This window comes from Spermophilus citellus (assembly GCF_964194105.1).
Source record: "Spermophilus citellus genome assembly, chromosome: 9".
In the NCBI taxonomy this organism is placed as follows: Eukaryota; Metazoa; Chordata; class Mammalia; order Rodentia; family Sciuridae; genus Spermophilus; species Spermophilus citellus.
Window position 1 is genome coordinate 88,798,212 of NC_138191.1, and position 144,179 is coordinate 88,942,390.

The 144,179-nt window shown below is 44.7% G+C and overlaps 1 protein-coding gene and 2 pseudogenes across 6 annotated transcripts; 2 read left to right on the plus strand and 1 right to left on the minus strand.

Annotated features, from left to right (window-relative positions):
- Nucleotides 1-18,683: 18,683 nt before the first annotated feature.
- Nucleotides 18,684-19,208, minus strand: LOC308655261 (myosin regulatory light polypeptide 9-like; annotated as a pseudogene). Its single transcript has one exon. The product of its transcript is annotated as a myosin regulatory light polypeptide 9-like (transcript).
- Nucleotides 19,209-26,537: 7,329 nt separating this feature from the next.
- On the plus strand, nt 26,538-97,982 carry KANK4 (KN motif and ankyrin repeat domains 4). Of its 4 annotated transcripts, none has more exons than XM_081306351.1 (11): nt 26,538-26,862; nt 29,057-29,177; nt 67,626-67,711; nt 74,181-76,091; nt 77,317-77,428; nt 80,398-80,613; nt 82,322-82,409; nt 84,636-84,855; nt 89,873-90,015; nt 94,646-94,846; nt 97,733-97,982. In XM_081306351.1, exons 3-11 carry the CDS (start codon nt 67,696-67,698, stop codon nt 97,835-97,837), a joined length of 3,012 nt encoding a protein of 1,003 aa, XP_081162477.1. In that variant the 5' UTR covers nt 26,538-26,862; nt 29,057-29,177; nt 67,626-67,695; the 3' UTR covers nt 97,838-97,982. The 4 variants fall into 4 exon arrangements, with proteins under 4 accessions (XP_081162477.1, XP_081162478.1, XP_081162476.1 ...); XM_081306352.1 differs by lacking the exon at nt 29,057-29,177 and adding an exon at nt 66,232-66,337; XM_081306350.1 differs by lacking the exon at nt 29,057-29,177.
- An 8,485-nt stretch (nt 97,983-106,467) lies between these two features.
- On the plus strand, nt 106,468-107,228 carry LOC308656794 (nanos homolog 1-like; annotated as a pseudogene). Its single transcript has one exon. The product of its transcript is annotated as a nanos homolog 1-like (transcript).
- The last annotated feature ends 36,951 nt before the right edge of the window (nt 107,229-144,179 follow it).

Genomic DNA, 144,179 nt, shown 5'->3' on the forward strand with positions numbered 1-144,179 from the left:
TGCATGTTTTAATCTGTGTCCACTGGGCCTCTTGGAAAGAGTCTTGGCTCAGGAGCTGAAGGTTCTTGCCTAGAGAGATCGCTGAGGACAAGAACAAGTATCCATTGAGTGCTAGCAAGGTACCAGCCATGGGGAATTAGGCATTTTTACAATCACATTTGAACAAAACACCACAGCAAATCTGTGAAGTAGATTACAGGTGAGGACAAGAAGGTTAGAGAGGTGAGAAACTTGTCCATGTCCCAGGTGGCGAAGAGAAGAGAGGGTTCAGAGCCAGTTCTGAGGCCCTGGCCCTTGCCTCTGTGCTTCCTACACTTTTCTGAGCACCGCCTTCCTCACCCAGGAAGGGAGGAGCAGTGCTCCCAGGTGTCCCCTCCAAGGGGGATAAGAGAACTCGGTGAAGGAACAATGCTGTGCTATTTTTTGAGAACAGTGATATTTTTTGAGAACACCAACAGGGCCCAGCATTCTAGGATGATTCTGCACTCTCCCTGATATTGAAAAACACTTAAAAATTTCCATTTAAGAAATGCCCAAGGCCCAGCCTGTTTCAATCATGTAAAAACCAATATCAGTTTGGAAAGGTTATCTCTGCTTTTCCAATTCCAGACAACATTAAAAATGCAAATGTTTGCTATTTAAATACAGCCCTTGGCCACCAGCTCAGAGTGTTCAGGACATAAGGTAAACCACAGCGTCGCCCATCTCCCATCAAGGGCTTGGCTCAACTCATCCAGAAGGAGGCAGAGGACATCCAGAACAGTCTTCATCACACCAGGATGATGGCATCCTTCCTGCCCCTTGAAGGGCAGGGTTCTCGAGATTGCCCAGACCATGAACTAGACATCCATTCATGAGGGGCAGGGACACTTGGTTTTTCCTTGTCCTTGTGCCACCCCCCATACCTAGCCCAGTGCCTGCTTCAGCATATGTGCTCAGGGAATATTTGCTGAAGAGATGAATTAATTCATTCACCATCTTTTTGGGGATATCCTGTCATGTCCAATGTACTGTTCTAGCTCTTTAAATTGATACAGAAATGAGCTATTTGGGGAAATAAATCACGAGTAATTTACCACCTAAGGAGGATGGTAAGATTTGCAAATAAGTAATAACATGAAATAGAAGCAAGTTAACCTTAACCAAACTATTACTTCTAGAGATTTGTCGATAACAGTTCTTTGAACATATGCCAGAGAAGAATGCTTGTAAGAGCGGCTTGGAGGTGCCAAGAACCATTCCCAAAGTTGGCGCATGTCGTTGGTGATTTCTAGTCACACTGTGACCTCCATGAAGGCTGGTGTGTGTCTTCTTCAATTCTGCACCCCAATGCCTGGATGGGGCCTGACACATAGTGGTAAATTAGTATAAGATGAATCCATGAGTGACTGTTAGGAATCACAGTGAATCATAACAATAAACTTTATTGAAAGTTTGTACCAAATATTTTATAATGTGCATGTGTGTATGTGTGTGGTGCTGGGGATTGAACCTGGGGCCTCATGCATTCTAGGCAAGTACTCTACCACTGAGCCCACACCCCTAGACCAACATCTTCTTAATTAGTTATAATAGTCAGGAGACTGAAACTACATCAGTTACTAGGTTAGAGGGAATTTAATGTAATGGATTATTAACTAGGTATAAATTTTTCAACCAGGAAACTGAATGGGTAAAATGAGAAGAGTCTTTGTTTGGGCTGGCATAACAAAATACCATAAACTGGGTAGCTCATAAATAGCAGAAATTAATTTCTCACAGTTCTAAAATGCTAGAAAGTCCCAGATCAAAGCACTGGCAGGCTCAGTGCCTGGCAAGGCTTATTCTTTAGATTCTAGCTGGCATCTTCTTCCTGGGTCCTCATATGGCCAGGCAGCTTTGTGAAGCCTCTTTTTTGAGGCCACCAACCCTGTAAAATCATCTCCCAAAGTCCTACCTCTTACACCATGACCTTAGAGTTCAGCATGTGAGTCTTGGGGGGACACAAATATTCCAACCATAGCAAGAACAGAAATAGCAATTGCAAAGAGCATCCACTCATTTAGGGATGAGGGACCACAAGAAGAAAGTTTAAATTAGTAAAATTCAGAGGGATAGAGAAAGAAGCCTGAAAGCTGAACCTGAGACTGCTGGAGAGGGCACCTGCCAGGGTGGTGCAAATGTCTGGGTTGGATTTGATAAAGCAAATTCTGCTAGCACTGCAAAAACTGCACACTGGCTCCTGCTACTACCGTAAAGAAGACTTGCTGCTGCCAGGGTTAAAAAGCATTGCTGAGGGTCGGGGTTGTGGCTCAGTGGTAGAGTGCTTACCTAGCATGTGTGAGGCACTGGGTTGGATCTGCAATACCACATAAAAATAAACAAATAAAATAAAATCATTGTGTCCATCTACAATTAAAGAAAAAAATTTTTTTTTTTTAAAAAAAAACAAGCACTGCTGAGCTGGGCATAGTGGTATATGCCTGTAATCCCACTGGTTTGCTTGGGAGGCTGAGATAGGAGGATCACAAGTTCAAAGCCAGCCTCAGCAATTCAGCGAGGCCCTAAGCAACTTAGTGAGACCCTTTTCTCAAAACAAAATATAAAAAGGCTGGAGATGTGGCTCAGTGGTTTAGTGCCCCTGGTTCAACTTATGTTACCAAAAAAAAAAAAAAAAAAGTTGCTATGGTGATGTTCTTTGGAAGACAACAGACAGGAAGCCCACAGAATGCAGACTGGAAGGAGCACATTCAGTTGCAGGGGCTCCGTGTAACACTTGTCCCTACTGGCAGAACTTCAGAGACAGTCATCTAGCTGATCAGAAATGTAGCTTGCACAGACTGAGGCCCAACACCCCAGAGCGCAGAGTTTCGCAGCTGAGACACTGTAGCTTCAGGAGGGTACAGGAATCTTCCCATTAATGTTGTGCAGTGCAAGGACCACTATCACTCTCATTATGCAGATAAGGAAACCCAGGACCTTAGGAAAGTCAAGGTGACTTGCCTAGTAAGTTAAAGTGGCAGAGCTCTGATTGGAAGCCAGGTCTGTCCACTCTTAATGGCAATGCTATTCCAGATTCCCTTTATGTTAACCCAGTGTCAGGGGACAGAACAGATTTGAAGTTCCAGTGTTGACAGGTTGGCAGGGTGAGGTGAGGGATTCAGGTGTCACCTATAAGAACAGGGGAGAAGGCATGGGGGAGCCCTGACAAAGTCTCCTGATGTGCCACCAGCTGTGATGAGACCTGCTTGGGGCTGATGGCTCTTGCCATGGGTGCTGCAGGCGCCACAAAACCATTTTCTTGTTAGCATGTGAAATAAGTCATCCCTTACTTTACAATTCTCTTAGAAAGTTTAGATCTTTGTTTTTGACCCCAAACTATCCACCCAACAAACTCCTCTCCATTCCTCAGTGTGCACTTCAGTTCCCCTGAGAGGGCTTCTCCATCTCTGGGAGCCAGTCAGGACCACATGGGGGCCACACAGGACTACAGACTGCAGGATGGGTTTTTGTCTCTGCACCACACCAGTCTGTGGCCTCGCGAGGGCAGGCGTGGGTAAGACCCTACCTGGCACATGATGGGCACCCAGGGTCTAATGCTCATTATAGAGGCTCATTTCTTCCAAAAACATGCTACATGGGATCACTGCAATCTCAGGACCATACTTGGGACTTACTCTCTCACTTTCAGATGCTGAAAAAACAGGATAAAACCAAAACCTCCCCGGTTTAGCCCTTCACTTCTCCCCTCCTCAGATCCATTCTTCACACTTCAGGAAGATGCAAATGAACATCTGAAGTCCTCACTAAAACTTTTTTTTTTATTTAAAATATTTTTTTTAGTTGTAGGTGAACTCAATACCTTTATTTTATTTAATTAATTTTTTATATCTTTATTTTGTTTGTTTACTTTTATGTGGTGCTGATGATAAAACCCAGTGCCTCACATGTGCTAGGAAAGCACTCCACTGAGCCACAATCCAAGGCCCCCAACAGAAACTTTCCAAAAGCTTCCTTTTGCTCTTAGGATAAATAACTTAAGGTCCTCCAACACCAGTCCCTGTCCCTTGCAGCCTAGCGTCTCACCACTCCTGATTTCCCTCCTTCTCTTCTTCCTTCCAGCTACTGAACCTGTTTGAGTTTTCAAACTCACCAGCTCTTTGCATCCCGGTGTTTGGGTAGAGGTGGGGTTTTCTCTACCCAAGATCTTCTCTTCCTCCCTCTGCCTGAGTCCAAGCTACTTATCTTTCAAGTCTCAGCAGCTGAGTCCCTCCCCCTGTGAGGTTATTGTCAGGGAACTTGTTGCTGATGCTTCCAGAGCAGTAGGTTCCTAATTATGGCCCTATCCACTGACAAGTAGTGGCCTGCATTTGGTCAGCCTCCTGACTTCAATGTAGAGCTCCCAATGCTTGGCAGATCCTCTATAAAATCAATTAGAATTGGTTAATTTAAAACTTAGAAAACAACTAAGAGAGGTCTCTCCAAGTGGTTTTGAAAGTCACGTCTCCTTTAGACACAGTGAAGTGTCCAGGGGCTATGTGAAACGGGGACCTGGAAAATGGCAGAAAGGGATCTGGATGTGGACTCAAGGTTTGGATCTTGTACAGTCCTGGGGCAATTTGTTACTATGTTAGTTCCTCCATCTCTAAAATAGGTATAAAAATGCCTGTCTTTCCCAACACACAGGGTGGTGATTGAATGGCATGTGCACAAACCAGGGCAAACGGTATAGTGCTGAGTAAATGTCAGACTTAATAATTCTCACCACCATTGTCTTCAGGAGTCACTCCAGGCCGTGGCCTGGCTGGCTTTCTTCGCAGTAAGTAGCAAAGGCCTTAGTGGGTCATCTTCTTTCTCCCCTGGAGCCAGCCATAGCCACTTACACAGAAGACATATCAAAGTCGACACTTTGCATTCAGCAAGCTCCCCTTCTGGGAGAGACTGGAGAAAAAGCCAGGAAGCTAATCTGAACTTGCTACACCCAGCCCCAACCCTGTGCTTGGCTCCTTTGAGGTAAGGGCTCAGCTGGCCTGCCTTTTTTTTTACATTCATGAGGCCCCTGCTGACTGTTTCTGCTTGGCATTTTTTTTACTGTTCTCTGTGTGTATGTGTGAGAGAGATGCCTTTGATAATAAATAGGATCCTGCACCCTTGTCACTCCAAGCCCCTAGGGCATTAAATCAAGATGGAGCTCACTGAACATATCCAGACACAGGGCTGGGCCATTCCGAAGAATTAAAATCCTCCTGAAAATGACACCTTAAAAAGGCAAAAGACATTCATAGAATAAGCATTAATGATCCCGTGATGTGTTAGGTATTTGACATTTTTACATCAATTAAACCTCACCTTAACTTACTACCCCCAATTTATAGATGAGGAAATTGGGGCTGAGGAAGGTTTTTGTCAGATGGACAGGTGGATGGGTAAATGGGTGGAGTATGCACCATGATGAGTGGAGGGATGGACGGTTGAGTGAGCAGATGGATGAGTGGACAGGTGGGCAAATAAAAGGAGACATTTCCTGCCAGAGTCCAGAGGAAGTGTCTGCCTCTCTCCAGAAAAGCAAAGTGGCCATGTCACACATGGTTTCATATTGAAGTCCCTCACAGGAAAGGGCTTTGTGTATCACTAGGCAAGTTCAAGACAAGGCCAAGCCATGGCAAAGCTGTTCCCTGGAGCAGTGGAGTCACTTACTTTAGACTTCAGATTATAGAGAGGATCTTTCACTTTTTTAAATTTATAGCTTTAGAACCAGAGGAATTTGAGCTCTGCCATTTACTGACTGGTGTTTTCAGTGGGGTTTCCTCTAACCAGAACCTTTGTGAACATGGACAAATTACTGACACATTTGTGCTTCCTTGCCTCATTTGTAAAATAGAGAGCTATCCAACTTCACTTTGCTGTTAGCTTTAAATGATCTTACTCATATAGAATATCTTAAATATAAGTCAGTTTTCTGCTCTTTATTACCCAAGTAACACAAAACTACTGTGGAGATGAGCTAAGGGTGGTTAGAATCTTCCCTGAAGGTGGCAAATCCAGATGTGGTGGAGTTGCTCCTGAGCCTAGCTCTATTCCTCTGGATTTGAGAAAAAAAAATTGTTTCTCTCCAAGTAGCCAAGGAGGAAATCATGAGGACAGTGAAGGTGACTCCTATTCTTGATGGTCTCTAAACTGTGGCTTCATTTCCAAGGCACCTGAGAAACTCAGGCTTGGACTCCCTGAGTCCTTTTCTTTCCCTTGGGAGGGAGGACAGGGCCAGGGCAAGCCATGAGGGGGCAGAAAAGGGCAAGAAGCTTAAAACCCCAAACAGTCAGCAAGGCAGCTTCTCCTCCTGACTCACCCTAAGGAAGGATGGAGGAGGAAAATACATTCCCCAGACTGCTTCAGGATAGGATGTGGGGGGTGGGGTGGGGCTGAGGTGGGGGTGGGGGTGGATGGAGAGCTTGGGGAGTTGTGGCTGGGGGTCTGTCCCAGAGTTGCCCAGAGGGGATGGACCTCTGTAAACACATAAAAACACGCATGAAGATAAACTCTTCTTCATGGGAAATTGTAAGTAGGTTTATTTTCCACTCATTCATTCATTTTCCTAGAATCAACATGGGCCTACAATGAGAAAAGCAAAAACTGAAGTCCCTTGAGGAATTTGATGAAGAGACAGAGAAGGTAGAATGAATGAATTCCATCACAATGATGAGCACATAAGCACTGCTCTGAGAATTTTGTGTTTTGTCTGGTAACGTCTCCCAACACCCAGACACAATAGGTATTACTGTGACTCCCACTTCACAGATGAGGAAACTGAGGCTTAGAATAACTGGCCCAAGGTCACACAGCTTGAGGAGGGTGGAGCTGGGATTACAGTGAAGGCAGTCTGATTCCTGAAAATGTGCTCCTGGGTATTTCACTGAGTCCTTACCATCTATTTCCAGTTGACACACAGGCATAGGTGAGTGTCCCTTACCAAGGCCTGGCTCCCAGGGAGCAACCCCCACCCGCTGCCAGCAAGGTGCTTGCTGACCCAGCACCCTTTGCTGGAGGGCTGCTCTTATCTGGCCCAATCTCTATCCCCATTAATCTCTCTACATCCCCTATTTTGTTTTTTATTTCTCTTGTCACCCCAAGGCAGAAAGAGGCACAGAAGACTAGTGGAAACTAAAGGGTCCGTCTCCCTCGGGGCCAATCACTTTCCCAGCAGCTCTGGGGCTGGGGCTTGCTCATGTATTCTCTGAGCCCAAATCCCCTAATCCTGAGAGGCAGTGCTCATGACCCATGGGATGTATGGATGAATCTGATTTTAGTCTTTGGGTCATAATAGCATCTGCCTCCGTCAAGCTTTGTCAGGGAATGGAACAAGCTCTTGATACCTCATCTCATTATCTTTAGTTTAATTGTCACAACAACTGTAGGAGGCAAGATTACCCATTTGTAGATAAGAAAACCAAGCTCAAGGTTTTTATGTCCAGCTTAGGTGGTGACACTTAGATGGGATGACAAGCTAGTTTGACCCCAAGGCCACATCATCATTCCGTTTGTCTTTCTTCCTTTACCTGAGATTCCATGAAGAGTGGAAAGGCCATCCTATTCCCACTGCCAGGGAGAGATTGCGGGTGATGGGTGTTCCATTCTAAGACACCTCTCCCACTTGGGGTCAGGCTTTAAGGGACAGGCCTGATCCAAGTCTCTTACTTCAGGAGACCAAGGAGTCTCCTGGGAAATGCTTGCCCCAAGGGATGTGACCAAGGCTGATAATCAAACACAGGTTGACCCAGAGGGATACACACTGTCCCTCCTTTACTTTGCCCTGGTTTCCTCAGTCTCCACCTTCTATTCTTCTGTGCCTGGGTCTGGGAAAGGTGGCCCTAGAGTAAATGTTGAAAGAGCAGAGTGGTTCAAGCCCCCTGAGCCATTGGGAGCCCGAGGCTTGAAATTCCCCTTAATAGTGGGTAACACAGCAGGGAAAGGAACTCTACACCCTCCCACCCCGGGGTTTTCCTTAAACACTGTAGGACTCAGGTGTGCTGAGGGCATGGACAGGAGCCAGGTACACAATCCCAGTAGCACAGATATAAGTGCTGGGGTGGGGGGCGGTGGTGTGGGTGGCAGAAGGCAGACGGGACAGCACACAGAGATCTCTGGGAGCCACTGAACTCGTTGCTAACACAGGAGTCACTGTGTGGGACCTCCCAGAGGTAGAGAGAGGTTTGGGTGGTGGGAGAAGGTAGTGTGAGAACCGGGTAGTTCAGTGGGGAGAGCTGGAGTGAGAGCCTGCCCTGCACGTTATCATTTCTAGCGCTAAAACTCTTCCTTTCAAAGGCTCCAAAGACTGTGTTCCTGCTTCAGGGCAGGAGGTTTTAGAACTACAGTACAAATGTTGGCATTGTCCCTTCTAAAAGGAACAATTCAACACCCCCTTGGCTGGGCGGGGAGGGGGATTCCTGAGGCATGTTTTGTCTCACTCCACTCCCTCCTGGCTGTCCAGGATAACCGGGCCAAGTGCCAGCAAAGGTCAAACGCATGCCAGCCTGTGACCTATGACCTATGGCCCAGCACAAAGAGCCGGGTTGGTCAGATTCCTGCCTAAGGAATTTGAACCAAGAAATGCTGAGACATACAGGCAGATAACAAACAGTGGGGCTGGAGGCCAAAGGAATGCATTGGAAGATTCTATAGGGTGGAATTCAAACTGCAAGAACCATGTGGGGAGGAGGGAGACCCAGAGTCTGTGGAGAACTGGTTAGCAGGTGTGCTGCAAAAAGTCAGTTGTGAGGAAAGACAGAAAGGTGGGGACAGAGACAGAGACACATGGACCAGGAGAGACAGAAGCTCCTCAGCAGGGCCTCTTGGTCCCTGTCCCCCAGCCCAACTCTACTTCTCTTCCTAACCTAGCAGAGTTTCTGAGGGACATGGGTCAGTGACTTCTACCCCAGGATGGTTCTGGGTTGCTAGGGACCTGAACCTCAGTCCTTGGTGACTTCATAGGTTTCAATGACATTGAAGAGCCCTGTGAACAAGGCAGAGGGAGTCTGAGGTGGTGATCAGCCTCCTCCCACCACATCTGAGGCAACATTCAAAGGGAAGTTAGCTTTGAAGTTTTCCCGCAAGTTTTGCTGTGCCTCAGGAAGCGGAGCTGGAGTGGTAACTTATGCGGGTACAGGAGCTGGACCGTCTCAAATCCCAGCTTCTTTTTGGGGCCAAAAGAAGGAGGTTTGGGGGAAGGAGACCTTGACCTAGAACAAGGAATTCATAACAAAAGAAGAAGTTGAGGGAAATGGCCTCTCCTAAGTCTTGGCTTCCAGATCACTAATGAGAACAGAAACAGACCCTCCTTCCTTAGTTATTGGGGGTGGCAGGAACCTGGAAGACCCCCAATTTACCCCCAGACCTGTCTGGCCCAGGATGAATCCTCTCCTGTAGCCCTGGTGATTAAGTACATGGACTCCCCCATGAAAGGCTGGCGGTGGAATGAGAGGTTGAGGAATCTCTTTTCCCATGGACTAGTCTGCATGAGATGACCAGCGTGGGCCTGTCCATCCACAGAAGCACACTCTTCTTTCTGTCGCCCTTGGGGGGCTCTGTGGGGAAGGAAGTTTTCAGAGTCACCCTGCAGCAGATAGGCCTTGGTTACAGGCTTATTAATAGAAGTGTGTCCATTTTTGTCTTAAAATAGCCATAGAAAGTAATTTTCAATGAGCTTCCACTTGGGTGGTTAGATGGATTTTTATTGTCTTCCTCTCAGGAGAGTTCAAGAACTCGCTCATATTTTTCTGTTTCATTTATAGCAAAACAGTCATAACAGGAAGATCCATTGCTCTGTGTAACTTCCTGAGTCAAGGATTCCAGGCTGTCTGAGGTGTCTTAGAGTCTAGCGCCACCCCATCTGTTCACCTCTCCCCACCCCCGTGTCCTTGACGGGTAGTCATCCAGCCTCAGCCCACACTGCTGGATAGAGGAGCCTCCAGGCTCCAGATGGAGGAAGCCCAAGGAAAGAGACCTGAATTGGGGCCAAAAGAAGTAGGTTTGGGGGAAGGAGACCTTGACCTAGAACAAGGGCCTAGTAATAAGAAAGCTCTTTCTCCACCTTAAACCCTGCCCTTTCCTTCCTACTGCCATCCTTTCTCTCCTCTGTCATTCCAGCTCCAAATCCTGTGTGGCCATAACCTTCTGGAGCCCTCCAACCATTGAGAACAGACTCCCTTGTTCCCCCAAAGTCTCACAGAAGGCTCTCAGCAACTTTCCTCTTAACAGGAGTCTGCATTTGCTCTGCAACCCTTCAGGAGAAAGAGGCTCACTCATAGTCTCACAGCTCTTCAGCACAAATGGCGTCTGGATTTCTGGGCTCCCTCATCTACATCACCTCTCACCCGCCCCCCCTCATTTCTCCCACCAACACCCTTATCCAAGCACTGAATCTGTCCAGTGTTCATTCACTGAATTACTTGCAACCTGGCTCACCAGGTCATGTCCTGCGTCATCCTCAGAGTTTTCATTTCTTGGGGGAATCAACCGATTGGCCTGTATATCTTAGATTTCCTTAACTCCAGGGGCTTTACTTCCACTCTGCTTCAGCCACCAAGGATCTTGTCACACCCAGACCCCACCCTGGATCTTGTCATGACAGTCTTTTCCTTGACTGATGGCTGCATTCTCCTATCTAATGAGCCATCTCAAGCCTCACACTCATGACATCTGTAGTTTGACCTGTAGGAGACCCCAGCCCTTTGGCCCTTCCATTTCCCTTAGTCTCTCTGTCCTCCTGTCTGAAAGCCTGGATCCTGTGATCATCTCCACCGTGCTCACACCAGTAGTACTATTTCCCTTCATTGCTATACGGCTGTGCCTTTCTTGCCCAAAAAATCCAGTTATTTTCTTCCAGTTTCAGTGAGACCATTCCAGCCAGCTCCTCACCAGGTGCCCTGCACCTCCCCTGCTGCCTTCTCCTCTGCATCAACTCTTCCCCTTCTCTGTCATTTTTCTCCTGTCCTATGAATCCTTCTAATCTACTCCATCCAACAAGAACCTCCCTAAGGCCAGGGGTGGTGGTGTATGCCTCTGGTCCCAGTGACTCAGGAGGCTGAGGCAGGAGGATTACAAGTTTGAGGCCAGTCTCAGCAACTTAGTGAGGCCCTAAGCAACTTAGTAACAACCTGTCTCAAAATAAAAAATAAAGCTGTGCAGGGTGGTGCACACATGTAACTCCAGTGGCTTAGGAAGCTGAAGCAGAAAGATGGCAAATTCAAAGCCAGTCTCAGCAACTTAGCGAGGCTCTAAGCAACTTGGTGAGACCTTGTTTCAAAATAAAAAATAAAAAGGGCTTGGGGTGTGGCTCAGTGGTGAAGTCCCCCTGGGTTCAATTCCTGGTACCAAAATAATAATGATAATAATAAAAATAAATAAATAAAAGAGCTAAGAATGTAGCTCAGTGTTAAACACCCTTGGTTCAATCTCAGTACCAAGAAAGAAAGGCAGGAAGAAAGGAAGAGAAAGAAATGCCCTAAACCCTCTTCTGTCACCCCCAATACTTTCATCTGTTCTTGTTGTCACCCCTTTTCTCACCCCCTGCACTTATCCCAACCCAATGCACTCTGGCCTCTATCCTGACCACTCCACAGAAACTGCTTTCTCTAAAGTCACAGTTTCGGACACTGTTGCTGTATAACAAATGCCAAATTACCCCCAAACTTAATATCATAAAATATCATTTTATTGAACTCATGGATTCTGAGGGTCAGGAAGCCAGACTGATCACGTAGTATTGGTCACATGGTCTTGTTTTTCTCTGCTTCACCACATCTGGAGCCTGATTGGAGAAGACCTGAAGTCTGAGAGTGACATGGCAATATGGCCTAGAGTCATTTGACGGCTCATTTGCCACCATATTTAACACCCCTGCTAGGACAGTGCCAAGACCAGTTCTGCCAAGAACAGACATAGACATGGCCTCTCTAGGTGGCTTGGCTTCCTCACTGTGGAGTGGTCTCTGGGTGGTCTGACTTCTTACATGGGGTACTCCAGTGAGTCAACAGACAAGGTGGAAGCAGCAGCATCTGTGATGTCTCAGAAGCCATTGTGACTATTATGAGCTCAGAAGTCACATAGTGTCACTTCCACTCTATTTCATTAGTCAAAGTGGTCACAAGCCACCCCAAATCAAGGGGAAAGGGTCTAACCTCATCTCTTAATGGGATGGGGATGAGGTCACATTGTAGAAGAGCATGTGATTTGGAAGTGTTGCAGTCATCTAAAAATACAATCAGTGTAATGGTTTGGATGTGAGGTGTCCCCCAAAAGCTCACATGTGAGACAACATAAGGCTCAGAGGATAAATGATTGGATTGTGAGAGTCTTAACCCAATCAATGAATTAATCCCCTGATGGGGATTAAATGAGTGGTAACCAAAGGCAGATAGGGTGGGGCTGGAGGAGGTGGACACTGGGGGCATAGCTTTGGGGTATATATTTGTATCTGGGGAGTGGAGTCTCTTTCTCTTCTTGCTGATTATCATGTAAGCTGCTTCTCTCTGCCGTCCTCTCTCACCTGTTCAGCCTCACCTCGAGCCCTGAGGAATGGAGCAGGCCTTCTATGGACTAAGACCTCTGAAACCATGAGCCCTCAAATTTGTTTCCTCTACACTTGTTCTGGTCAGGTCCTTAGGCACATCAGCGAAAAACGTTGACTGAAACAGTCCATCACAGACTTCATGGACGGTCCAACTACTAAATCCAAGGGACATTTTCAGTTAATACCTTGATCTCTGCTGGGTTCATTGTTGTTGATGATTCCCTGCCTTGCAAAACTGTCTGCCCCATCCATCTGGGTTGCCACATTCCTCCCATTCTAGACAGACCTCTGTCCATTCCCTCCACCCTTATCTTCTGCTGTGGGAGACCAACCTCAAACGTGACTGAGTTAACTTCCCTGCTGGGCGATGTGGCATCAGGCACCCATGCTGCTAGACTGCCCCGCTCTTCTAGGGTTCAAGTGACTGTGTCTTCCTACAGCCCCATGGGTGGAGCTATCCTCACCTGTTCCTTTGTAATATAACCCCTGTTTAGGATAGAATGTTCCATGGAAGTGCCTTGTGTTTGTCCCCTTCTCTTACTGTGCCCTTGGGTGTGGCCTACCCAGGTGTCAGTCAACCTGCTGATAGTGGACATCATGAAGATAGACTCAGCCCCCTGAAACCTGACCCCTTGCCTTATTTGAATAGCTTCTCGTCAATAAAAGGGGTCAGCGCGTGCTCTCGTTCTCTCTTCCTGCGGACCCTTAAGGTCAGAGAAGCCATCACAGTGACCCCAAAGAAAAAGGTATTTGTGTCTCTTGTGTGGTTATTTTGTGCAGCCCAGTTAGCCCAGTTTACCTGGAGTGACCTTTGAGTGTTTTAGTTGTGAACGAAACCCGGCAATCTGCATCTCTGTCCTCCTCTTAAGGAGAATGTTCTCCAAGGATGTATACTCAGCCCATAGCTTAGGATACTTTGGGCTTAGAGACCCCTATTATGAATTTAATTACTAACTACATACCATTAACTCCCAAATCTACCCACCACAAACCCCTTCCCAAGTGTCAGACTTGCATACCCATAAGCCTAGTGGATATGTTCCAAGATCCCTCCATTTAGGCTTGTCCAAAGTTAAACTCACTCACCATCTTCCACTATAAACTAGTTCCTCCTCTGGCATTCTTTCTCTTAAGGGTATCTAGTGGTCCAAATTTCACTCCTTTTCTGTTACCTTTCACATCTAATTATTTACCCAGTTAGGCTCATTTTGTATTTTAAATGCTTCTATGAATTTTTTAGCATTTCAAAATTAGAAGATTAAGAACCAGAGAAGCTATTACTTTCCAAAGTGAAATGGCTATGGTCTTTTTATTCTTCCATGTGTTAATCAAACATTTATTGAGTACAACTTTGTTACAGGAACTGGAATGAAAAAGCTTGTAAGACATGGTCTCTGGTTACTTCTGGAGGAGAGAGATGGGAGGGTAAGCAGTGGAGTCCTGTAAGATGTGATAAATGTTGGGATTATGGGGTGCACTGGGAAGAAACACCAGGGGTGGGAAGTGTGAAAGTGGACTGTATTTGTTAGTTTTCTATTGCTATGTAACAACTTTAGCTGCTTAGAACAACAAATCCTTAGCTCACAGTTGCTGTGTCAAATACCCAGGGGCTTCTTAGCTATGTACCTCTGGCTCTGGGTCCCACAAGGCTATATTCAAGGTGTCAGCCAGGGCAATAGTCATCTGAATGATTGACTTGGAAGGTAATTCAACCCGAGGTACTTGGCTCTTGACAGGCCTTGAGCCCTGTTGGCTCAAGTCAGGGCTACTCCCATCAAGGCAGCTGGATTCCCCCACAGCCAGGGTTCTGAGAGAGAAAAGAAAGGGAGCCCAAGATGAACCAGGCTTTGTATAACCTAATCTTGTCAGTGACATCCCATGAGTTTTGGGATATTCTTTGTTAGAAGTGAATCACTAGGTCCAGACCATGTTCAAGGAGAAGAGATTGCACAAGGGCATGATTACTAGGTGGAGGGGATCATTGGGGGCCATCTCAGCAAGTATCATAAGAGACAAAGGAGATTCTTATAGCAGGTGATATCTGGACTCTATTTAGGGGTTATCCAGATAAAGAACTACATAGGACTGTCTTCTGCAGAGAATGCTGAATGTAAAATCACCTGGCAGTAGAAGAGCCCAAGGCTGGAGGAACAGCCAATCCATTAAGGTTGAAGGGTTGGCTACCATCTATGGTAGGGAGCAAGCTGCCTTTGCCTGATGACTTTGCCACAGTCCACTGGATAGACTGTGCCTCCCAACTAAATGTCAAATTCCTTCCTTATTATGCTCTTGTCTGCTCTGTGTTTTAAGCAAATTTTGGCTGATTAATCAACATTGAATATTTTACATACACAACAAAGCTTCTTTCCATAAGATAAACTTACAACCTCTTTACAAAAACAGCCCAAACCCATCAGGATGATTTCCCAGTAGAGCGCATTTATAGATCATTATAAATGCAAGAAGCATGACCCAAATTTTCAGTTTTCAAAGGGTGGAGATTCTCTCATACTTTAGAATGTGTTTATTTAACTTTTAAATAAAATTTTACATCGAACTCTGAGTGCAAAATGCACACCCAACAAAAACTCACAAAGTCTTGTAATCATCGTGCAGGTTTTCAAAACAGAATGTTGTCACTCTGCAAACTTCCCTTGTGTCACCTCCCAGTTCCCAAGTCCCTCTTCCCCAAAGATAATTACTATCCTGATTTCTATCACCATAGTGGTTTTGCCTGTTTGAATGTTGTATAAATGGTATCCTTTAGTCTATACTCTTCATACTTGGTGCTCATCATTTTTTTTTTTTTTTTTTTGGTACCAGGTATTGAACTCAGGGATACTCGATCACTGAGCCACATGCCCAGCCCTACTTTTTGTATTTTATTTAGAGACAGGGTCTCACTGAGTTGCTTAGCACCTCACTTTTTGCTGAAGCTGGCTTTGAACTCGAGATCCTCCTGTTTCAGCCTCCGGAGCTGCTGGAATTATAGGCATTCACCACTGCACCCAGCTCATCGTTCATTTTTGTAAGATTCATCCATGTTGTTTGTGGTAATAGGTGGTTTGTTTACACTGCTATATAGTATTTCATTAATTAAACCATAATTTATTTATCCATTCTACAGTAAAAATATAAATTATTTCCAATTTAAAGAAACTACAAGTAGTGCTGCTATATCCACTCATGATCATGCCATATGGCACACATAAATACACATTTCTGTTGGACCTAAGCCTTGGAGTGGAACTGCAACACTATGAGTACATGTAGAGGTAGGTTTATTAGATGTTGGCAGTTTTCCAAAGTGGTTGCATTAATTTACACACCCAGGGGCAATGTTTATGAGTTTTATTTGTATGACACATCTATATCCTTGTCAATAGTTCATATTATCAATATTTTTACACTAAGCTATTCCCAAGGATATGCAGTGACATCTTACTAAGGTTTAATTAGCATTTGCTCAATACTGCTAGTAAGTGGCTTTTAAGTTATTGATTTTTTTGGTACCGGGGATTGAATTCAGAGGCACTCAACCACTGAGCCACACCCCCCAGCCCTATTTTGTATTTTATAGGAGACAGGGTCTCACTGAGTTGCTTAATGCCTCACAATTGCTGAGGCTGGCTTTGAACTCACGATCCTCCTGCCTCTGCCTCCTGAGCTGCTGTTGATTTTTAAGGTATCTTCTTTTGCAAAGTGTTTGTTTGTACTTTTTGCTCATTTCCTTGTTGGATTGTCTTTTTCTTATTGCTTTGCAGACATTTTTTACATTTTATATCAGTTTTCTAAGACAGTACCCCCTAACAAAGTATCACAGACTGGGTGGCTTAAATATTGGAACTTTATTGTCTCACAGTTCTGGAGGCTGCAAGTCTGAAATCAAGGTGTGGACAGATTTGGTTCCTTCTGAGGGCTGTAAGAGAAATTTCGTTCTATGCCTCTCTCCGTTCAGTGGTTTGTTGGCAATTTTTGGAATTCCTTGGCTTATAGATGCTTGTCTTCATCATTACAAGGCATTCACCCTATCTAAATTCCTCAATTATGAGCACATCAGTTTCATTGGATTAAGGCCCACTTACTCCAGTGTGATCCCATCTTAACTGCTTACATATGCTATGACCCTATTTCCAAATAAGGTCACATTTTGAGGTGCTGGAGTTAGAAACTTGACACTTGTGGTTTTAATAATATACATGGTTTTTTTTAAAAAAAAAAAATCTTCCAGGGATGGGGATATAGCTCAGTTGGTAGAGTGCTTGCCTTGCCTTGCATGCATAAGGCCCTGGGTTTAATCTTCAGCACCAAAAAAACAAAAACAAAAACAAAAAAAAACTTCCAGCTAGGCACAGTGGTGCATGCCTGCAATCCCAACAGCTTGTGAGTTTGTGACACTGAGGCAGGAGGATCACAGGTTTGAAACCATCCTCAGCAATTTAGCGAGACTGAAGCAACGTAGAGAGTCCCTGTCCTAAAAAAAAAAAAAAAAAAAAAAAAAAAAAAGAAGAAGAAGAAAGAAATCTTCCAGTTTGTGTTTTGCTGTTACACTCTCTTAATGATATCAAGGAAGACTAAAGATGACTGTAAGTTGTTTTTCATTCTCTAAATTGAGAGTTGACATTTCTTCCTCCTTCTCTTGAGTCCAGGTTTTCCCAATGACTGCTTAAACAATAAAACATGTTGGAAATGAGGCTGTACCATTTCTAGGCTAAGTCTTTGAGAGAAAGAGCACATTCTTCCCTCTTAGAAGACCTGTTCTTGGGATATTTGCTTGTGGGGTATCAGGCTGCAAGAAACCCAGGCCACACAGAGAAGCTCCCGAGTGAGCATTCCTAGCTGAACATCAACCAATAACCAGAATTAACTCCCAGCACTGTGAAAGAGCCACCCTGGACCTTACGGCCAAAAGAGCTCTATCCCAGCCAACATGTAGAGCAGCAGAGATACCCAGCAAGCCCTCTCAATCTGTGGAATCATAGGAATGAGTTGTTCATAAGAAATCGTTGGGTTTTTTGCATCAATAATTTTTTAAAAATTTGTTTTAATTAGTTACACATGACAGTACAATGACCTTGACATATCATACATTTGAATCACGTGGGATACAATATCTCATTTTTCTGGGTATACAGGTTGCAGAATCACATTGTTCATGCATTCACATATATACACACAGTAATAATTATGTCTGTTTCATTCTACTATCCTTCCTATCTCCCCAACCCCTCCCCTCCCCTCCCATCACTTCTCTCTACCTAATCTAAGGTAGAACTATTCTTTTTTTTTTCCTCACATCTTCATAGTTTGTATAACAATGAGGGTCTCCTTCCGCCATCCATGCAATTCCCTTTCTCCCTCCCTTTCCCTCCCACCTCTCTTCCCTATCTAGAGGTAATCTTCTTCCCAAGCTCTTCCTCTCTTCCCCATTTTGAGTCACCCTCCCTTATATCAGAGAAGACATTCAGCATTTGTTTTTTAGGGATTGGCTAACTTCACTTAGCATAATCTGCTCTAATGCCATCCATTTCCCTGCAAATGTCATGATCTTTTTAATGCTGAATAATTTTCCATTGTGTATATATGCCACATTTTTAAAATCCATTCATCCATTGAAGGGCAACATCAATAATTTTTTAAAAAATATTTATTCTTTAGTTTTAGGTGGACACAATATCTTTATTTTACATCTGTGTGGTGCTGAGGGTCGAACCCAGTGCTAGGTGAGCGTTTTATCACTGAGCCACAACCCCAGCCCCTGCATCAATAATTTTTGATTAACAAAAGTTCTTAATTTCTAAAAAATTTTATCATAAAGTTTAATCATGATTCAGAAAAAAATTGAGCAAATAACTTTCTCTAAAAAAAATATTTTGACTCTGCGTAGACTGTAGTTATTGGGGGTGAGGGCAATGGTAACTTAAAATTACCCTATTTTCTATTCTGAAAATGACAAAAAGTCCCATTTCCAGTTTGATTATAAAGATACATGAGACTCAAAATGACTGAGAATAAATACAAAACAAGAAAGGCAAAAACTGTAAAGCTAAAGGGCATACAATAGGCTCTAAGAGAAAAAAAATCTCAGAAATACCCAAAGTGGCAACAAGAAACATTTGGCTGGAATTTGAAGTTCTTTTCAGTCATCTTTGTCTTTTGCTACGTGTTTAAGAATGTACACGAACTCAATGTAATTGAAATTTCCCTATCTGTCAATAGGGGCTTCTCTGTACAGCTCATCCACTTCCTTATCTGTAAACTGATCGCCCATGAATGGTCAGCAACTCTCTCAGGTAATCCTCCTGAATGGTGCCAGTAGCTTCTTTATCAAAGCAAGCAAATGTATTTCTATTAACATCTTTGGGATCTGAGCCATTTAACTTCTCACCAAACATGGTGAGGAACACGGTGAAATTGATGGGTCCTGGAGCCTCATTCATCATGACATCCAGGTATTCATCAGTGGGATTCTTCCCCAGTGAGGCAAGCACATCATGCAAATCTTCCTTGTCAATGAAACCATCTCTGTTCTGGTCAATTATGTTGAAGGCCTCTTGAATTCCTGAATCTGTGATTGGTCAAACATGGCAAACACATTGGATGTACATGTTGTGCATTGAGGGCACTTCTTGGTGGTCTTGGTCTTTACTCTTTTGCTCGACATGGTAGTGGTTAAATCCCTACACAGCCATGAGAATCAAGCACCTTAGAAAATCCCTCGATGCCTCTTAGGTCTTAATTTTAATGTATTCCCAACATAACAATCTTTCTCTTTAGTGTTGGTGCTTGTGTCCTGTTAAAGAAATATTTGGGGCTGGGGATGTGGCTCAAGCGGTAGCGCGCTCGCCTTGCAAGCGTGCGGCCCGGGTTCGATCCTCAGCACCACATACCAACAAAGATGTTGTGTCCGCCGAGAACTAAAAAATAAATATTAAAAATTCTCTCTCTCTCTCTCTCTCTCTCTCTCTCTCTCTCTCTCCTCTCTCACTCTCTCTTAAAAAAAAAAAAAGAAATATTTGCCTGCTTCTAGGATGTGAAGCTTTGTTATCATTTAGAAACTTTATTGATGACCTTTTACATTTTAATCTACATTGTCTAAATGATTTTGCGTATGATGTAGTGCGTGATATTTGTGTATGATACAATGTATTGTGGCATATTCCCTTTGAATTTAATAATAATAATAATAATGCTTTTGAATTTAGAATTCAATTTGCCTATAAAGTACCAGTATAGTAGTAATTTAACATCACAAAAGAGTAAAAGAAAATTTGAAAATTTATTTTACCTATCTGCCATCTCCTCACTCCCCATCAGGTCTCAAGGAAATGGACACTTAATCATGTATTCATCCATAAAACATTGAGCCAGGATTTATATTTACACATGCCAGGAACTAAACCAGAGGCTGCAACACACCAGATGAGATACAGGCACTCTTCTCACATAATTACAATCTTTTGGGGATAAATGAAAAACACTTAATTTAAATTTTGCTGAGTGTTATGAAAGAAAAACAGATAACATGAGAATGGAGACCATAAATCCTAAATCTAGGACTACAGGTGCATCAGAGAGATTCCTTGCAGAAATGATGTTTAAACTGAGGCCCAGGGGATGAGTATTACTTACCTAGAGAAAGAATTGGGAAGAAGAAATTTCCAGAAACAAAGAAAAAAAAAACATGGCAAAGAAGAATCCAAAGTATTAGTGGAACTGAGAAGAGTCTTGTGTGGCTAAGGGCTGAGAATGTCAGAGACACAGACGAGACTGAGAGATGGAAGAGGCGAGACTTATGAGCCACCTTAGAGAAATCTGGACTTTTTTTTTTTTTTTTTTCAGAAATGGGAGGCACTTTGAAGAGTTTAAGCAGGGGAGTGACATGATGGGTCTTGTGGGGTTGAAGATCGCTAGGGTTGCCTTGTATGACACGGTAGAACATAAGCAATATCTGATACAGGCTTCAAAATGCCAGGTGGCTTCAAGGGAAAAGTCTCATTGGCTTGAGGCATCAGGAAGGACTTCATAGAGGAAGTGCCGATGGGCACCAGCAACTGGGCAGTGGAGTCATCTGGACATGGGAAACACAGTGGGCGCATGTGCATGAGTTGGGAAACAGAGAAGGAGGAGGCAGAAGGAGGAGGCAGAAGGAGCAGCCTTTCCCACAAAGCTGGAAACGTGTGTGTGTGGCATGTTGGGGGCATGGCTGGAGGATCATGGGGTGTAAGCCTGGCATGAGGGGCCCAGAGGCAACAGTGAGTAGTTTATAAATAATGACTTAGTCAGCCGGTTACTCTAGAAGACTGAACCTGAAGTAAAAGACCCATGTGCAAACAAATTTTGGGGAAAGCAATCCCAGGGAAGCCAGACTGAGGGAAAAGTGGAGTGAGAGAGGAGAGTGAAGAACAAATACAAAGCACACAGGGAAGCAGGTCCTCGCTGAGCTAAGGCAAATGCTCAGTCTCCAGGGAGTTCTCACAGAGACCCAGGGGGCAGGAGATGAGAGCTGTCACGTCTCAGAACATTAACATTTCTGTGCTTCTGGCACATGTGATGCTGTTGGATTATGCCCGAAAATGACTTAAGGGACCAGGAGCAGCCACCTGAATGCAGCAGCAGTCGTTGGCTTGGCCATGGGAGCAGATGGGACACTCTTACCATAAGTCAATGCACAAATGTGGGGCTCAGATGCGGCACCCACCCACCCAGCCCAGAGGACGCAGTAAGTCAGGTAGGGCCAAGTCTAGCTGCTCTCTGGGCTGTTGTGCATTTGTCTATGTGAGGGGCATGAGGGACTTTGAAGGCCTGAGGAGGAGTGGCCATGAGACCAGAACAGGCAACAGGGGAGAAGTTCGCAGCAGAACTTCCAGAAAACACCTATGGGAGCATGAGTTTAATAGGAATCGCACCAGTGAAAGCAGAAGCGGAACTGAGCAGGGAGAGCTTTGGATGGTCAAGCAGATCAGGCGAGGTCTCAAGCAGCCCGAATGGAGCTTGGGGTCAAAGCCTGGCCCTGAGAGGAGTCTTGCCCAGGAAGGACATGGCCAGGATTCCCACCTTTTTGCTCAGCCATTGGATGGGAGCTGCCCAGAGGAGAGGAGCTGCATGGAACCAGCTTCTTCCAGCTCATAATAGCTGACTATTACATTTTCAGAAATTTTATGAGCCAGTGGTTATGCCTAGCCATGAATAAAAATTAAATTATATAAACTTACAATTAAATAGAATATATTTTAAAAATACAATATGGATAGCAAATAAGCACATGAAGAAAGGTTCAAGATCATCAGCCATTTGAGAAATACACATTAAAAATGTGATGAAATACCTATGCATACCCATAGCTAAAGTTTTTAAAAATATACTGATAATAACCAAGGCTGGTGAGAATGAGGAGCTACTGCCTCTCTCATTCATTGCTGGTGGCAATGGAAATGGAATAACTGATCTGGAAAACAGTTGGGAAGTTTCTTATCAAGTTAAACATGACCCAGCGATCTCATTTCTGCATTTTTATCCTAAGGAGATGGAAATTTTTGTTGACACAAAAACCTGGGCAGTGTTCCAGACATGGAATGTAAAATAAAAAGTTTAATAATCAAATTAAACTTAAGAGTATATATGGCTGTAGCTGTTACATTGTAAATAGCACAAAAATTGAAGGAATATTCTAGTATTTGCAAACTGTTAACTGATTCACAAGGAAATCACCAATGCCACTGAAGAATGAGTGAAGTTCCCAGGATACATCTTGCTGTTTTAATTTCATATTAATCCTTAATGTAAACAAAAATATCAATTGGTTTTTTAAGACTTTTTTTTTGTACCCAGGATTGAAGTCAGGTACACTTGACCACTGAGCCACATCCCCAGCCCTATTTGGTATTTTATTTAGAGACAGGGTCTCACTGAGTTGCTTAGGGCCTCGATTTTGCTGAGGCTAGCTTTGAACTTGTGATCCTCCTGCCTCAGGCTCTCAAGTGAGCCACTGGGATTATAGGTGTGTGCCACTGCACCCTGCTACCAATCAATTTTTACGTCAGATCCATACTGATTTGTTAAGTGCATGTTGGGTACAATAGCTTAGATATGAGAGATAAAGAGCAGTAAAACTTTCCTGTAAGAATTAATTGGCTCTATGGAATACATAACAGAGTATTGTATATTGAATCATCATTGAGAAATTATACATTATACTTCTTCATATCAGTAAAATTTATAATAAACTGATTCTTACACATACATGCAGATACTTGTACAATCCATCGTCATTATTTTCAGATTTTTGTATTTGCAAATTCATCTGTGTTAAAATTGACCTGTGTGAATTTCAGTCAATACCTTCTGCGCTGTCATGTTGTAGACATGAAAGGAGTGGCAAAAATTTTGAATTGGCCAGCATGCACAGCTGGGTCGGAAAGCTCTGCATTTTGCTCCAGCTCTCATACTGTAAGCCTACTCTCTGCAGTTTATCTAGTGCCGTGTTTTTCATATGTTTGTGCTTTTTTTTGTGGATAATTTTGGTATTTAAAATAGACCCTAAGTTTAGTGTTCAGGTGCTGTTACTAAGCACAAGAAGACTGTGGTGTACCTTATGGAGAAAATATGTGTATTAGACAAGCTTTGACCAGGTATGCATAATGCTATTTGTCTATGAGTTCAATGTCAACAATATACACTGAAAAAAAAAGTGTCTTTCAACAGAAAAACACACAGAAAATAAGGTTAAAGTATTTCCCTCAACACCTTATCCTCAGTTTTGCTTTCTGAAGTTTTAGTTACCCATGGTCAACCACAGTCCAAAAATATTAAATGGAAAGTTCCAGGAATAAATAATTTATGAACTTTAAATTGAGAACTCTTCTGAATGACATGATGACATCTGGTGCTGCCAGTTCCATTCCTCTCTGGATGTGAATCATCCCACTGTCCTGGACACCCAGCACTCCTTTAGTCATTTAGTAGTCTTCTTGGTTATCAGATCAACTATCACGATTTCACAGTGTTTGGTTCAAGTAACCCTCACATAACAGCCTAAGGCTATGTAAGTCACAATACCTGTGACATCCATTCTACTACATCTCCTCACACAGGCACTGCATCATCTCAAAACATCACAAGAGTGAGTACAGAACAGTAAGATAAGCAGGGGGGAGTATCGCCGTGATTAACTCAGCTGGGAGCATGCATGTTGGACAATTTTGAAGAGAGATATATTCACATAACTTGTTACAACATATTTTTATAATTATTCTATTTTGTTATTAATTATTGCTGTTAATTTCTTATGTCTTTATAGTTAAACTTTATCACAGGTATGCATATACAGGAAAAAAAACAGTACATACAGTGTACATCATACATGCATCCAGTACGGGGCTTGGAACATATCCCTTGTGGATAAGGGGAGACTATTACATATGTTAATGGGTTGATGAAAATGTGACCATAGTCTCACAGGGATCTAACTTGTATTTCAGCCAGGAGGAATGGTTCAGTATTCACTATTTGGTGTTTGAAGCTACTTTTCAGGGCTTACGGAGAACTATAGAGAAGCATGACAACCGACCCCACTGCAAGCTTGTTGTTAAACCTTACCAGCACACCATGACTGAGGCCCACTCTGCAGGAATTGTCACACTGCTGGCAACCAGGCAGTCCTGTCATGGAATAGGGTCTGAGTGACATATCTCCATGTGGGCCCCAATTTCCAGGCCTTCAGTTAGAGAAGTTCAGTCCTCAAGGTACAAGTTTGAATCCATATCTTCAATTGACTAGGCTCGTGAACTGTACCTCGTTCCATTCAGCAGGAGAATGACAGCTACTTCACAATTTTGTTGTGAGTCCCAGTGAGACAGATCACATACTTGAAATGATCATCGCAGTGCCGGGCATGCAGTAGACAGTGAACACATAGGAATCCTCCTACACTTCACTCCAAACTCCAGTAGGGGGCGGCGGTAGGGAGGCTCTCTATTCTATCTGCTGCTCACTCCTTTGATTGCGGAGGTTTGGGCTACAGCAGGGTTGTTCCCATTCTAAATCAGCATTCAGCATAAACCCTCACTGTGTGAAAAGCCCAGGCTGGGTTCTGAAGTGGAAACACCCAAACCTGAGATGCTAGAACACCTGCTGCCTGAAAGGCGTTGCTTCTTTCCAGGACCATACAAGGGGTCTGCTTCCTAAGCTAGCTCTTGCTGCCTTCCTTTCATGACAGGAAAAGCAGGCAATGTTCTAGAGGTGCCTGTGTGTGTGGCTTCTGTTTTAGGGGTGGTGGGAGGAGGCTATGAGATGGGCACATTTGCTTAGTCTGTTTTTTTTTTTTTTTTTTGATGCCCTAACCTGTGCTTCAGAAGCCTAAGCCAATTCAGATCTTGCTTCCTCTGACTCAGCTTTACCCTGAAGACACAGTTTCGTCTCTGAGTCATCAGGCTGAGCTCCTGCTTTCGAGGACAGCAGTCTGGCATTGCAGCTTCATCTTCCTAGGAAAGGTGCTATGTCTCCACACCCCAGTGCCAGCCCCAGGCCTAATTTGGCTCACAATACCCAGAAGTCAAGAAACGAATTCTTCATAAGATCAGAGAAAAAGAGTTCAAGATCAGGACTTGGAATGCTGGGGTTTCAGTTCCTGCTCCACCAATTAGCTTGTGTGACCTTGGGCTAAACCTACCTGAAACCCACCAGAACTGGTGTCCTTTTCCCTAAAATAGAAATAGTGATCCACGCTGGGTCTACCCCACCGGAAACCCATATGAAGCAGATTAAGTACTCCAAACATGAGGGCACAAACCCTTGGCCTATAGGCTGGATGTGATCCATAAACCCATTCTTTGGATTAAACAATGTTGACCTATATATATAGGTTTAGCATTTTTTAAATAAGTCGCCAACAAATTAGGAGACTTCACTTAAATGTCTGGATTTATGGCTTTTCCTAAAAATGATAGGATCAAGCCATATTAATTCCTTTTCTTGGATGTCAGAAATCAACTGCAGATGAGTAGCAGAAGCCTTGGAAAAGAGCCTGGGTGGGGGATGGGATGCTCTCCAGCTTGCCATAGTTCCCATCACTCCCTATTGTCTCCAAGCCTCCATTCCCCTTTATGATTGCTCTGGGGCTATCCCTTTGCTTTGCTGGAATCCTAGCAGGGGTGAAATCCTTCTAACAACCATGCTTCTGTCAAAATAGGAAATAAAAGCCCCAGAAATGTCTCTTGCCTCAAATTATCTCTCTCATATGGATCACAAAGTCAAAAATGAAACCCCTTTGGTTCAGTTTCACTATGTGCTATCCGGTGGAAGGAAAGACGCTAGTGGTGGTCAGGGCTGGGATCTGGAGTACAGCAGGCTGCATTCCTCTCCGACCCCACTGTTTGTCCCCATCTGTAAAAGGAGTAGTAGAAGCAGCTTCCAGTGCTATTGTGCACAACGTAGAACGCAGAACATGAAATTATGAAATAATTAATGAAATAGGCAAATATTTTATTAATAAAAGTTCAATGAACTGCTTCCGTGGAAGATGGGGCTGCGAAGTGAAAGATTTAGGATTCTGAGTGGGGCTACAACCATGACTTGGAAGGAGATGGAAAAAGAAATGCCTTAGGAGAGACAAAAGTTCTGTTACATCCCTCACCCACCTTCACTCCCCCACCTTCCCTGGCTAAGACCTCACTGCACACAGATTCCCAGTTGCCAGGCCTGGGTTCGAGTCCTGTCTTGGGCAAGTCGTTACTTTGATGCTGTCTCCCCATCTATCACGAAGATAGAAATGTCTAGATGAGTTGAGAGAAAGGTATGTGAAAGCACATTTGGAAATCTGAAAAGCGATATGCACCAGTTAGGAGTTTTCTGGTTTCTTTTCAAAGTTTTTCTCCTAAACTCTGTCCAAGGGCTTTTGCAGTTATCAAGGCTAAGACCCACCCCCTCGGTTTCGCAATTCGGCCCTTTCCCACACACCAAAGCCCGCGCCGCGTCAGGAGTCTTTTTCACCCCCGCTAGCGAAGGCGGGGACTCGGGTGGTGTTGGCAGCCAGCGACGAGGGGCGAAATTGCGGCGGGCCGCGCCTCCCAGTCCCGCATCCGGCGCGGTGGGTGTGCCCGCAGGGTGTGCACCCCGAGTCCTGGCGGATCTCTCCGGCCAGAGGGCGCCTGGAGGCTGTGCGCGCCCCGGGCAACGAGGGTGCGCCAGAGCGGGGTGCGCGCCCGGGACGCGGACCTGCACCCAGAGGCTGCGTGCGCCCCGAAGCCAGGGTGGGCGCCCCGCCGCGGGGCCCCAGGCACAGTGAGTCGCCTCCCACCGTACTTCCGCGGCTAGCCAAGGTAAGGGTCTCTGCGCCCCCAGCCCAGAGCAGTGCGTCTGCTGGGGCGTCAAGCACCCGGCCCTGCGCTACCAGGGGCTTGGCCCCCGCGCTCGGCCACTCTTCTCTGGTCCCTGCTGCCATCCTAGCCCCCTCCCAGCGCGGCGTCGCCGGCTCCTTTTAAGGCAGAGGCTGCGGCAGCCAGGGCCGAGCGGGTGCCCCCGCCCCGGAGCCTGGGGTCCGCGACAGCGCGGGAGGGGGCTGCGGGGCAGCGCCGGCTGCGGGTGGGTGGGCGCCGCTCCCTTTCCATCTCTCTGGATGATTGAGACCAGTGGGGAAGGAGAGACCGCGTCGTCCTTGCGGCCCAGGTGGTGCAGCCCCTGCCCAGCTTTACCTTGCGTTCTGGGATGCAGCTTGTGGGACTGGGGGCACCCTACCGCCGGCTCCTAGGACTATTCAGCGTGTGTAGTCGCTCATGTTTTGCAAAATCTGGCCCCAAGCTCCTGGCCTGACATTCCTCAGTCCCTGGCCGAAGTTTCCAGCCCTCCAGTGACCTTGGGTGGAGGCTGGGGGTATCTGGGGGCCACGTACAAGAGCGCCCCGGAACATTTTGCCAAGCCTTGGGCCACTGGGAGAGCTCCCCTCTCTCTTACATCTCCCTTAGTGTCAAATCTTTGACCCCAAGTACTTCGCCCCTTCAACTGGTGGGTTACTTAGTATGGGAGTTGGAAAGTCAAACTCATGACCCCTACACCAGCTCTGAACCTACTCTTGCCCTTGAATATCCACCAGGGCTACAAAACCCTGGCAATTCTTATTTTCCAAGCACCCTGGGATGTGGGCCAGTAAGGTGGGGAGGGAGTATTTTCCAAGAAAGAGGAGAATTTTTTTCCTCTCGAAGGATAATCCTCTGAGACCAGGGCAGAGAGAGTCCTGTATCCACCAGGCATGGCCAGGGAAGGGTCAGATGTAGCCACTGACCAGGTTGAAGCTCCGGGAGAAAGCATCTTGAATTAAGTATAATTCCAAAGGACCTACCTGAGTAAATCAAATCTGAGTTTCTTAGAGCCTCTCCAGATGTGACAAAGGAGACCTTAGATCTACATTTGGAACCTAAGCTGAGTCCTCTCTTTCATTGTCTTTTCAAGTCCAGCTTTCCTGCCTCACTGGAACATAATGTGTCCCAGGGACAGTTTGCTGTCATTCAATCAACTCCATGCCAGGCACTGGACAAGGTAGAGAAATACAAAAGTAAAAGAACTGGCACTCTTTGGCCTCATGGAGTTCACAGACCAGTGGCCAAGACATGAATCAAATCACTCAAATAAGTATAGACTGCTTCACAGTGCTGAGTTATTTTAAAGGAAACCGTTAGGTGTCCTGAGAACCTGTGATTGGTCCAGTGTCACTCTGTCTGAAAACTGATAGGAGTTAACTGAGGAGGATGGAAAGAGGCTTAGAGCAAAAGGAGCTGTAGAGTCAAGTGGAGGAACTGAAAACCTGTTTGCCAGGTGAGGTCCAGGGGCCTAAATAGGCATGTACCTTAGTTCTGCATCCCTATGAGTGGGCCAATCAGCATCTTTCTTTCTTGGCTATAATAATGAGCAGTTAGACACTCCCCTCTCTGCCCCCATCCAGGTCACATGCAGAGAGAGAAATAGAGAGAGACTGACAGCACCCTGCTGGACTCACCCCGAACATGTGCACTAAGTACCAGTACCTTGATCAGATAGCCCATGTGTCCACTCATGGTGCCAAGAGCAATTCTTTACTCCTTCCCTGTTGTTCCATTCAGCTCACAACTGCCAGGCCTCTGCTCAGCATTTAGGGAAATTCATGCAGAGAGTGAAAGTTCATGTCAGACTTTTGCAGCTGGAAAGAACTCACTGTCCACAAAGTAAAATTCCTTGGGGTGGTGGACAGAGCATTTCCTAATCTGGGCCCTCCCTACCTGTCCAGCCTTATCTCTGGCTTCCACCACTTTCCCTGGTCTCCTGCAGTGAGCACCCCCGCAGTGCTCTACTCACAATTACACTTGAGGCAATTTGTGGAGCACTTGTTGTCTTTGCACATACTGCCCTTTGTCTAAAATACTCTTCCACTCGTTCACCTACTGAATGTATATATAGCCTTCATCTTCAACATTAAGTTTTCCCTCCCAGAAGGCCTTTCCTGACTAGACAGAATCAAAGGTTGCCTTTTCTTTGTTTCCAAAGGCATGTCCTGGGCTGGGGATGTGAGAGCACTTGCTTAGCATGCATGGGATCCTGGATTTAATCCCCAGCACTACCAAAAAACAAAAACACAACAATCCACCAAAAGTAGGCTTCTGTTACAGTGAGTATCAACTTGCACTGAGTACCCTAAAAGCAGAACTTTTCTGGTCATATTTGTGTCTCCAGTGCCTAGCACAGAGCAGGACCATAGAAAGTGCCCAATAACTGTTGGATAGAAATTGTTTAGTATTTCTTAACTTTTTAAATGGAGGAGTATTGCATATATCTTTAAGATGCTGTTGAAAATTATGGACACTGTTCTTCAAATGTATATAACTTAAAATATCTTGCATACAATATCATATGATTCATAGCTCCTCCTCCATGGACCCAATTTCCATAACTTTATTTTTTATTTTTTTGGTACCAGAGACTGAACCCAGGGGCACTTAACCCTTGAGCCACATCCCCAACCCGTGTGTGTGTGTGTGTGTGTGTGTGTGTGTGTGTTTTATTTAGAGACAAGGTCTTGCTGAATTGCTTAGAGCCTTGCTAAATTGCTGAGGCTGACTTTGAATTCACAGTCCTCTGTCTCAGCCTCCCCAGCCTCTGGAATTACAGGTGAATGCCACCATGTCCAACTCCATAAGTTTAGACTGCAATTTTTTAGGAAACAGAGACTGAGTGAGGCGCAGTGACTGCCAAGTACCCCCCAGTGGTCAGGAGCAAGGACCCCAATTTCCCAAGAAGTCCAGAGTTCCTTCTGGTTCTTTATGCTTATTTTAGCCAAGCAGCTTCTTTGCATTCCTGGCACTTTATGAAGGCCATGCTCCTGGCTGGAAAATGTATATCTTGGTTTTGCTTCAGTTCAGGAGCAGCCTAAGGTGTGACAGGCAGAAAAATCTTATTATGGGCACACTTGACAATTAGGAAGACAGATGGGCCAATTCTGCTGGCCTATTTGCCACCCCTAGTCTGCAATGTTATTACATCTGTTTTAGCTGGAGGAGAATAATAGGTGCCTCACAGTATGCGGGGTGGGGGAGAGGGTGGATGGGGTCTGGCGGGCCAGGCTGGGAGATGTTCTAGACAGGACCATTAAGGTCAAGGAACCAGCTATTGGCTTTGTCAAAGCCCTACAGGGCAGGGCTCTTGCTTGCTGTCACTGGGGTCTTGCCTGCCCACCTCACCACCCCTTTCTGCAAACAAAACACCTGCTTTAGGCCATTTTGTTCTCATCTGCAGATCAGGATCTTCATTCAATCAGTAATTCACTCATTCATCAAAACCGCGTAAAACCTCTGGTCTGTACCAGTTACTGTTCTGGCTCCAGTGCACAAAGGATGGTCCTGAAGTGTGGCCAGTGCTTCTGCAGCTCTGCTCTGCTGGGGGAAGATAGAGGTAGCTTTACTACTAATTTAACCAATGTCTAAGCAAGTTGGCTGGTGGGCATTTACGACTTCTGAATGCTGATGATGTGCTCACTTTGAAAACTCTCATCTCAGGGTCTGGAGAGGTAGGGATGGAGGTCGGTGGTAGAGTGCTTGCCTAGCATGCGCGAGGCCCAGGTTTGATCCCCAGCACTGAAAAATAACAAACAGGACCCCTTTGATCTTGTGCAGGTTCTGTCACCCCAGGGGAGCCTCAGTTTTCCTCACTGTGAGTGGATTGATAACAGTCTTTCCCCCCATCTCTGGGTGGTCAAGCAGACACAATGACTGTAGGTCTACCCAACTCTGAGTTTGGAGCAGTACAGAACAATCATAATGTGCACGTGTGCCAAACCCTGGCACATTCGGTTCTCACAGTCATCCTTCAGATGGTTATTCTCATAATACCCAGTGAGGAAAAGGAAGCTCAGAGACTCTGTGTGACTTACCAGGGTCATGAAACAAACAAACTGGGATATATATATATATATATATTTGGACCGGAGATTAGCCCAAGAGCACTTTACCACTGAGCTACATTTTCAGTCTTTTTTTTAATCTCTTTATTTTGAGACAGGGTCTCACTAAGTTACTTAGGACCTAGTTAACTTACTAAGTCTGGCTTTGAACTTTCAATCCTCCTGCTTCAGCCTCCTGAGCTGGTGAGATGACGGGCATGTGCCACGGTGCCCCACCATGAAACTGCGATTTGACAGAGCTTTCTGTCTCTGGAGCTCAGACAGTGAAGCACATTGTGATTTTCTTGTGGTACAGTGTGTGGGAAGAGGCATGGGCTTAGAGGTCAGGGAATCCTGAAATTGGAGACTAAGTCTGCTGCTAAGGAGCTGTGTGATTTACAGCTGGACCCTAACCTCTCTGTGCCTCAAAATGCTAATCCTGCAGGCCCAGGTTAGATTAAGAAACTTTTAATAGGCCTTTCTGTGAACAGCATCCGGTCTCTACAGATCGTATTTCAAAGTAGGATGAAAGAAAAGAAGGGCCTTCTTGCTAAAAATAGGCCCATCGCAGTTTCCGGGATAGAATAAATGCCGTCCCAAGATTTTAAGTAGATGGTTAATGTGCTGCTTAGGCAGTTATAGATTGGTGGTGTCTGAAGAAGCAGGCTGGTGAGTTCCTTCTTCAAGGGAAGGAGTCTGCAGTATTTTCCCAAGGAGCGCCTCACTGTCTCTCCTGGGCCCTGAGCCCTGCTCGTCAGATAACTTTGTGGGGATTCAGACAATGTGGGAGAAAAACACAAATCCTAATTCCCACCCCCTTCCCATTTCTTTCCCCCAAAGTAAATAAAACTTATTGGCTGCCATTTTTTTTTAATTTAAATGTGTCTGTGGCTTTTCCCCTCTGGTGCTGAAGGATTCTTTGTGTCTGCTGAGTTTCCTTCTTTATTTCTGGTTTGGGCCTCTGACGTCAAGGGACAAGAAGGCAGAGAAATATGGCATGGGGAGAATTTGCTCCATGCAAAGATAAAAGAGCAGCAGCCTTCCATGCTGGTTCCCCTCCACAGTCTGGTTTCTGCCCAGCTGCCCGGCGAGGCTGGCTCTCAATGAAATTGATTTAGATTTAGGTTTCCTTGCAGGGCACCAGGCCTGGGGGCTGAGTGTTTCCAGGTGCTGCGCTCACAGCTGTTGCTTACTATGTCCCCTCAGCTCCTTCCCTTCTGCCTTGGAAATCGGGTCATCCTACTCTTGGGGAAAGGTTTAAAAGACAGAATGTCAAGTTGGGTGATGGCTGAATATATGGTAGGGTCAGATCTGTGTTTCCCAGATACAATGTTGAGTGCATGCATGAGAGCATTTTATCAGTAATATTTGAATTTTTTAAGAGATTGTTTTCATGTATGATTTGTGTGATTGTAAATAAGGAGATAATGAAAAGGCATCACCTACCTGCCCCTCAATAAAAGGCAGAGGTGGAGAGGAAAACCAGCTTTACCTTTTGCCCTGTGAGCCTGGGCACATTGTTCAAGTTCACTGAACTTCAGCCTCCTCATCTGTAAAATGGTGTTGATAATATTGATGATGAAGTGCTCTTCTGATGCAGCAAACAGAGACCCCCCCCCCCCCTTAGGCTGGCTCTGAGGAAGGAAAAGAGAAGCCATCAAATGTAGCACTGGCATCAAAGCCCAGGTCTGAAAGGAGGCCAGACGTCCTCAGGGCAAATGACCCTATGGAGAGGGTTGAGTTCCAGGCCACACCAACATTACAGCTGGTTCCTGGTCTTCACTCCATGGTGCCACCTTCCAGGGCCAGTGGCTCAACTGTGCATCTTGGCCTTTGCTGAGCTAATCACCTGGATCTCTCCTTTGTTGATGTTCCAGAGAGGATCCTGTGGTCTGAGATCGGCCCTCCAGAAGCTGAGGCTTTCTCTGCAGACCATTTGCGGCAGGGATCAGGTGGCCTGGGCATGGGATTCGGCCAAGGCAAAACTCCTCCCTGGTCAGACAGAGTAGGCTCATATCTGTAAGCTCAGGATTTGAGGCAAGATAGGTGAGAGTAGAGACTTTTCAAGAAGGAGATAAGGGTGAGCTGTAACTAAGAGTTTTGCCCAGTATAAGTGTTTACTAAGTTGTAAAGGACCTAACAGGCCTTCTTAGCTTGGGGTCAACAGCCCCACTGGATCCATGTATAGAGTATATAGGAGTCTGTAAACTCGATTAGGAGAAAAAGAATATCTTCATTTGGCATTTTCTTTATTATCAATATAAGCAACAACCCAGTGTATTTGTAGTACCTGTAACAATGTTGCCAGTAGAAATCACGGATATTTCATATTGCATTTTAACCGATACTGATGTCTTGAAATATTTGTATCAATTGCAGCTTTGAAATTACAGTGGTTATCACACCTGGAGCTTATTATTCGATATGTGTGTTAGTCAGCTTTTTGTCGATGTGACCAAAATACCTGATTAGAACGACTGAGGGGAAGGAAAGTTTATTTTTGGCTCATGGTTTCAGAGATTCAGTCCCTGGTCAGCTGTGTCTGTTGCTTTGGGGCCAAGGTGAGGCAGCACATCATGGAGGAAGAACATCTTAGGGGTAAGCTGCTTAGGACATGGCAGTTGGGAAGCAGAAAGAGAGAAGGGTAAAGAGGTCACAAAGAAGATGAACCCGTCCAGGGCATGCCTCCAGTGATCCACCTCTTCTACCCATACCTCACCTGCCTATAGTTACCATCCAGTCCATTCAAACTAGGATGGACTAATTAGGCAACAGCTCTCACAGTCCAATCATTTCTCCTTGGAACATTCCTGCATTAACATAGGAACTTATGGGGGACATTTCATATCTGAAGCATAACAATGTGTTAATAAAGAACATGGCTGGGCTTAGTGGTGCACACCTGTAATCCCAGCAACTCAGGAGAGTGAGGCAGGAGAATCACAAATTCAAACCAGCTTCAGCAACTAAGGGAGGCCCTAAGCAATTTAAAAAAATATATAAATATAAATATAAATATAAATGTATTTATATATATATATATATATATATATATATATATATATATATATATATGTCTAGGGATGTAGCTCAGTGATAAAGTGCCCCTGGGTTCAATACCCATGTCTTAAAAATAAATAAATAAATAAATAAATAAAAGAAAGCTAGCCAGCCAGCCAGCCAGCCAGCTGGGTACAGTGACATCCACCTGTAATCTCAGTAATTTGAGAGGCTGAGGCAGGAGGATCGAGAGTTCAAAGTCAGCTTCAGCAATTTAGAGACAGTTCAGCAATTTGAGGCAGTGAAACCCTGTCTCAAAATTAAAAAAAAGGTTGGGGATGTGGCTCAGTGGTTAAGCTCCCATGGGTTCAATCCCTGGTACAAAAAAGAACAGAAAAAAAGAAAAATAAGAATATGTATTGCTATAATATGCAGTTTTTAAATTTAATAATTGTATTTCAGTGTTATTGGTTTTCTTTGTAGTCAAGCTATGCATTTTATGTTTTGGATTTTCAAGCACTCTGAGAAAGGTTCCTTCATCTTCACCAGTCTTCGAAAGTGGTGAAGACACAAAAATGATTAAGACCCCTGTCAGGAAGTCAATAAACTTTCTTCTCAGCGCCCCCCACCAACCTTTTGTATATCCATCTATTACTGTCTAATTAATGGAAGACATTCTTGAGTAGTTGTTAAGGCTCATTTGATAGTTGGCAAATTTGCAAAGGCCCAGGATTTGTGGTTTGGGTAAAGGTTTTGATGTACATCCAGAGGTTCATTTACAAAATGCAGGTACACATGGGAAATTAGTTAGGTAATCCCTATCAACCCACAGCCCCAGAGCCCCACGCCTATCCCTTGGCCAGTCCCACACAAACCAATCCATTGAAACAACTCAGGATAGTTTCTGAGAGTCCCTGTTCCTGAGATGTTAAAGAGTTGGTGTAGACAAGTTGATGAATCATTCGCTCATCACACAAACTAGAATTCTAGGAAGGAAAGGATGCTCAGGGAGCAGAAGCTTTGAAGTGGGCTCTGAAATGAAGGGAATGCAAAGGAGGCAGCTGAGGAGGGAGAGGGAGGAGTGTGGCCAGATGTTGATTTGAGAAGGAGGCCAAGAGAGAGGAGCAACATGAGAGGAGTGGCTGGTTTGGGCTGCCTTTTACTGAACACATAACATGTGCCAGACATTGTGCCAAGCCCTCTAAATGTGGCAGTCCTTAATCTTTACCAACTACCCAATGAGGTATGGCTGTTATTATTCCCATAGTATTGGTGAGCAAAGTGAGGCTCTAGGAGGTTCAGTACTTGGTCTAGGTTATAGAGGTATTAAGTGGTGGAGGCGGAAGCTCAGTCCAGATCTGGTTAATTCTAGAATGCTGTGCTCTTAAAAATTGCTACAGGTGGGCTGGGGTTGTGGCTCAGTGGTAGAACATTCGCCTAGCATGTGTGAGGCACTGGGTTGGATCTTCAGGCACCACATATAAGTAAATAAATAAAATAAAGGAATTGTGTCTGTCTACAAATAAAAAAAATATTTTTTTAAAAATTGCTACAGGTAACCACAGAAGAATCTGGAAAAACTCTGGCTGCCATTTTGTTTCTCTAACAAAGTGTTTTACCATCCATCCCCATCTTCCTCCTCCCCAATCCATCTCTCCAGACTTTTCCCTGTTCTCACCCCTCCCTCCCTTCTCCTCTCCCCCACCTTCAACCCCCACACAGGCATATGCAGGAGTAAAGATAGGGCAAAAGCTGTGGAGTCAAGCAGAACAGGGTTCTAATTCCAATTCTGCCACCCGACTCTGACCATGAAGGGCCTCAGTTTTCAAATTTCTGAAGTGGGGATAATGAAGACTCCTTTCCAAATGTGCCTATCCTCTCTCAAGTGCTTTGGAGTTGTTTTAAGTAGTCCATTCTGTGGGAGAGCCATCTTCTTCACACACGGCTCCAGCAGGTGGGCCCACTCTGGTCCCATGAGAAACCTCATTCGGGTTACTGTACCTGGCTCTCTCTTTGCCCCCTCCCCAGAGCTCCCTGTAGCATCTGGCATCCGGTCCTTCCCAGTAGAACCCTGGTAACAGCAAATGACTGGTGTCCTTACAACCTTTATTCAGCACCTCCTGGCTCATTCTTGGCATCCCTAGTTCACCCCATCCCCAGACACTTACGTTGGACTCTGTCACCTAGAGTTTGTCTCACCCTTTTCTGCCTCTGCTTCTCTCTCCCTTCCCCCAGCCCCCACATGCTCCTCTTGGCCCTAATGCTGCCACTCCAAGTGCTGGGCTGTTAGGGCTCCCATAATGAAAGTGGGAGGAGCCTCGACATTTACCTAGACTATCTGCCTGGTCCCACAGATGATGGTGCCGAGGACCAGGCCTAGGTTGCACAGGGAGGAGGTGACTGAGCTGAACGACAACTCAGTCCTCTTGCTCCAGCTCACTGCCCTGCCTTGCCACTAACTATGACAGTGTCCCTTCCACACTATTAAATGGGCTGACATTTTTAGGCACGGGGACATGAGGAACACATTCCTCTGCAAGTGCTTGCTTGCCTTGCTCTTGCACTTGTCCGGGGCTAGCCTTCCTGACCTGAGCTTCCCCCTCAGTCCAGCCCCTGCACCCCAGCTTTGCCAGCTGCTGACTGGAGCCCTGTGTTAGTTGGACCCGTAGGTGGCCGCCTCTGGTGATGCTTCGTGGCCCACTGGCAGAGCTGAGGCCTGGCATTCCCCACATTGAAGCCATTCCTTGGAGTGACTTTGTCTTCTCCAGAGAGCTATTGTTCAAATGCAAATATGTTTCCTTAAAGGGAGCCTGTTAACCCACTACAGTGTGGCCTGTCCAGTGGAGTGCCCTGGGCCTTGGTTAAGGGAGATCACTTCCCTACCCCTCAGTTTCCCATCTGTAAAATGGGGGACAAAAAGAGTTTGTGTCATTACCCCAGGATGGAGTGAGAAGGCACACAAAGCACTTGGCATATAAGTAGACAATAAAATTGCTGTTTTCCTCTGCTTTCTTAGGTTGGTAGCATTATTTGCAAATTCTCTACCCGAGGTCCTAGTTCCTGTTATGTTTTTTGTTTGCTTTTTAAGTAATGTCTCCTTTCATTTTAGGGTGTCCCCCCTCTTTCTGATTATAAAATCGCTTTAAACTTTATTTTCTTGTTTTTAAAATAGGTTAGAATTAGTTTTGTTTTTGTTTTTTTCATCTCCTGTTGAGGATTTACTGAGCTAAAGCACCTGGTAATTCCAGGCCTGTCAGGGGTCCTTGATGAGCATCTGGTGCTATGGTCTAAATGTTTAGGTCCTTGTCATCCCAGGTATGTGAGAGGCTGAGGCAGGAGGATTGCAAGTTCAGGGCCAGCCTAGACAACTTGGTGAGACCCTGCCAAAAGAGAAAGAAAGAAAGAAAGAAAGAAAGAAAGAAAGAAAGAAAGAAAGAAAGAAAGAAAGAAAGAAAGAAAGGAAGGAAGGAAGGAAGGAGGGAGGGAGGGAGGGAGGGAGGGAGGGAGGGAGGGAGGGAGGGAGGGAGGGAGGGAGGAAGGAAGGAAGAGGGAAGGCTGGGGATGTACTCTGTGGGCCTCTGGGTTCAATCCCTAGTACCAATAAATTAAATAAATAACTGTTTAGATCTGCCTCTCTTGAATTCAAATGCTAAAGTCCTAACCTCAGGGTGATGGACTGGGACGCAGGTCTTAGGGAGGCAAGTAGACGATGAAGCTGAACACTCCTGAGTGGATCTGTGCCTTTATCACAGAGACCCCAGAGATCTGTCTTACCCTCTGTACCGTGTGAGGATACAAGAAGTCGCTAGAACCTGTCCCTGCTGATGTCCTGAGCCCAGTCCTCCAGCCTTCAGAACTGTCAGAAATAAATGTCCATTATTTCTAAGCCACCCAGTCTCTGGTACTGCACTTTGTTCTAGTGGCCAAAGCAGACCAAGCCACTTGGTCTCTTGGAGTCATCCTGCAAGTAGGGATCAAAGCCACTGGGAGGCTGGAGGGAGGTCCTGGGTGCATCACTAGAGAGGGAACTGCTAAAAAAGAGGGAGGAAAAGTCAAGAGGATCGTTCCTGCTTTCCATCCAGATGCTTAGATTCAGCCTGGGTGGGGAGTATGAACTCTTTGACTTTCTCCCAGATCTTTCTCTGAAGCTCCTAATTCCTGCGGAGTGCTCTCCTTGGTGCTCCCTCCTCAGCTGGAATGGCAGGGGTGGTGAGCAAGCCAGTGCTCCCTTCTACCCTCTGATCTCAAGGTGGGTGTCCATGGGTGTCGGAAACTCAATTGAGAGATGCTGGGCTTTTGAGAACATCAGCAGTTGTCTCTGTAGTTTCTGTAAGACCATAATGGTTCTCTGTGGCTTCGGGCAGGGAGAGGTACCCTGGAGTGTTGACAGAGTGGTCCTGCCTGGTGGCCTGTGAATGAGGGGTAGGGTGTGCAGCTGCCCAGTTTTATAGCAAGCAATGGAGACTCACTTCCAGGGTTCTCGGAAAAATGATCCTCTCCTGCCTTGTCTGTTGCAGAAGGCCCATTTTCTGATCAGACAGCTGCCTGAGGTTGAAGGGATACTGGTCATCTCTCCTCTACACATGTGGCGTGCTCCAAGCCTCTGTGGTTCACTTCCCTGGCTGTTGGGGAAGGCTCATCTCCACTTCATCCGTCCTAACTGCAGCTATCCTCCTAGAGCAGAGCATCTGACTGATGCATGTCACTTTCCCCCAGAGCTGGAGACCAGGAGCAATAAGCAGGTGGAGGTGGATGCTAGTTCCTGGAAGCCAATGAGCAACCTGCCATCTGCCCGGCCCCTGGGTGAGGTGGCTGCTGGAGACTTCCCAATGGTCTGCTTTCAGTTTGTAGCACAATGGAGCCGCAGCCATCCCAACCCAGAAACAGTGCTTGGGACCATCTTGTCATTACAACTCAGACAGATGTTTTGGTTGCAAGTGGCCCATTTCTGTCAATTCTTCCCTCCTTCCTCCCCTTCCTTATTGTTCTCTCCCTCCTTCCCTTCCTTTCTGCTGTCTAGTAAACATTGATGGATCACCTATACGGGCCAGGTACTCTGCTAGGCAAGGAGCTTATGGTCCATCAGAAGAGATGAATAATCAAATAGTGAGTTATGTGGCAGTTTCATGGGGGCTGACAGACTTTCTTACAGGTGCCTTGGGGCCCAGAATAGAGGGAAAGTTTCCAGTACCACCTGGTGCACAGCGAAGGGGAGGATGCTGGCAAGTAAAGCTGTCTTTGGGGTTGGGTAGGAGTTACAGATGGGGAAGTGAGGAGAAGGATTTCAGTTGAGGGAGAGGAAGGGAGTTGAGAAGGTACCTCCCATCCCAAGCTGTAGTACCGGCAGAAAGCTCAGGACCATCACATGGCCTGAGTTTTGGCCTTCTCTCCTACAAATTGAGGGAAATAGTACTAAAGCCATAACTGGCACACAGATACACAAAATACTTCCTTCCTTTCTTCGAGTGTATGATCTACCAGAAAGATTTAAACATGCAGAAACAATGCTGGCTCAAAGCAGAATAGTGAAGCAGGCTAAAAGTCAGTGGAAATACAGGCAGGGCAGAGAAGCAGCTTTCGGAAGAGAGCCTTGGAGAATGGCAGTATTAATGAAGATTAATAATTAGGATTGGGAGGAGTTGAGAAGAGGTACCACCTAAGTTGCTCCCCTAAGGAAGGGTGAGGGCTGGGCTGCATTCATGAGGGCAGAGGAGTTGGGGACAAGTTTAAAAAGGGGGACTGAGACCCACCAGGAATCACATGGGTTGCTTTAACTTTCTTCAAGTTTTCTTTGACCTGCAAGATATTTTAAAAGAGGAAAAGAGTTCGGCCAACATTTCAAAATCAGATTTTACACAAATCCACATTCCTGGCTTCTTTTGGAAAAGATCAGATATGGCAATACTAGCCTAGAATTTAACCCCATATGGCCATACCTGGCTGAAGAGTAGACCTTCAGGTGATCAGCGGGGTCCCACAGCCAAGTAGTTTGCCTAAAATCTTCACCATCAAGTTACTCTAGGGTTAATACAATACCATGTGCTCAGAAAACTCCAAATAAAATGCTAATGTGTTGCAGGGGAGGAGAAAGGAAATTCCAAACTATTTACCATTGTGATCCCTTTATCAGATTCAGGAATTAATCTCACTATTCTTTGGTAATTTTAAATTGTAAATTTAAAAAAAGGCAGTTAGGTAGACAGATGGGAGGAATGATGTCTGATGGCTAGGGTAGAAAGCTCCAGGAAATGAAAGATGGGGGTGGATACCTGGAAGTTTGGGAATGGTGGGGCCCTAGAGTGGGCCCTTTTGCTCATACTAATCCATAGCAAACATTAAAATAATCTAGATGCATATAAAGTCAAGAATTGGTGATTGGGGCATAGGGGACCGTTTGAAGCATGCGGTTCTAGAGAACACTATACTTATAAGGCATACAACTACACATGCTTATTTAGATCTGGATCCAAATATATATTTATCTACATAGAAAAAAATTAATAAATAATGGAGCTTTACAAACTGACCTGCTATGTGTTTCCTGTAATGCTGTATTTTGAACAAATTTTGGGTTGTTTATTTTGTCTGAGCTCATATAGAGTCCGTGATGGGATACCTTACTGCCTAGAAGGAGCTAGTCTGAATCTTTGCTGTGTCCCTCTGAGCCTCAGTTCCCTCCTCTATAAAATGGGGATAATAATTCCGTCTTTCAAAGGTTCACATGAAGGTTAAATAAAGTGGGAATGTGCTCTGTGCAGTCCGGGGTGGGCGGTGAGAGCCAGTGCACCCTGGAGGAAGGGCAAACCCTGATTACATCTTCCATTCTTTGGATTCCTCATCCTCCACCCTTCCCTGTGTTGGGGAAGCTTGCCGGGAGTGAGTCTGGGATGAATTATAACTTTGCACAATGGATTTAAAATCCATTGTGAGTAGCATTCAGTTCTCAAGCAGCTCATTAACAGCTGCATTCAGGTTTTGTTTAGGACATCTTCCCTGGAATCACTTTTATTTACTCAGCTGAAGGAAAAGTTGGGAAGTTGGGTGTGTGTTCTGCTGGCCTGTGCTGGGCAGGGCACCCCCCCTACTAGTGGGGAAAGCCATCCCTTAGCACCAAAGGGGACCTATACCTTGTCTTTGGGAAAAACATCCCCTTCCTACAGCCAGCTTTCTTCCTTCCTCCTCTGACTTCCAGCTCTAAATTACAACATTCCCTTTCTTTGTTGAACACATACATCCCTTTAGCTAATCACTTCTCTCCCATTACCTCACTGAATGCTTTTGCAACTCTGTAGATTGGGTCAGTTTGGTAGGTAGCAAATGAAGCAGCTGAGGTCCAGAGAAGTTGTAATATGCCTTCAATTCACACAGAAAAAATGATTGGGCCAATCTGGGTTAGGATGTGGATTTCCTGGCCTGCAAGCCATGCTGGTCATGCTATATCATGTGACTGCCATTCTTAATTGTTGGCAGGCGGCTCCTAAAAGGGGGGAGATTTGGGGGAGTGGGTGATTCATCTTCATTGGACAGTCGGAAAAGGCTTTTTGGAAGGTGTGAGATTGTTGGGCTTGGTGTTCTGGGAGAGACTGGTGGGAACAAGGGAAGGGGATGTTTGGATGTCACCCTGAGGTCAGTGGAGGGAGCAGATGGGAAGCTGAGGACTTTGAGAATGGTCCAGGGGAAAAGCAAGGACACCAAAGAGGGGTCCTTAATGGGAAGTGGCTCAGGGTCAGTCCTGTCATCCCTGGAGGATTTGTAGACTTCTATCGATATTTAGCCCTTTTTCTTGCCCCAATTAGTGTCATACCATAAAATCTTCTGGTACTCCAGAGAGGACCTCTTTCCTAATTCCGGTCAGGTTGCCCTGGCCCTCTATTCCCATGTCCAGCAAATCAACTCTTATCGGTTTTCTTTCCCATTCTCTCAAAATAGCTCAGAGAGCTGTTCAGCCAAACTCCTTTGCTTAAATGAGCATATTGGCCGAATGCACTGATTTAGCCCAAAGTTAATATCATAGTCTCCTTGTATACCAGTTCTTGCCAATAAAAATAATTTCTGAATCACATTTTAAGCATTCTAGTCGAACATTAAATAAAATAAAAGCAGGTGAAATTAATTGTAATATATTCTACTGAACTCACTATATCGAAAATGTTAACATTTTAACATGTCATCAAAAAAATATATTTTTCATACTAAGTCTTGAAGTTCAGGTTTCTCTTACAATACACTTAATTCAGACTAGTCATGTTTCAGGTGCCAGTAGCCACAGGATTTAAGTGGCTATGGTATTGAGCAGTGGAATCTTTACTGTTCAACCAACAAAACTTGTTTGGGCTGGGGTGTAACCAGGGCATCTTGTTGGGCAGTCGACTGGCAGACCTGGGTATAACCCATCATAGCTGTTTGCTCTGTCCTCAGCTTTGTGCTTTTTGCTATGGATGAAATGACATTGAAAATATTCTCCCTCCCATTGTGCCAACTGTTTGTGTCCTCCAATGCTGGTTGTGTCCTCCTTTGTGCCCTACAATTTCCCCCTCTTAACTCCTTTCAATTTCATAAGCCGAATGCAAGGTTCAACTTGACCATCTGCTTTCTCTGACCCTGCCTCAGGACTGCTGGATCCATGTTAAATCCATGACCTTTGACCTCAGTTGCTGCTTGGCATCCCTCATATTTATCTCAGTTTTCTCTCACCCCAATCTCCTCGCTGACTGTTGCAAACCACAGCTGCTCTCCTCGGGTTCCCAAATCCGTTCACACTTCCCTCATTTCCAGCACGGGCCCTCTTCCTCCTTCCTACCCTCAACTCTACCTCACTATTTCTCTCCATCTGCTCTCTTCTCCCTTGCTACAACTAAGCCTTAAAAACCTTCCCTTCCACCTCTAGAAACTCTTCCCATCAGAACAGCTCTTTGGGTAAAAGCCATGGACTCTAGAGCTTTGGCTTCGAATCTTGGCTCCTCCAACTGTTAATTGGGTAAGTTATTTAACCTCTCTGAGTCCATTTGACTGCTGAAACAAATGGACGTAGACTGGGTGGCTTAGAAATCAAAGAAATTTATTTCTCACACTTCTGGAGGCTGCAAATCCTAGATCAAAGTGCTGAGTCTGCCAAGGACCTGCTTTCTGGTTCATAGGGTCATCTTCTCAATGTGTCCTCACGTGGTGTAGGGGATGAGGGGTCTCCTGGGATCTGCTCTACCTACTGAAGGCCCCTAGGACCACCATACAGGGGGGGTTAGGATCTAACAGATGAATTTGGGCAGCACACACACCTTCAGTCTACAGCATTTCTCAGTGCCTAGATTCCTTGTTACAAAATATGAAGTAAAATAATAAAAACCACCCAGTTCTTATGGTTGTGGTGAACATTAAATTCAACCTTCGTTGCACATTCTAGCACACTGCCTGCTGTAAATGTTGGCTCTTGGGCCACCTCTGCTTGCATCTCGATCCATTATCCTTATACTTCTTCCCCTGAAAACATGCGCCCTTCCTTACCTTTCTCAGCACCCCTGACCCTCCCCTGTGCTGCTGTCCTTTACTCTCTGAATTCCACTGGAGACAGCAGGAGTAGCCCCATCTGTTGGTGCCACCATCTTTATTGATTCTTGTCACGACCCCCAACCTTTGAAACGGAGCTGGGAGCTGGGTCCTCCTCATCTGAAAGACCCTGCAACATCTCACACCATAGAAGAGTTTTCTATGTTCTGACCCCTTTGGGTGTCTGGGCTGCTGCCATGCTAGTTCTTCTTCCTTATCTGCTGCCCACATGTGACTCCAGGAGTTTTCCTCCGACTCCTCTGGTCTTTCTTGCCCTTCATGTGATCACGATGACATGCAAGACTCTGGGATGGAATCCTTAATCTTCAGGTTTTTCTCTTGTCAGCTGTCTGCAGAGCCACCCTCTCAGCCTCTTTGTGTGAACCCCTAGCCCAAGATGGAGCTGACCCTCCTCCTACTCCCAAATCTCTTTTCCTTCTTGTTTTGCTTAACTCTGTCATAGTCCCCACCTCTCTAGTTACTCAGGTTGGAAACCCTGATGGAATCAATCTCTCCCTTCCTTCCTCATCCAGTGCCTGATCTAACCATGTGTTCAGTGGCCAAAGGTTGGATGGTGGATGACTCCCAAGGTCCTACTGTTTTCTTCCTTACTTTTTCTCCAGTGAATCACCTTATAGTTCCCCTTGCAGGCACTGTGATGAGCATCCTATGTACCGCATCCTTTTAACTAGGATGAAATTCAACGCACAGGGGAGGAAATTATTTTTCTCTCCTTTACATTGTGGACACTGAGGCTGGGGGAAGTTAGGAAACTGGATAAACACATGGTTAAGTGGCAGAGCTGGCATTCCATGGCCCAAGCCCTTAACCTTTCTGTTGTCTTGCCTCTAGCAGGTCTAGTCCTAGGCTACGCTTACAGCAGAATTTGGTAAGCATTGGTTGCTGAACACCTTGCACATATACCTACACATTCTTCTGTGTTTGTGTGTCAGTATTCTGTCTACCCTGCTGTTATCCAGGTTCATCGCTGGTATATTTCAGAGTTTGTGCCTGGACCCCTGCTGTTAACCCTTCAGGGTCTTAAATGTGCCCAGGTCCCTGCTGTGGGTCCCTGAAAAAGCCTGGCCATAGGAATGCACGCACATCTTTGGATAAGGCACATTATTTCCCCTTTTCTGTGTTTCAGCCTCTCCTCCTGTAAAGCAGGGGAGGTGGATCTGTTATCTGCAAGAGCCAGTCCAGTTTGTGTGCTCCCTGAATCTGTTCCATGGTTCTGCTTGCCTAGAACCTCTGTGTGCTCTGTACAGGACAGAGGCTGCTGGGCAATGCACAGAGCACAAAAGGCATCGTCCCAGCTGTCATGTAGCTGAGAATTACTCAGGAAAACAAAGCCAACATTTAGAAAGCTGCCAGCCATAAAAAGACCTTGTGTGTAATTATGCCTGCAATTTCAGAGTACATACATCTGTAATAGTTCAATAAAGGAAAATCTGCTCTTATCTGAAAAGGAAAAAAAAATAGGAGTATTTTGTGAAAAGCATTAACTCTGGCTGAACTCCTTACCAGACTTGCTACTCTCAAAATTAATTGTTCATTCTCTAAATATTTATTGAGTGTCTACTAATGGGCCAGTATCTGGGGACATGGCCCCTCATTGCAGTCAGAGTTATATCCAGATTTCATCTTGTTCTCTGCTTGGGAAACTTTGAAGGTTTCCTACTCTACAGAATGAAACCAGCTGACTTCCAGCCCCTGCCTCCCCCATCCTCCACCACTGTCCTGCCTTCTGGCCAGATGTGCTGATCATTTTCATCTCTGCCCCATTTGCCTATGAACTCTTAATCAACCTTCAAAGCCCAGCTCAAGTAACATCTGTGATGTTTCCTAATCCACTGTGAAGCCTTAGCTACACCCCTGTAACGTAACACGCCATGTCCTTATTCAGGTCTCTGCTTCTCCTTTTGGACTGTGAATTCCTAAAGAGAAGAACTCTGTCTCATTCACCCATGAATCCACAGAACCTGGCCTAGGACCTGGACATTGATCTTGGATGGACCAGTGATTGCACACATCTGGAGAGACTGGTTTCCCCCATCCCCCCAGCTAGTTTCCTCTTTATTGATGTGCCTCCCACAATTTCAGGGTAATGAAACTACCTCCTCCCCCTACAAAAGAAGGTAATGAAAAGGATCGTTGAAATTCTGAGCTTCCTGGGCAGTTAGAAAAGGAACAGAAACCAAAACAATCACTGGAGGTGACAAAGATTGTTTTTGTCAGCTTTTTCATCACTGTAACTAAAAGACCTAACAAGAACAATTCGAAGAGGAAAAGTTCATTTGGGGCTCACAGTTTCAAGGGCCTCAGACTATAGATGGCCAGTTCCACTTGCTCTGGGCTTGAGGTGAGATAGAACATCATGGTGGAAGGGTGTGGTAGAGGAAGTGTTGGTGGGTAGGATGCTGCTGCAGAAGGTGGGTCAGAACAGTTGGGTCAGAACCAACTGAGCAGAAGGCACCAAGTTTTTCTTTTGTCCAGCTTGCTTATCCGAGCTTTAGGAGCCTTTCCTACTATCATGGGACCCGATCTGGGTATTTCTTTTGGATCTTCTCACCCTCAGAGCAGTGCCTCTCCAACAGAGGCTCCTCTTTGTACATGAACTTCGTCCTCCAGGAACTGGGCTGGACCCAGCTGGGCTGAGGGAGCTGAGGAGAGGCAGACTTGGTGGAGCAAGCAGAGGCTGGTCTTTGAAGGGGACAGTTGCCCTCAAATCCCTCAAGCTGCTGGGCTGTGACTTCATGCCTCGTGGCCTGTGCAGTGACCAGATGGTGGAGGAAGCATTGCTGTCCCCCAATAGTAGCAGGCAAACCCCGCCCCAGGAGCCTCTCTTTGGCCCTGGAAGGGGACTCATAGAAGCAGGGGCAGCAGGAGCCCCACGTGCCAGGGGCTGTGGTCAAGGAGGCATTTGTGTTGGGCTTGGCAGGCGAGTTCTGGCGCTTCAGAGGACAAGGGGGGCGGTCTGCCGGGCAGGCTGCAGGCTGCACACACATGCCGAGGGGCTGGGGCTGGGCCCCAAATGCCTGCTGCTGACCCACGAAGAAAAGGAGGCATTGTGTGCACTGGCGTCGCTCCAAGGGAAATATTCCAGTTGTTCTATGTCCCACGGCTCCCTCTTCTCAAGAAGAAAAGCCCAGAAGCGAAAATCTTTCCCCGGCTCGAATACAACCCACCCACCGATTTCAATTCAGTGTTTGCCTTCAAAATGTTATTTAACCTGTTATTTAATTCATTAATCCAATGGCTCTATCTTTTTTCTTTCTGGTATTGGGTATTGAACCCAGGGATGCTTTACCACATCCCCAGCCCTTTTTCTATTTTGAGACAGGGTCTGGCTAAGTTGCTGAGACTGCCTTCCAAACTTGTGATCCTCCTGCCTGAGCCTCCCCAGTCACTGGGACAACAACTGTATCTTTATGGAGCACCATTAAGTGTCAGTGCTATAGTTAGCACCAGGAGTCAGAAACCAAAGACACAGTCCTTGTCCCTTAAGGCTCCATTCCTGATTGCCAAGTGTTCAAATCCTTGTGGAATGTGGCCCTACTCCTTCTCTTTGGCCCCATTTCCCTCTGCTCCTCAGAGTTCCTGCTTGTTCTCTGTCTCTCCGCCCTGGCCTGAATCATGGCTCCTGGAAGTTACCCTTTATCAGCCCTTCAGACTCAGGCCTTTAACACAGGTGTGGGCAGAACCATGCCTCAGCCTGATTGTTAAAACCTCAGACAGGCGCACCTTAATTCAGCCTCAGTTCTGCCTTTTACCATCTTTGTGACTTTGACCAAGTTACTAAACCTGAGTTTTGGCTTCATAATCTATCAAACAAACAAACAACAACAACAACAACAACAAAAAAACCCACCATAAAACCTTGTGGCCTGTGCAAGTGACCATGTACTAGCACATAGAAGAGTGCTAGGGAAGAGTAAATGATAATAATGTAATACCTGGCATGGTGCCTCATGTATCACACAGCAACTCTCAATAAATAATAGCAAAGCAACCAACCATTATTGAGCACTCACTGGTTTTATTTTTTTTTTTTTCTTCCCTTAGGAAAAGCAACAAGCACAGCTTCTTTTTCAGTGTTTTCTACATGCCAAGTACTGTGTTAAGTACAGGCATGTAGCCATCTGAACAGCCTTAGAAATTGGATAATGATAAGTCAATTGTGTTATTTTATATCCTTACAGCTGAGAAAGCTGACTCGAAAGGTAAAGTGAATCACCCAAGGTCATAGTGTTTGCAAGCTCTGCTGCTGGGAATTGTGCCTAGGTCCATCGGGCCCTTCCCCACAGCTTCCCAACCAGACACCTTGGTCACATGACTTGCTACTTTGTGCCAGCACTGGCAGCATCAGCATCTTTCTAGATGCTTTTTGAAAATGCAAATTCTCAGGCTCCACTCCAGACCTATCTACAGAATCAGCATCTGCATGGTAACAAGATCTTTGGAAGCTTTAAATGCATATGCATAATATGGTTGAAAAGGCATTGAATTATAGTTTACAAAGTGTTTTTTGTTTGGGTTTTTTTTTAATTTTTTATTTTTTTTGGTATTGTGAACTCAGAAAGAGACACTTGACCAATGAGCCACATCCCACCCCTTTTTATTTTGAGTCGGGGTCTCAATAAGTTGCTTAGGGCCTCGCTTAGCTGCTAAGGCTGGCCTCAAACTTGTGATTCCCCTGCCTCAGCCTCCTGAGTTGCTGGGATTACAGGCTTGCCTCAGCACTCCCAGCCAGTTCACAAAGTGTTTTAAAAAGTTGGCTACAAGGTGCATAAACATTGCCTGGATGGCTGGTAAAACACAGATTCCTACCTGGAGACTCTGATCTGTATCTCTTGCTCCTTCCCTCCTGCCTAGTGCCTTCACATCATGGGTTCCTCAGGGTAAGCAGAGTGAATGTGAGTGAATCCATGCAAATTTTGACTCAAAGTTTGGCTAAAGGGGTCTGCGCAGTGGTACACGCCTGTAATCCCTCCTGCTTGGGAGGTTGAGGCAGAAGGATTGTGAGTTCAAAGCCAGCCTCAGCAATTTAGCAAGGCCCTAAGCAACTCAGTGAGTCCCTGTCTCTAAAAAATATATATTAAAAGGTTCTAAGGATGTGGCTCAATGGCTAAGTGCTCCGGGGTTCAATTCCCAGTTCAAAAAAAAAAAAATTATTTTGTTTTTGGCCACAGGAAGCTCACAGTTTATATTTGTCATTAGGGGAGAGCTGGGTTGGACATGGGCATCCACTAAGGACCACTGGCAGTAGCATTTTTCTGGTCTGGGGAAACTGCACTGCTGACCAGGAGATACATCACTGTCCAGAGTTATGCAATGCCGTGGATGCCTTTCTCAGCCGCTGCAGTCTCGCCTGCCCTGCCTGGTGGATGACAGAGAAACAAAATTAATTTGTAACCTAAAACCCTTGTATTAGGCCTGAAAATGTCTTTGTAATGGAAATTTTGACAGAGTGCTAGATCTGCAAAGAGCATTTTATATAAAGTTGACATCTGTGTAACTTGACTGCTGCTTTCTGGTTAAACAGCAATTAAGTACGTCAAGACTTTTTGGTACTTTCAAAGATAATGTGAAAAGTAATTGTGTTTTATTGATTAAATAATTTTAAGTTAATTAGAAAGTCACTGCATTTTTCAGGCTGTTCCTTCCCAAATAAATTTGTCTTATTTGTAGACCTTTACGTCCCCCCCTCCAATGTTGTTTACATTTTAATAGTCATCTGACATTTAATGAGCATGGCTGGTGATGGAATTTAAGGGATTCATTCCTTTGCTAAATCCTGACATCTGGTTCCTTCTCTTTCTAGTTAGACACCACTGGCTCTTGCTTCATTGACAGTTATAGAAATAAGACCCAAAAGTCAGAAAACAACACTCTGTGGTAATGAGCTTGGTCTCTGGAGTCAGACAAACCTCAATTTGAATTCTAACCCTGCCACTTTCTAGATTTGTGCCCTTGAAACCATCACCTATGAAAAGGAGACAATAGCACCTACTATAATCATTGTGAAATTCAGTGTTAGCATACATGTAATATAGGAGAATAGTAACTAGCTAATAATAATTATTTTTGTTATAACAATATAATTATTTGCTATTATTACTTTTAAGCTTCAATTTCCTCATCTGAAAAATATGTGTTTACAGGGAATACAAACATTAACATGTGAGTATTCAAAATTTGCCTGTGGCCACCAGGTGCAAGTGGTGTACAGTTGTAATCCCAGCGGCTCAAGAAGCTGAGGCAGGATTGCAAATTCAAAGCCAGCCTCAATAACTTAGTGAGGCCCTAAGCGACTTAGTGAGACCCTGTCTCCAAATAAAAAATAAAAAAGGCTTGAGACGTGGCTTAGTTTTTAAGCACCCTGAATTTAATCCCTGATATAAAAATTTTTTTGTTGTTTTTTTGCCTGTGGAGCTAAGCCTAAGGAAATCTCTGACGTAGCAGCCTGTTTGGCTGTGGCTTCTCTGTTATTAGATAAATTATCCAACAATGAGAAAGCCCTGGACAAATGAAGGCAATATTGGGATTCCCAATGAAGGGTGCAGAGACAGAGAATGGGTGACTGGGTGCCGAGGTGAGGAGGTGGGTGGGTGAGGAGCAGTGGATGGATGAGTCTGCTCAGGGATGTTGGGGAACAGACTTCACTGCTTCTGAAGCAGTTGCTGTGCTGGAAATAGATACTGAGAACAGCAGAGAGAGGAAAGCAAAAATTTAAGGCTTTTGTTTTGTGCTAAGAATGCACTTCCCCTTTGGTATTTTTCTCTAGAGACTGAAGTGAAGGTTTGAATTGCTTCCAATTAATTTTTTTTCTACTTAACTGCTATTTCTTTGCACACAGCAGTGAACTCGGATTGAGCCACGAGGCAGCCATCTTTACCTCATTTACCAAGGAGTTAGGACAGCATGATCCCAGGCACTGGGTAAAGATGAGTAAAGTACTTATTAGTACAGAGAAAGTGCCTAAATGATGTTACGAACTGCTTTTATTATTGCATGGTACTTTCCTTGTAGCCACAGGCTGAAAACAAAGGTCACCAACAAGAGTGTGGTCAGTTCTCTGGCACATGTTACCACAATGAGAACTCCATTATTCCCCATTTGAACTGGGACACCCACTGTGTTGTTTTTAAAGAAACCATCAATTTCGTATCCTCCAATATCACACTGCAGACAAGTGCCATCATAATGAGGTTTATAAAGGAGAACACTGGATCAGGAGTCTAGAAAGCAGAATCTGACCTTGGCCATGATGAATGTATGGACAAATCACGGAGCCTCAGTATCCCCATTAGCAAATGAGGAGGATGTCCAAGGTCCTATTGTGTTTTTCTGTTAACTGTAGAATAAGCAGGACTGACTGGGTACATGCCACCTGCAAGACCCTGGACTGATGCCATAAAATGTTTGCAGAAGCATGAAAAGGAGCCTTGACTTGAAGGAGCCCATCATCTGGCTGGAAGAGATGAGTGCAGTTGCCGAATGAGGGTCTGCCTGTGCTGTGCTCCAGATGCCCAACCTCTGAGCCACTGTGGGTTGACTGAAACCTGGTGTGTGAATTTCGGCAGCACCGAAATTCTTAGTGACTCTACCCATTGCCTTAGTCTGTTTTCTGAGATATTTCTAGATAACAGAATATCTGATACTGACAATGAACATAAATTTATTTGGCTCATAGTTCTGAAGGTTGGGAAGTTCAAGAACATGGTGCTGCCGTCTAGTGAGGGCCTTTGTGTGGCAGAAGGTAGAAGGGCAAGAGCAATTGAGCAGGAGCGCCAAACTCACCTTTATAACAACCCATTTTCCCTGTAACAAAGACATTAATCTATCCATGTGGGCAGAACCCTCATGACCTGATCTCTCATGAGGCCCCTCCTCCCAATACTGTTGCCTTGGGGATTGAGTTCCTAACACATGATGTTAGAGAAGTATATTCAAGCTGTAACACCTACATTATAGCAAAACAAAACCTGTACCTCAACGGTATATAAGATTCCTTTGTATTGCCAGGTGGTAGGCTGAATGAATTCCATCTCCTTCCAGAAAAAGTTGAGGTCAATGGAAGTTTCTAGAGTCCTTCCTCTTTCGCTGTCTCTCTCTGATTCATCTCAGATGATGCCAATCCTTCCTTGGGCCAGCATACTACTGAGGCCAAGTGCCTGTCATCCTGGTTTGGCCCATATCACATATGCCTTCTCCTCTGCTGACTGAACTTGTAGAGGCCAGGTGGGGTGTTATGAAATAATAATAAAAGCCTTCCAACTTGCCTGAAAAATCTGCAAGAATCACTGGCTCCACCAGGTATCTGGGGATCACTTCTCAGGCTCAGTTTGGTATAAACTGACTTTCTTGAATGTTCAGGCTGTGTGTAATTGAGCCAAGAAAAACCTTCCTCCCAGCCCAGAAGGCAGATGCCACAGCCCACACAAGCTCTAGACTTTCCACACCTGCAGCTGCTGGTAGGCATCCAGGCTGATGCCTTCAGCTGGACTCGATGCTGGGGATGAGAGCTGCCCCAAGGGGAGGGGAAACCTGGGAATGTGTGTCCCTACTCTTTGAGATGTTTTCATGGAAGGGATCCAGAGGGAGGGGGTGGAGCTGAATTCCTGAGAAACATTTCCTCCAAATTGTCATTCCCACTAGTCCACTTAGGCAGAGCAAAAGACCTTGTAGTCCACTTGCCACTTTCTAGTGGGAAATAATTTGATAATAAAAGGTTAAAGGATAAAAAGAAAAAAAAATAAAGTGGTAAAGCAGCAAATACTAAGGGCAACATTCAACAAAAACTCCTAAAAGTAATTTTATAAGTAATGTAAGTTAATAAAACAGTAGCAATTAAAAACTAGGACAATAGTGCTGCATTGGAGCAGTTGAGGGTCATAGCTGTAAACAATAGAACCTGCTCGGGCAAGCCTACGCAAGAGGAATTTATTAAAGGCTATCAAGTAGCTGAATGTCACTCCAGCACCCTTCCACAATTCACTTCCCTCTACCCTTTCCTTTCCCAGGTACTTTCTTCCACTTTGAAGTCTGGCCTGGGCATCTCTGCCAGCTGAGCAGAGGTCCCAAGACTGACTCCTGGTTGTGAAAGGGTTGGCACTGCCAATTCCAGTTCAAACCTTGAGAAGGTGAGATGCCAAAGGAGGGAAATAACCAGGCATCGGAGGGTGTCCATAAGGTGTTGAGTAGCTGAAAAGAGCACCTCAGTTGTCTCCTGCAGCAATAACAAAACGCCATTCCTGAGAATTGCAGGAATTCCAGATCTTGGCTCTGGTGCCGACAATAGTTTTGCAGTGTTGTTTAGTGATGATGAAGGTCACCTTCTTTGCAGAATAAAGAATTTTTTTTAAAAAAGAATTAATGTCCTCAATAGACTCATATAACAGACTGATTTTTGTTTATTAATTCCAACCTTAATTAATCTTTAATAACTCACTTATTATGTTGCTAGTTCCTTAGAAAAATAAAATCCCATGTAGTTATATCAGTTGTTTATAAGAACTGCAGAAAACACATGCATTCGGCATCTATGTATGGCTCTTTTAGAAATTCTTGCCCACTTCCACTGGGCCAGGGACTCTGCTTTGAGAATTATCAATTTGAGGATCTGAGGCATATAGTAGCAGGGGCATTTCTAGCCCCTAATAAGAGACCCTGGGTACTGTGAGGGACTCAGATGAGAAAGGCTTGGTTCTCACCATCAATGAGCTCTTGGTTGAACAAGAAGAGTTGGATAACTATGTAGTCACCAAGGAAGATGGCAGGACACGGTACTGCTATGATTTGGAACTGGAATGTCCCCCAGTGTCCCATGTATTGAAGGCTTGGTCCTCAGAGTGATGCTATTGGGAAGTGATGGGACCTTTAAGAGTTGGGCAACTATGAGAAGTCTTTAGGTCATTGGGGGTGTGCCCCTGAAGGGGATTGTGGGACCCCAGTCTCTTTTTTTCCTTCTTTTGCCTCCTGGCCATTCATCGCCTCCACTAGAAGCCTAAAGGCAATGGATCCACCTGATCAGAGTCTGGTTCCTCTAAAATCATGAGCCAAATCAACCATTTCTATTTATAAGTTAACTATTCAGGTACCTATTATAGTGATGGAAAACTAACACACACCCATAAGTACCATAAGGCAGGTTAGTTAACTTGCATGAGTTCTCAACATGTAGGAAAGACAGCATTTGGACCCAAAGCTGACTTTTTGCTACTCCTCTGTCCAGAAAGAGAAATGAGTTGCTCATCAACTGGTCTCTTTGTACAGAAAAGATGATCCAAAACATATCCAGAGATGCCAGATAAATCAAAATTTCCCTAAATCTTTCAGCGCTCACCCCCCAAGAAAGTAGAGATTTGTTATTCCCAACTGGAAGAAGCCTCTTCTGGTTAGAAATTAGATTCCTCATTCCATGTGGCCTCACCCAGGTTGCATACCAGGCAATTCTCTACCATGAGATTTCAAAAGATGGAGAATTAGACTGGAACAGCTCTTGGGATGGCTTGCTGGGGGAGAATGGGCTGAGAGGGATGGTTGAGATTTGGACAAGATGCAATGTAGGGAAAGAGTGGTCTCTGTCCAAGTGGCACAGTCTGAATAAGGGGAGACTTAAGTCTAAAACTTTTATAGCCTTGCATATGTGAGGCACTGGGTTTGATCCTCAGCATCACATAAAAATAAATAAACTAAATAAAGATATTGTGAAAAATAAATAAACAAAACTTTAATAGGGAGGGTTAGAGTGTAGTTCTCACTGAGGGCTAGGTTACTAAGGAAGTGGCAAAAGTCAGCTTTGGGTCCAAATGCTGTCTTTCCTACATATTGAGAACTCATACCTCTTATGTGTTGAGATGGTTCTAGGAATTGGGTCAGGTTACTAAGGAAGAAAACATTGGACTGGGCCCTGGTATGGACTCCATTACTGAGGGGTTGTGTGACACTGGTGTCACTTCCCTTCTCTAAAAATAGGATTCCATTACATGATCTGTAAAAAACTTTTCCAGTTGGGTGCAGTGGTACACTCCTGTAATCCCATCAACTTGGGAGACTGAGCAGGAGGATCACAAGTTCAAGGCCAGCCTCAGCAATTTAACGAGATCCTATCTCAAAATAAAAAAATAAAAAGTACTGTGGATGTAACTCAATGGTAGAGTGCCCCTCAGCTCAATCCCCAATTTGAAAAAAAAGAAAAAGAAAAAAAGAATTCTTTTAGTTCTGATGAACCTTGAAAACATCATTCTAAGTGACAGAAGCCAGTCATCAAAGACCACATGTTATATGATTCCACTTATGTGAAATGTCCAAAATAGGCAAATCTATTTTAAATTAGTATTGCCTAAGGCTGGGACAGGTTAAAAGGAATAGGCAGTGAGTGTTAGTAAGTACGGGGCTGCTTCTCAGGGTGATGAATGTATTTTAAAATACTGTGGTCTTTTCCACAGATGGCAAAACAGAATAGTTACATGCAGAATAATGGGCCTGGGCCCTTATTTTATATCATATACAAAAACTACTTCAAAATGGATCAAAGATCAAAACTTAAGAGATGAAACTATAAAACTTGTGATAGAAAACATTGGAAAAATCATCATGACATTGGATTTAGCAACAATTTCATGAATATGACATGCAACAAAAGACAATATTGATATACTCAACTTCATTAAAATTAATAACCTGTGTACATCAAAGGATGCAATCAAGAAAGCAACATGACATCCTACACAATAGAATAAATGATTTGTGAATCATCTCTGTTAGGTGGTTAATGTCCAGAATACATAAAGAACTCCACCACCACCAACAAAACCGAGAATAGCCTAATTCAGAAATGGACAAAGGTCTTGAATAGACATTTTTTTTAAAGGAAAATAAAGAAAGATAGTTAACATCATTAGTGGTTAGGGAAATGCAAATCAGTACTACAATGGGTTACTACTTCATACCTACTACACCTACTAGGATGGCTGTATTTTTTTTAAAAGTGTTGATTAGGATATGGAGAAATTGGAAGCTTCCTGCATTGCTGGTGGGAATGTAAAATAGTGCCACTGCTGTAGATTCTTAGTGGTTCCTCAAAAGTTCAACATAGAATTACCACATGACACAGCAATTCCACTCCTAGGTATTTATTAAAGAACTGAAACCATGGACCTGAATAGGTATTTGTACACAGTGGCCATCCACTGCAACATTATTCACAATAGCTAAAAGGTGGAAGCAACCCAGGTGTTCACAAATGAGTGATGAATGAGTAAACAAATGAGTTAACAAATGTGTTACTTGTTATGCTACGTACAAGGAAATACTGTTCAGCCTTTTTTTAAAAAAGGAAATTTTAATGTATTCTACAACTTAGATAGACTTTGAAAACACACTAAATGAAATAAGCTAGACACAGAGGAACAAATATATGATTCTACTTAAGAGGTACTTAAAATGGGCAAATTCATAGAGACAGAAAGTAAAAAAAAAAAAAAAGAAGTTGCTAGGACTGGAGTAGGAGGGAATGAGGAGTTGTTTAATAGGTGCAAAGTTTGTGTTGGAGATAATAAACAAGTTTTGAATATGTGTAGCACTTATGGTTATACAACATTATGATTGCATTTAGTATCACTTAATTATATATTTATAGTTAATATGATAAATATCATGTATCTTTCCACAATTTTTAAAAATTAAACTGTGGTGATATTTGCACATCTCTGAGTATACTACAAGTATTGAATTGTAGAATTTATATAAATAAATTATATGGTATGTAGATTATATTTCAAGAAAACTTAAAAATCCTTTCCAGCTGCAGTGGTCTCTAATCTATCCATTCAATGCCAATCTTCCCATCTGTCCATTAACTCAATACCTTTTTATTGAGTTCCTACCATTTCCACTGTTAAAAATAGGGCAATGAATAAAATAAGCCTGATTCTTGCCTTTTCTTTCTTTAAACTGTGTTTTAAATTGTAACCCTAAGGTGCTGGGGTTGTGGCTCAGCGGTAGAACACTCACCTGGCACGTGTGAAGCCCTGGGTTCGATCCTCAGTACCACATATAAATAAATAAAATAGACATATTGTGTCCAGCTACAACTAAAAAATAAATATTAAAAAAATTGTAACCCTAAGCCTGCACGGTGATGCATGCCTGTAGTTCCCATTACTCCAGAGGCTGATGCTGCAGTCTGGCTGGGCACAAATCACGAGCCACTGAAGCAGGAACAAACTTTATTTCTGAACTCTACTAGCACACTCCACACACGCTCCGGGAAATCTGCCTAATGCCAAGCGGCTCGTCCAGCAACCAGCAACCGGAAATATCCCTCCTCCGGCACTTCCCCAACCAATGGGAACTCTCCGGGAATCCCCGCAAGAGCTCAACTAGAACTCAACGGGAACTCCTTGAGAACTCGCTGGCGTCACCTCTCAACCACTACTTCTGGCAAAAATGCCATGCGTCATCCTGACTCGGCTGTGGCCCTCAACAGGCTGAAGCAGGAGGATCAGTTTAAGACCAGCCTGAGCAACATAGCATGACCCTGTATCAATCAATCAAATGCAATCATAGCTGAACTTACCAAGTGTTCATTATACACCAGGAACTGGCACAAGAACTTTGCATATCTTTTCTCCTGCAGTCCTCACCTGGTGCACTGAGTGAGGCCCTTCTTGACTAAGGAAGTTGCTCAGGTTCACACAGCTAGAATTTGAGCTTGGTCTCCCTGACCTCAAAGTCTGTGAAGCTGGATTGCAACCATCTGTAATTGGGCTCTTTCCTGGAGACCTGCCCTGAAGACCACCTGTCAGACTGGCTGATGTGGCAGCACTAAAGGGAAAGTTCAATAAGAGGTGGGATGACCTCCAGTAGGGAGTGGGTTTGGAAAACAAGGGGAAGTCAGTGGAGTCTTGTACAGTCATTTATAATAATTATTCTAAGGCAAGTATAACTGTACTGTTTAAGATGGTTATGTGAGAGAATTCTAAATAAATTTGAATTAATAATTGAATACCTAATTATTATACTAATAGCTAGTATATTTATTTCTTGAACAGACTATATGCCAGATTCTGTTCTAAGTGTTTACACTATCATCTCATTTAATCCTCCTGACAGTTCCATGGCTTGCAAGAAATATTATTAGACCTACTTTAAAAGCAAGCAATTGAGACTCAGAGAAGTTAAGTAATTTTTCCAAAGATACTTAGCCAGTAAGTGGCAGAGCTGGGATTTTTGACTGTCTGACTTGAAGCCCAGGCTCTTCAATTAAACTATGCAAAACAGATGGACATGGAAGTTGTTTTATACAGGTGGTAAGTTTGTCGGTGACTTCCCTTCCTTTTTCCCTCGATTTATCTTTCATTTTCCAAAAAGCTATCCATCCATAATCATGATGATTTTTAGGCCAAGAAATCACATGTGATGGTCCCTTTCTGTCTTCCTAACTCATCACTATTTTATTTCGTTGCTTTTGATTTTGGATTCCCATATGCACTTGTGCAAGCAACAGTACCACTGAGCATGCCGGGCGTGTATTGCCTGGAGACATTGTCACAGCCTGCAGCCCCTCGCTGGCTGCAGCTGCCCTGCTCTGGGACAGTCTACTGGGGAGGGTGCATCTCTTCTCATCACTCTTATCGACACTGAGACACTGAGGGTCTTTCTTTGGAAAACGTTTTTTATCTCCTGTATAGGAGAGTCTGTCTTACTGTGATTAATAACAGCACATCTGGGCACAGTGGCGTAGGTCTGTAATCCCAGTGACTTTGGAGGCTGAGGCAGGAGGATCGTAAGTTCAAACTTATCCTCAGCAACTTAGTGAGGGTCTAAACAACTCAGTGAGATCCTGTCTCTAGTATGTATACATATATATATATATATATATATATATATATATATATATATATATATATATATATCTGAGGATGTGGTTAGACGCTCCTGGGTTCAATCTCTGGTAGCAAAAGAAAAAAAAAAAAGAACAGTGCATTAGCATCAGAAAAACATGAATTTGAATTTTGACACCACGGTCTCAGTATTGGGGCAACTGCTACTCTGAGCCTCAGCTTTGTCCTTGGATAAGACAAACAGCCCAACTACTGCATCATGTTATTGTGGGAATTAAGTCAGATAGTGTTTGCACTGGACCTAGAGTTCCTGGCACATTGCAAGGTAAATAAGGAATGTGGCATTTCAGTGTTTATGTGGCGTCTTTTTAGTTATTGATTCATGAGGTTAAATGTTTTTTAAATATTAACCATTTGTATTTCTTCTTTGATGACTTGCCTGCTCATGCCTCTTCCTTGTTTGTTTATTGGCATCTTGATTTTACCGATGTTTCAGTCAAGGACTAAGCATTCTAGAAGGGTCTGAATGAAGGAAGAGGTGGAGGTCTTTTCTGTTAAGACCCTAATGTCTTTCTTTTTTTTCAAGGAGCATTTTCCATGGGTCAGTATGGCCTTCTCTCTCCCTGTCCTTTCTTGTCTTAAGAAAATTTCATCTGCTTTAAGGACTTAGTGTTTAGAACAACTGATTCCTGAGCACCCCCACCCCATTGCCATACCTATGACTTCACAAATGATCTCTCTTTCTCTGCCCGTGCAGGTTGTGTTCGGTGAGAGTGACTGTGGCCGTGGCTAGTGTACTCTGAGAGGCTCTGTTTCAATGGGTGTACCTAACACACATGCCTCTCCCTAGTCTGCATCATTCCACAGCCTGCCAAAGAATTGACCTGCCTGAGAAGAGTGCAAAAGCCCAGGAGACACTTAGATGCAGGCGTGGTCTTAAGAGACTGAATTCTCTTTTTCCTTCCCTCTTGCCTAGCCCCCATCTTGTAGGATTTAGACTGTTCTTTTTTCCACCACACAAAAGGGACCTGGGCTACAGGAATTGAAGGTTTCTACATGGCAAAAGGAGCCAAACCTCCCCTCAGTTGAATAATTTTGTAAGTTCTTGTGGATAAATGTGTTGGTCCAGGAGATTCTCTGGGTGGCTTGGTAGTAACATGAAGTTGGCAACAGGCCTAAGACATATGTCTCAGTGAGGCATGGGGGTGGGGATGCCGTGGCTGATACAGGAAGACCCTGGAAGGTCCCAACACAGAAGGCCAGATTCCTCTGGACAAAGTGGTAAGGTTTCCCATGTAGATGGCTGCTTCAGTAAGGCCACCTTCTGCCTAGACAGCACCAGACTGAAGAGTGTACCTTGGTGTTTGCGTGTACCTCGGTGTTTGCGTGTCCCCTGTGCTCACAACCTGTGCGACTCAGGCTGTGTGGCATAGTTGAGAGTGTTGGACTGGAAAGGAGACAATCTGGGGTTGAGTCAAAGCTTTGTGCCAGGCACAGTGGCACATGCCCATAATCCTAGAGGCTCTGGAGGCTGAGGCAGGAGGATCGCGAGTTCAAAGCCAGCCTCAGCAAAAACGAGGTGCTAAGCAACTTAGTGAGACGCTAAATAAAATTAAAAAAAAAAAAAGCTTTGCCTTGCTTTAGCTCTGAACCTGGACTTCCTCATGTGGAGAGTGGAGGGTACCACTTCCTATTCTGCTCTTCCCCGGCTTGGCCATGGAGTTCAAACAGGGTATTGGGCAGGTTATAGATACCAAGAGACAATTTCTTCTCTGAGAGATGCAGGCAGTTGGCACAGTGCTTTATTGCAGCCTCTCGAACAGAGCTCAAGAACAGTAAGTGCTATTTCTTCCTAGAAGGAGGTCTGAAGAAGTTAAGTAAACTTGGTGTGTGTGTGTGTGTATGTGTGTGTGTGTGTGTAGGTGTGCCTTCTTTTTCCTGTGTGTCTCTGTCCTGGCATCCAAGCCAAGCTGATGGGTGGCACTGCAACAGAGGCAGTATTTCCTCCCCTCATTTTGCATTCTCTTATAATTTTACTTTTAATATTTTATTTTATTTCTTTTTGATTGGCACATAGTGTTTATACCTGTTTGTGATGTTTCAATTGAGTAGTAATCAACTCAGGAAAACCCCATCCTTTTCCCCCACTATTCTCCCCGAGCTCTGGTAACCACCATTCTACTCTCAACTTTTGTGATCAACTTTTTCGGATTTCACTCTTTGGTCTGATGAGACACCTGAAGCAGAGGTGCTCCCCTGTCATAAATAGGAGTTTCTGAGAGGTGGCCTGTGTTTATCTGAAGGGATTGTGGATGAGCTCTGTTTCACATACTCTGTGGAGCCGCTGGCCTGAGGTGCTGGTCGGAGAAACAGAGGCAGCAATTGGAATTTAGTTAGTACACGCTGCAGTGCAGCAGAAGGAGCCATGGCGACAGGAAGTGCACCTGCAATGGATGTTGGAGGCTCAGACGATAAGAAGACAAGGCGGAATAACAGCATGCCAGGTGGATTGTTGGGTTTTGCAGGAAAGGTGCAGCCCTGGGGTTAAGCATTGCACCTCGTTGTCTTAGATAAGAATTTATCTTGGGAGGAGGAAAGAGAATGCTTGTCCTTAGGTAGAGCAGAGGGAAGAGTGGGGGGCTGGCAAGACATGGGACTGCTAAAATGGAGGGCTTTTTTTCACTCTGCTTCTTAAAGAAATGCTGTGTGTCTTTAGCCATTCTCTTACCAGTTTGGAGGAGATGGTCAGTGGTTATTTAAAATGTATCAGAGAGGCAGCTTGCTTTTCAGTATATTTTTCATATAACCTTGGTGTTCAAGGTATACTTCCAATTCTTTTTTATTCTGATAGTTTGGTCTATGTACTTAGTTAACACAGAAAAATAATTATAACAGTTGAGAAAAGTGCATGCTGATTCCATGGCTTTGTGGACTATCACATCATCCCGTGCCCTTCAGGAAATCTCTTCATCTCTAGATGAAAATGCTCTAGAGATCTTTCAAGGAAAATAATGGGAAAAACACAGAATTCTACCCCAGCAATCTTTACTCCTGTGGGAGTGAAGGGAAGTGACTCAGACCATCTGCCTTATTTTCTTTACCTGTACAACAGGGATGCGAAGTGCTTTCTGAGTGTACCAGGTGTGATGCAGGCAGAATTTCAGGGTGACACTTGGTACCAGCATCAATTTCAGCATAGGATAGACAGGACCCTGCCTTGGCCTTGGAAAGTGCCTTTGATGTTGCTTATTGGTGAGGCTTTGCTTTGTAGGATGATCTTGCTTGGCTGAAGTCCTGGGTGGTCAAGGGGACAAGGTCCCTCTAATCCTCTTGCTGAGCCTGCATAAAGGAGCCTGGAAGCTCTCTGGGCCCCGTGTTGGACCATGCCACAGTGCCTGTCTGCTTTAGGTCCAGGAGCAGCACTCCTGCTTTCTGCTCCAAAGAGCTGCAGCAGTCTGGCTGGACTCCTCAGCCTGCCTAGGACAACCTGGGATGTTCCTCCTCCCACAGCTGTGACTTCTGTCTGGCTGCTCCACCCCATCCGTCCCAAGTCACAGGTCTTTACAGTTATTAGAACCCTGGCTGTAGCTGGAGCCACTGGATGACAATTTGGTTGTCATAGCAAGTACTTGCCTGATTTTCTCTTCTGCCACAATTGATGTGTTGGGGTGTTCAAGGGCAGCAGACTGATGGAGCAGCAGGAAGCAGGAGCTGCCAGCCCGGCCCAGCTATTCACTGGTCACTGTTCCTATCTTGGCTCTGCCCTGTCTGCTGCCAGACTATCATTCACTTAATGATCAAGGCTTCATGGGGTCCTGGGACCCTAGGAGAGCTGTAGGGGATAGTTGTTTCTAACGCAGAGCAGAAAGAAAGTGATGCATTCCTGAAGGCTTTCAGCTCCTCAGGAGACTGCTGTCCTTACGAGGATCAGTTTCACTAATGAGCCACAGCGGCTGCAGTGGGGGTGGGGGGTGGGGGTGAGGAAAAGCAGACTTACTTGCGACTGTGACTGTCCGGGATGAGCTTCCAGATTTGGCTGCGTGTTGTTGGAATGTCTCTAGATGGGTCCTTCAGAAACGATGGCAGCTCAGGAAACTAACTTTGCAGTGGAAGGCTTTGAGCATTCTCCCTCTTTCTGCAAGATCCAGTATTAACCTACTGATCGGTGAATTCCTTTCTGACCCCTATCCCTGGGAGCAAAAGAGAAGTCAGTATTTGCTTTTCCAACAAGGTCACGGATCACCTGACCAAGTCCTTTCACAGCTGGGAAGCAGAGGGCTGTACTGAACTCACAGGAATCTGCTGCCTTCCTGCAGCCCCAAGCTGGCTTTGAGGGAGGGAGAAGTCCTTCCCGCTCCAGACTGTGCAGGGGGAGGATGCTGGGGAAGGTAATGTGCACACAAGCTTTTCCCCCAACTGTTCTTTCTTTTTTCGTGGAGCTCCAGATGCAGCTGCTGCAATGCAGGCAAAAAATGACAGACACTTGCAGGGAAATGTGGGAATGGGGTTAATGAGATTGTGTTAATTTGTTCTTCACTGAGCATGAGTTATCTCCCTGTTTCTCGAGGCGGGAAGTGAGCGGGCTGGAGAACTCGGTTGGCAAAAATCTTAGATTCTGCCCTCCTCTAGTGCCGGGGCTTCAACCATTTCAATGACAAGCTGTCAGATGCCTCCTGCTTCTTAGCACAAAAATATTTCCATTTGGAGGTTTGGGGGTCCTGGGATGGGGAAAGCGAAGCTCCCATCATCTTAGCAGGATTGGTCCCAGGTATGGATGATTTTTTTTTCTTCTCTCTTTTGGAAAGGGTGCTTTGTCTTTGCAAGCGATGGTGCAGGGATGGGTGGGTTGCTGTTGGGTGTACTACCTTGCTAAATATTTGACTTTGTGAGGTTGAATTCTCCAAGAATTCCCGTGGCAGTGAGGTTGTGTGTTGAGCCAAGCTCTCTTTTCAAGGAAATCCAAGGTGCTATTTATTTTGGCACGCAGCCTGCCCTGGGATGAAATACAGTATTTTTATTATTACAGAATAAAGAAGGATTTGAAGAAAACAAAAATGCAGAACTAGCTTTCAGTTTTAGGACTAAGGAAGGGAAAATTTCTTTATATTTGGATTTGAGGTTAGAAACGAGGTTGAAATGGCTCATGAAAGGAATAAATGGGGAAATGGGGAGGGTGTGGGTAAATGCTGCCAGAGTTGGGCTGACGGGGAAATCCATGCTCTTGGGAAGGAGTGTAGACCTTTTGAAGATATCCCTAACATGGTCTGGTAGTTACACGAGGACCATAATTGCTGTTGGACAGTGACAGCCTTGATGGATTTGAATGGGCAGCCTGGGTCCCCACTGCTTCACTGCCCTATAGGATTTGAAAGATACCGCAGAATGATAGAGCCACATGAGGTGTCTGATTGACAGGGAAAGTTTGAGTTGGCCACTCACCTCTTTGTGCCCTAGTTTCTCTCTTTTTTTGGGCAGGGGGTGGTTACCAGGGATTGAACTCAGGGGCACTTGGCCATTGAGCCACAGCTCCAGCTCTATTTTATATTTTATTTAGAGACAGGGTCTCACTGAGTTGCTTAGCACCTCGCTTTTTGCTGAGGCTGGCTTTGAATTCACGATCTTCCTGTCTCAACCTCCCTAGCCACTAGGATTATAGGTGTGCAGCACCATGCCCAGCTTCCTAGTTTCTCATTTGTTAGTGGGCCCTATTTCTCAAGATGGTTTGTGTGAAGGTGAAATGAGAAATCATGCCCAAATACCTGATTCCCAGAGTAAGTGCTTAGCACCTGTTGATTTCTTTCCATGGATTCCATTTGAAGTCAGGACATTTTGTTTCCTGTTCTTGTTTGTTCATTTAAAAACCATGCTGAGTTCATTTGTTCCTTTCAAAACGGTGCCTGCCACATTTTACACGTGGGGACTTGGACAGGAACGAATCTTGCAAGAATTCTGACCTTTGCAAGCTTACAGATGGCTAGGAGAGAAGAGCTAGAGAGAGAACACTACATAAATCTTGAGGATGATGAGCTAACGAGAAAGGCTGGAACCTGATTGGGGATCTTTGACCCTGGGATAGTCCACAAATGAATGAAAATTTACGTAATAACAGCAGGTTTTCACAGGTGCTGAACATTGGGGATGCAGCTTAACAGAACGAGGAAGAAATTGCTTTATGTCAGAGCCTTAAATGTTCCAGAGGGTTGCAAGTTTCCATTTTAATAGGGAATTCTGTTCAACAAAGCTATTTTCATATTCTACTGTATAACAAAGTAGCATGTGTTGATGTGGCAATTATTCTTCTTTTCCAGTCACCTAACCACATCAAACGTCCACCCACTCCAAGGAATCTCCCTTAGCTAAACCCCAAGACATCTGCCATAAGGACCAGGGATGGAAGTGGAGAAGGCTGTGGAGGGAGGGAGCCGAGGGCGGGTAGAAGTGGTGAGTCGTGGGCAGGAAAGTCCCCTCCTTTCCTTCCTGTGTTTATAGAGGCCTTTAGAATGAAAAATTACTGAGTCCCTTCTTCAGGGAGCTGGGGTGCCAACCACATTTGAAATCTCTAGCTTTGAAATGATTAATATTAGCAAAATTCAAGACAAAGAGGGAAACCTAGAGGTCTCTACAAAGTTCTTTTTAGTGAAATTTGACCTAATGTGTGCTGAGTAATTATCCGTAGTCCTACTATCAGGTAGAGACAGGCCGAATTCTTAATTCTAGCCAAAGGCAGCCAGCCTGACTGATGTCCCCAAGGGGCTGGTGAGAATTTGTTCAGTCAGACATCCAGCTGCACCCAGGCGGCCCCCTCTCAAGGTAGAGTGCTTGGTGTCCACCTTGGAGGAGCAGAGCTCTCCTTTGGCCCAGGAGGCTTTGTAAGAGAGACAGACGTTCTCCTCCTCAGGCCCACACATGTGGACCTGAGGGATTTTCATATGCCGAGAAACATCTGTCAGAAACATCTTCCCCTCAGGAGAACTCAGGACCAATCAGAGTGTCTTGAACAGGGCTGCCTCACAGGGCTGGACTTATGCTTCCAAACCACTTCTGCTCTCAGCACAGGCTTGGAGTTGGCAAAACCTGAGGCCACATTCTACTCCAATGCTTGTTGTTTGTTTTGTGACCTTGAGTGAGTGTGACCACTCTCAGTCTCAATTTCTTCTCTCTGAGGAATGGGAATAATAATAATTCCCTCAGGGTTATGGTGTGAAGATTTCAAGAGATTAACTGGATATGTCATATGCTCCATCTACTCCCATGGCTCAGTAATGCTATGAGGTTGGAGGGAGAGAGGCCCAGAAGAAAGAGCAGAGGCTGTGATGATGGAAGGGCCAGGCATCACTCGTTTCTTCCCCAGGCTTCACCTGACTCTCTCGATCCTCCCCTAGCTGATGGTATCACCTGGCACAGACTGCAGACCTGGCTGGGGGGGAGAGGCAGCTGAGTCCTCTACCTGGAGCCTTCCTATGATCACATTCCCTCGGCCCAGGTTAGAACCCTCCATACCTCTCCACTCTCTGCCTTCTTCATGGCCACACTTAGCTCCCAGACCATCCATGCTCTCGCCTTCCTTATCCCCAACTTCTGGAATACTCCAACTCTGTCACTCACAAGCACTTGCACGTCAGGTGCTGTGGCCTCAAGGTAAGCCAAGTAGCAATTGTTGCATTCCTTCTGCAAGGAGTGTCTCTGTCTCCACCCTGTGGAACTCCATCAGACCTGCACCAGGAAGAGCCTGCATAGAAAATGGTTTGGAATAGACTAGGCAGGACAGAGGGCATTGGGTTTGGAGGGAGAAGGCATGTTCACAGAAGGAAGCCATACCAAACTTTTGGTTGGGTAAACTTTAGAATTTGTTTTAGTCAGCTTTTTTTTTTTTTTTTTGCTGCTGTCACTAGAAGACCTGACCAAGAACATTTGTAGAGGAGGAAGAGTTCATTTGAAGGCTCCTGGTTTCAGAGGTCTCAATCCATAAACAGCAGCCTCCATTCCTCAGGGTTCGAGGTGAGGCAGAACAACATGGTGGAAGAGTATGGTGGAAGAGTATGGCGGAGGGAAGCAGCTCACATGATGATCAGGAAGCGGGGGAGATCTCCACTTTCAGAAACAAAATAGTATCCCAAAGGCATGTCCCAGTGACCCACCTCCTACAGCCACACCTACCTGCCTCCAGTTACCACTGTTAATCGCCATCAGGGGATTGATTCACTGATTGGGTTAAGGCTTTCCTAATCCAACCATTTTTCAGCTAAACCTTTTTGTGTTGTCTCACACATGAGCTTTTGGGGGACCCTCACATCCAAACTATAACAGCATTTCTCTCTTACTGGACAGGCCTGATATTTTTCTTCTCTGGTTACTTATTGGTTCCCTATTTTCCACCCTCTTCATGGATCTCTCTTCCTCTCAGTTTCGCCAGCCCTTCCCTCATCAGCAGTCCACCTTTCTGGTCTGGATGTCGTCGTTAAGCAGTTTGGAATTCCTAAAACAGCCCTGCTTTCACTGCTGTGGTATCACGGATAATTCATTATTCTGATGTGTGTGGAGTTATAATCATAAAAAGCCAATTTCCTGGGTGATTTATTGTAATGGGGGCAGGAGCGAGGTTGTTTACCATTTTAAGAGTCAGTCCTGGGAATGGATTAAAACTTCTGGGAGAATTTATGGCCAAACCTCAGGGGACACTAATTCAGCCAGGACAATGTTCTACTTGGATAAATACTGATGTCTTCTGACCACCTGGGTTGAACTTCCTCTGTTCTGCCCACAGTAAGAAATCACCCATAAGTGTCAGCCCCTTGTCAGTACTTACAATTATCTCATCTTTGTCTTGTATTTGATTGGGGTGTTGCAGGTCATCGACAGGTATTCTCATTCTAACCTTTTCACAAAATGCATTGGAAGTCCCTTACCAGGTTAGGGGTAGGTAAATGTCAGCTGTTGATTTTATGGAATGAGCACTGTGCTGGTTGTGAGAAGTCTTGGGTCTGGTTCCAGCTCCTTCATTAATAGCGTGAGAGACCTTGGACAGACCTTTTTCTCCTCAGCCTCAGTTTCCTTATCTCCCAAACTAGGGGGTTGGACCAAGTGCACCTTCACTGTCAACCATCACTCACAATCCACAAAGCCCAGAACTGGGCTCTACGAATGAGTTCAGGTTCTTTCTGTCCTTCCTCAGGGGTCTGTGAACCCTGGGAGAAAGGCAGAGACCAGTGTTACTTTCTTTGATGCTGTGTTTCCTCAACTCTTAATTCTGAAGGAACTCTCCACCCTCTACCCTTCTTTCTTTCAGAACTCTCCAGGAATCTTACAGACTGAGCGAATGAAGAGTGCCTGAGAGGCGGAGAGTCACATTCCCTAAGATGGAGAAGACAGATGGTAGGCAGGGGGCTTACTATTCCCTGGTTTAAAGGGACACTTGGGTTGGAATGGGATAGTTACCATAAATCCTGCAAATAGCCTATGAGAGGCCTGTAGGAGATGTTCCCTAAATAGGCAGTGTAGGGAAGCCCAAATCATGTATTTCAGATGTGAACTACAGAAGAATAGAGAATGAAATGAAATCATAAAATACAAAATGTTGGACCTGTGTAATTTTCAGAGCATCTTCTCATCTCACCCAAGCATCAGGAAGGGAGCAGGGAACCCTCCTTCATTACCTTTGTTTTATAGATGAGGAATTTGAAGTCAAGAGGCACGTGGCAAAAGTGTCTCCATTCACAGCTTTGTGACTCTACAAGTCATTTAATGTCTCTGAGCCTCAGTTCCCTTGTAGGTAAGGTAGCTTTGCCACTTAGTAAACCACTAAAATTTTTGTGGTTTAAAGCCAGTTATTATTTCTCAAAAGATTCTTTGGGTTGGCAGGCTTGTTATCCTGATCTGAGCTGCCTAGGCGCATTTACATGGTCTTCTGGGTGGCTTGGCTGGGTCGGACAGTTTGGAATGGCCTCATTCACATGTCTGATGGTTGAGCATGTCACCTGGGCTGTCAGTGATGGTTGGTGTTGGCCGGCTTGCTCAACTGTTGCTCATCATCCAGAAAGCTAGCTGGGGCCCATTCACACATGGTGGCAGAAGTGTTCAAACACAACAAGAAGAGACAAATCTCAATGTACAACCAATGCTCATCTCTGCGTATACCACATTTGCCATTGCCCTCCTGGCCACTGCCAGTCACAGGCCCACCCTGTGGTCAAGGTAGTTGTTGGGTACAAAGGCTGGGGTAATACTGTGGCTGTTTCTGCAAACTGTCTACCATACCCCCTCTATAAACAGGTATGAATACTATTTCCTAGGATTGGTAAAGAATTAAATGTGCTAATGCATGTAAAGTTGTTGAATAACAACTCTCAAGCACAGTGGATGTCTCGATACATATATCCCTCTTCCCCTTCCAAGAAACTTGCTGAAGGTCATAGTCTAGACTCTGGTCTCCTGACTTCAGATGAAATTCTTTTTCCAGATCACCCAGTGTTAGAAATAGGAGAGCCTGTAATCCCCGATGCATCACATGGCCCTTTTTGGCCCAGGACTTAGGGAGCAGACATCAGCTGCAGCCCTGCCTCTTGCTTTTTTCCAGATGCTTTGCCATATATTTCAAGGGCCTACCTTTCTCCCCAGAGAGCTGTCTTTGCAGTGCATCACTGGAAGTGGTCCCAGAGAGCACCAGCTAATACCTTAGTGCCTGGGGGCCTGTCATCCTGCCACCTGGCCTCGTTGTTCCCTGCTCAGCATCCTCAGCATCACCGATCTCCACAGATTACCCACAGCAGCTCCCAAGAGGCTCCCCTCCCTGCATGCACAGCGTCTCAGAGTAAAGGCCAAGCAGGAAAGCCTCCCTGGCTGCCTTGGCCTTTTGAAGAGGCTGACTTAATTCCCGTTCTTTCTGGCTTTATTTTTAGCCATTTTTTCTCTCCTGTTTCTGTTTTTCCCATTTCCTCCAGACACTGATTACAGACTTTTGAATGTTTCTTTCTCCCTTTCAGTGCCTCTAATTGGTTTAGTCACCTGCTGAACTTTCTTTTGTCCCTCCAGATGATTCTGTGGTACTCCCTCCTTACCTTGTCCCTTCCCAGCCCTCTTCCTCCACCTGTGTGTGACTCTGAGGCTGATGGCTATGTTTTACATCCTTCCCAGGCATCTACTCCTTGGCTTTGCTTTCAGAAAAAGACAGTTCCTGGTAGCTTCGAGCCTCCTGTAGCTTACTTTTTTCTTTTCCCCAAACTCATTTTTTTTCTCCAGAATTATTTTCTTGGGCTCTCATTCCCTCCTGAGGCTGTAGTCCTCACAGAGTTAGGGAGAGAATTTTTAGCAAATCCTCCCCCACCCACCACTCCACCAACTTTAGGATGCTCATTGAGTACCTACTCTGTGCCATGAGCCTTAATATTGCAACAACTCTAAGAATTATTATCTCCTCTTTATATATGGATAAATTGAGGCATAGAGAAATGAAATACTTTGCCTAGAGCCTCACGGGTAGGAGATGACAGCCAAAATTCAAATCCAGCCAGCCTAGCTGTGCTTGGCTTATCTGATCCAAATGTCATTTTGAGTACAGACAGATCTCCTAACTAATTCTTGTCCTGGCCCCATGCCTGGAATTGTGAGCTCCTGCATACCTGTCACCAAATAGAATTAACAGGAGTGGAGCATATGGTGAGGCTGGGTCTCCCTGCCTATCAGCTCAAGCTCCATCCTTGAGGTCCAACATTCTGCCTGCACTGGGAAAAAGAAAAGGGCTGAAGAGTGGCAAGTGGCAGCCAGGGCAGCGTGATGGACCACGAGTGAGACTGTGTGTGTGAGTGCGTGCACGCGCACATGCATGCACACGCATGCATGCACATGAGGATGGGTTTAAGAAAGTGCCTATTAAACCTCTCATCCATGATAACTGCTTACTCTCTGACTCCTTTGGTTCCCTTTGCCTCCCTGTGGAAGATTCTGCCTCTGAACCTGCTGTTTCTTACTTGATGCTATTATTGCATTTGTGTTCTGAACCTGCTCCCAGAGGCCTCTGGGCAAATCAGTGCATTTCTACTGAACAGAGGCAATAAGGGTAAATAATGCAGACTCTCCTTTAGGAGAGGTCTTTGCTTTCTGGGTCATAAATCTGCTTTCCACTTAACTTGAGACAAATGTCTCCTCTCTGATTTGGCCTGTCCTTGTACTCCAGGGGGCTTCTGAGTGAACCAAAGGACTTAAGAATATAGCCGAGTGTAATTGGAATCATTGCTCTCATTTACTGAAGCAGCCAGCCTGCTGCTTTGGGGTGGAAGGGAGATGTAGTTGGTATAAGAAAAACTATGTGGGTGAATGGGAAGTGATAGGGAGTTTTTGGGGGTGCTGGAAGAGTGTTTGCTCCTTATCTACCTGGAGGCCAGGCAGCTGCTACAGAAGTTCTGAAGCCCAACAGGAACCATGGTGTATATCAGCAGCAACGCAATCCTGTTCCCTACCGTGCTTGTGACATAATTGCCCACAGGCCTGTGGCTCTGCTCAGCAATGATGGCTGGCAGTTCATGTTCATGAGTTCAGTCTTCATATGTCTAGTTGGCTTTGTCTCATTTTTTTTGGAGGTAACTATACTTCCCTCAGCACAGAGAGCCACCTGGCTAGCATGTGGCATTAGCCAGAAGAAGCAGCTATCAGGCAGGCACAGGGGAAGAGCTCAGCCCTAATCTATCATCATCCTCAGGGAAAATCAAGCCCCAGTGTGCCCCAGGTAGCACCATCATTTGCATCTTTTTTCATCTTGTCCCTTTCCCTCCATTACCTTTAGTTTTTCCGACCTTGACCACATCAACAGTCTCCCAGCTGGTCCCTAGTTTTATACTTCTTCAGTTCTCTGAGAGGGCTGGGGGTATTACTCAGGGGCAGAGTACTTTTCTAGCATGCACAAGGTCATAGGTTCAACTCCTAGCAGCACAGAATAATAATAATAACAGTCCTCTGCAAGGTACTCCTTTTGAAATCACACTTGACCTAGTCTCCCCCTTGTTTAATCTTTTCTTGGGATGCTGGGGAATGAATCCTAGGCCTCATGCATGCTGAGCTCACACTCTACTACTGAGCTAAGTCCAGCCCCCAACTCCCTTGTTTAAAACTCTTAGTGACTCCTGTTACCTAGAGAATAAGATCAAAACTTATTGACATGTATGTAGGTTGCTCCATGACCTGGTGCTTGCTTACCTTTCCAATTTTCTTTTTCTGCTTCTTGTTCTTCTCTTCCAAACTTTAGATTCTGGCCATATGAGCTGCATTTTTCAGAGCCCTGGCACACTATGCAATTCCATGTCTCCATGTCTTTGCACATTCTGGTGTCTATCTAGAATATCTGTCCTGGCTATCTATTAGAGGATAGCAACCCCCCTGAAACTTGGTGGTTTACCACCATAATTTAATATTGATACAGATTCAACTGAGTGTTTCTCACTTGGGGCCCTTCCAGTAGTTGAAGTCGGATGACAGCTACTGACTTTTATTTATGTGTGTTTATTTATTTAGCAGTACTGGGGACTGATCCCAGTCACACTTTATCACTGATATTTAGCCTCAGCCCTCTTTACACTTTTATTTTGAGATGGGGTCTTGCTAAGTATCTGAGGTTTGAACTTGCAGTCCTCCTGCCTCAGCTTCCTGAGTCACTAGGATTAAAAGCCTGTGCCATTTGTGCCCAGCTGAGTTGGTGACTGTTTTTCTCCTGCCTACCACCTGGGCTAGGATGGCTGGAATCGCTGGGGGCTGGTGAGACATCACTCTTCCTTTCTCTGCAGGACCCTTCTCCCTCTGTGGGCTTCCTCACCACATAGCAGCCTAAGGGAAGTTGGACTTACTTGGCAGCCAACTTCCCACCAATTGGGCATCCTAAGAGACCCAGCATAGAATTCTCTCAGCATCATTTCTGCCATATTCTTTTGGTCAAAGCAGTCACAGATCAGCCCAGATCCAAAGGCATGGAGAAACAGACTCCACCTCTCAATGTGGAATTTGCTTGCTTGTCTAAAGAGGGTAGGAATTGATGGTACCATCTGGAGATAAACTGGTATAATATCTTTCACCCTCCTATTCTCCTGATAAATTCCTGTTTGTTCATTTAACACCCAGTCCTGTGTCACTTTTGTGATTTCTACTCTCTCTTACCAAGGCAAAATTAGCTTCCATGTTTAAGAAAATAGTTTTTAGAGAAATTGAAAAAATAAGTCAGGGAAGACTGTACCTTGTGCTTGATTTGTACCCCTCACCCTCCTATACCGCACGTGTTGCAGTGCTGCTACTGGATCTCATCAATCCTTGGAGGGCAAGGCAGCTATACCTGACTCATCCTTTTGCCCTTGAGACCTAGCTTAGCAACTGACCCATGGGAGCTGAATAAATCGTGGCTGAGGGAAGTGAACTGAATTACTGCTGCTTTGTTGCTTTGCTGCTTTTTCCACACAGGGCCCCCTCCCCTTAGAGCCAGGGAATCAGACACAAAGAACTTGTAGACCCAGAATATGCAACAGTGAATTACATGGGTTGATTTCCATCCTGAGGCCTCAGTTCTCAATATTTTGGTCTTCCACAAAGATAATGACTACTGAGCAGGTATCAGGTGTTTATCATGTGCTAGGCATTGTGTCAGGCACCTTATATTCATTATTAATTAATTAGGCCTCACAATAATGCTATATTACCTATTATTATTTCCACTTTACAGATGATGAGATGCAGCAAGGCTAGGAGGAGAGAAATAGATGGAGCTCCAGAATCTGTATTCTGAATCTCTTTTGAGCTCAGCTTTTTCAGAGTATGCTCAGCAGAATGTCAGAGGTAATAGTATCACATGAGGAATGCTGGAAGAACCCAGTCTTCTTCTGACCGGAAGAAGAGGATGCCTGGAGACAAGTTCCTAGGGACTCCAACAGTTGAAGGACTGACTTGTTCTTAGTGGCCTCTGTGGGGGTCAGTTGGTGGATGCTGCAGGGAGCCCAATGGCACCTTGGTGTAAAGTTCCCCATAGCATCCCCCATAGTTCAGGGTGCCTTAAAAGCCACAGGATCCACAGGGTCCATATCTCTTGGAGAATATTGGCCTGTGTCCCTTTTGACATTTGTTGGCCCTTCTCCCTCTCTGCCTTTTTTCCAACCTGTGAAAAATGTATTCCATTACAGGACATGGTGTTTGAAAGTGGAATTCAGCTACGCATGATCACTTGTTAAGCACTAAGCAGTTTTCAGGGGGAAAGAGCATTAGCTATGCAGGCTCACTTGTTGCAGTTCTCTGATCTTCTTGTAACTGGAGGCTCAGGCATGGGAGGAAGCTTCAATAATGTAGAGGGCATAACTCCTTGATACCTCCAGTGTAGCAAGATTTACTAGTTCCCATTTAAGTAATGCAAGTTTCTTTTTTATGCTGAGCAAATTGTGTATCTCATCTTTCAAAACCTTCCATATCCATAATTGCCAATTACTCCCCCTGATGTGCCAGTTCCTGGCCACTTCATTTCAATGGTTACATGACTCCAAATGGGAAAAAAAGTATGAGATAATTTTGTTTCTCTGGTCTGCAGGCAGATTCCACAGCAACATCTGAGATGACATACTGCAAATTAAAAATCATTCCCTCTACCTGTTCCCTTGCAGGCACTGGCTAAATACACATTGCTTTAATAAGATGGTTTCCCAGTACAGTCAAAAGGACTGTGAACTTCTCAGCACAATTTAGAGGCTAGAACATTTGGGAGAAATCTCACGTGACATTGTCAAGTTGAAATCACAGATATTAAGTTTCATCACCCTGTAAATTTTGTTAACTTTTCTTCTCCTCCTTCTCCTCCTTCTCCCCCCCCCCTTCTTCTTCCTCTCAGCCAAAGACCAGATCTCTCGGGGGAATGAAGAGAAAGACCCTCCAAGGAGCCACCCCTACTCTGTGGAGACCCCATATGGCTTTCACTTGGACCTGGACTTCCTCAAGTATGTAGATGACATTGAGAAAGGGAACACCATCAAAAGGATTCCTATCCACAGAAGAGCCAAGCAGGCCAAGTTTAGCACGTTGCCCCGCAATTTCAGCCTTCCCGACAGTGGGGCTCGCCCCCATGTTACTATCCCCCAGCAAAACTGGTCCCCTGCAGTGCCAAGGAAGGTGTCACCCAGGACCCAGGAGCAAACCCAGTCACTGCTGCTAGGTGATCCTCCCCACGCCTCAGCCAGCGGGAGCCAGGTGAGCTATCATAGGAAGGCCCTATTGGCGGAGGCCTCCAGGCAGCTGGAGGCTGCTGCTCCAGAGGAAGCCGAGCTCACTTCTGGGAGTGGGCGGCCCCAGCTTTTGAGAGCATCCAGCATGCCAGCCACGCTGCCACAAAACAGGGCCTTGGAGGAGCCAAACCTAAGCGCGGGTCTCCCAGCACCTCCTGCCTTCCCTCCTCTGCAGGGGGACGGCAGCGTCTGGGATGGCACCTTTGGCCCAGCGGAAGGATTTGCAGGTTTTCACAGCTCCAGCCCTCGAGCATCAGCCCAACTGACAGTCCGCGACTTGGGAGACCTGGTGGCAGGGCTCCCAGAGCTAGTCCAGGAGGGGGCTGAGCCTGCAGAGGGGGAAGTGAAGGCTCCAAATCACCTGTTTCTCCCAGGGCCTCCTCCTGCATTCCAGAATGCACTCCTAGAGGATGTGGAAGGGGAACACCAAACCAGAGAAGCAGAAGGGGTTCTCACCCCTGGCTCCTCAACACCCAGCCCCCCACCTCTGCCATCTCCCATCCCTGAGAATGAGCTCCCTCTGGAGGAAATCGAGCTCAACATCAGTGAGATCCCACCCCCGCCGCCCATAGAGTTGGATGTGAGAAGCATCGGCATCCGGGTAACTGAGGAAAGCCTGGGCCTTGCCCTGGTGGACCCCAACAGCATCTCCACCCTGAAGGAGCAGGTCTCAGCCCTTGAGGGTGAATTGTCTGGCAGAACCAAGGAACTGACCCAGGTCCGAGCTGCCCTTCAGCAGCAGGAAGAGGAAATCAAGACGCGGGAGCGGAGGATTCGCGAGCTGGAGTGCACTGTAGCCCAGTTGCAAGAAAAGCTTAGCCAAGAGACGTCCAGAGATGCCCAGGGCCAGGCTGATGCCATGGTGAACACTGACCCTCCCCGTGGGCTCTTCCCAGGGGAGTCATGTGACAAGAGCATCGGGGTCAACCTTCTGAGCATCACAGACTCTGAAAGCTGGGGGGCCAGGGGAGAGGAGAATGGCTTCCTATGGGGGCAAAATGGTCACACTGGAGCGGGTCAGAGACTGGCAGAGCCTGTGCTACCGCCCCAGCTCTCACTGCCACAGGGACCTGAGAAGGTCCTTGCCTCCCCTTTACATTGCTGCCTCCCCACTGAACTCAGGATTGAAGAAGCGGGCTCTGAGCACGAGGGAGGCCTGCAGGCAGGAGGCGAGAGCCTGGCCAGGGCAGCACAAGGTTCTTCATGGAGCAGTGACAGAGAAGCTGCCCCAGGGGTCAGGGAGGAGCTCCCAGGGAAGGAGCACCCTGGAAGGCCCCCAAGCTCTCCAACAGATGCCACCATTGGGCAATATGTGAAAAAGATCCAGGAGCTCCTGCAGGAGCAGTGGAGCTGCCTGGAGCATGGGTACCCGGAGCTGGCCAGCGCCATCAAGCAGCCTGCCTCCAAGCTCAGCAGCATCCAGAGCCAGCTGCTCAGCTCCCTCAACCAGCTGCTGTCTGCCTACTCAGCCCAGGCTCCCCCACAGGAGCCTGCAGCCCCACCCTCCTCCCCTCCAACTGGTAAATACAGGTGCCCAAGGCAGGGAACCTTTTCTCCTTTATATGACAAATCCAAGGGAAAAGGGGTTTTGGTTACATGAGTAGATTTCTAAAAAGATTTTAGCACCTCCAGGAGCCTAGTGGAATAAAAACTGACCTGTGTAACCATGCGGGCCGCACCTCTACTCTCCTTGTATAGGTGTGAGTCTGACTGCAGGGCCACCACATACAGCTGTACAGATAGTGTCAGCCACAAAGATGCCAGCCAGGGAGGGCAAATAGGAACTGAAATCCAGCCCAGGCTCCCTTTGCCAAACCATGTGCCTGCAGCACTGGGTCTACCCAGAGGGGGCGCTGTTCTCATTTCATCACACAAAGGCAAAGTCTTGGCCAAGGGTGGTCCTGCCCTTGGCCAAGGGCATTCCTGCTGGAACAGGAAAAACGCTTTCTGGCCCTCCCACATCAGAGGTTTTCTCTAGCCTGGTTTTGGATGAGCATTATATAGAGATTGGGAATTGTTCACTGTATTTTCTGTGCGCATGCATGGGCGCAGGGGCTCACATGGGCCAGAGCAGCTCCTCCTCTTCTGACCCATCTCACACTCTTCACTGTTGAGGAGAGTGGAGCCATTACCATGCTTGGCTCAGTGGGCAGCATGCAAATCTGCTTCCTGCCACAGATCACAGGTTGGCTGCCTTCTCATTTTGGCACTAGTTTCCATCTTGTCCCTTGGGAAATGCCTCCCATACCACTGAGCACAGCATGAGGTTGTGCCCTTGCTCACATGTCTCCAGTGTCATCACTACCCCCACATCACAAGTGTCAACGTGCACACGAGCTAGAAAGGACTGCTGAGGTGCCCTTGAGTGGAGAAGGGTACTGGCCCATGAGTCCACAGACCTCAGTTCTATTCCTGCTCTGCCATTCCCCAAGGAAGCCTGAGTCTCAGATTTCCTAGCCATAAGATAGGGACAACAATGACATGTGCCCATGTGGTTCCCTGGGAGAATGTTCCAGTCTCTCTACTCAGCCATACAGAGAGGGGCATCATTAACAGGAACCATTCTATTGACAGCCACCAGAAAACCAGACTTCTGCCCAAAGTCCCCAAAACATTTGATTTGCATTATCTGGTTTCTGTCCCTGTCCACCTTTTCACACACCTGCAACCTGTATCCCCTTAAAGGAAAAGCCCTGCTTTTGCTACTCCAAGATCTTTCTAACCTGTGATGTTGTATCTACCTAGAGAGCTCCCCGTCGACCAGCCTTAAATCCATAATGAAAAAGAAAGACTATGGCTTCCGTGCAGGAGGTAATGGGACCAAAAAGAACCTTCAGTTTGTTGGGGTTAACGGTGGGTAAGCATCGCTTGTGAAGCTCCGACTGCCTTCCCTGCTACCTCTCCTGCTGTTGTCCTCGGTGCTGTCTTTTCTAGGGGGAAGCATCTGGTTTTTGTTCTTCTGCAAGGGAATTAATCTCCAAGGTCCTTTAAAACTCCATGTCGGGTTTGCACATGTTTGGCTCTTTGCCAGATGTGCTGGTTTGTTGGAACCTCTGCTTTTAATATACTTGGCTTTGGTCTCCCCCAGGGCCAGGACTCTGGGTGGTTTCTGGGAGTTTGGGAGAACATGGACCCTTTGAGGAAGGTCTTTAACCCGAACCATGACACTGAAACTAGTACAATTGTATGTGTTTAAAATGTTTCTCCTTTAACTTACTGCAAACCAAACCCAAGTTTTGGGCAATGAAGGGAAACAACCAGTATATTGATAAAGAACATGAACCAAGCCTTCTGTAGTCTAGGGACTTAAACATTGGATTTAGAATATAGTCATGCAGCTGGGCACAGTGGCACATGCCTCTAATCCCAACAACTCATGAGGCTGAAGCATGAGGATTGCAAGTTTGAGGCCAGCCTCAGCTTCTTAGTGAGACCCTGTCTTAAAAGAAAAGATTTTTTTAAAAGGACCTGGGATGTAGCTCAGTGGTAAAACCCCCTGGGGCTCATTCCCCAGTGCCAAAAAGAAAGAAAGAAAGAAAATTACAGTCACATGTCACCTAACAACCAGGGATACCTCTAAGAAATGCAGCATTAGGCACTTTTTGTCACTATGGGACACCACAAAGTACTTACAAAAGTCAAAACATCTATGATGTCACTAAGCACATGACTGTATTTTCTAAATTGCTCATTCAGCATTTATTAAATGCCAACAATATGCTAGGTGGTGGGTATTAAAAAAAAAAAGTCAAATAGATCAAGGTCCCTACCTTTAGCTCTCAGATACGTCAAGAAACAAGGGAGAAATGCTGATGTGCCAAAACCAGATGTATTAGTCAAGGAAGCACAGGATGCTGTGGAAGCCCAAGGAGGGGTCCAGCCCAGCAGGCGGTGTGTCCGGGAGACTGCCCAGAAAAAGTGGGGATCCTGCAAACTTAAGTCACACAAAACACTAGACACAAACGGGGTGGCATCATTGTTGTAGTTTCTGTGAGGGAAACATCAGAAATGATGAAGCAGATTGTCAGGTGGGCTGCTGCTTCCACTTCCTCTGGTATGTGACCCTCTGGCCCATGAAGAACCATGTTTTTTGCTTTTACCAGTTCACATGCAGAGGAGGAGGATCAGCCTAATCTCCAAGCCTAATGCAGGTCAAGCTGCTGCCCAGCTTAAATGCCCTTCACAGTCCCTCTCTGTGCCCAAACCTGAAGGAACTAGATCATGGTTCAGCCTTCTTGTCCACCCCAGATCCTGCCTCGCCTCCCTCCAACATGCTGAGCTCAGGCCCATCTCAAGGTCCTGGCATTTGCTTCCCCTGCTTAGACTGAGCCCCTCCTGGGGTGCGGGAGCATAAATAATCCTGATCTCCATGCTGAAGACTCAGGTTTAATTAGTCCACCTACTGGGAATGCTAACCCCCTCCAAGAGTTCTAATGTGCAGCTGAGGTTAAGAACCCATGTCCTAATTGAAGTAGCTCTTCCTCCCAACACTAGCCCATGGCCCTTTTTAACTTTGTGCATTATTCTTATCACTTTCTGTATATAATATTTGTTGCATGTCTGTATCTGCCTCTTCCTACTAGCATATAAGCTCCCCTAAGGCAGGGGCTTTGATATAAGCACTTAGAACACTACCTAGCACATAGTAGGTGCTCAATGAATTTTTTCCAGGTAAAAATTTTATTTGAATTTGTTTTTGTTGTGTTTTGTTTCCTTTGTGGTGCTGGGGATCAAAACTCTGGGGCCTTGCACATACTAAGCAAGTGCTCTACCACAGAGTGACACTTCTAGCCCTAGGTGAAGTTTTTATGGAAGCAATTCTAAGATGAACACAGCTTGGTAAACATAGTATGTCCCCCATTTCTTTATCACAAAAGGAAACTGTTATTCCAAACACAATGGAGAAGAAATATCTGAGAATTAAGCAAAACAGAATGCAGGCATACCCAGGAGACTGCTGGGTTTGCAGATTCAGTGAGCCCAAAGTTCTTATGTAGAAGCCACTGATGGATAAAGGACCTTAGGGGTTCAGCAGCAACCATAGTCACTGATCCCTGTGGCTCTGTAGAGTGTCCTCAAATCCCAGATCTTAATACCAGCATCCTCCATTGGGATCTCCTGTTGAATATCGGCAGGGGAATTGGTAAATCGTCCAGTACTATGCCCCTGGTCTCTGGTTGTGACAAGGCAATAGGATCGTTTATAGCTGAATGTAAGAATCACTGTCAGGAGCAAAGCCACAAGTACCTGAGACCACACTTTTGCTGCTCCAAGTTGTAGTTCTAACAGGCTTCAGGTGAGAAAAGCAGGTGCGTGTTTGAGTATCTGAGTCCTGCTGGGAGCAGGTGCAGGTGAGCTCACCCCTTACCAGTCTCACCCTGGGCTGGGGAGCAGAGAGCTGCAGGAGGTCTGCCTTCCACCCAGAGATGTGAAGACTTGTCAGGCAATTCAGGGAACTCAGGGTGGAGGTGGGGATGCTAACCTAGACTTGGGCTCCTCTCTGGACCTAACATTAGGATTCCAGAAGCAAATGGCTCTGTGAGAACCTTGGATTGCCTGTCTGAATCATCAAATCATCAGCCAATTCAGGGATAGGGTGTTGGTGTATTTGCTGCAAAGAGCAAAAATTAGCTTTTCTTCACAAATGGCATCCGGCACCAGAGCCTGTTTCTCTGACTGTAGGGTTCCTGGGAGCCTCCTCATCCTGGCCTGCAGGATGTGGTTAGTAAACTGGGGAGTGTGACCTGAGACCTGCCTTGTTCTCCTTGGTGTTGACATAGCCCTGGGCAGGTAGGACAGGACGAGTGACCTCTTTTCCTTCTCCAGCTATGAGACCACTTCCAGCGAGGAGACCAGTGGTGAGGACAGCTCTCCAGAGGACTTGTCTGACAGCGAGGCTGAGAAGAAATGTGATGGCCCAGAACACAGGCGGGGCAAAGATGCCACCAGCTGCGAGGCTGGACGGGATGTCCCTGAGGGCACTGACAGCACAGGCCAGGAAAGCGGGTATGGGGAAGAAGCCTCCCATCCCAAGGCTGAGAGGTGAGTCAGATGGGTGCAGAGGGGACAGCCATTCCTCTGGTGAGGGGCGAGGGCATGCGCTCACCCTTCCATTCGGTCATTGGGTCATTTGTTGATCCACCCGTTGGGCATAGTTTGTTGAGTTTTCTTCCAGGCTGGGCTCTGGGCAGTGGCTGAACTAAACAGACATGACTCCTGGAATATTCTGTCATAGGTAGAGTCTGTGGATAAAGCCAACATTCACCTAGCCCTGGAAATGTGATGGATGGACAAGTATTATTTTATATAAGCCTTTTCACGATCCTGCAAGGCAGCCATCACTATGATCCCCACTTTACAGGAGTGGAGATGGAGGCTGCGGAGGGAAGTGATGCTGCTAGCAGAGCAGTTTGGACCTGCTGGTTCTGACCCATACACTTCTCTGCCTCTCTTGTTGGCCAGGTGACACCACCCTGTAAAGTGATGAGAGGCACGTGATGTGATTGGGGGTGGGGGGTGGGAGAGAGAGAGAGAGAGAGAGAGAGAGAGAGAGAGAGAGAAGGAAGGTGGTGGGGAAGGAGAAAGGAGAGGGGGAGTTTTTCTTTTCCTGACTTGGAAAAGAAAGTGATCAGCCTTTGGAGCTGACCACACCTTGATCCAAGAACTGCCTCTGCCATGGTATTCTTTGGCAAGGTCCTTAAGCTGGGGTCACCTCCCTTTCCTTATCTGAAAAAATGTGGATAATAGTGACCTCTTAGATTTGATCTGAGAATTGTGTGAGAAAAAGCACTAACGTGCCTCACACAGTTCCTGCCATGGAATGGGCTCCTGATGAGAGTAGCAATAGCTGAGTCAGGACCACCAGCATCATCATCATCACCACCTGCAGCCTGCTGCTGGGGGAATGCTGAGCAGCAACAGAAGCTGGTTTGTGAGCAGGTGCACAGGGTGCTCTGTCTGGCAGCCCGATGAGACTGTGCTGAGCAAGCAGGCATAGGGGCGCACACCTGCAGTCCCAGCTGTTTGGTAGGCTGAGGCAGGAGGGTCTCAAGTTCCAGGTCAACCTGGGCAACTTAGTGAGACTCTGTCTTTCAAAAAATAAAAAGGTCTGAGGTGGCAATTTGATGGTAGAGCGCCCCTGGGTTCTATTCCCAGTACTGCAAAAAATTAAAAATAAATAAAAGTGTGGGCTCTCGGGGACCGCTGCCATTGGAGCCCACTGAGGCTTGTGTGCGTGTCGCTGTGGCACCCAGTGTCAGTGATTCTCATTTTACGAACTCTTAGCCCTTGTGATTCCTTCATGGAAGAAGGACCTGAAGAGATTTGCTGGTATGTGTTGGGTTTGTTGGATTTTTTTTTTTCTAGTCCACCCAGGAAAAAAAATTTCATCCAGAGTCAACAGCAGCCCTCCAGTCCCCAGTGAGTCAGGCATTGTGTTGAGCCCACAGCCTCTGCAACTTGGTTTATCTGTTCCAACAAGAGCAGGATGCAAAGGCTCTTCAGAGCCACATCAGCAGGGTGCTCAGATCACCCCACACTTCTGAGGAATGTTCCCTATCCTGGGGGAGTTACTGGGTTTGGGTGTTTGAGTTGCTGAGAAGTGAAAGAGGAAAATGAGAGTTGTTTTTTTATCAATGTGGAGAATGATTACATAAATGTGCTTCTCTGTGTGTGTGTCTGTGTGTGTGTGTGTATATATACACACACACACAGAGACACACACACATACGTGTGTGTTTGTTTTCTTTAGATATAAACCCTCAGAAGAATTTCTTAATGCATGCCGAGCATTGAGCCAGTATCTGCCGGAAACTGGGACCACCACCGACCAGCTCTTGGTACTCTGATTTTCCATTGTTGTGTAAAGATTTCCCACCAGGGTGACTTTGGCCCCTTGCCTTATGCTGGGGTGTGAGTGTGCACACAGGAGTCCCTCTCCTCAGGAAATTCTGTCATTTACCCAAATGCTGCCACCCAAAATGATGGATTATGCTGAGGATGTGGAAGGATCAATCTGCATGAGAAAGTAGGTCAGGGGCTCAGAGGCATTTACCAAGCGAGATTAGGCATGGCCACTGGAGTGTCTGTCACCAAAGTGTTTGTGGCTGAGGCTCAAACCTCTGCCCTGAGGTTGGGGAAACATATGGGTGGAGTGGGAAGAGCACGTGGAATGGGAGCTGTGGGTTCTGGTCCCAGAACCTCACCTGTGAGGCAAGAAGTGAGTGATGGCAAGGCTCAGAGCCTGCCTCCTCATCAACACAACAGTGGTGATGAGTGATGTGTGTCCACCCCCTGAAGCTCTGACACATAATTCCATAGTTATTACTGCTTTACTTAAAGTGCACCTATGGGTCCAGAAACAAGAAAATCCATGTTTGCTCCTTTGTACCTTCGTGGCCCATGGAGATTTGAACATGTGATGATTGGGTCCTACTTTTAATCAAGAGCTACTGACATGGGCACATTTCCCACGGTAGGAGAGAGCTGACAGAAACACAGCAGAACAACCTGTAAGTGTTTTAAAACCTATTTTGCTCTCCTCTACAGAAGAGCCCAAAGAGTAAAAATATTAATTCAACAGAGTTTATTACTTGGCCAGGCAATTTTTATTATTTTATTGTAACTGATTTGGCATATGGCAGTTCCCAGACTTAAAGAAGCAGTGTGCGGTGTGGATGTGAATTGAAACTCCTGTTTCTTGTTCTTAAACAAATTATGGATCTAAGTCTTACCTCTTCATTTAAAATCCAGTGCTATGCTCCTTACTATGAGGGTCTTTCTCCAGATTTTCTTGAAGATTCCTTGGGTGAAGCACATATTCCTTTCTAGGATCAGAGAGAGAGAGAGAGAGAGAGAAAGGAAGGTGGAGGGAGAAGGAGAAAGGAGACAGGGAGAGATTCTGATACGTAAAAGTCTTTTGGCCACAAGTGATTTCTCTGTTCCTGAATTGGAAAAGCAAGTGATCAGAGGCCATGCATGTGCAACCCCACAACCATACCCACATTATGATCTGAGCATGGATGTCCCCCTGAGCTCCCTCCTTGCCCCTGCCTGAGAGACAACGCAGGCTATGCAAGAACCCCACTCTGCAGAGACTTGGAAATAAGGAACACAGCCCATTTTTCCATTCCCACTTTGTAATAGGGACAAGTAGTATTCAAAAAAGTTACATACTTCCAAGGTCGCAAGCTGAAACAGGACTCAAACCTAATCACATTGATTTAGTGACTCCAAACCCAGTGCTCTTTTCAGAATGAGCATGAAATCATTCATAACAACCATACCCCAATAGCTTCCCCTCCCCTTTAGGTAAATAATCTAAACTTGTGTTATTTTAAGCCCTTAGGTCATGTTATATACAGAGTTGATGTCATCAACTTTGACACTCCTATGGTCCAGGGGAGCCAGATGCTACAGAGAGCAGGGGTCCTGTCATGGGTGGTTAAACTTTTCCCTTTGGAGAGCCCAACAAAACTCATAGCCAAGAACAGGGTTGGAGATGTAGCTCAGAGGTAGAGTGCTTGTCTAGAATGCACAAGGCCCTGGGTTCAAGTCCTTGCACCACAAAAAAAAAAAAGGAAAAGAAAGTCAAGAATAATTCAAGCCCACCTGTTTGGGTTTTATTTCCAGCATAAATTGCGTATGATTGTCTGTGTAATGTTGTGACTTTCCAGCTATGCCTAGTATAAAAAGGCAAGAGTCCTCGTGCCATAAGGGGTAAGTCAATGTAGACTGACCATGTGGGCATGAAAGAGAGTTTTAGTAATCCGGTGCACACAGATTGTGACCTCAACTTACACTAGTTTCAGGCCATCACCTAGGAAAGGGAGTTGTTCCTGGTTATTTAGTGTCATCCCAGAACTCCTTGCTACCTCCCATGGAGGGTTGATCACAGGTCCCATGTGTTCCTGCATTCCCAACCTTGCTGTCTGTCAGTCCCCTACATGGAGATACAGGGAGATAAGGGATGGAGGCAGAAACATTCAAAGCTGACACGTCCTGGTGTCAAGTGGGACATCCTAGACCAGGAAACCTCTCAGAACTGGAATCTTTTGGGGTTTCAGAGGCAAAGCTTGAACACCATCAGTCAAGAGTGGTTCCGTGTTTCCAGCCGGAAGTCATCTAGCCCTGCCATGGTGGCCGCCTACCTGGCTGGAGTCCAGCCTCACTCCCCACATCTCCTGAAGCTGCTTGTCAACTTGGCTGATCATAACGGGAACACAGCCCTCCACTACAGCGTGTCCCACTCCAACTTCTCCATCGTGAAGCTGCTGCTGGACACAGGTCAGAAACGGCTGCACCTGCAGTCTGGATCCCAGACCTTTTTTTTTTTTTAAAGAGGATCTCACTATGTTACCTGGCTGGCCTCCAACTCCTAGGCTCAAGCAATCCTCCTCTCTCAGCCTCCTCTGTAGCTGAGGGCCATTCTTGTACCATACCTCTTTCCAGCAAGAAAATTATTCACTCCTCAGAGTTCCTTCTTTACTCCAGAAACTGGACTATGAAATGTTGCCTATATCATGTCATTCATTCTCCACAATAGACTTATGATATTATTCTCAATTTGCAGGCTCAGAGAGTTCTAAAACTTACTCAGGTCACAGTACTGATAAATGGTAGAGCAGACTCTAGATTTGGTCTTTTCAACTTCAGAGCTCTACCACACTGCCTTAGGAAAGGTCACCATTTCTTGTCTTTCTAAGATACTTTTTAACAAAGGTCTTGGCTCCATTTGACCAATTGGACTCTGTTATTGTTTGCGAGATAATTATTGATTACTTATGAGGTCCTTACTGGCTACAACCTGACATGCAAAAGAGCAGGGCAAGATGGCTCCAAAGAGAGAAGCAGAATGTGATTTAGGGATGCAGAAGAAGTGAGATAATATTCAATGCAGGAGCAGGAAAGGTGCCCTGAAGCAGATGGGGTTCCACAGGCAGAGAAGTGTCCAGGTGAGGAGAGCACCATAGAGGGAAAGAAAAGAAAAGACACCTGGAGGTCAGAATGGCTCCTGGTTTGGACAAGATGTGAACAAAAGTTGGGAAGGTAAGTTGGAGCCATTGGCATGGAGGACTTTGTGTGCCAGACTGACACCTGTTTGAAAGGTGCTGGGAAGTAGTACAGATTTTTGTGTAGGGAGCTCTATCACCAGGGCAATTCTCCAAGAAGCATAATTTGGTGGTAGGAGCAATTAGTGGAGGAAGGATAGGAGGAGGTGGCAGGCTAGTTGGGAGTCCACTGCAAGGGTCCACAGAGAGGTAGTGAGAACTAGATGATCATAGCAGGAATAGAAGAGCAAAAAGTCACTGGAGAGTTAGTGACCACCTGGCTGTGATGGGCCTGGGGAGTCAGAGCTCTATGTCAGGCTCCGATGGCTGAGAAGATGATGGTGTTGTAAAAGGGAAAGGAGCAAGTGTGGGGAGGCAGATTTTCAGTTTCTAGTGGTCATCCAAGCGGAAATGTCAAGAAAGCTATTGAGAATTCCAAATCCAAAACCTTAAGTAGTAGAGTTTCGGGAAGGGCTGGCTAGAGCAAAAGCACTGGAGTGCTGGGAGAGTCTGGCTCCAGGAATTGGAGCAGAGGCTGATCTGCTCCCTTATTAAGGAAGCATGGGGACGGGGGTGGGGGGAGTGGGGGGGTGGGGGGGCGGTGGTGGCGGTGTCTGATATCAGAAACCAACAGCTTTCCCACTTCTCAGGTCTTGTCCATCTAACTTAACTTCCTCTGCCTGCTTCCATGGTCTTCCCTGCAGGATCCCACCTGGCATAGCTGTCCCTGTGTCACCACACTCTCCTCCTGTGTTCCACCCAGCCATGCTGGCCTCAGACTCACCTAGCTCATTGCTCCTGGGATCTTTGTATTTTATTTCTATCAAGACTCTTTCCCTTGAAACTGTTTGTAGGACTGGCTCCTTATTACCCAGGTCACAGCCCAAATGTCACCTCCTTGAAGTCATTCTGGTGACTCTATTTAAAGGGGTTATACCCCATCTGTTGCTCTAGAGGAACACCTGTTTTATTTTTTCTTTAGATGATCTTTTTATATATTTCTACCCAACAGAATAATTCTGTAAAAAGGGGCTCTTGTCTGTCCCTTTCTGTCCAAGTCCCTAATCCAGTTCCTGGATGATGCTCTCTGTTAAAGGAATGAGTAATGGATGACTCTTGGAGTTCAGTTAAACTCCAGTGTACTTCCAGTTCTCCACTATTCTTTTAAGCAACCTCGAGGCTCTTCCAAACTGAAAAGGTGACATATGTAAAAATAGCCTAAACTTCTATCTAATTCTCACATCATCAAGAAATTAAATTCCATTGGGGCTGGGGATATAGCTCAGTTGGTAGAGTGCTTGCCTCAGATGCACAAGATCCTGGGTTCAATCCCAGCAATTAAATTCCAGTTCTAAGATTGAGTCAATGTTATTGATTTCAGTTACTCATGGATTCCTGGGTACCATCAACATGGTAGCTCAGTTGAGGGAGGCACATGGTTCAGTGGAGCATGCCTCTGTATTCCCCTTACCATTCCCAGTATTCTGGGCCTTCAATTGAGAACATGAAGAACAGTAGCTAGAGTCTTTTGAGTGTCTTCCCCATCCCAGAAACTGGTTTAGGTATGACATGCATGTTCACATATACAATCCTTGTGGAGATTGTGAAACAGATATTAATTGCATTTTCCAAGTGAGGAAACTGAGGCCCAGAGATGTCAGTAAATTTGGTTGAGATCCCAGAATCTGTCACAAAGCCAGAATTCAAACCAAGATCTGTCACTCTCCCAATCTAGACTTTTTCTACTACCCTCAAGTGGTTTACAGGGACAGTCTGAGGCTTTGAGAGCACCTAATATGTGTGTGAAGAATCGAAAGACCAGTATCATGGAGCCCTGTCTTAAGTAGCTCCCAGACTTGTAGCCTATTAGGAGTTCTAGGTGGGCTAGGCCAGGACAGCAAGCAGACACCCTAAGATTTGGGTGCTGTAAATTTCTGCTACCATTGATTAGACATCCAGCTAACACTCATCAACTTTAAGGTAGTTTGGAAGCTTCCCCTTTGATGTACTAGCATAGAGGGTGAAAAGGGTTGTGGAGAACAGGCCCAAAATGCCATTACTTTCTCTCATCAGTAGAAAGGGTGTTTAGAGTGACAGATCTGTCACACTCCCAAACCTGGGCTCCCTTCAGAGGCCATTGTGAAGCATATGAAAAGCACATTACAAACTGTAAAGTGCTGTACAGAAAGTGACTTCTCCTCCTTCTCCTCCTCCTCCTCCTCCTCCTCCTCCTCCTCCTCCTCCTTCTTCTTCTTACCTGGGATTGAACTGAGGGACCCTCAACCACTGAGCCATATCCCCAGCCCTATTTTATATTTTATTTAAAATACAGGGTCTCACTGAGTTGCTTAGTACCTCATTTTTGCTGAAACTGGCTTTGAACTCGTGGGCCTCCTGCCTCAGCCTCCCGAGCTGCTGGGATTACAGGTGTGCGCCACCAGCCAGGCTGTGACTCATTGTTATTGCGAATAGAACCACAGAGTACACCTCCATAAGCTGGGTCCCTAGTGGTGCAAGCTTGTTGCGTTGGAGCATGCTCAATGGAGAGCCTTTCAGAAGCATGTGGCGTGAATGTGGATCCTCAGCCCTTTTCTGGGCCCCTGGTGAGGACCTCACTGCAGTGTGGGACACATCATGTTCTGAAGAGATAAGAGTGCTGGTAACCTGAGGCCTATTCACACATCTTAAAGCAAACTTAAAGTAGGGGTAAACCCAAAAATTGTTAACACAGCAGTGTCCACCTTCACTCCTAATCAGGACAGGCTTCTGAGGTGGTGCACTGGGTTATCATTCAATGTTCGTAACCCACTCAATCACAGCCATGGTCAGAGGGGCTCGAGAGGAAAAACTGCTAATGAGTCAGCCAGACCAAGGTTTGCAGATCCATTGGCACTCAGGTATAACAATGGCACACTTCCTAAAAATGCTTGGGATGGAGCAGAGGGAATATCAAACAAATTCTGGGTTCTCTCCTTGCACAGAACTTGTAAGTAGCCCTAATTGACATTGTTCCATAAATTAGATTTCTTCTAATGAATTCCTAATCTACAAGAATACTATTCTGAATGATCATTGTTAACACTAAGCTTTTACTATGTGTTAGGCATGCTCTAAGAGATTTAAATACATTAACTATAAATTCCACAATAATCCTATGAGGTAGGTTCTGTAGTTCACTCTTTTCCACAGAGGAGGGCAGCCTAAGAAAGACTGTCTTGATCTACTGAGATAATTTTGTTATTTTGCCCAAAAGAGCCACCTAGGCTTTTCTAATGAACAACTGCACAGGGACAATTTGGTTTTGCACACAATACTACCCTGGAGAAGTGACATCATTTATATAAGAGACATCTGTGTCTCACAATCGTTACCTCTCCTTTGGATAGCCTCAGGACCACAAACCAAGAATTTCTTTTCCTTTCTTCTTTACTACTTCATCTCAAAAAGTATACCAGTTTTAGCTGGGTGCAGTAGCACCCACCTGTAATCCCAGTGTCTGGGGAGGCAGAGACAAGAGGATCACAAGTTCAATTCCAGCCTGGACAACTTGGAAGACCCTGTTTCAAACACATAAATATGTTTTAAAAAAAAAACATAAATTTAAAATGTGTGTGTGCATGTTTGAGAATTTTTCGCACATTTTTTCATTCTGTTGTGAAAGGTTTATTCTTCTTTTATTCAAAAGTTATGGTGTTTTTATCTCGCTGTTTTTCAAATGAGATGGTCATTTCTGGAAGATTTTCTATGTTTATCCTAAAGGACTTACATGCCCAGCCACCAGCCTGAGTTACATACAGACATGAGCTAGTGAGAGTGAGACCTGTAGTGCACAGCTTTGGGTACATGTGGCTGGTGAGGGATGGGCTCAGGACCCAGACAGTCCTGAGCCCTGCTTCTGCTTCACCTGCACATGAATAGTTTATGCATCTTCTTAGCCTCTCAGAGTCCTCATCTGTAAAATGAGAATAATGTCATATGCTCAGGTTTAGGAAGTAAAGTCATGGTCATTGACCCTTTGGCCATCTCTGGCCTCCTGTGGACCTCCCTTCCTGGGTATCCTCATAAAACTTGTTAAAGAAAGGTAGCCAGCTTTAAATGCTGCCAGAATTGTAAACCAGTGACTCCTGCTGTGGGTGGCGAGGCTCTATTCCTTGGATTATTAACCAGCAAGCAGCGTCTTGTTGACCTGGCTAAAGTGGAGGCTGGCTTCTGGCCCCTTGGGGCTATTCCATCCCTGGTTGCTCATCTTGCAGGGGTCTGCAATGTCGACCACCAGAACAAAGCTGGCTATACTGCTGTGATGATCACTCCCTTGGCTTCTGCGGAGACCGATGAAGACATGGCTGTTGTCTGGAAGCTCTTAAGAGAAGGAAATGTGAACATCCAAGCAACTCAGGTAGGTGGCGTGAAGGAGATCTCTCTCTTGTTTAATAGATGTGGGAAACCTTCAAGTTTTAGTCTGCCAGTGAGGCAAGAAATTCCATACAGATTCATGGAGAATTTTTCACCCAAGAAGGCTGGGCCTCCAATCCTCATCCATCCAAAGCCTGAATATTTGATTTTCTTTTTAATTTTTATTTGTTCTTTGTAAACAGACATAATAGTAGGGTGTATTTTCACATATTATATATACATGGAGTATAGCTTATTCTAATTAGGATCCCATACTTGAGATTGTACGTGATATGAGTCATATTTGTCATGTATTCATATATAAGTATAGGAAAGTGGTGTCTGATTCATTCTTCTGTCTTTCCTATTCCCATTCCCCTCCCTTCCCTTCATTCTACTTTGTCTAATCCACTGAACTTCCATTCTCCCTTCCACCCTTGTTGTATGTTAGCATCCACATATCAAAGAAACATCTGACCTTTGATTCTCTGAGATTGGCTTAACATGATAGTGTCCAGATTCATCCATTTACTGGCAAAGTCATAAAGTCATCTTTTTATGGCTGAGTAGTATCCCATTGTATATATATTCCACATTTTCTTTATCCATTCATCTGTTGAAGGGTACCTAGGTTAAGGGTATTGTGAACTGAGCTGCTATAAACATTGATGTGGCTGTGTCAGTGTAGTGTGCTGATTTTAAATCCTTTGTGTATAGACCATGGAATGGGATATCTGGGTCAAATGGTGGTTCCATTCCAAGTTTTCTTAGGAATCTCCATACTGCTTTCCACATAGGTTGCACCAATTTGAAGTTCTACCAGCAATATATGAGTGTACATTATCCCCCACATCCTTGCCAATATTTATTGTGACTTGTATTCTTGATAATTGCCATTCTGACTGGACTGAGATGGAATCCCAGTGTACTTTTAATTCGCATTTCTCTAATTGCTAGAGGCAGAACATTTGGTTTTTTTAAAGGTTCCTGAGACCCAGACAGCCAGGGAATGGGTCAGTGAGCTTCTAAAGCTGAGCATATTCCACCTGAACTTGGCTTTTTGAACCAAACATTTCTACCATTAGCCTTTTGAGAAATAAAAAAAATAAGCCCCATTGGCAGTCTACCTTGATTATGACCCACAGGCATCTAGCCAGTGAGGATGCTCTTTGGAGGCCTAGTCCTTTAAGGAAGTTACCACCTCTGTCATTCCTCCTTTCCAAAGGGTTTTAACAAAGTCATCAGTTTCCAGCCTGGTGGACAGAATTGGCAGATAGCCAGGACATACAGGAACTGTTGTTGACCAGTCCCAGGAATGATAAGGATGCTCATTTCCCAGGCTTCAGCTTGGATGAGAGCATCATTATAGATTTTTGCTGGTGAGTGAGCACTCTGCCTGGCACACTTACACAGTCCTTGAAATAACCAGATCTCAAATGCCCATCGTTGAGTACAATGTCACACACTTGTAATCCCAGCAACTTGGACAGCTGAGGCAAGAGGATCTCAAGTTCAAGGCCAGCCTCAGCAATTTCATGAGGCTCTAAGGACTTAGCAAGACCCTGTCTCAAAATAAAACATAAAAAAGGACTGGGGATGTGGCTCAGTGGTTAAGTGACCTTGTGTTCAATTCCTGGTAACAAAAAAAAAAAAAAAGGAAAAAAGACAATGAAAAGAAAACATCGCTGAGAACCAGGTGTAGTGGCACACACCTGTAATCCCACCAGCTTGGGAAACTGAGGCATGAGGATTGTGAGTTCAAAGCCAGCCTCAGCAAAAACTGAGGCCTAAGCAACTCAACAAGACTCTGTTTCTAAATAAAACACAAAAATGGGCTGGGAATGCGGACCAGTGGTTGAGTGCCCCTGAGTTCAATCCCTGGTACCCAAAAAATAAAACATAAAAATAAAGAAAATGCCCCTGTCTTTCTTCCCACTCCACCAACCAGTGTGATGACAGTGTTTTGGGCACATAAATCATGTTGTGGTTCCCAGGAACAGTCCTGTGGGTCAAGATGATAAGAGTAATTTCTGCCAGAGCCAAAAGGGCCCTACAACAAAGGTAGTAGCCAGGGAGTCAGGGCATTTGGATCTACTAGGACACATGGGCCCACTAACTCACTGGGTACCTTTGCCTCTGGTAAGAACAACACTTGAAAGTCACCTCAGTGATTTCCTCCCCTCCCCTTTTTTTTAATTTGTAAAATACCAAATAGTCTCCATCTTAATATTATTATTATCATTACCGGGGATTGAAATGAGGGGCACTCACCCCTGAACCACATCCCAAGCCCTTTTTTGTATTTTATTTAGAGAAAGAGTCTCACCCAGTTGCTTAGGGCTTAGCTAAATTGCTGAAACTGGCTTTGAACTCACATCCTTCTGTCTCAGCCTCCTGAGCTGCTGGGATTACAGGCGTATGCCAGGGCATCCAGCCTCCAGCTTCATTATAATGCTCTCTGAGCCCATAAGCTCCAATGTCAGGAACCCTATGCTCTTCTCAAGCAGCCTGTCTGTTACCCCAAACAACTCTGATAAATGTGTAAAGTGACCCAAAATCAGTGTTCTGAACTTTTCACAGAGTGATTAGGTAGAAGTTGTTTGAGGTTCACACCAAGAGAGATCTTGTGAACAGTAAAGGTATTCAAGGCAATCAGAGCCTTGGGGTCTGCAATCCTCTTCTTGAGAACACAGTGCAGGGGAGTGGTCTTACCTAGCAGGGCTTTGAATTGGACAAGGTATTACATAGAATAGTGGGGACCCCTCCAGAGGTCACTTGCCATGTTGACCACACAGGAATGAATAGGTACATTTCACTCTCCTGTCTCCCTTTTTTTAGTATTTATTTATTTTATTTATTTTTTAATATTTATTTTTCAGTTGTACTTGGATACAATACCTTTGTTTTACTTATTTATTTTTATGTAGTGCTAAGGATCAAATCCAGGGACTCACATATGCTAGGCCAGCGCTCTACCACTGATCACAACCCCAGCCCCTTCCCTATCCATTTGGAGTGAACATAGATGATGGCATAACTGTCAAGAACCGGCAATTGCCATACACCATCTCCAACCAGCATGAAGACCCTGACAGGTAACATATGCCCAGGGCTCACTACAAGTCCACTAGACCAAGAATGCTGGTCACTCCTGTCTTCCCTGACCAGGGAGAGATATGGAGGATATCTTGCACACATTCATGTGGGTCCTAACTGGCAGAGCCTGGATTTTTCTGATTCCAAGCCCCCTTTCTTTTTTCAAAGCCCCAGGGTGCTGAACAGGTAGCACAATCCACAGGGACTGCAGATTGGAGTTGTAATCAGCCAGCACAGCAGCAAACACGTCCTCAGCTCTTTTCAGACATGGCGTTCAGAGGTATATGAAAGGAAAGAAAACACAGACTTTGCCTGATTCTTGCCATTTTACAAAGCCCATTATCCCATCAGAGAGAAATCGCTGACCTGTCTGGAACTCAGGAGAACCACAGGGGCAAAATATAATAAATCTGTATAAGAGGAGTATAGGAAAATATCGACATGTAAATAGTGTATACAAGGGAGATGGGAATGGGAAAGAGTAGAATGAACCAGACATAAGTTTCCTACGTTCACATATGAATACACAACCAGTGTAACTCCACGTCATGTACAACCACAAGAATGAGAAGTTATACTCCATATATATATATATATATATATATAAATAAAATATGTCAAAATACACTCTACTGTCATGAGAAACTAAAAATAACCAATAAAAAAATTTAAATAGTATATACAAGTAAATCTATGGGAAGTAAGAAATTGTCAGTTTTTAATCAGAAAAATTACCACCACACATTACTCTATTTACATCCTTTATCTTATTTGATTCCCACAAAAGTCCTGTGAGATACACTCGGAAAGGCCATTCATTTGTAAACAAAGTTAGAATTCAGGGAAGGCATCGAGTCAGCCAGTGTCCCACGTTGGTGGCTGGCAGAGCTGGAGAAGGGACTCGATTTCTGATTCTCTTGCTGTGTCCGCTGGTGATCACAGGGATGTCAATGACTATGGATTAGAAAAGCCACAGGGACCTGAGTGCTTATTGAAACAAAGGCTTCTGGGCATCATTAATGTAAAAAGACCAGAGTCATGGAGCAGACCAAGGCTTCCTGGGGAAGGTTGGACCAGGGAGGTGATAGGAAGGCAGGCCGCTGAAGCACTCAACCTTCATGTCCCCCATGGCTCCAGATGTATTAGTGCTGGGTGCTAGGTACTGTGGAGACAGAGACAAAGATGACAGTCCCTGCCAATATATCAGCATATGAAACAACAATTGAATAAGTGAACCCCAACTTTTGGAGTCCAATCATCAGAAATTACAGGAGGTGTAGCTAGGAGGTTCTGTAGCCTTGAGAACAGGAGAGATTGACAAGCTGCAATGACCAGTGTGATGAATCCCACCTGGGTAGTGGTGTTGGGGGTGGGGTTGGAAAGCCTTTAGAGCAGATGGAGTACCCTGGGGAAGGAGAATTCTGCCAGACAGAGAAGGAAAGCCACGTTGGAAGGAATGGTCACTTTCTTGAGGAGTCCCTGCCGAGCACCATGGCACCGGCAGCAGCCTCACCATATCTCCATTGTCCCGTGTGCAGGGAGGCCAGACCGCCCTGATGCTGGGGGTCACCCACGACCGGGAGGACATGGTCCAAGCGCTACTGAGCTGCCAGGCAGACGTCAACCTGCAGGACCACGATGGATTGTCAGCTCTCATGATGGCCTGTCACCATGGCAATGCCGACCTGGTGCGCCTGCTCCTGGCCCACCCGGCTTGTGACAGCAGCCTGACTGATAAGGTGAGACTTATGGGCAGTTAACAAGTAGGTTAGTGTTTAACTTCTGGTACTGAAAAGTGCCTCGATGGCCAGAAGAATCCATGGAACCATACGGTGGTAGCAAAAAAAAAAAAAAAAAAATTGACCTTACAAGGCTGTTGTAGATTTAATGAGGCACTGCAGTGCTTGGAGCCTGACGGCTGGGAAACCCACGGCTCTGGACAACTGGATGAAGGAGCAAACTTTACAAAGTCATCTCTCCTTGTTAAACTGGAAATACTTCTCTGATATTAATCCACTCTGCAAACTGGCCCATTCCACCGAGCCAGCCTGTGAAGTAGCCCTGCTAGACCCAGGTTTCTTAAATAAATGTCTCGGTAAGGTGAGGACATTGATGATGATAATGATGATGATGATAACTAACCTGTGCCAAAATCATTTAAAACCACGATGACCTTCTGAGTTTGATATAGCTGCCACCATTTTGCTAGAGGAAACTGAAGTCCCAAATGATAAGGTACATGGGGTAAAGTACCCAAGATCACACAGCTGGTGGAACCCACCTCCCTTGAACTCCTGAGCCCAACATCCAGCTCTCCCATCATCCTCGTTGTTGTCCCACAGAAGCAGCATATCTCTAGGTCTCAGGTGAATCTTTGCATCTTTCAGAGAGCCTACTGCATATCAGCAAATGAATCATCAATTGAATAAGTGAACCCCCAACTTTAGAGACCACTCATCAGAAGCTACAGGAGGCACAGTTTCTGGAGTGCTCATGGGAACTAAACCTTTCCCACGCATCATTGCTCATCCTCTTCATGGTCCAGTGAGGCAGGCACAGTGGTCCTCACATTTGCTGATAAGGAAACAGGCCTAGAAATGTTCCCTCACATGCTCAAGCTACAGGGAGCCCATCCTTAGAGCAGAGATCCCAGCTCCAGCCTGACTCCGGCATCCATTACCCTGGCATTCCAATCCCAGGGCTCAAGCAGACATCTTAGGCTTTCTTAACATCCTCAATTGAAGGGGAACAAAAGCCTGGAGAGGAGAGCCCTGCCCAGGGATAGCACCTTTCCCTGGTCACATCTGAACTACCCAAGATTGATCCTTCAGCTTTCAAGCCGAGTCCCCTGCATCACACCAGAGAGCAGGCTCCCTGTCCAGTGTCCCCGTGTCCTGCAAACCACAGCTGTGCCCCAAAGTCATTTCTGAAATAATTAGAAAACACAGACCCTCTTGAAATTCACACAGGAACAGGGTGGGCTGCTGAAGATACAAGCCCCTTTCCCAAATATCATGAGGTCAGAAGGTCTGGGTTCCCAAGCTCCCTACCAGGGTGCCCTGCGGATGAAGGAGGCAGCCTTAACCTAAAACAGGGCTGTACATCAAAGGCCCAGAGCCCTCTCAGAAGTGACCACCACTACTGCCCAGAAGAGGGCTGAGAGGGGAGGGCTGTGGGACCGACAGGGTGTGAGTTTTGGTAGTTCCTGGTTAGCCCAGATAATCAAGGAGGGAATGTGAGAGTTCTCCTGGGCCCCTTAACCTCTGTCACAGGTAAGAGAGATAAGTGGCCACTTTCTAGAGGTAGAAGAGCCATGGGGTGGGGATGGGGGTGGGTATCTTTTGCTCTTTGGACACCTCAAGAGTGATTGTTAAAAGCACTGACTTTAAAACTCAAAGCCCAGGAGTTTGAATCTGGGTCCAGTGACTGTGCCTTGGGAAGGTCACCTACCCCCCTCTGAGCCTCTGTGATGCTCATCTGTAAAGTGGGTATAGCAGTATACTATGCCTAAGGCTGTAGTGACTACAACCCTGTACTGGACTTCTATGACGTATATAGTTGATGGTCATTGTGATGATTATGACTAATTGAATAGTGACACGAAAACCAAACAGCTGGCACATCAGTGAGTGAGAACCTCAGCATTGACAGGCAGTATCCAGAGGGAATAGGGAGGGTGAAGGTTTGGAGTGGGGCAGGAGGTGTCACTCAGTGGAGGGAGACAGGCCTCTGAAGGAGAAGCCAGCTGGCTGCCATACTTTGTTTAGTACAGTGGTTCTCAGGTGGGGGTCATCTTGCCCCTCGGGGATATTTGACAATGTCTGAAGCCATCTGTATGTGTCACCAGGGGCGCAGGAGTGTTCCTGGCATCTGGTGGGCAGAGGCCCGGGGTGCTCTAAACGTTGACGGTGCCCAGGGACAGCAGTGAAGTAAGAGTTATCTGGCCCCAGATGTCAATAGTGCTGCTGGTGAGAACCTGGGTTGGGCGTGTACTGAAATCCAAGTGAGTTTAGACAGCCAACCCCCTCCAAGTGCTGGGTGGGGAGGTGCCAGGGCAGCTCTGAGGGCCAGGTCTGCTGCAGGGCAGGGCAGGGTAAGGCTCTAACCTGGAAGGAGGGACATTAATGCCAGGAGAACAGGGAGGCAGGTATCTGCTTTAGCAGAGGTGGGTCAGGGTAGGAAAGCCAGACAGTGTGAGCAGCATGAAGATGGGTTCTAGACCCCACCAGGGGCCAGTCACATGGCTCAGGCTTCCCTCAGGATTCACACCAGAATTGACACCCAGGGTGACTTGGGTGAGCACAGTGTCTCCATCCACAGAGTGAGACCTTCCAGCGGAAGGCGCCTGGTGAGTACTGAGGCTTGTGCCTGCTGCTCTGCATTTACAGGAGAGGGCAGCGCTTCTGTTCCTGGAGTCTTTCCTGTGGGGGCTCTGAGGCCCAGCATCTCTCATCAACAGTAAACGTTTGCTCTCAACACAGAACTCCCGGCAGAGGCACAGGGCACGTTCCCTGGGCTACTTGACATAGACCCCTCCGCCCCAGGCGTGCCCCCTATCCCCCTCTCTGGCTGGATCTGGAGGCAGATAGGGTACAATTTATTTCTCGTTTCTTCCTCCTCTGTAGGCTGGCCACACCGCTCTGTCCATCGTTCTGCAATCACCGTCCCATGTGGAAATTGCAGGCCTTCTGCGCGCCCACGCAGAGCGGGGCAGGTCCCTGGGGCTGTAGAGGCTGCAGAGGAACCAGCAGCCAGGAAGAAAAGGCTCCTTCTCTGCACTCCTCCTTCACCCTTGGAGAGGACAGGGTTACAGCCTGAGGGTCGCCCCTCAAGAAAAGAAACTACGTCATATGCACATACATTCCTGTTGTGTAATTCTGGTCATTAGGATGCTTTGTAGTTTACGCCTAAGGCCAAGCCCCAGAACTTCAAGGGTTTCCGAGCAGAGTGCAAGGTGCAGAGTGCAGGGTACATTAGCTTCGGCCCAAATCCCAAACATCTTCAGCCTTGAATTCCTTGTGACTCTGCCTTGGCAACACCGTGTGGCAGGCAGGCAGGAGCACATTCACACATTAGAAAAGCAATACTTTTAACAAGGAATTTTAAAATGCACTGTCTTTTTGTTTTTAATCAAATATATACATATATGCCCCATTGAATATGCATGTCTAGAGAGGATGGCAAGGAATTGAATCATTCTCAAGAGGACCTTCGGAAAATCACCATGAAGTCAGGTGAAAATGAGCAAGTCCCATTTGGGGCTTGACAGAGAAATCTTGAATTCAGACAAGGTGGGAAGAAGCATATTGGCATCATTGCCAACTATAACACTCTTGACCATTTCTGAGTCATCAAGTGGCTCTAATCTGCCCCTAGAAATGGAATTAAACAGGAAGTCAATGATGTGCATCACAGAGTGGCAGGGTCCAGTTCTATCAGCTATTCCCAGCCCATGGAGGAAACGAATCCGAGTGAGATCCTGGAGATGGATTATTGTCATTTAGAAGCCACCACATTCATCCATAGCCTCACAGTAATCCCCAGTGCTGTTCCTGTGAGCAAGCACCTGCTCTGGGGTGTCGGGGATCCTAGCTGAAGAGCCCTTGAGCCATAGCTGCAGGAGGAGTGGGTGCACAGGGCAGGGCTCTCCCCGCACTGACCTCTCTCCACTGGACAATTCCTTCTTGAGAATTCCCTGTTCTCTAGCCCCACACATGCATGGCTCATAGCTCACATAGATTATCTATGAATTGTTCTTTCTGAACATCTCTTATGCAAAAAAAAAACAAAACACAAAACTCCCCTTTATATAAAAAGAAAAGAGACATCCAGGTTGGTGAGCCTCCTGCTGAAAACGTGAAAGCATGAGGTTTTCTTGTGGCTGGAATGCTAACTTGCATGGTACTCATTGGGTGAGTCACAAAGCTTCCTGGGACCCTGGGTTCATCATCTCTAAAAGCAGAAATCATCCTACAACCTACCTCCTGGAGGTGCTGCACAACAAACTGCTGATGGAAGTTTTGGAATCCAGTTTATAACCCATAAAGGCTGTCCTCAGAAATGGTGTGGAAAACTTCTTTATGCTATTGTGATTCAAGAGATGCCAAATCTCAGAGGAAGAGCATTCATGCGTGTTGATGCTGCTCAGAGGTGAAGAGGTTGAGGCAAATAATGAGGGGGAAAAGTGCTTTAAATGGATTTATTTTGACCACAAAACACGTTAGAGCAAAAAACTACAATTATACATTCTCTGTCCCCGTGCTTTGCAAATTTTAATGTGCATATAAATCCTCTGGGACCTTGTTAGAAAGAAGTTAGTCTGGGTGGGGACTGAGAGTCTGCATTTCTGACCAGTTTCCAGAGGATGCTGAGGCTATTGGGCTACATGCACAGTTCAGGTAGCAGGGCTCTGGCCTGTCCTTACTGTTTGTATATTAAAAGTGCTGCCTCTCAGTCTTCTGTCTCAAAATTTCTGTGCATTTCTCTGCTTTGATTCTTGGGAACTCACAGTGCAGGTCTATATTATTCATTTTTTAATTTCTATAACAACATACCTGAGACAGCCTACTTATGAAGACAAAGAGGTTTATTTTGCTTACAGTTTTGAAGGCTGTAAGTCTAATCCTCATGGCCCAGGCTTTGGCAAGGGACCTATGACAGATGATAGGAGCTCATGGAAGAGGAAGAATCACATCTTGAAACAGGAAGCTGGAGAGCTGGATGGTCTGAGCTCCAGCTTTTCTGACAGCCCCTCATAAAATAACTAACCAGGGTCCCCTTTCAATTCTATGTGCCATAGAAAGGAATTGAAATACTTCAATTCCTTTCTATGGCACATTCCCAATTGACCCAAAGACCACCCACTAGACCCCTCTTCTTCAAAGTTCCACACCTCCTCCGGGTTCACAGGGGAGTAAGGACTGCACAGTGCTGTGGGAACTGACTGCCAGAGGGAGTCAGGAAAGCTCCCAGAGGAGGCCATAAGGGTGGGTGGGAGCGAGCTAGAGCACTGGGAATAGAGCAGCAGACACTGGACAAGGCACATGAAAAGGCGTGGCCTGGTGAGCAATGAGAGAACTTCAGGATGACTCTAGTTGTGTGGGAGAAGTGCACAGAGATGAGATTTGGGGGTGAAGTGGGGAGATGTGTCACTTGTTAATCTTAAGAATTAGGACTTGAGCCTGGAACTCCAGAAGTCTGCTTCACAGACCACTTGGAGAATGGAAGCTCTCAGAAAAATGCACATCTGTGCAAAATTTGCTAACTTCAAAGATTCAGAAATCCCATGCACCCCCCTGCCAGTCACAGTGATTCATAGCTATATCCCATAAACTCGGGAGATTGAGGCAGGAGGTTAGCAAGTTTGAGACCCACCTCAGCAAGTTAGTGAGATCCTGTCTCAAAACAAAAATTGGAAAAGGCCAGGCATGGTGGTGTGTGCCTGTAATGCCAGTGACTCAAGTTCAAAGCCAGCCTCAGCAACTTAGCAAGGCCCTAGGCAACTTAGTGAGATCCTGTCTCAAAAAGTAAAAAGGGCTGGGAACAGGGCTCAGTGGTGAAACCACTCTGGGTACAATTCCTGGTACAAAAAATAAAATAAAATAAAAAGGGTTGCAGGTATAGCATGGTGGTAGAGTAGCCTTGAGCTCAAGTCCAGTATAGGAAAAGAAAAAAAAAAAAAACCCAAAAAGCAAATTGCGATGGGCAGTGGGAGCCAATGAAAAATTTCTGAATAGTGGGGCCATTTGATCAGATTTATTTCTTCTGATGATCACAGGGGGAGAGTGGAAGCAAAGGGATCAGTTGGAAGGTTCCTATGAGACACTGGGTATACAGCAATTTGAGTGGGGATGAAGACAGAGCCCAGCAGGAAAGGAATCAGGAATTGGGGCATGCCAACATGGGGTGACATACTGAATGGTGGAGAGGTATCAGAAATGGGTGACAGGAGAATGGTGGTACCATTGTCTGCCATATCTAGGTTCTGTTCCTCCTAGTAACACAACTCCCAAATTTTAGCTGGGCACCTAACCACCTAGGGGACAGACTCCATTTCCCAGCCCCCCTTGAGTTTGGTGTGGCCAAGCAACTAAGTTCTGGCTAATGAGGTATTAGCAAGGCAAAGGGTGCAAACTCTGGCTCCTGCATTGACAGTGAAGGGGATGCTTTTTCCCCCTCCCACTGGCTGGAATATGGTGACCAGAGACTTGATCCATGAAGATGACGCCCACACCTGAGGGATGATGGAACAGCGAGTCAGAAGCAGCCTCATCCCCATCCAATCTGCTCTGGACTACTCATTCCCTATTTGATATTTGAGCAAGGAATAATATTCTAACTTGTTAAAGACACCGTACATTTGGAACTCTGTTGAGTTGGACAAATGTCCTCAGCACCCTGTGGCAATGTCAAGGGTCTAATGATATACCATAAGTGGACTTCATCATTGAAAAGCTTAGGAAAGCCTTTTGGAAGGAGCATAATGGCAAAGCTAGGTACGGTGGATGTCTCCTCCTGGTACCAGCCCCTGTTCATGCCCACAGTGGAAGCACTCAGCCCAAAGACCTACAGAAAGGGGTCACCTAGCAGATGCCTGAATACAAACTGGGTCCCCTAAAGTAGCCAGTAAACCAGTGAGTTTGAAATGACGTGGTGTGGAAATCGATGCAAAGCCATTGAATTATCTGAGCATTATGAATACAAAAACATGTAGAGTTTCAGGCAATAGCGGTGGATTATTGTCAGAGAGTGCAACCACAAAGTGTAAGAGACATGAGGACTGAAGCTGAATTTGCATGAGTAGAGGTCAAGACAAATTGAAGGTAGGAGCAACAAGGAACTAGGAGTGGGGATCAGATCAAGAGCAAAGAATAAGCTTATGGAGTAGCTGCCTCCTGGACTTCCTACCAAGTTCCCCTGGCCTGGAAACCTCCCTTCCTAGACCCATCACTCATCCAAGGACTGCACCAGTAAGCTGCCATGTTCCTGCAAGAGAACTAACTTGGATCTGGCCCCAAAAAGGCAGGTACCACACACTACCTGTGCCAATCAGGAACTAGAAGCTGGGATTTAGAAGAGGGCTTCAGCCCCCTTCTGGTGTCCAGGTTGTAATATGTGGATCTCAGAAGCTACTGGTGCCAGGGTCAGCCATGTGGGCTGAGGGTCACAAGGAACTCTTTAGATGGAAAGACTGGGGCAGATGGTCAGAGCAGAGCAGTGGTGAGAAACTACTTCCTGATGTTACCAGGGCAACCCTTGCTCCATGAAGGCTCCAATGCATACCTCCCTTGCCTTCAGTAACTGCCCAAGGTGAGTGTCTTTCCCATGCCTCCTCTGGGTATGCAGCCTGCGGAAGCCAACCAAGGCCTGGTGTCTACTCAGACGTCTCAGGGATTGGATCCCAGTGGGTCACTTGGCCATTCAGGCCCTTGATCTAAAAACTGGGATGGCAGTTCCTCCTCTGTTCTTGCAAGCATTTAATTAGCTAGAGCACTCAGCACAGTGCTTGGCTCAGGGCAGAGCTCCACAGAGAGCTTTCCCTTCCCCTAGACCTGGCCATGTGCTTAGCATCTTGACTTCCCCGGGTCCGCCAGCCCTCCACATCTGAGGGCTTCACATCTGTGGATTCAACCAACTGTGAACTGAAAGATGTATTTCATGTGTACTAAACACATACAGGCTACTTTTCTTTTCATGAGTCCCTCTACAATACAGTAAAACTACTACTTACATAGCACTTACATTGTATTAGATATAAGTAATGTAGACACATTCACACCTGGATGAAAGGCCATGAATCTATCACACCACCCCTGTTCAGCGTAAGTTCCATGTGGACACTTCCCTCTGACTAGCCCACAGGAAGGTCAAATGCAGCATGTCCCAAACCAACATCAACAGCTCAACAAAGGGGACCCCACTTAGAGGCCATCTGAGGATTGAGGCAGTATTGGAATGAAGCAGCCACCGTGCAGGGGAAACCTGGAGCCAGAAGCTGCTGGAAACAAATAACTAGAATTATGAAAGTAAATTTTGTGGCTTTAAGCCACACAATGTGTGGTAATTTGACATGGCTATCCAAGAAAACTCATAAAAGGGTATTTATGAAAAGGCTGGTCAGCCACAAAATTGAGGGGAAACATTTTCCTTTTTTTGCCTATGTGGTAGATCACAAGTTCAAGGCCAAACTTGGCAATTTAATGAGACCGTATCTCAAAATAAAAATAGCTGGGAATTGAGCTCACTGTTAAAGCATCCCTGGGTTCAATCTTCAGACCACCCCCACACATACACTCATATACACTAATTAAAATTTCATGTTTAGGCTTGATTCCCATCCTAAACACATGAGGTGTATGTAATTATTCCAAAATCTGAAAAAATCCCAAATATTTTTAATTCTAAGCATTTCAGATAAGCATCAGAATAGCCAAGCATGTCGACCTGGACACCTTTCAGTCACTCATCAAGACAGTAAAAATAATCCTGAAAACCAGAAACTGATCCCTCACACCACACAACATGCTGATGCCCTTTGAATTCATGTTCCATCATGGGCTAGGAGAGTTGTTCAAGATCTGGACAGACCTTTATCTACTAGAATCCAGCATGGTTTGTATGAGTGTTTGTTGGAGGACAAGTCACATTGGATGACACAGTGACCTTTTCCACATGCCTCTTGGTCTATGTGCAGTCTGGAAGCAAGAGGATTCTCCTGTAGCTTCCAAAGTGATTACCCAGTTGCAGACAGACCAAGTGAGCCAGGCACCCTGGAGCATGCCTGGAATCCTAGAAGCTGAGACAGAGGATCAAAAGTTCAAACTCAGCCTCAGCAACTTAGCGAGGCCTTAAGCAACTCAGTGAGACCCTGTCTCTCAATAAAATATAAAAAAGGGTTGGAAATATGGCTCAGTGAACAAGTGCCCGTGGGTTCAATCCCTGATACCAAAAAAAAAAAAAAAAAAAAAAAAAAGAGAGAGAGAGAGAGACAAAGAAGAGAGCAGGCTTAGCAGAGGTAAATGCTGATGTGCCTGGAAAGGTGAAGCCAGGCTGGCAAGCACACAGCCTGGACCTGGAAGCAGACACATGTGGCCCCAGGAACAGACTTGATCTCCTTTCTAATCAGGAATAACCTACCTCCCTAGGGTGGAACACTGAGCCTGATTTACATAGAAAGTACTTGGAGTGGAAGGTGAGGTGACTAACATTTATTGAGAGCCCACAGGCATTTGTTAGACACCATTTGCATAGAAAACTTCAACATATTCACAATCCACAATCAAATATTCCCAATATTTAGAGAGACATCTATTTATAAGAAACTTGAAGCAAGTCTCTAATATGAAGGAAATACTACTTAGTTTAGGTTTCTTCATCTAGTGGACTTTTCTTTGACATAATTTTTTAAAAAAGCACCAGAGGCTGGGGCTATAGCTCAGTTGGTATAGTGCTTGCTTACCATGTGCAAGGCCCTGGGTTCAAGCCCCAGAACCACCACCAAAAAAAAAAAAAAAAAAAAAAAAAAAAAAAAAGCACCAGTGAATATCTTCAACAAGAATGTGCTACCCAGCCAGACAAGGAAATGTCTGACCACCCAACAACAGTAAGAACCCCTTCTTTCTAGAACCTACTTCCCATCAGTGCTTCCATTTTGCTCATTAACAGGTTTGGTGAAAGAATGTGGGAGCCCTATACTGGGAACAGTCTCTCCCATTCTCTCTTCCTCTTTTTGTCACTCCTCCACCCTGTGCAGTGCTAATGCAGTGACTTCCTGAGCTTAGTGCTGCTCTGTCCTGGGCTTCTGCCATGCTGCTCTCCCTGGCTCTCCTCCCCAGGGCTCCATCTCAGATCCTCTCTCCTCCTACCCATTGAAAAGTTTTCATTCTCTTTTCTTCTCTTCCCTCCTTTCCTTTAGGGACCCAGAGCATCTCCAAATACTTTCATCCCAAGGACATCTATACCTAGGACTCTTCCAAAGTGCTCCTGAGTTCCAGCACACCCTGACTTTGAGAACTGACCTGGCAGGAGTGCCCACCACCCAGCTGTCCACTGCGTCTGCTGAACCCCTCTCAGCTCATGGCATCCTGCCCTCAATAGACTCATCAAAAGCTCCCCGCTGCCTACAGAAGTTCTCTGAAATAAAGCCTTGGTTTCACACTCCAGTGTGGTCTGGCCCAGCTTCCCCACTTCCTAACACCCACCAAGCCCAAGTGGGTCACTCCCTCCTGCTAGACTGTGAGGCTCCTTTTCCCCTCCTCTAAGAATTTCCTGTATGGTGCCTTCTGCCTCCTTGATGTCTCCAAGCCCAGTATCTGCATGTTCCCATCTTGCTCAGGATTCTCTAGTCTTTTGAACATAGGTTCCAAAATACCTTGAAAAGTAGTCAAGTTTCAAAAGGTCATCTTCAGTGGGCATGCTGTCCCCGAAGGTCAACAGATGATGCAGTTGAGCCCATAGCTGCTACCCCAAAGAAAGTCACTAACTGCCACTAGAAAATAACAGAAGTGAAAAACAACAACAACAAAACAACAATCCCCACCGAAACCCACACCTCACAAACAAAAAAAGAAAATTCACCTATATGAAGAAGTTAAAAAACAAACAAACAAACAAACAAAATGGTCGGAGGAGGTAGTGCACATCTGATATTCTATCGGATCAGGAGCCTGAGGACCAAGGATCATGAGTTCAAGGTCAGCCTCAGAAATTTAGGGAGGCCCTAAGGGACCCTGTCTCTAAATAAAATATTAAAAAGGGTGGAGATATGGCTCAGTGGTGAAGTGCCCTGAAGTTTTATCCCCAATACCAAAACAGAAGAAACAAACAAACAACAACAAAAAAAAAACACAATACATTTTGAGCCATGCTTGTTGGTAAATACCTGTAAATCCCAGTAACTCCAGAGGCTTAGGCAGGAGGATCCCCAGAGAGGCCAGTCTCAGCAACTGAGTGAGACCCTAAGCAATTTAGCAACACACTGTCCCGAATTCTTTTTTAAAAGGGCTGGGGAAATGCTTCAGGGCTTAAGTGCCTCGGGGTTCAATCAATCCCCAGTACCACAAAATAAGTAAATAATTAAATCCCCCCAATAGCAGAAGAAAGAGTGCAATAGTGCAATATCAGAAGTTAATGATTAAGAAACTATGAAAATTTAATTTGTAAATATAGAATGTGCATCACTGAACAAGGTGAGGATTGATAATAGCCTAAGAAAGAAAAGGGGAAGAAGGAAAAGGAGAGAGCAAAAACACAAAATTAGAAATAATAAAGGGAACAGCTGGCCAGCAAGCAGGCTCTGCGCATTTCTTCCCTCAGGCCTGCGCTGGCGGCGGGGAGGCAGCGTGCGGGCCGCAGCCCGCCCATGGAGGCTTTTCCCTGGGCGCCCTGCTCGCCCCGCCGCGGCCGCGCCCCCGCGCCCTTCAGCTCGTGGAACTACTACCTGGGGCTCGCTATGCTCATCACCAAGGCGGACTGTGAACCACGCTAGGGCTGCGCCCGTGGTGGCGGCTCCCCGCCCTCTTCGTCTCCTTGTCCTGTTGCTCCCCCCACCCCCACACGGGGGCCGGGCCCTGGGCGCTGGGCTGCCGGACTACGACGACGACAGCGATCAGCTGAGTCCCAGAGCCGCTTCCTGGGGGGCGCGCTGGAGCTATGCGCAGGCCCCTCGGAAAATGGTCTCCTGGAGGAGCGCTTCGCCGAGCTGAGCCTGTTCGCAGGTCGCGCAGCCGCGGTGCTGCTGGGCTGTGCGCCCGCCGCCACCACCACCCCCGAGTTGATGCCGCGAGAGGAATGGGCCCCAGCGTGGGCGGCCGAGCCCGGACTGCAAGCTACCTCGGGGACGATGGTCGCTGCCCAGCTGCTCAAACCCGAGCTGCAGGTGTGCATGTTCTGCCTGAACAACAAGGAGGCGGTGGTTCTCTACACCCCCCAAATTCGGAAGGGCCCCGACGGGAGAGTGTTGTGCCCGGTGCTGCATCGCTACACGTGCCCCCTGAGCGGCGCCAGCGGCGACAACGCGCACACCATCAAGTACTGTCCGCTCTCCAAAGTGCCAGCCTGCCTGCCGCGCGTCCGCCGCCGCGCGGCGCTAGGGACAGCCTGCCTGGCGAGAAGCTGCGCTGAGGGCCCGGCGTCCAGTCTGCGGGCTCCTGACGCTACCGCATTCGCTGCCTGCCCTCCATTTTGTTCTGTGAAGGATCTTTCCCTGTGTATTGGGGAGATGCCCAGCTGTCAGGACTGGCTCAACCTGGAACATCGTGAGGTCAGCTGTGCGGAGAACTGTCAAGCAGATTGAGACTAGACACTGATTTTTTTTTTTTTTTTTTTGAGTGGGATGGATGAGGGGGACTGTGTCTCTAGTTTCTAGTTTGCACACATCCAGAACTGCGAGGAAGGCTGGGTGTGTATTTCACTAACTGAATATGGCAGCCAAGAGACGCTGTTTATTTACTGTATACGTCGACCTATTTTAGATGCGCGTTGGTATGAAATTATCTCTAATCTTGGGTGTTTCGTTTTATGAATGGAGGCACTTTACTAGGTCTAGTATATTTTTTTTAATAGCCTCTGAACTGAGCTTAAAACTGACGATTTTATAGAATGTCAGCAAAATGACTATTTTATTGTTTGATGCACTATTTTAGTTGTCCTTAGTTATATTCTAATTTCCAGGTGAAGCAATTATAAGCATTATAAGAAGTGAAATTTAATTCTTTTCAGTATTAATTTGGGTGGGTATTCCCTCCTTGTGGCTTGTTTCCATCCTAACTGGAGGTGTAAAATGCAGTCTGTAGCAGGTAGAATACAGCTCCTTTTATGTACCAGATCTTTTATAACTGAACTAGCAACTAGCCTTTTTCACCTTTAAAAACTGTGCCAAGTCATAATCATATTTTTTTAAATTTTATTTCTTTTATTGGTTGTTCACAACATTACAAAGCTCTTGATATATCATATTTCCTCCTTTATGTCTTCTGTAACCCATTGATCATTCAGTAACATATTGTTCATTTTCCATGTGATGTAGGATTTTTCCTTCCTTCTTTTATCATTGATTTCCAGTTTCATTCCATTATGATCAGATAAAATGCATGGTATTATCTCCACCCCTTTATATTTACTGAGGGTTGCCCTATGGCATAATTTATGGTCTATTTTTGAGAAGGATCCATGTGCTGCTGAGAAAAAAGTATATCCATTTGATGATGGTTGATATATTCTATATATGTCAGTTAAGTCTAGGTTGTTGATTGTGATATTGAATTCTATAGTTTCTTTATTCAAATTTGTTTGGAGGATCTGTCCAATGGTGAGAGAGGTGTGTTGAAGTCACCCATAATTATTGTGTTATGGTCTATTTGATTCTTGAACTTGAGGAGAATTTGTTTTATGAATGTCGCAGCACCATTATTTGGTGCATAAATATTGATAATTGTTATGTCTTGTTGGTGAATGGTTCCTTTTAACAGTATATAATGTCCTTCTTTATCCCTTTTGATTAACTTAGTCTTGAAGTCGATTTTATTCAATATGAGGATGGCCACCCCTGCTTGCTTACGAGGACCGTGTGCGTGGTATATTTTTTCCCATCCTTTCACCTTCAGCCTGTGTATGTCTTTTCCAATCAGATGTGTCTCCTAGAGGCAGCATATTGTTGGATTTGTTTTTTTAATCCAAGATACCAGCCTATGTCGTTTTATTGGAGAGTTTAAGCCATTAACATTTAGAGTTACTATTGATGTATGGTTTGTACTTCCATCCATGTTTGATTATTTATCCTTTTTTTAAAAAAAATTTAGTTTGTTTCTCCATGATTATCTTTCCCCTCGACCTCTGTCTTTACCGAGGCACTTCCCACTGATGGTTTTGGTTATTGTTTTTCATTTCTTCCTCGTGTAGTGTTTTGCTCAAAATGCTTTGCAATGCTGGTTTTCTGGCTGCAAATTCTTTTAACTTTTTTTATCACGAAAGATTTTTATTTCGTTGTCATACCTGAAGCTTAATTTTGCTGGATACAGAATTCTTGGTTGGCATCCATTGTCTTTCAGTGTTTGAAATACATTGTTCCATGACCTTCTTGCTTTCAGTGTCTGTGATAAAAAATCCGTTGTTAACCTTATTGGTTTACCCCGGAATGTAATCTGTCTCCTTTCTCTTGTAGCTTTTAATATTTTCTCTTTGTTCTGTATATTGGATATCTTCATAACAATGTGTCTTGGAGTTGGTCTACTGTGATTTTGTGTGCTCGGTGTCCTGTATGCATCTTCAATTTGTATATCTGTTTCCTTTTTTATTTCTGGAAAGTTTTCTGTAATTATTTCATTCAGCAGGTTACTCATTCCCTTGGTTTGAAACTCTGTACCTTCTTCTATCCCGATGACTTGTAAGTTTGGTTTTTTTATGTTATCCCATAACTCTTGGATGTTTTTCTCGTGATTCTTTTACCAGCCTTTCTGAGTTGGCTAGACTCTTTTCAAAATGATATATTTTGTCTTCATTATCTGACGTTCTGGCTTCTACTTGCTCCACTCTGTTAGTGATACTCTCAATTGAGTTTTTAATTTGGTTTATCGTTTCCTTCATTTCTAGAATTATTGTTTGATTATTTTTATAATCTCTATCTCCTGATAAAGATGCTTAACTTCTTCTTTTATCTGTTTATGTAATTCATTCTCAATGTGTTCTTTCGCTGCTTGAATTTGCTGTCTTGTATCCTCTTTAAGGTTCCATTCCATCTGTCTAAGGTGTTCCTTGAGGTCTTTATATGACCATTTTTCTGATGACTCTAGGTCCTCCTGAATATTTAGGCTGTCCTGCATTGTTTGTATTCCTTTTCTTCCTTGCTTTTTGAAGCTGCTCATGTTATTTCTTGTTCTGTTTGACTGCTGAGTTACTGTTTACTCCTATAAATTTATTTGATGCTTGGGAGGAAAGGTATTAGAAGGGAAGGGAAGAAGTCACTGTAGCCACAGGTTTCAATGAAGTTATCTCCTCCGCCGCAGTCTGATGACAAGTCATAATCATATTATGTATACACTTGGAGATGGTGCTGAAAATAAAAAAAATTTAAAAAGACAATACACTCAAAAAAAAGAAATAATAAAGGGAAACTTGCTCCAATGTAGAGAAATATAAATACACTTGATACTGTTACAAATTACTTTAATAAATTTGAAACCCACGCATGGATGATCTTCAGTAAGTATGTATTCAATAAGCAATTCAGTAAGTAAGTATTCAATGATCTTCAGTAAGTAAGTATTCAATAAGCAATTGTATTAGATTAGAAAAAGATACAAAGCATAAAGAATAAGAAAGAAAATTTTAGAATTCTCCTCAAAAACTCTAGACTGATGTAATTCTACATGCAACTCTTTAAATAGTCAAGAATAGATATTATGTGCATTTTAAACTATTCAAAACAATACAGCAATAAAGGAACCATCTTAATATACTTTACAAAATCAACATGCCATTCATCTGGGAACCTAGTAAAGAAAACTACAGACCAATTTTACTTGTAATTAGATATGAAAACATTTTAAAATAAAAAAAGTTGAGCATGGGGCACTCACATCTCACCTGCACACACACAGCTGCCTTCCCACCTCGGGCTCCCCTGGGCTCTCTTCAGTGCGTCCTCTCTTCCTCTTCTATCTAAGGACTCTAATCACATCATGAGGGTCCACACTCATGACCTGATCTAAACCTAATTACCTCCCAAACCCAGCCTCCAAATATGACCATATTACAGCTTCAACACATGAATTTTGACTAAACACATTCTGTTCTCAACAACATATTATTAAATAATAAAATATTTTAAATGATAAATTATCCTTAAGAATTCCAAAAGGCCATCTCTAGTGAGTGTGATACCATTGATGATCAACAGTTGGCAGTGTCGAGCCCATAGGAAATAATTCTCTAAATCCAAGGAAGGATGAGTTTAATGCTAAAGTGCAGCATTTCTGATAATAACAGGTGTAAGATAATGCCTGACATTACAAATATTATTGAACACTGTTCTAGAAGTTCTTGCCAAGGCACTCTTGGCAAGGAATGAATGAAAATTATACTTATAATTTTAATTAGTAGTTAGAGCTCAGCCTGAGCAAATCAGGGAGAACTTCTCCCAGAATAAAAAGGGCTGGAGATGTAGCTCAGGGCTAGAATGCCCCTGGCTTCACTCCTTGCCTTGACTTAATTTTGAAATTTGCTTTAATTGTCTCTTGAATATATACACTTTTCACAATTCAAATTTCCTGAATTAGAATACAAATTCTAGAATAACAGAGTATAACATTTGCCTTTCTTTACAGCAGAGTCTATTCTTAGTCTGGAGAGACCTACTGTAGGGCAGCCATACCCAAATTTGGGATTAGATTACAAACAGATTGCAATTAAAACTCATTAGTCTTCTGCCCTGGTGCACCTGGGCTGTGCTCTGAACACAGAGGCCTCCACTTTTTATTTATTTTTTATACTGGGGGCTGAACCCAGAGGGGTTTAACTACTGAGCCATATTCCCAGCCCTTTTTAAAAATATTTCCTTTAGAAACAGGGTCTCACTGAGTTACTTAGGGCCGCACTAAACTGCTGAGGCTGGCTTTGAACTCAAAATCCTCCTGCCTCAGCCTCTGAGCTGCTGGGACTACAGACATGCACCACTGCGCCCAATCCAGAGGTCTCCACTTATGAGCTCTTGGCCTGGGGATAGAGTGTAGGAATAAAGAAGAGGATTTGTTGAGACAGACCCCAGCCCCCTTCATGTTAAGCGACCTAGCACATCTTGCTGGGGATTTAGGAGATTTGCATCAGGTAATTGCATGTTAATTTCTCAACAATTTGCTACAAAGCTCAAAATGTTTCAATACATTGAGTCCACATGTTCTTGGGAACAACTGAATTGTGTTTCAACTTGGAGAGGTGGAGAAAGGAGCTTGCTGTCAGCACCATCTAGGTCATTGTCTCAGCACTGCCAACACCAGCAGCTTCTGTTGACACTGGGGAAAGGAAGGTTTCTTTTGGTTTCAAGAGAGAAATCCCTTCTAAAATCCGATCTCAAAAAAGGTAAACAAAATTTAAATGTGCCTTTTCTGCAGTGGTTAGCAATAATCACACTGTAACCAGCTATTAAATTCCAGCAAAGACAGCATTGTGGATAAGATTACATTAATGCTTTTGATTTTATTCCCTCATAGCTTCCTTTGTGGTTCAGTGTTGAGTCTGTCTGTTTTATAAGAGTTTTAAGTCCAAGAAATCTAAATTTGCATGAAGCTTGGTAAACACTGGAGGATCCCATCAGGAGTTAGTAATTCAATCAGTAGGTCTTGGGGGGGTGTAGCTCAGTGGTATAGTATCTGTCTGCATGTATGAGGCCCCAATCTAATCCCCAGCACTAAGAGAGAGAGAGAGAGAGAGAGAGAGAGAGAGAGAGAGAGAGAGAGAGAGAGAGGGAGAGGGAGAGAAGGGAGGGAGAGAGGAAGAAAAAATGTTGTGGAGAGAAAATGTGATCAGCAGTGAGATTTCTCTCTTACACTGCACTATCCAAAGAAGATGCACACAGATTACTTGGAGGCAGGTATTCAGGTCTTTTTATTTGGTAGAGCAGTGGGCTTTCCAACCAGAACCTGCTTTCATATGAAACTTGCTTGCTTTTGATAGAGGTGACTTTTGGAGGCCCACTAAGTTAGCCTCCTTGGGACAGGATGAAAAAGAAGGAGGTCGAAGCAGCAGTCTCTAGATGCAGGAAGGCATGGGCCAGATACCCCAGTCCGGCTGGCCCCAACTTGTGGGGCGCGCGTGAAGTCAAGGTGCAGCAGTGGTGGTGGTTGCAAATGACATGGGCAGGCCAGGTGGCCAGGCCTGGTTGCAGTCTGAGCCAGAAGCCAGAGCCTCAGGGGGCTCAAGCAACAGCATGTGAACCTTCACGAAGGAGAAGGAAAAAATTACGCCTCAAAATCTTGTTTAAGCCAGGCATAGTGGTGCATGCCTGTAATTCCAGTGACTCTGGAGGCTGAGACAGGAGACTCTCAAGTTGGAGGCCAGCCTGGGAAACTTAGAAAATCCTTGAGAAACTTATCAAGACCCTGTGTCAAAATAAAAACCCAGATGCAGTTGTAAATGTAAAAAAAATACAACTACTATGGAAAATGATAAGGAAATTTCCCAAAAAAACCCCAAAACAAAAAACCCCTAAAAACTGAATTATCTTATGACCCAACAACTGTTCTCCATATTTATCCAGAACAGGACCTCAAAGGGATTTTTACCCACTCATAATGATGGCAGCATTACTCCCCATAGCCAAGACGTGAAAGAAACAGAAATGCCCATCTATGGATGATGAATGAAGATGCAGTACATCTGTACAGTGGAATATTCCACAGCCTTTTTCAAGGAGATACTGACACCTGCTACAACACAGATGAGCCTCAGGGATATTATGGAAGTGAAATGTCAGTCACAAGAGAACTAATATTCTATGATTCCACTCACATGGGTTATCTAGAATACTCTGAATAATAAAAACAGAAAGTTGACATTTCTGGGGAGTGGGAGGGTAGTTGTGTTTAACAGGCAGAGTTTCAATTTGGCAAAATGAAAATTTTGTGGCTCCGGAAATCATGGTGCATGCCTGTAATCCCAACAACTCAGGAGGCTGAGGCAGGCGGATTGCAAGTGTGAGGCCAGCTTCAGTAATGTAGCAAAGCTCTAGGCAATTTATTGAGACCCTATCTCAAAAAAAGAAAAAAAAAGCTAAGACTGTGGTAGCTCAGGGGTATAGCTATTACCTCACAAGCAGAATCTTATATTCCATCTCCAGCACCACAAAAATAAATAAAATAATAAGTACATGTAGGAATTACACAAAAATATAAATAGTGTAAATGTGGAAAGGATGGACCATTTGGAATTTTCGATCATTCATATTACTATTTACTTCTGTAAATTTGGGCAAGTAATTTGCATGATTTTTTATTTCTAACCTATAATATGGCAGATAATGGCACAGGAGACTTCAGTGAGGGTGAAATGATGTGTGTCTAAAAAGCACCCCAGTGTTTACCATGAAGGGAAGACTCAGCTGACACCACTTCTCACGTCCTGGGTCCTCCCCTGGCTGTCTCCCATCAAGAAACAGCCCACGTGTCCAATAGTAGCAGATTGGCTTACAAATAATATACAATGGCATTTAAGGTCATGCATTTTAGTTTACAAGTCCAGTAAGCAAAAATTATGTGTGGCTGGGCTTAGGGGTGCATACCTGTAATCCCAGCAGCTTGGAAGGCTGAGGCAGGAGGAACACAGGCTGGCCTCAGTGACTTAGCAAGACCCTAAGCATCTTAGTGAGACTGTTTCAAAATAAAAGTAAAAAGTGTTGGGTGTCACTCAGTGGTAAAGCACCCCTAGGTTCAATTCCCAGTAACTCGCCCCCCCCCCCAAATAAATTATGGATGAGAAAAGGAAAGTTTGGCTTTTATCTTATGTCCCAGGGTGGAGCCATTTGCATGTGTGCAGGCTAAGCAGATGTTCTACCACTGTTACTCCCCCAGCCACTGTGTATACCCTTTTTTTTTTTTTTAAGGGCATTGTAATTAAACCCATAGTTTGCTAAGCTGTGAAGGTAACAGTAAGTATGAGTCTCCACACACTTTACCCCACACCTTCAGAGGTTGGGATACCAGGTTGCCTCAATGCTCAGCCTGGAGGGAGGTCAGGGTACTTGCTTATAGATCATGCTCACAGAGTAACACAAGAATCCTCCCTTGCCCTTTAGCTTTTCCTGGTTGCTGGGCATACAGGGTGTCCCTGGGCTTGTGGAGCTATCACTCCAAGCTACCTCACCTTGACATACTCTTGTGGATCTTTCAAGGACACCAGTGATTGGTTTAAGGACAATTAATCTAGCATGACTGCATCTCAATTAACTTAATCACACCACTTTTCAATGTCACATTGAGATTCCAAGGGACTTGGGGGTGGGAGGAAGGATGCTATTTAATCTATAACCACTTACCCCTTCAGCTTTCACAGAGGATGACTAGAGATGTGTGAAGGGTGGCTTTGCCAATCTTTTATCACCTCCCTCAGCCTGTAGGCCCCAAGCCATACTCTTCTTCAAAACACCCAGTGGGGAGACTGAGGCAGGAGGCTCACAAACTGAGGACAGTTTCAGCAACTTAGAAGACCTTGCCTTAAAATAAGGGTTGGAGGTGTAGCTCAGTGCAGAGAATCCCATAATTAAATCCATAGTATTGGAGGGGGAGCAACCATGTCCCAATTGAGAACCCAGGCACACCATTGGACTTTGGAAATTTGACCAAATGGTCTTTTGGACATGAGAAGATGATCTTGGATCATCTGCATAGGTCCTGAATGCGGTTGCAAGTATCCTTATGAGAGGGACAGAGTTACTCCCTCTGGGAAAGAATAGCCTTGGGGTGACAAGAGTGAAACAGCAGTAACGTGGCACCTGACCAAAAGCCAAGGGATGACAGCAGCCACCTGAAGCTGGAAGAACACTTTCTCCTTGAAGGCTATAATTGTGACTTCAGTCAAATAATAGTGACGCTGCACTTCCGGCCCCAAACCTGAGATTCAATTTCTATTTAATCTTATTAATTTCTTTAGGGCCATAGAAACCTAAACATCTAGTTAACAATGTCACACTCGTTATTGAAGATGATACTATGGGAAGCAGGCTGAGTAGTATGCAGAACATTATTTTTTGCAACTTCCCGAAATAAGTCTTCTAAAAATGTGTGGGAATTCTATAAAGCTGTAAGGCAAAATTTCGAGAATGGAAAGATAATGGGGCAACTCTGACTAAGGGGCCCATCTTCCCAACTGTCTACCCAGACCAAATGCCTTAACGCTCTGTGGTTTCTCATTTTCTAATCTCTGTATCTGGAGTGGGGTACAACTAAAAAATAAATATTAAAAAATTCAAACTGAAAACAATTTAAAAAAGGAAAACACAGGGAAGAGAGTAATGACAAAGTATGTTGGAAAAGGTAAAACTTTGAATAGCAAAATGAGTATATTCAAATGGAAAAAGCAGATTCACTGATACATGATAAAATTATGAAATATCCTTCCCCATACATTCAGCATTTGCATTTTTCTTCTCTACCCTACCACCTTTACCCTGTACATTTCTATTACTTTCCCCATCTGTTCCATGGACAGATTCCTTCCTCCTGCACAGTAATACAAAATCTTCACCCTAGGCAAACTACAATGACTATCATTTTTTTTGTCTTTTTTTTATTGATTATTTAAAGCATTACATAGTTCATGATATATCATCTTTCATACATTTGACTCAAATTGTGTTTTGAACTCCAATTTTCACCCCAAATACAGATTGCAGAATCACATCTGTTACATATTCACATTTTTACATAATGCCATATTAGTGACTGTTGTATTCTGCTACCTTTCCTATCCCCTACTATCCCCCCTCCCCTCCCCTCCCCTCCCATCTTCCCTCTCTACCTCCCCTGCTGTTGTTCAATTCTCTCCCTCTTTTTCCCTCCCCCTTGCCCCTCATAACCTCTTATAATTTTGTGTATCATTGAAGGTCTCCTACCATTTCCATGTGCTTTCCCTTCTCTCCCCGTTTCTCTCCCCCCATTCGTCTTTGTTTACTGTAGTCTTTTCCTCCTGTTCTTCCTTCCTGTTCTGTTCTTAGTTGTTCTCTTTATATCAAAGCAGACATTTGGCATTTGTTTTTTAGGGCTTGGCTGGCTTCACTTAGCATAATCTGTTCTAATGCCATCCATTTCCCTGCAAATTCTATGATTTTGTCAATTCTTAGTGCTGCATAATACTCCATTGTGTATATATGCCACATTTTTTTAATCCATTCATCTATTGAGGGGCATCTAGATTGGTTCCACAGTCTAGCTATTGTGAATTGTGCCGCTATAATACGATATACATATTGTGGGGTCGGGCTCCAAATTCCTTAATAGGACACCCATAGCCCAAGAGTTAACAACTAGAATAAACAAATGGGACTTACTTAAACTAAAAAGTTTTTTCTCAGCAAGAGAAACAATAAAAGAGGTAAATAGAGAGCCTACAGCCTGGGAACAAATTTTTACCCCTCACACCTCCGATAGAGCCCTAATATCCAGAATGTACAAAGAACTCAAAAAATTAAACAATAAGATAACAAATAACCAATTAACAAATGGGCCAAGGACCTGAACAGACACTTCTCAGAGGACATACAATCAATCAACAAGTACATGAAAAAATGCTCACCATCTCTAGCAATCAGAGAAATGCAAATCAAAACCACCCTAAGATACCATCTCCCTCCAGTAAGATTGGCAGCCACTATGAAGTCAAACAACAATAAGTGTTGGCGGGGATGTGGGGAAAAGGGCACACTTGTACACTGCTGGTGGGGCTGCAAAATGGTGAGGCCAATTTGGAAAGCAGTATGGAGATTCCTGGGAAAGCTGGGAATGGATCCACCATTTGACCCAGCTATCGCACTTCTCGGACTATTCCCAGAGGACCTTAAAAAAGCGCTCTATAGGGATACGGCTGCATCAATGATTATAGCGGCACAATGACTATCATTAAATTTTTAAAATATGCCCTTTAACCTTCCTAACATCTGGGTAAGACCACTTCTTTCCCCTCTTCCCCAGTTAGCTCCCACTCTTCCGGACAGACATGATGTTGTATTCGTCAATTTTCTAGATCGATGTTGGGGTGAGGAGAGTGTAAGTTGCAGCTACCTATGTTGTTTTCTCCAATAATTCTTTCAAAGTGGGTACACAAGAAATAAACTTCCTAAATTCTTCCATATCAAAAAAATCTTTGTTTGACCCTGGAAATCAAATGCCAATTTGGCTGGATATAGGATTCTAGGGTGAAAGCCTTTCTGTAGGTGTTTTCTTTTTTCTCTCTAGAAGCCTTTAGGATTCTGTCTTTATCACTACAATTCAAAAACTTCACCAAGATGTGTCTCAGAGTCAGTCTGTTTTTGTCAATCACGCTGGGGATTCTGTGAGCCCTAGCTATCCCAAGACTAGAATCCCAAAGCTCTGGAAAATCTTCTTCAATTACTTCCTGCAGTATGTCCTCTGCTTCATTCTCTTCACTCTCTTTTTCTGGGATTCCTATCAAATGGAGGTTGGCACTTCTGAGTCTATCCTCCCTCTCCCTTAGTGTTTAATTGCTATGTGATAGGCCAAAATATCTATGATATCCTCAGAGAATTGTGCCGTTTCATCATCTAGATTGCAAAGTCTTTCTTCAAGGATGTCTATTTTACTCCTCAGATCATCTATTGTATTCTTAGTTTCCAAGATATCTGGAAGGCATTTTTTCATTTTTCCAATCTCTTCTCCCATCTCTGAGGACACCGATCACAGTTGTTCTATAGTTTGTTTCTGTTTCCTGGATTAGGTCTGCCTCTTTGGATGTTTGTGTTTGAAGAGTCTTCCCCATAAAAAACCCTCCTACTTCCTCTTCCTCCTTGTTCTCAGAATTTTCTACCTTACTGAACACCATAATCTCTTCATCAGCTCCCATCTTTCCCATCACACTTGTCCTTATAGCAGGAATAAGGCGATAGGTTGAGTCCAGTTTCTCACATAATATTGAGTCATCCTCGCCCTCCTCCTCCTCCTCCTCCTCTCACCACTCTTCCTCCTCCTCCCACCACTCCTCATCATCTTCCCCAGAGGTCTCCTCTTCTATGGCACAGGCCCCTTCTTCCTCTTCTGCCCTCACCAAAATGACATCATCCTTGTTGGTCTCTGAGTTTTCTCCTGTTACAAAGGTAGGGATTCCTTTATCCTTCCACTCTGAAAACTCTTTCTCCCAAGTCTCTAAGTTCTTCACTTCTGGCATAGTGACTTTTAACTCTTTGGTGAATAAGAAATGCAAGCCATCACTTGCTGTTCCTCCAGCTTCACATTTTGAATTTACTAGAGCATTACCCTTAAAATAAAAAAAAAATTAAAAAAAATTGTTGTAAATTGTGTGTCTCTTACAGAATTAAAAAAAATTTCACTTCACTCTCTAAATTTAATATGACTACCATTTGACAATGAGTAAGTACTGGGAGAACTGCTTCAATAATTCTTCTTTTTTTTTTTTTTGTGGTACTGGGGATCAAACCTGGGGCCTTGAAGTAATTACATGTTTGGGAAGGCCTAGTCCCCAAGCAAGGCAAGTGTTTCTATGATTATTCCAACATATTCATAGCTACTTTAGTAGTACTTTCAACAAATTTTCATGATGTCTTTATGCCTACCTTGGTCCTTCTACATTCCTATCCCTTGATGCTTTGTACATAACAGACTCTAAATGACTATTTTCATCACTTGTCTGTTTATTGCAATAAGTCCTTGTAACCAGGCACAGTGGTGCTTGCCTATAATCCTAGAGGCTCATGAGACTGAGGCAGGAGGATGTAAGTTCAAAACCAGCCTCAGCAAAAGCTGAGGCCTAAGCAACACATGGAGAACCTGCCTCTAAATAAAATACAAAAAAGGGCTGGGGATGTGGCTCAGTTGTGGAGCACTCACCTGGCAGGTGTGAGACACTGGGTTTGATCCTCAGCACCACACACACAAAAAGAATTTAAAAACTTAAGGACAAAAAAAAAATTGGTGGTAAAGTACCCCTTGGCTCAATTCTCATCACCCCAAATAAGTAAATGTAAATAAAAATTGTAAAGAAATGTCAAAGAAATTATTTTTAATGTCATGCTTTTTCTTTAATGGAATTGTTTCATAAATACTGATTTTCCAGGCTGGGGATACATCTCAGTTGGTAGAGTGCTAACCTTGCCTGTGCAAGGCCCTGGGTTCAGAGCCCAGCACGAAAAAAACAAAAACAAAAACCCCACAAAACTAATTTTCTCCAGCATAACTGCACCAAGTACTACTTCCACTTTGCACATAACTTGACATATTAATATACTTACCCCTTTTATGGGGATCCCATATCCTCCTCCATGATTTGGTTTTTCCTTCTGTTGGAGCATATGGTTCAGTAATTCCCCTATGACAGGTTTTTGGCTGGTAAATTGTCGTAAGCTCTGCAGGTCTGAAAATGTCTTCATCTCATCATCATATTTAAATGCTAATTTGACCTCACACTGAAACTCAGGTTCAAAGCCATTTTCTCTTAAAATGTTGAAGATGTCGCCCCACTGCTTACTGACTTCCAAGGTGGCTGATGCCAGAGGGTCTGCAGCAAGGGTGAGCACAGCTCCTTCATCCAGAGTTTCTTCTTCTTTTGATGCTTTGACAGTCTTCTCTTTGTTACTGAGGCTCTGTAACCCTAAATCTTTTGCTTCCTGCCACTCTTCCCTGCTACCACAGTGCTCTTTATCTTTTGTTTCAGATGCCTCACTCTTTACTACCATTTCCTTTAGGTCATTTTTCAGAGTTTCCCTCATCTCAAAGAACATCAGGTCCTGCATTTGCAACAAGACCTTAAATTTCTCCACTATAGTTGTTGATATATAATGTTTGTACTTGAAATCTAACATGCAAGGTATCTCCTCATCAGTATCTCTTAGATGATTTCTTTTGACATAGGTGGATTTTTCCTGTTCCCTTGCAAATCTAGACATTTTTGACTGTACAGTTGACAGGGTGTCTATATTATCCAGATTGTATTGTTTTCACTTTTGAAGAGTAATTTTAGTTCTGGCACACTGGTTAGGCTCCAGAAATCTAAAATTCTTAAAAATAAAATCCTGAAATATAAAGAAATTAAAAAATTATTTACCAATGAATTTCACTGAGAAACTCAGTAATATGAACTTCATTAACAATATGTACTCCATAAAAATAAGTAGAGGACAACTAAAGAGATGGGCATATGAACACTAGAATGAGAAAAGTCAGCATTCACAATTTGTGCATGATCATTAAAACCCATTGACACGCTTTGTGTGGTGGCATATACTATAATTTCAGTTACTCAGGAAGCTGGGGAACTTGAGGCTCCTCAGGAACTTGAAGATCACAAGTTTAAGGTCAGCCTGAGCCATTTCACAAGATCCTGTCTCACAAAAATATATGTAAAAAGTGTAGGAGATGTGGCTCAGTGGCACAGTACATGTGTAGCATATGCAAGGTCCTGGGTTCATTCCCCAGCACAGGAAGAAAAACAGATGAGCCTGACAGCTGATAACTAAAACTAATGGAACTAGTTTATTTCCCATAGTATTAATTCTTCAGTTCACATTCTGCATAATGAGCATCCAACAAATTAACCAAAACAAACATTTTTTTTAACAACGTACCATAACAACCTGGATGGAATCCTGCACAAAACCAAGGAAGAGAAGTCTTTTTAATTACAGAGATTGATAACATTAGGACCATTCCTCAAAAATCAACTGACAAACTGTATGTGGTGGTGTCAACCTCAAATCTCAGCTACTTTGGAAGCTGAGGCAGGACACCCATAAGTTCAAGGCCATTATAAAGGGATAGGGTGTTGAGGTTGTGGCTCAGTTATAGAGCACTAGATTCAGCATGTGTGAGGCACTGACTTTGATCCTCAGCACCACATAAAATAAAGATATTGTGTCCACCTACCACTAAACAATAAATGTCAAAAAGAAAAAAGGATAGTGATATGGCTTAGTGGTTTTATGCCCCTGAGTTCAACCCACAGCATCAAAATTAAAAAAAATAAAAAATAAAATTTTCTGTCAAGTCAATGAAGAATATTATTTTTCCGGAATACAAATATTAAAATATCAATGCAGAAGTAAACCACACCCCTCTTTCCTCCTCCTGCAGGACCATCTTTGCTTAAGGAGCCTCAGTTAAATTGAATATACATATATATTCTTAGTTGTTGATAGAACTTTATTTATTTATTTGTGATGCTCAGAATCAAACCAAGTGTCTCAAACATGCTAGGCAAGTGCTCTACCACTGAACCACAGCCTCAGCCCCTCCCCTTTGGTTTTAATCATTGTATACACTGTATTGTGCAAGTGCCTGACTTCAGCAACAGGCCACTCCATTCCTGAATTAGCAGCTAACAGGCACAAGGGAGGAAAAGCACAGAACAACTGGCTTAATTGACAGCAAATGTGTCCCACCCTCTTCCTCTCTGTGGCCTGGAGGGTACTCAGGTCTTATCAGTCCAGTTCACCACTGCCAACAATCCCCAAGCTGTTCAAAAATCATATCCTTGGGCTGGTGATATAGCTAAGATGGTAGAGTGCTTGCCTAGCATGCACACAGCCCTGGTTCAAGCCCACACAACCAAATCAAAAACAAAACAAAAAAAACACACCACCTTGCAGGGGTTCAGTGGTTCTTGGAATGGAGATCAGGGTAAATTATCAAAAGGAGTAGGAATTAACTAGGTATGTCGCCCTTTGTGCCTTGATCCAAGATGCTAGGGAGGTTGAGGTGGGATGAATATTTGTCCCAAAGGTTCCAGAAAAACCTGGGCAACAGAGACCCCCATCTTAAAACAAATAGCTGGGTGCCATGACACACCCCTATAATCCCAGCTATGTGGGAGGCTGAGGAAAGAGGATCACAAGTCTGAGGCCAGTCTGGGAAATTTAGCAAAACCCTGCCTCAAAATAAAACAAAAAGGTCAGGGAAATTGGTCATGGTGCACAATGGAAGCTAGAGAGAGAGAAAGAAGAATTATCAGAAGATCTCACTAAAATAGATTGGAGACCACTAAAAGAGAAAGGGAATCAGGAGGGGGAGGGGGAGGCATGGGTAAGTACCAGGGAGCAATACTGACCAAATTATGCAATGCCCATGTGCATATATGTCACAATAAACCCCACTTTTCTTTATAATCATCATATACTAATTAGTAGCTCAGTAGAAGAAGCAAGAGCATGGAGAAGGGAGGACAGAGAAGGTACTGGGGATGAGATTAATCACAATGTTTGTGCATATACAAAATATGGAATGATGCATCACACTACTACATGTACAGGTAAATATAGTTACTGTAAAAAAAATAGTTACTGTAAGAGCCATCTGCTTCTGTGTATATGCCCAGAAGAAAAGCAGGGACTCAAACAGGTATTTGTACATTCATGTTCATTGCAGCATAATTTTTTTTTTTTTGGTGGGAAAGAATATACACACTGAAGATTGAACCCAGGAGTGCTCTATCATTGAGCTACATCCTAAGCCCTTTTAAAATTTCATTTTATTTTATTTTTTTTGAAGGCAATGGTGGGAGGTGGATACAAGGGTCTCATTAGATTGCTTATGGCCTAAGTTGGTAAGGCGGGCCTCAAACTTGGAATCCTAGTGCCTCAACCTCCTGAGTTGCTGGTAATACAAGTAGGTTCCACTGTTCCTGGCTCCTAATCCACAGCATAACATCATTATTTACAGCAGCCAGAGGTAAATAACCTAAATACCTAACCATGGGTGAATAGGTGGATAAGACTTGGCATATACATGCTGTGGAACATCACCCAGCCTTAAAGGAAATTCTGACACCGAATACAACAGAGAAACCTGAACAGAAGCTAAGTAAAGTAAGCCCGAACTAAGAAATAGATCATTTGAGCTAGGCTCCCACAGTAGTCAAATTCATAGACACACAAGTGATTGCTAGGAGCTGGGGGACAAAGGGAATGTGGATTTTGGGGGCAAATCTAAAACAGACAAACTGGTTGCAAAAAAAATCACCTTCTTAATGAAATAAACTAAGGACAACCGAGCACCAGGAGAGGTGCATGAATGAGGAAGCAGCCACACAACCCACAACACAGAGCCTTGTACAGGACTTGAAAATTCATACCCAGGCCAGAGAGGGGCCTTCTCTAGCTCACAATAACAGAACTCACTATATGCAATGTGTGTGACTTATTCGAATACCAATTGGAATAGACCAATTTTTTTGTGTGTATATGGCTTACTTTTTAAAACTGTCTTCAGTTTGATAAACTCTCAGGCTTAAAAAACTTATCAAAAAATCTGTTGAAAAAGAACAACAGTTTTTACATGTGGCTTGTGACAGCCATATACTTATAGACTTACCAGAATGTTCCAAATGCATTGTAATGTTTGTTTATTCTTCATTATAGATTAATTATAAAGTAGCAGAGATTTTGGATGGACAGATATCAAGCAATATTAATTTCACTAGTTGGGAAATATAATTGTTTAAGAATGTGCAGCTCAATGGCAGAGCTCTTGCCTAGCAATTGTGAGGCACTGGGTTTGATCCTCAGCACCACATAAAAATAAAAAAGCATTGTGTCCATCTACAACAACAACAAAAGAATGTGTTGTAGAGCCTAGTGGCATGCACCTACTACCCCAGAGTCACTAGGGTATAACAGGCTTCCAAGTACAAGGCCAGCCTCAGTAACTTAGTGATTAAGCACTCCTAGTACTAAAAAAAACAAAAAACCCCAAAAAAACAAAAAACCCACAAACAAGGTTTTGACTACTGAGGGTGTTGTGACTAGAAAACAATGACCTCTGATAAGACAAAGGTTGATCCAATGACAACGTGTATACGTCATTTAATTCTCTATAATATCTATGACACATCAATTATATAACAAAAACTTGCACATTATTTTGTATATATGTAGTTTGAGCATTCCATAATCAAAATCCTAAATCTGAGATGCTCCAAAATGCAGAGTTTATAGAGCACCAAAACGAAACCAGTAAAATACTTCACATCATCACACTTTGTCATCTCATTTTATACACACATAGACACACACACTTTATTCCAAAATCTGAAAATAAATCTGAAACACTTCTGCTCCCCTCCAAATTTAAGATAAATAATATGAAATATCTGTGTATATATACATAGATTTACACACAAACAAATGACTGTGCCAGAGGGACATGCCTGTAATCCCAGCTAAAGCTGAGGCAGGAGGGCTGAAGGTTCAAGGCCAGCCTCAGTAACTCAGGGAGACCCTCAGCACCTCAGAGAGAAAAAAAGGGCTGGGGATGTAGCTTGGTGGTAAAAGGCACCTGGGTTCAATCCTCAGCTTAAAAAAAAAAAAAAGTGGCATAAAAAATATATACTGCAGTCATGTTCTTTGTAAGCATACACACAAAAGCCACAGAGAATAAATACAAAAAGATGCTCAATTTTATTATTTGGGGAATGCAAATCAAAAGTTTCATGGAGCTGGGTGCAAGGCACCTGGCTGTCATTCTGGGGATTCAGGAATTGAAAGCCAGCCGCCTCAGAACTTACCCAGGCTGTCTCAGAGTAAAAAATACAAAGGGGTAGGGATGTGGTTCAGTGCTTAAGCACCTCTGAGTTTGGGTTAAATCTCTGGTACCAAAAAATAAGTTCCCTGGAGCCAGGGCTCAGTGGTAGAGTACTTGCCTAGCAGGCCCAAGGCCCTGGGTTCAATCCCCTAAACTCCCCCAAATAACACACAAAAACCCACATCCCTGAATTTGAAAGCCCCTACAGCCAGTACTGGGGCAAAAGCTCACCCTTGCTGCATTTAAAGGGACTCCAGGAATTGTTAGATCTTGGAGTAAATAAGCTGGAAGAAGCCCTGTCACCCAACACTCACTTTTTAGGGTCATGTGTCCTGAAAAGCCACAGGTACCATGAGAGAAAAACTGGAAATTACCCACATACCCACTGTTGACTTGGAACAGACACCAAAAGGTCCAAACTATGGAAGAGTGCACAGCAAGGAGAAGAGATCTGTAGAGACTAAAAGGTTTTCAACCACCTGGCCTCAGAATGAGAACCAAACTCCAATAGTATCAAAGGAGAAAATCATAACAAAAATATGAAGTCATTAAAAAATGAGAAACGCCCCTGACCCAAGGAAGCATACTCATTAACTAGAACTGAACCCAGCCCTAAGGCCCCAAGCCTGTGAATTGCTCAACAGTCTCACTTCTTCCTAAGGATACTGCCTCCTATTGCATAGTACCAAGAAAATGAGCTTAAAAATAAAGCTCAGTTTTTCAGTTACTTAGATCTATAATGCTAACCCACGCCTCCTGCCTTAGCTTCACTTAGGTCTATGATGCTAACCAGAAATTTTGCTCAACCTGTTTTACCTTGCTTTCCTAGGGACTCTCCACCCAGAGTGCCTGTGGGATGAATTCAGAGTAGCTAGGATCTTGAGTGGGAAATTGATCACTGATCACATTTATTTTCATTATTTAAGCTAGAATTTATATTTAATCATTATAAACTTGGTATCTAAACTGAGATTTTATAGGTGGACAGAATATCTTTATGTGGTGCTAAGGTCTAAGGATTGAACCCAGTGCCTCAAGAAAGCCAGGTGAGCTCTCTCCCTCTGAGCCACAATCCTAGCCCCAAGCTAAACTCCTTTTATTTATTTTGGCAAGGAGGTTGGCATTAATTCTTGGGGGAGAGCTCCATAACTGAGACACATCCTCAGTGCCCCCTCCCAACCTCTTTATTTTGGTACCAAGGGATTGAACTCAGGGGCACTAGACAGCTGAGCCACATCCCCAGCACTATTTTGTATTTGATTTAAAGACAGGGTGTCAACCTGTTGCTTAGTGTCTCACCTTTGGTGAGGCTGGCTTTGAACTTGCCATTCTCCTGTCTTAGCTTCCCCAGATGCTGGAATTACAGGCTTGCGCCACCATGACTGGCCCCTTTTCATTTTTTGAGACAGGATCAAATTAATGTCTGAGGCTGGCCTCAAACTTTTGATTCCCTTGCTTCAGCCTTCCAAATTGCAGGGATTACAGTGTGTGCCATGGAGCTAGGCACTAAAGTTCTAATCTAGAACTCCTGAGATTGTAAAGGGTCACTTCACCTGATTCACTCTAAGATACTCTTCCCCCACCGCGGGCTCCCCTAACCCTGTAGACCTGCCCGCCACTGTCCAGTCCCCAAACCCTTGGCCAAGCCTCAACTACTCACCCACTTGGGTGCCTCTGACAGGAACAGACCAGTTTCACAGAGCAGATGTGGTCTACAGGATGTGTGTAGCAGTCTCTACCTAGAAGTCAAGGCCATGATATTGAAGACAAGATTTAAGTTTATGCAGGAAATCACCATCTTATCAACAAGGAAAAGAGCAGTTACTTGTCTACTTATGTTTCCTTAAAAAGACAGGAGCATAAAAGACTGAGGCAGGAGGATGGAGAGTTCAAAGCCAGCCTCAGCAATAGGGAGGTGCTAAGCAGCTCAGGGAAACCCTGTCTCTAAATAAAATATAAAACAGATTTGGGGATAGTTGGGTGCTCCTTGGTTCAATTCTCAGTGGAAAAAAAAAAAAAAAGAGTTCAAGTTCCCCTGTGGGCAAAGGAGAAGATGGTAAACCAGGTGCCTGCTCCACAGCTCTGGCTATTACACTGCTCCTGAAAAAGACACTATTAAGTTCTCACCCCCCCCCCCCCCACCGAGTCAACTTTTTACAGATAGGACCTGTATAGACCTCTTCACATGCTTCATTTTCTTCCTGCTAGTTAACTACCCCCACTTTGAAATTAGAGATTTAAAAAATGCTGTTTCCTAGCACCCCACAACCCATAGGAACGAAGCAAGGCAAGACACAAGAGGGCCCAATTGTAGGGCCTGCTCATGGGCCAGGCTTACCTGGGAGGAGATCCCTACCTCAGAGCTGCTCAGTGAACAAGGGTGGGAGACTGTCTCAGCCAAGGCTATTTCACTGCTCACCTCTTCCTTGGCTCCTCCCCTCCTGAGAATTTGGAGATTTTAGGTCCAATCCCCTCTAGATCTGCATTCCTCCCCTCCCTGGAATCCCATCCCAGCCAAGGCCCCTCCCTAGAGTCTCTCCCTAAGCCTGCCACTGAGATCTCCACCCCACCTATCCTGCCTGCAGACTTGTTTCTCTGCAAAGGTACCTTTTCAAGTGGCAGCACACAGTAATCCCAGGGACTCCTGAGGCTGAGGCAGGAAGATGATGAGTTTTAGGCCAGCCTAGGGATTTAGTGAGACCCTGTCTCAAAATAAATAAATAGTTAGATAAGTAAATAAATAAATGGGCCAGGGGATGCAGCTCAGTGGTAAAGTGCCCCTTGGGTCAATCTCTGGTATCAATAAAATAAAAATAATAATTTAAAGAAGCACCTTCCAGTGCCTAAATGCTCAGCCCACTCAGGATTTCTATCTTCTTTAATCCCACAGTTCATCCATTCCTAAATCCACTTCCATCCCTCTCCTATGCACCAACTCTGTCCGAGTTCAGCTTTCCTCTGATCACTGAAATAACCGCCAACCAGTCTAGCTTCCCCTCAGCCCCTCTACAAAGATTAAGGCAGCCTCTCAGCTTTAATCAGCCAGTTTATGGTGCACCTACCATACAGCCAGCTGGCTGGGGGGGTAGGTTGCCTTTGGGGTAATGGTTCCTTAGAGCAGAGGTCTTCAAATTGCAGTGTGCTGTCTGTGGGGCACACTGACCCCTCCAGAAGGAAAGGACCTGAATAGCTTTGTAACAGGGGTTCACTTGGTGCTTTGACTATATCCCTTGTGGCTTTGAAACTTAATTTTTTTTTTTAATTTTCCCCAGTCTTCATCTCCCTGATCTTCTCCTCCCTGATCTTCTTTTTCCTAAACTTCTTGCGGATGTTCTCACCCCAGATCTTCTTTTCCTTGAGCTTCTCTCATCTTCTCTTCCCTAACCTCTCACTTCCTTCCTGATCTCTCCTCCCTAATCTCCTTTTCTCTGAATCCCCTCTGTAAAAGCCTCCTGTTCCTGCTGATGGGCAGAAGCACAGCCTTTGGGACAGCAGCGCACTGTGTTTCTCCTTTGCTGGTAAAGCAATCAACCTTCTTTTTCCTTTTGCTCAAAACTGTGTTTTTGTTATTGGATTGGCATTAACAGGGACAAGGACTGAGCTTTTGGCAAAAGTTTTTTGAATAGTTTGTCCATTGAAACCTTTGTTTTGCCAGCCACTGTGACAAAGGCTTGTAATTCCAATGTCTCAGGAGAATCAAGAGTTCTAGGCCAGCTGAGCCTGGTCCCCCACATGCCTGTAATCCTGGAGTCTAAGAAGACAGACACAGGAGGACCAAGAGTTCAAAGCCAGCTTCAGCAATAGCGAGGCCCTAAACAATTTAGCGAGACCCTATCTCTAAATAAAGTACAAAAACAGTGTGGAGATGGGGCTCAGTGGTTGAGTTCCCCTAGGTCCAATCCCCAGTACCAAAACAAACAAACAAACAAAAAACAACAAACAAACAAACAAAACCAGAGGAAATGTTTTGGTTTGGTATATATTGTATCCCTAGAAAGAGTCCAGGGTTTTCCCCTCTTATGTTTCTCTTTTGCTTCTTCATGTTTCCCCTGAAATTATCAGTACAGTAAAGCCAACCTGACAGGATGAGAACACATTTTTCTGTTTTTCTAGATCTTTGAGTTGCACATCAAGTCTGAAGCTGAGGACTCCCCAACTGTTTAACCTGCTTGTGAATTCACAATTTTCCCAGCTCTGTGATCATCAGTGATTTCAAATTCCTTGATGCTATTCCTCATCATCACAGAAACCAGGCAACAACCTCTGATCAAGCCCCAAAAGAACCTGATGTTGGGACCTGGAGGTGCAGCTCACTGCTAGAGCATATGCTTAGCATGTGCAAGGCCCTGAATTCACCCAAGCACCAAAATGGGAATAACTAACTAACTAACTAAATAAATAAAATTTAAAAATAATTAAAAACATGGCAGTGGTTGTGGCTCACATGGAGAGTGCTTGCCAATCACATGCAATGCCCGGGGTTGGATCCTCAGCAACACATAAAATAAATAAATGAAATAAATGTATTGTGTCCAACTAAGTAAGAATAAAAAAAAACCTGGTGTTTGTTTTTCATCTTAGCATCATTGATTTTTTTTTTTTTTTTTTTTTTACTAGTGGTTGAACCCAAAGTTACTTTACTACTGAGCTATATCCTCAGTCTTTTTTATTTTTACTTTTTCTTTTGGAACAGGGTCTTCCCAAATTGCCCAGGCTGACCTCAAACTTGGGGCTCTCTTGCCTCAGCCTTCTGAGATCCTGATGTGACCGAATGAATGTTCAGCCCATGTCCCCAAACATGATACACTTTTGAGAAAAAGGAAAAAGAAGTTTTGTTGCTTTGGTAGCAAAAGACAAGCACAGGGGACTCCTGTCCCAGAGGATTCTGCCCATCAAGGGGAGCAGGGGGCTTTTAAAGAGGTGATTCAGGCGCTGGGGCTGGGGCTCAGTGGTAGAGTGCTCTCCTAGCACTCTCCTGAGGCACTGGGTCCATCCTCAGCACCACATAAGAACAAATAAAGATGTTGTGTCTGTAAGGTCAGTGGCAGTGACTTAGAACAAAGCAGCAGGCTCAGGAAAGAAACAATCAGGTGATCAGGGAAACTCCTGTCAATCAGCGGGACCCCCTGGCCAATCCTGGAGTTCAGCCAAGTCACCCAACCAACTTCAGCAGAACAAAGGACAATAAACACACCTTTTTCTGTTCCAAGCCCTTCCCTTCCTGCTGTAAGCCTCATAGAAGTCCAGTCCTGTCAAGATCCCACACGGTTTCTCCTCAGACCCTTCTCCTGTCCACTCTGTGGGTCTAATGGGTTCTGCCTAGTGTGGTACCTTGAATAAAGCCTCATTCAGTGGCTATTTTAAATCTGCCAACTTTGGTCACTGCCTGCCTTGCCTCATGTGATAGTGTCCATCTACAACTGAAAAAAAAAAGATTTAAAAAAGTAAAGAGGTGATTCAAAGTCTACATTCCACGTCTTCTGTCTGGTATTGTAATCCACTAAAATCTGGGAGATAGTAATTTCTGAGATCTTCTGGTGCCATCCCCAAAATCTGGATTACTTTGTTCCTGTGCTGGGTGTGTGAATAGGGACACAAAACTGTGGAAAACTGTCCAGGAATCCTGTTTTTCCTGAGAATAGGGAGGATTATGAGATTAGGGAGGAGCAAGAAGAGAAAGAAAACATGTATGTCCATTTAAAAATAAATCAATCACTGGGGCTGGGGATGTGGCTCAAGCGGTAGCGCGCTCGCCTGGCATGCGTGCGGCCTGGGTTCGATCCTCAGCACCACATACCAACAAAGATGTTGTGTCCGCCGAGAACTAAAAAATAAATATTAAAAAAAAATTCTCTCTCTCTCTCACTCTCTCTCCTCTCTCACTCTCTCTCCTCTCTCACTCTCTCTAAAGAAAATAAAAATAAAAATAAATCAATCACTAAAAATCAGTCACAGTGGCAGAGCAGCAAGGCTGTATCCAAATCATCAATGGACCACTGTTACACTGGGATTACAGGTGTGAATTACACACTGGCTCATTGTTAATCTTAAAACCATCAGCCTGAGCAGGGCATGGAGGTGCACACCTATCATCTTAATAAGGTTTAGGAAGCTGAGGCAGGAGGATTGCAAGTTCAAGGCCAGTTTCAGCAAGTTAGCAAGGCTCTAAGCCATTTAATGAAAACCTATTTCAAAATAAAAAGGACTGGGGATGTGGCCCAGTAGTTAAGCAACCCTAGGTATGGAACTCAGTGGTAAAGCACCTTGAATTCCATCCCCAGTACCACCAAAAAAATAGTAATAATAAATAAATAAATAAATAAATAAATAAAAATACCATCAGCTGGGACATTCATGAAACCATTATGGAGGCTTGGAAGATGAACAGTTGTTACTTTTTTTAAAAAAAATTTTAGTTGTCAATGGATCTTTATTTTATTTATTTATATGTGGCGCTGAGAATCCATCCCAGTGCCCCACACATGCTAGGCAAGTACTCTACACTTGAGCCACAACGCCAGCCCCAACTTGTTACTTTTTAATGGTAAGACAATATTTTAAAATTAACTGCATTTGAGAACATTTCCAATATGCATGAAACTTAATCAGAGTGATTCCATTTAAGTTTTGTTTTATATCTCAATAGGAAAGAATCAAAATTATTCAGGTCAAAATTAAAATATCAAAAATATAAGACTGGACTGGTCTTGGGGGTGCACACCTGTAATTCCAGGAGCGAGGAGGCTGAGGCATAAGGATCCTGAGTTCAAAGGCATCCTCAGCAAAAATGAGGTACTAAGCAACTCAGTGAGAACTTGTGTCTAAATAAAATATACAATAGGGCTGGGGAGGTGGCTTAGTGATCGAGCCCTGAGTTCAATCCCCAGTAGCCCCTGCCTTCAGCAAAAAGATCCTTAAGACTCTCAGGTGAGGTAGTGGAGGATGCCTGTGATCTCAGAAACTGTGGAGATTGAGGCAGGAAGATCGTGAGTTCAAAGTCAGCCTCAGCAACTTAGCTAGGCCTTAAGCAACATATTCAGATCCTGTCTCTAAAACAAAACAAAACTACTCCCTAGTACTGGTGCTCAGTGGTCAAAACCTCAGTAGCATGGGGGAAGATGCCCCTGGTTTCATCCCTAGCACCCAAACAAGTAGACAAGCCAACCTCAATTGTCTGTCGATATACAAACTCTAATTATTTATCTATTATTTTTTAATCTGTTTTTGTTTGTTTGTTTGTTGTTTGTTGTTTGTTGTTGTGCTGAGCATTGAATCCAGGACCTCATGGCATGGTAGACAAACACTATGCCACTGAGACTAACCCTTTTAAAATTTAATTTAAAAATTTGGCAGGATTGAAAATTTAACCCTGGGCCTCACATATGCTAGACCAGTAAGTGCTCTACTGCTGAGTGACATCCCCAGCCCACAATCGAATATTTGGCATAAAGATCTTTGGCTGCAAGAAATGGCATTTGGGGCTGGGGATGTGGCTCAAGCGGTAGCGCGCTCGCCTGGCATGCATGCGGCCCGGGTTCGATCCTCAGCACCACAGACCAACAAAGATGTTGTGTCCGCCGAGAACTAAAAAATAAAAATATTAAAAATTCAAAAAAAAAAAAAAAAAGAAAAAGAAATGGCATTTGATTTGCTTCACATGTGGAAATGTCTGTTTGTGCTGGCATGGTCCTTGCATTTCTTTTGCTGTTGTTTGTAGCATAGTTGCCTGAGATTTTATAACTGGAGTTGCATGGAGAGGTGCCTCTCACTTTAATTTCAAGGAAAGCACATAACTGATTACTGTAGTAATAAACACACACACAGGTAAATCACTACTCAGGATTTTTGAGGCCAACAGGTTAAACCTGAAGAGTTTAGCCAAGATTTAGGATTAAAAGACTTCAAGAGATTTATGCATGATGTGAACTGGGAGTTGGAGAACTGAGCCTTATGGCTCAGATGTGGTAGCTGGTTCTAGCTTACATAGTGTTATCACCAAAATTAGTACATTTTATTTATTTATTTGTAATATTTATTTATCTTTTAGTTGTAATTGCACACAATACCTTTCTTTATATGTGGAGCTGAGGATGGAACCCAGGCCCTCACACTAGGCAAGCTCTCTACCATTGAGCCACAACTCCAGCCCCCAAACAGTACATTTTATTTTATTGTATTTTTTTGAATACATACTTTTGGTTTATATGATTTCAATTATGTGTTAACACGAAAAAAAATAAGTTGAAAATTTCTGCACATCATCCACTACAGAAGCCCCAATCCACTGATCCCTGCCATTTCCATCAGGTACACAGGCAAACAGGCCTCCATCCCCAGAGTGAAGCAGGTGGCATCACTATCCCAGACCTTAAACGATAGTACAGAGCAATAGTAACAAGAACAGCATGGTATTGGTACCAAAACAGACTGGTAGACCAATGGTACAGAAGAGAGGACACAGAAACTACCCCACAAAACTACAATTATCTTATCATAGACAAGGGTGCCAAGAACATGCATTGGAGAAAAAGATAGGATCTTCTACAAATGGTGCTGGGAAAACTGGAAATCCCTATGCAATGAAATGAAATTAAAGCCCTGTCTCTCACCATGCAACAAAACTCAACTCATAATAGATTGAGGACTTAGGAATACAACCAGAGATCCTATATCTAATATAAGAAAAAGTAGGCCCTAATCTCCTTCATGTGGGATTAGGCCCTAACTTCCTTAATAAGACTCCTGTGGCACAAGAATGAAAATCAAGAAGCAATAAATGGGATGGACTGCTGGTTTTTGTTCTTGGGACTAAAAGGCTCAGTTGTCACTCCAGGTCAACTGGGCTAACTGGGCTGCACAAAATAACTACACAGGAGACACAAATACCTTTTTCTTTAAGGTCATTGTGATGCCTCCTCTGACCTTAATGGTCAGAAGGAAGAGAGAGAGAGAGCATGTGGTGGTGACCTCTTTCATTGAGGAGAAGCTATTCAAATGAGGCAAGGGATCAGGTTTCAGGAGGCTGGGTTTATCTTCTTGATGTCCACTGTCAGCAGGTTGACTGACATCTGGGTAGGCCACACCCAAGGGCAAAGTAAGAGAAGGGGACACACACAAGGCACTTCCATGGAAGATTCTATCCTAAACAGAGCATGGTATTATGTTACAAAGGAACAGGTGAGCCTAGCTTCATCCATGGGGCTGTTGCAAGACACACCAAGCACTAGATATTGTCCCTTGAACCCAGGAAGGGTGGGGAAAGCTCTGCCACATTTCTGTGACTGAGCACCTCAGCACCCAGCCAGGGAGTGTGACTCAGTCACATGCAAGGTTGGTCTCTAACAATGGACTCAAACTAAATAGTTTCTTCTCAGCAAAAGAAACAATCTGTGAGGGAAATAGATAGCCTATATTTTGGGAGCAAATCTTGACCCCTCACACATCAGATAGAGCACTAATCACTGGGGTATATAAAGAACTCAAAAAGCTAGATACAAAACATAACAAAACAAACAAACAAAAAATCAATAAATGGGCCAAGGACCAGAAGGAACACTTTTCAGAAGATGATGTTCAATCAATCAAGAAACACATGAAAAAATGTTCATCATCACTAGAAATTAGAGAAATGCAAATCAAAACAACTCTAAGATTTCATCTCTCTCCAGTCAGAATGGCAGCTATTATGCATACAAACAATAATAAGCGTTGATGAGGATGTGGGGGAAATGGTACACTCCTACACTGCTGGTGGGACTGCAAAATGGTGCAGTCAATATGGAAAGCAGTATGGAGATTCCTTGGAAAACTTGGAATGGAACCACCATATGACTCATCTATCCTTCTCCTTGGTCTATACCCAAAAGACTTGAAAACAGCATACTATAGGGACACAGCCACATCAATGTTTATAGCAGCACAATTCACAATAGCTAAATTGTAGAACCAATCTAGATGCCCCTTAATAGATGAATGGATAAAAAACATGTGGCATATATAAACAATGAAATATTACTCAGCAATAAAAGAGAATAAAATCATGGCATTTCAGGTAAAAGGATGGAATTAGAGAAGATAATGATAAGTGAAGTTAGCCAATCTCCCCAAACCAAATACCGAATATTTTCTTTGATACAAGGAAGCTGATTCATGGTGGGATAGGGAGAGGGAACATGGGAGGGAAATCTGGATAAGAGTTTTTGGAATTCATAAGAGGGCTCTGAGCCAGGTGTCTAGGTCCACACCTGTAATCCCAGCAGTTCATAAGCTTGAATTAGGAGGATTGTGAGTTGAAGGCCAGCCTCAGCAATTTAGCAATTTATCGAAGCTCTGTCTCAAAACAAAATATAAAGAAAAGGGCTGGGGATGTAGCTCATTGGTTAAGTGCCCCTGGCTTCAATCCCCAGTACTAAACAAATAAACAAACAAAGCAGAAAGTTCTGGGAATATAGCTCAGCTGCTTCAGTGCTTGCCTCACATGAACAAGGCCATGAGTTTGATCCATAACACCACACACACACACACACACACACACACATACACACACAAACAAAAACAAAACAAAACAAAACAAAAACAAAACAGGGTGCTGAGTTTAGAGGAACATGACATTTTGCACACATATGGCTGCTGCACACCCACAACTACTTACCTCTTCCTCAGCATTGGTGTCAAGGTGGTGGCTCTGCTTCCAGCCCTATGGATGCCAGGACTCAATTAGGAACTACGAAAAACTGGTGGGGTGGGATCACTAGGGACTCTGTGGAGCCAAGTGCACTTGTCCTGGGTCTAGAAGCCTCTTCTTTTTTCCAGGGCTGGAGGCCAGGCATTCTACAGAGACCCACCTCTTCTCACTCTGACTTTGCAAGTAGAACAAGATTAGAGATTTCCTTTGGGTTGGTACTATTGTAGCCTAGAGGACAGGTCCTTATGAGGTAATCTTTCTCTAAACAAGAGGCTTCTGTGGAGATGAATGGCTGTTCCTACCTGCTATGAAAGAGTCTTTCTGGGGCTAGGGTGCAGCTCAGGGGCAGGATATGTGTTTAGCACTCAGGTAGACCTGAGTTGAATCCCCAGCACACCCCGCCCAGACACCCACAGTCTTTCCAGTTTTTTTTTTCTGTCATGACAATTTCTGGGGGTACTCTTCTGGATTTAGGCAGGGAGATCAAGCAATGTTTTTTGGATAAGATTTCCATCTTTATAGCCACACATGAAATCTGGTAAATGGAAAATATGTGCCATCTTCTGGTCATGATGATGTGACATTTTCTGTAGACTTCTGGTTCTTCAATTATTAGAGGCAGGGTTTCCTCTGATTTTCCAGTTGCTAAATCTGAGGTTCTTTGAAATTTGGTGTGTGTTTGTGTGTGAGCGCACATGCGCGCACGTGTGCTCACACACTGTCAATGAAGAATCACCTGAGGAAGTAGGTTAAAATGCAGATTCTACTTTTTGGTATTGAAGATTAAACCCAGGGGAACTCTACCACTGAGCTGCAACCCACTTTTAATTTATTTATTTTGAGACTATACATTGCTGATCCTGGACTGAACCTGCAATCCTCCTTCCTCAGCTCCATGAGTTGCTGGAATTACAGGTGTGTGCCATCACGCTACTCAAGGTTCTGATGTCTAAATGTGCACCTGCCCCTATCCAGGATCCTAATGGGAACTGCTTATGGAACATGCTCTGAGAAAAAATGATACAACAATGGCTGAGGGTTTAGATCAGAGGTAGAGTGGTAGAAGGCTCGCCTATCATGCCCAAGTCCTGGGTTTAATTCCTAGCACCAAAATCATTCAATAAATAACCATCCCAAAACAAGAACAACAAAACAATGCTAAGGCCAAACCTTCATTGTTTTAAAGGGCAAATCTGACTAAAACTCCCCACATGAAGACACCTCAGTGACCCCGTCATGCCAGGGGTGAACTGCAGGCTCCTCATGAGGACCCGCTTCTCACATCTCATGCTGGAGGCACATATGACTTTGGGTGGTTTGTGGAACCTGCTCTTCTCCAATGCTGCTGTTTTCCAGGGACACCATGTGGAAGCACACCCCCATCACTTCTCTGGCCACCTGGTTAACTCCTACTGCTCTGCAGCCTCTGCAGGTGGCTTTCCTGAGCCTTGCTCCATAGGCATGCTCCCTAGCCCTGCTTCTTTGTATTCCAGCCTCCTCTCTAATAGCATCCTCTTTCTCTCCTGCAATCCCTGTTTCCCATCTGCCTCCGCAGATGACTCAGCAAGCTGAGCCCAAGATGGGTCTTATTCAGTTTTGTATCTCTTGAAGTTGACACATAGTCAACCTTTAATAAATTACTTAAGGCATGAAAAAATTGTGTTGTCCCTCCTATGTGTTTTTAGCTATTTTATTGGGGAGCACTGTGGATTGAACTCAGGAACATTTTACCACTGAGTCACATCCCCAGGCCTTTTTATTTTGAAACAGGGTCTTTTGCCAAGTTGCTCATGGCCTCACTAAGTTGCTGAGGCTGGCCTGGAAGTTGTGATCCTACCTCCTCAGCCTCCCTAGATGCCAAAATTACAGGTGTGGGAAACCAAGCCCGGAATTGAGTCTCTATTTTTGTGGGGTGGTTTGGGGGTGGTGGTGGTGGTGGTGGTACTGGGAATGGAACCCAGGGGCACTCATCACTGAGCCACATAACCAGCCGTATTTTGTGTTTTAGACACAGCATTTCACAGAGCTGCTTCATGCCTGGCTGTTGCTGAGACTGGCTTTGAACTTTTGATTCTCCTGTCTCAGCCTTCAGAGTCTCAGGGATTACAGCCATGCCCCACCGTGCCCTGCAGGAGTCTCTGGATTTTAAAGATCAGTTTTAATTGCTGTTCAATTGTTAGTATTGGGGATCGAACCCTAGAGTTCTTTACCAATGAGCTACATCCCCAGTCTTCTTCTTTTATTCCCTCTCCTCCTCTCCCCCTCCTCATCCTTCTCTCCCTCCTCTCCTTCCTCCTAAGTGCACCTAAAATTGCACTTAGTGCTTTAAATACACAATAAAAATAAAAGGTCCTTTCAGGTCTTGGAAAGGGACAGGAGAAGGGTGGGGATGGGGACACCCAAGGACTGAAATCCATGCCCAAGCCCTGAAGCCTCACGTTTGTATCCTAGTGCTCAGTATCAAGGACCCAAAAAATGGATCCGAATGGCTAAAGAAAAAATGGAGACTGGAAGGCAATGGAACCCCATAAGTATGAAGATCATGTCCACCTTCCTGTAAGGTCTGTTAACAACCTGCCTGGGGGTGGTGGGTTGCCAACATCATGAGGCTTGGAGGCAGGGGCGGTTGAGAAGCCTCTCTTTACAGCCAGGGCTCCAGGGCCATTCCTTTCTCCTTTCTTGAGTACTTTTACTACACATGTGTGCTGCCCTCCCTCTCCCCTTCTTTCCAGTTGCCATTGAGGACTCAGCTAAAAGCACTTTTTGTTCTCCAGCTGGAGGGTTAGATTCCAGAGACCCAGAATTCTAGCGCCTCTCCTGTGCCCCTGCGCAGCCATTTGAAGTGTCTCTGGCTGCAGCTGGAGGTCTTGGAGAAGTCTGTGGGGGATTTGTGGCCCCTGTCTGGCCTCTCCTCTACCCTGTGAAGATGCTTGAACTGACACAAAGGAACCAAAGATCAAAAACCCTCAGTTCTGCATTTCTTTTCCCAAAGGCTCACCTCCTCATATCTGATTGGATAGAAAATGTTATTGGAATTGCCTGGGAGGAAACAGCCTTTAAGCAAGTGTTTGTGGGAGGCTCTAAAACAGTGATTTCCAACTCTGGCTGCACCTGAGAATCCTCTGAGGAGCTTCAAAGTAGACAAAACACAAATTCTTGATCTCTTTCTCTCTCTAGTTCCCATTTGAGTAGTCTGGGTTGTAGCCTGAGCATGAGAATTTAAAATATCCCCAGGTGATTTTAATGCATAACTAAGGCTATGAATCACTGTCCTGCCAGGTGTGGTGGCACAGGCTCCAGCTACTTGGAAGCTGAAGCAGGATCACAAGTTCAAGGTCAATCTAGACAACTCAGTGAGACCTTATCTCAAAAAAAAAAAAAAAAAAAAAAGGCTGGGTGTGTAGCTCAGTGGTAGAGATCTTATTTAGCATATTGGAGCCCCTAGGGTCAATGCCCAGTACAGGGGAAAAAAATCAAAAACCATCTGCCTTATACAAACACTGTTGGTAGCTTGCTGGGCTTTCTGGATAGGTGGGTGCTGTATGTTGTTCCTGAAGCTAACAAATGTTGGTATAGTTGGCAGACTCATTACGATGCTTGCTCTCCAGTGTAACATACCTTATCTAGGAAGGCCATGACTAGGGTTTACCTGTGTACCTGTCTGCTTCTATAATTGATGTCCACTGGCATTTCTCAAAAAGAACCTGGCAATTGTGAATGGCCATAGACTGAAAGTAGAAAGGGCAATAGGGCCCAAGAGTACTCAAACTTAGGTGATCCTCAGAGTACCTGTTAACACCTGTTAACGACCTGGTTGTGGAGGTTGCCAACATCATAAGGCTTGGCTGGAGGTGCAGTTGTGAAGCCTCTCTTTATAGTCAGGGCTCTAGGGCCATTCCTTTCTCCTCTCTGTGTACTTTCACTACATGTGTGTGCTGCCCTCTCCCTCTCCTTTCCAGTTCCCATTCTAGAGGTTCTGTCCCAGTTGTTCCAAAGTAGAACATACATGCACTTGTCTCCCAATGACCCTGATGATGGTGGTCCATGGCTACGCCTAAAGAACTGCTGTCAGTGCCCAGGGATAGTGTTCACAAGGGCCTATGGTAAGAGAGCTCAGCTTGTCCTAGGTTGTGTTTTGTGAAACAAGTGTTAACCTACTGCTGGGGACTTCCATGGAAATGAAATCATAGAGGGACTCACAACAATGCTGTGTTTGGACATTGCCCCAAGTGCCTGACCTGATTAGTACTTAAGGGATATAGGATTCCTGGGTGGAGGGATGGCAGAGGCCAGGTCTCTAGCTGTCTGCTCTGGAGTTCTGGGGAGGTAGAAGAAGTGATCAGGGCCGCCCAACAGCTATGGATACTAGAGGGGCAGGGATAGAATGGGCGTTGGATATAAGAATACACATGAGGGCTGGGGATGTGGCTCAGGCAGTAGCGCGCTCGCCTGGCATGCGTGCGGCCCGGGTTCGATCCTCAGCACCACATACCAACAAAGATGTTGTGTCCGCCGAGAACTAAAAAATAAATATTAAAAAATTCTCTCTCTCTCTCTCTCTCTCTCTCTCTCTCTCTCTCTCCTCTCTCACTCTCTCTTTAAAAAAAAAAAAAAAAAAGAATACACATGACTTCCATGCTTACCCAAGCCAAGGCCATTCCTAAAGGGGTCTGTTCAAGGTTCCATGATGTTGTGGGAGAGTTAATTTGATGTGTCAACTTGGAGGGTGTTTTTGGATGAGTATCCTTTAAATCAGTAGAATTCTATCATGTTCCATAATGTGTATTGGCCTTCTCCAACCAGCTTAAGGCCTGAATAGAATAAAAAGAGTAGTTTGGCCAGTTGCAGTGGCCCACATCAGTAATCCCAGTGATTTGGGAGGCAGAGGCATGAGGATTGCAAGTTCAAGTTTGGCCTCAGCAACTTAGTGAGGACCTGAGCAACTTAGTTCACTTAGTAAGACCCTGTAAGAAATTCACACTCCTCCCACTACACATAGTCTCACTATTCTGGTTGACTTTAATATCTAAGTATAAATAAGCTCTAAAATTGGATGAAAAATTGGGTGCAAAAGTTTCAGTTGTTTAGAAAGTTTGAAAAACAATAGTATAAAAAATCAGATGCCTGGAGAACCACACTGCTGTGTCCCAGTGTGTTTATGGGTCCTAGTGGTGGCAGCTGGATCCAGCTGAGGGATGCTCTCTTTTCTCTGGTGCCGCAGTCTGGCTGGGCACAAAATCACGAGCCACCACACACCTTGTAGATTCAAACAGCAACTCTTTATTCTCGAACTGTAACTGGCACTTTACACACACGTTCTGGGGAAATCCACGTTCTGCAAAATCCACTGGGCTCTGAATCCCAAATACTCTCTGAATCCCATGAGAACTCAATGGGAACTCAAGGAGCGGGGAGCGCCTGAGGCAGCAGGATACGCCCTATTCCCAGCAGTGTACACCTTAAACCTGGAACAGCCCTAAACCCAAGGATGGGGATACTCCCTAATCCCAGCAGGATACACCTTAAACCTGGATCCGCCCTGGTCCTTGAGCAAGGTCACCTTACTCAAGCATACATGCAATGTCACTGCAAATGACCTGGATCCAATATGGAGAGTCCTTCCTCTAAGCAACATTGGGTAGGCTGACAAAGAAATTGCCATGCGTCATTCCTACTTGGCAATGGCTCTCAGCACTCTGGGTCTTCTGGCCAGAGCAGCTTCCACACATGGTGATCCAGGGGGGCCTAGAAGCAATTTTATCCTCTCACCATCCTCAAAGGTGTATCCCATGCCCACTCTCCAGAACCTCCAATCTTTTGACATCATTCTGATGCAACTAAGGGTTCTGACCTACTCGAGGCAGGGACTGAGGATTACTTCTTATTGGAATCCAGCAACCTGCAGCAGGAAGGGCATTGCAGATGATTAGGGCAAAAAGAAACCCAATTTGGCTAGGTTGTTCAGCTTTAAGTTGACCAAAGAAAAAACATTTGCCAGTGTCTGGGAGGTTGGTGTTGTCAAGAAAAAGCAGCTTAAGGCTCATAGATTCTAAAATGGAACTAGACACCTAGACATGTGGAGAATTCCTCCTCCTTCTCCTTGAATCTAAACACCTAAATATGTGTTACTTATTACTTATTCTCCTTTCCTCCTCCTCATCTTCCTCTTGCTTCTTCTTTACCAGAGATTGAACCCAGGTTGCTTAAGCACTGAGCCACATCCCCAGCCCTTTTTATGTATTTTACTTAGAGACAGTGTCTCACCCAGTTGCTTAGGGCTTAGCTAAATTGCAGAAACTGGCTTTGAACTCCCATCCTCCTGTCTCAGCCTCCTGAGCTGCTGGGATTACAGGCATGTGCCAGGGCACTCAGCCTCCAGGTTCATTATAATTCTCTCTAAGACCATGAGCTCCAATGTCAGGAACCCTATGCTCTTCTCAAGCAGCCTGTCTGTTACCCCAACCAACTCTGATAAATGTGTAAAGTGACCCAAAATCAGTGTTCTGAACTTTTCATAGAGTGATTAGTTAAAGTTGTTTGGGATTCACACCAAGAGAGATCTTGTGAATAGCAAAGGTATTCAAGGCAATCAGAGAATTGTGACCTGGAATTCTCTTCTTGAGAACATAAGGCAGGGGTCTGGTCTTAATATCAGGGCTTTGAGTTGGCCAAAGTTCTGCATAGAACAGTGGGAACTCCTCCAAAAGTCACTTGCCCTTTTGACTACACAGGAATGAATAGGGTACCTTTAACTGCCCTGTTCCCCCTTTTTAAAGAAATATTTATTTTTTAGTTGTAGTTGGACACAGTACCTTTGTTTTATTTATTTATTTTTATGTGGTGCTGAGGATTGATTGAATCCAGGGCCTTACATGTGCTAGGCAAGCACTATACTGCTGAGCCACAACCCCAGCCCCTTTTCTGTCCTTTTGGAGGGAGCATAGATGGTGGTATAACTGTCAAGAAAAGTGAAGTCATTGACATTTTACACTTTCTTCCTTTTTAACCAGAGATTGAACCCAGGTGTGCTTAACCACTAAGCCATATCCCAGCCCCTCTTTTTTCCCCTTTTTTAGTTGTAGATGGACACAATACCTTATTTTATTTATTTATGTGATGCTGAGGATCAAACTCAGTGCCCCACATGTAGAAGGCAAGTGCTCTACCACTGAGCCACAACCCTAGCCCCTCCATAGTCCTTTCTTCTTTTTTTTTTAAATTTTGAGACAGGGTCTTGTGAAGTTGCTAAGGCTGACCTCAAATTTGAGATCATCCTGCCTCAGCCTTTTATCTCTTATAACGGGCAGTAAGCAAGGCTGACCCTGTCTTAGAAGAAGATACCACCTCTATATTCCAGGGCTGTTTGCTATACAAACAACCTTAAAAACATCATCTAAACTTGGTGCACAAGCCTGTCATCACAGCAACTCAGAAGACTGAGTGAGGCAAGAGAATGACAATCTGAGGCCAGCCTAGATAACTTAGTGAGAGTCTCAAAGTAAAATAAGGAAATGGATTGGGGATGTAGCTCAGTATCAAAATGCTTCTGGGTTCATGGGTTCAATCCCTAGTACCAGAAAAAAAAAGAAAAGAAAAAAGAGAATAAGCAGATAATATCTTTGTCTAGATATACAGAAAGGCAAGAAACCCCATGGAAAACTGAATCCCAACAATATACTCATATCCACTGTTCCACACTCCCCCAATGCAACTGCACACAGTGACCTAACCTTATGGCAAAGCCACTTTGGACACTTTACCCATCTAATAGCCATCCTCCTGATAGCCATACACAGATATTTGTAGATCACTTTCTGGTTTTCAAAGTATTTTCACTCACCTACAACTCTTATTGCAGAAAACTCCCTATAGCTATTCTCATTTTAAATAATATACTTCCCATAAACATGAATTTTTCTCTAACCTGGCCTCAGGTTAGAGGGATGCTCAGCAGTGATCATGGCCAACATATTCTTTTTCCAGAGGAAAAACCTGTGCTCTAGGAGAGAAACGGAGTTGCTCCAGCTCCCTCAACAAGGGATGGGAATTCATAGTTGCAACTGTCCCCTGCAGCTACCCTGGGGCTTCTACATATGAGGACAGGAGGAGAGGCCAGGTAAAATGGAATGGAGTTGTGCCAAATTA

What these genes read in the sequence shown, in the direction of transcription:
- KANK4 (XM_081306351.1), top strand. An exon ending in TGAACATCCAAGCAACTCAG is followed by an intron (nt 90,016 to 94,645) that starts GTAGGTGGCGTG and finishes TCCCGTGTGCAG; the next exon opens with GGAGGCCAGACCGCCCTGAT. An exon ending in ACAGCAGCCTGACTGATAAG is followed by an intron (nt 94,847 to 97,732) that starts GTGAGACTTATG and finishes CCTCCTCTGTAG; the next exon opens with GCTGGCCACACCGCTCTGTC.